At 44.2% G+C, this 135739-nt stretch overlaps 4 protein-coding genes across 5 annotated transcripts; 1 reads left to right on the forward strand and 3 right to left on the reverse strand.

Annotated features, from left to right (window-relative positions):
- Window positions 1–22051: 22051 nt before the first annotated feature.
- Window positions 22052–36706, reverse strand: NUS1 (NUS1 dehydrodolichyl diphosphate synthase subunit). The gene is made up of 5 exons (XM_054174070.1): window positions 36064–36706; window positions 29515–29637; window positions 27148–27300; window positions 23324–23423; window positions 22052–22643 (listed from the first exon to the last, which is right to left on the reverse strand). Exons 1-5 carry the CDS (start codon window positions 36467–36469, stop codon window positions 22553–22555), a joined length of 873 nt encoding a protein of 290 aa, XP_054030045.1. The 5' UTR covers window positions 36470–36706; the 3' UTR covers window positions 22052–22552.
- Window positions 36707–39042: 2336 nt separating this feature from the next.
- LOC104305234 (nephrocan) lies at window positions 39043–44749 on the reverse strand. The gene is made up of 3 exons (XM_009906063.2): window positions 44561–44749; window positions 41083–41984; window positions 39043–39490 (listed from the first exon to the last, which is right to left on the reverse strand). The coding sequence occupies exons 1-3, from the start codon at window positions 44747–44749 to the stop codon at window positions 39043–39045; spliced, it is 1539 nt and encodes a 512-aa protein (XP_009904365.2).
- A 7401-nt stretch (window positions 44750–52150) lies between these two features.
- On the forward strand, window positions 52151–69432 carry GOPC (golgi associated PDZ and coiled-coil motif containing). 2 transcript variants are annotated; one of them, XM_054174033.1, is made up of 9 exons: window positions 52151–52474; window positions 59221–59385; window positions 61998–62021; window positions 63437–63612; window positions 63844–64009; window positions 65269–65364; window positions 66960–67124; window positions 67768–67948; window positions 68792–69432. In XM_054174033.1, exons 1-9 carry the CDS (start codon window positions 52181–52183, stop codon window positions 68908–68910), a joined length of 1386 nt encoding a protein of 461 aa, XP_054030008.1. In that variant the 5' UTR covers window positions 52151–52180; the 3' UTR covers window positions 68911–69432. The 2 variants fall into 2 exon arrangements, with proteins under 2 accessions (XP_054030008.1, XP_009904366.2); XM_009906064.2 differs by lacking the exon at window positions 61998–62021.
- A 12493-nt stretch (window positions 69433–81925) lies between these two features.
- Window positions 81926–132953, reverse strand: DCBLD1 (discoidin, CUB and LCCL domain containing 1). The gene is given in 16 exon segments (XM_054173999.1): window positions 81926–84889; window positions 87847–87966; window positions 89517–89566; window positions 90554–90644; window positions 92243–92359; window positions 92914–93061; window positions 95802–95932; window positions 96547–96762; window positions 98073–98113; window positions 103921–104054; window positions 106329–106401; window positions 107148–107199; window positions 108192–108329; window positions 118011–118223; window positions 132523–132790; window positions 132792–132953. Coding segments are annotated over 16 exon segments (2472 nt in total). The 3' UTR covers window positions 81926–84371.
- Between the last annotated feature and the right edge of the window lie 2786 nt (window positions 132954–135739).

Below are 135739 nucleotides of genomic sequence, written 5' to 3' on the forward strand. Positions count from 1 at the left end.
TTAATTGAAGAATAACTCTTTCTTGTATAAGGTGGTTGGACTTCTTTTTCCACCCCCCTCAATATTTCACGTCAGTCCTGGTTTTGGGTTGGTGGGGTTTGGTTTCCTGTTTGCTTTTGGGGTTTTTTGGTCAATCATTTGCATAATCTACACCACTTTCAGGACTTTTTTTACTTTGCATAAATCAATTTCACTTCTTGTTTGCCTCATCACTTTCAAGGGGCTTCTTTTCTGCTTTAGTGGACTTAAATTAATCCTCTGGAGGAAGTGGTGTCACGACACGGCCAGCATCAAAATCTGCATAATGAAAGCAATTTTTTCCCATTTAAATTTGCACTCCAGAATATCACTGCTCATTAGCAGACTTCAGATCTTTCATTTCATTTTAAGTGAGAAAGACAGGCATTCTTCCCCTGATATGACTTTGTTGCATGAGAATTTATTCAAATACCTTTAAACACATTGCCGTGAACGTTAGGTGCCTAAATGCCTTTAAAAAACAAGCCTGTGTGGTTTGTAGACTATTAACATCACTAGCAGGACCATCAAAATTGCCATGCTTGATCACAGCAGTGATCTGTCTCATTCAGTTTCTTTCTTGGGTCAAAAATGATCAGAGAAGATGGTTTTATAATGGGTGGATGTGGAATCACTTAGGATGAAAGGGAATTTTCTTCCTAATTCCAGGCACTCAGCAGATGCTTTTGCTGGTGATGATCCTAGATGAGGCTTAATATGAAATCTGTACTGAAACTTAAAACTGAGAAGAGTTCTCAGAGTGACAGAAGGAGAGCTTCAGAAAAAAAAAAGCTCTTAGGCTGGAAAGGGATGAGATCCAAATCTCTGTTGTTCCTCTTTTGGGGACTAGTACACAGCTGCAAAGCAGCCACATCTGTTTCATTAGAAGTCTCTGGGACTATTTAGCCTTCCAAGGCAAACACCCTTTCCTTTTGACACTTCCCTGCAGTCCAAAGGCTTTATCCTTAATAATTCTCTGTTTATCTTTCACAGTTTCATTAGAAGTGTTTCTCTGTGTGGAGGAAGAGCACTTCTTGCCCTTGGTCCTGTAACAGGGCTGTAGAACAGCAACCAGGCTAAGCAACCCCAGCTCACTCACCTTCTCTAAGACCTGCACAACAAAGAGCACAGGGCTGTTTGTTCCCCTTCATATCTGTGCTTGAAAACATTGAATTTCACTGACTGAGAATGAAGATTTGGCATCATATCAGTGTAGAGTTTTCAACCAGAAGAAAACAATTTGTTTGATTTATGCCATTGTGAAGAGCAGACTCTTGGACCACAAGGGAGCAAGGAAGACAGCACGCTGCAAAACAGTGCCTAGCAGAGCTGGGGCTCCTACAGTCGGGGTGGAAAGTCCTCTGTCTCCCTAAGGTCAGCCAATGGCAGTAGCTGGAAACTGGGAAAAGATCCTGCCACGGAGGAAACTCTAATATTGGTGTGGGGGTTGCATTGTTTTGTTTTCTTCTATTTGTTTTATGTTTTGAGAGAATGCTCTTTATCCCAGGAGCTTTCACTCTGGTAGGCTGTTAATGAGCTACCAGTTGCTTATGCAGAAGGAAATACACACACAGACACACGTTACTTTTCTTTAACTGAAGGTCTGCTGTGTTGTAATGTTGGTGGCTATACCCTCCTCACCTGGGTCACTGGCCCTGCATACATCTTCATCTGCATTCACACTGTTACAAGCAAGTGGCACTTCAAGCCAGATTGTGTATCTGAGCTTTGTGGACTCACGCTCTAATCTCATGCAACATTGGCAATTCCCTGGGTAAGTTGATAGTAGCACTTTGCTGCTATCAAGCAGTCACAGTGTATTAATCAACCCTCAAGCCCTCTTGTGAAGCACACTAGCTGTTAATCTTATTTCTAGAGGCACCATCTCCTTCTTGACTGTGGATTCTTGAATTACAATAGCTAAGAGGCATTTCTGTCCCTTCACAAGCCGGCCAGAAGCTACATTTTCTTCCACTCAGCCTTTGTCATCCACACAGTGAGGACTGATCATTGTCATGAGCTTGACCTTGTAATGAAATCAGTGACCTTGAAGATGGCTCAGGCAATACAAATCCTCTTGTTCACCCCAAGTTGAGAAGCCCTTTGCCTGAATCCTTTGATCAGCTCCCTCATGAATGAGGAGCCCTCAGCAAGACCTGCCTGAACCACTTAAGTCTCTCCCTCCCATATGGCACAGAGGAGGCATTTGTGTGGCCCAGGAATATCAGGACAGAGATTGCTAAACACAGTGCTCAGGCTGCTATGGATCCTTTTCTTTCCTTAAGGTTCTCTCTTACACTTCCTCACACATTCCACAGTGTGGAATTAACCTTGTAGTCATTCCTGCGGGGACCCTCAAGCCTGGAGACCAGCAGCATCCTACCAACCTTCTTCCCTGCTCCATCTCCTCACACCAGGTTGGCTGAGCAGAGCAGCACATGGAGGTGCTTATAGAGGGGGTTAAAACAAACAAACAAACAAAACCAAAACCACCACCACCAAAACACAAACAGAAACAAGAGGACACAGTCTCAAGCTGCACCAGGGGAGGTTTAGGCTAGATGTTAGGAAGAAGTTCTTCATAGAGAGAAAGATTGCCCATTGGAATGGGCTGCCCGGGGAGGTGGTGGAGATGCCATCATTGGAGGTGCTTAGGAGGAGACCTGATGGAGTGCTTGGTGCCTTGGTTTAGTTGATTAGGTGGTGTTGGCTGATGGGTTGGATGTGATGATCTTGAAGTTATCTTCCAACCTGGTCTGGTCTATTCTATTCTATTCTATTCTATTCTATAACAGTACAGAAAAGAAATCTTTGTTTTAAAATGGCATTATTTTTTCCTGCCTTTGTCTGTGTGTGTGTGTGTGTGACTAGACCATGCCAAAGAAGCTTAACATCCTGGTGTCAGCCAGACTGCTAAGGGTTAAAGGCATTTATGAACTTGTTAAGAGATGGAAGCATTATGCACTCTTCACAATGCTTAATTTTAACTGCCACACTAGAATCTGTGATTACAGTATCAGTTTATTCTCACTGAATGTTAGCTGTTGTATCCCTTTTCCTTTCTTGTTCCTTTTTTTCCAGTGCTATTTCTGTGTTAGAAAAGATATTTTTCCCTAACTGACTGGAAATGGAAGATTTTAATTAGCCAGCCTCTTCAAGTAGAGGGTTCCAGCTGCTGCACTCCTGTGCCAGCATAGGGTTAAATGTCAGTCTAAAAGATTAATGACTTAACTGAAAACATTTTATCAGAGATACAGAAAATAAATCCCATTCCCAGAGAGCCACAAATCATGAGTGCCATCGAGGAAGGGAACTGCACAAACCAATAACAACCGATTGCTCCTGCACCGGCAAGAGGCAGCGATAAGACAAAAATCATTATGAGGATCAAAGTCGCTGAGCTCCTAGGCCCAGGCTGCTGCTGCAGGGCTGAAATATGAGGTGTGTGGTCTACCTGGGGGTGACTTTCCCCAGAGACACTCAGAGCCTGTGCTCTCAGCTGGTTTTCTCAGCACAGGGAAGCATGGATATGAGCTCACACGCCAGGTTTCTGTAGGTGAGGATAACCTGTGCAGCTGCAGCAAGACAACAGGCACTGGGTTTTATTTAAAGATTAAAGCTCAGGTATAGATTCTCAGAGGCTGCTGCTGGGATGGATATGATGTGGACTTTTGAGCTTCAGACCCCCAGCCAGACACACATTGAGGGACTAAATGCATCAAATCTACAGCAACTCTGAATTAAGCTATTAACCTTTTTTGTCTTTTTCAAATGCCTCTTCCTTCCTTAAAAGCAAAAACCCCAACCCCAACACCCTACCTTTCCCCACCCACTTTCCACTTTCCTTGTGTCATTCAACACATAGTTGTGGGAGACCATACCAAGATGCAGCAAAGGATGCACCTCCTGACTGACCTCCTGACTCTCAATTAAGCTATTAACATTTCTTTTCTTTTTCAAATACCTCTTTCTTCCTTAAAAGCAAAAGGCTCAATCCCAGCACCCTACCCAGGAGGCTCAGAGGAGACCTTATTGCTCTCTACAACTACCTGAAGGAAGGTTGTAGGTAGGTGGGGGCTGGTCTCTTCTCCAAGCAACCAGCACTAGAACAAGAGGACACAGTCTCAAGCTGTGCCAAGGGAGGTTTAGGCTGGATATTAGGAAGAAGTTCTTCACAGAGAGATTGGCCATTGGGATGTGCTGCCCAGGGAGGGGGTGGAGTCACCATCACTGGAGGTGTTTAGGAAGAGACTGGATGGGGCGCTTGGTGCCATGGTTTAGTTGATTAGATGGTGTTGGGTGATAGGTTGGACTCAATGATCTCAAAGGTCTCTTCCAACCTGGTTAATTCTATTCTATTCTATTCTATTCTATTCTATTCTATTCTATTCTATTCTATTCTATTCTATTCTATTCCTATTCTAATCTATTCTACCTTTCTCCACACACTTTCCACCTTCCTTGTGTCATTCAACGCATAGCTGTGGGGGAGACTATACCAAGATGAAGCAAAGGATGCACCTCCTGACTGACAGTGGGAGTCTGGGAGTACATGGAGGAGCAAAATGGACAGAAATCTCTCCTGGAGCACAAACATTCAGCAGTTATGAGCACAGTGCATTGAGTATTACATGAACGTTTGGCTGCATGTGTTTTAAGGCTTGCTTGCCCAGGGATAAAGCAATTAATCTGATGCTTAGATCCGGTTCGTGTCTACACACTGTAAGTACAGATTTAGTAGCTTTTGGGCCAGAAATGGAATAAAAGATGCTCAAACCCCCAGCCTTTAAAATGTTTGCTCTTCTGCCACGACTAAATCCTGAAGTTGTGCAGTGAGAAACAGGGAAAGCTTTTGTCTCAGTGAAGACAGAAAGATTTCACTGCATCATCCAGAGAAGAATGTATCTTGGCTGGGTGGGTGACTCCTCTGAAATTGCTACCTACATTGACCTGCTCAGGAAAAAACCAAACCACAGTATCACAATATAACCAACCAAACCAAACCAAAACATATAAAAAGAAGTCCTCCAGGGCAAGGACTGGATCATCTTACATTACACTTTCATTTTTCAACTCAAGGCTGCTCTGTAATTCTGCAAAAGCAGCTCCCAGTATGGGAGCCATCTTCATTCTAGCAGGCTGAGTGGCATAAAAAAATCCTGATCCTCCAGGATGTTCCTGGACACCAACACCACAGACATACACAACCCCCTCCACCTCTTAAAAAATCTTAGGGTACATAAAACCAGGCACTGGAAGGAGGAGACAACGTGGCAGCCATTTGGACAATTTTAATTCAGTCCACTTGCCACGACTGGGTTTTGGCACAGTCTTACACAACCTTTCTCCCTTGGTCCCCTGCACTGTGCAGTGCGTGGAAGGTGAGACACTGACTGAGCAGATGGTGAATATTTCATTTTATTTCCTTTTTTTCTCCAGTTTGTAGCCCCAGGCCTTGTCTACTGCAGAATTTTCAAACCAGCTCTGCATAAAGATGTGTCTGTTTTCCCTTGGCCTTTTCTTTAGCCTGTACCATCATTACTTCTTCCTGCTTCAGACACTGGTTTATCTTCACAGCCTCTTTTGGTGGGTGAAGCATTGAGGTACTGAGATACCAAGGTCAGGGTGGTGTCTGGCTGAGGCAGCTGGAGCTGCTTTCCCTTGAGTAGGACACACAAGATCAGGTTAGCTCCTCAGAACGTTGCTCCATCTGCTTCAGCTGCAGGTATTATCTACAATGAAGGGGAAAAGAGAAAAAGGAGAACATCAAGTTCATAACAGGGACTGGACTTTGCAATGATGAATAAAAATAATCAAAAGGTGGTTCAGGAAGAGCTGGTACCGCTGGTACTAGGGACAGCTGGGCACAATACCACCACCAGGCACCAGATGCCATTACGCACCAGGCTGGGGCACATCGGAGGAACTGAACCTGTCCCAGTGCAGTTCATGTCCTTTGCTTCCCAAGAACAAAGCCTGTGTGAGAAGACTTGTCCCACCATGCAGCACAGAACAGCTGCCTCTTCCTGTCACAGCTGCAGGGTCTCACTGGTCAGGCCTCACACTGCCAGCAGTGGAGAGGCAGCATCACCTTGTGTGAGGAGTCCTGTTGGAACATCCTTGCATGTCCTCCTGCATCCTTTCCTGAAGTAATGAGCTGTACGAAGGAATCTCCTTTGCACAGAAAGTTACACAAAGGAGCTACACAAGTTCTTCAGTTCTGCCTTTGCATCCCAAAGTACACAGCTTTCTTCTTGATGCTGTGTCACAGAATCACAGAATCTATCTTGAGTCACCACATAAAAACAAATGGTTTGCAGGAGAATGAGGCTAAGCTGAAAACTTACTTATCACCCAACCATTATAATGTGGCTGATGATCAAACAACCTGTGAAGCTGAGATAATTTTCTTCATCTTCAAGTAGCCACTGGAAAGCCTCATTACATGCCTGCAGTTGCATTGCTTAGCAACTACATTGCAGAAAATTCAAGTTATCAGCATGATCACTAATAGGACAGCAAGCTGCAAAAGAATCCTGAGCAAACCAGAGGCATTTGCATTTCAAACTAAATGAGAGTAAATGTCAGGTTGTGTGTTGGAGTCTACGAACACTTCCTCAGCGCAGACGTATTGCGTACACTCGAGCAGGTGCACGAGGGAGACCGATCTGAAATGCCTCTAAAACGTTACAAATGCAGCATGCCTGTGAGCTCCAGATATGTTACTACTCTTCAGCTGCTAACTTTAGCTAAGGGAGGCTGCTATCAGGAAAAACACACTGTCAAAGCATGGCACGCAGCACAACAATTAGAACTGCTATTTTCCACAGCAGGGCATGACTCTGAACAGGAGTTTCCAAACAATGCAGACACAATTACCACACTGCAATGCATAGGATTCATCTGAAGGTTTATTCAGCCATATTTGGGAGGCCTTTTTGTTTGTTTGTTTTTAGAGTTTACAAATACTTGGAGAAGAAATTTCTTAATGGGAAAAAACTGTGTGGCCTCCATATAAAAATGTGGGCAGGTAAGAGAGGCATTGTTCGTAAAACCAGAGTACAGAACACAGAATTAACCAGGTTGGAAAAGGCCTTTGAGATCATCAAGTCCAACCTATCATCCAACACCATCTAATCAACTAAACCACGGCACTAAGTGTCATAGTATCAGTCAGGGTTGGAAGGGACCACAAGGATCATCTAGTTCCAACCCTGCTGCCACGGGCAGGGACACCTCACACTAGATCAGGCTGGCCAGAGCCTCATCCAGCCTGGTCTTATACACCTCCAGGGATGGGGCCTCAACCACCTCCCTGGACAACCCATTCCAGGGCTTCACCACTCTCATGGTGAAGAACTTCCTCCTCACGTCCAGTCTGAATCTCTCCACCTCCAGCTTCATTCCATTCCCCCTAGTCCTATCACTACCTGATATCCTAAGAAGTCCCTCCCCAGCCTTCTTGTAGCCCCCTTCAGATACTGGAAGGCCACAATAAGGTCACCTTGGAGCCTTCTTTTCTCCAGACTGAACAGCCCAACTCTTTCAGTCTGTCCTCACAGGAGAGGTGCTCCAGCCCTCTGATCATCCTCGTGGCCCTTCTCTGGACACCTTCCAGCATGTCCATATCCCTCTTGTAATAGGGGCTCCAGAACTGGACACTCCAGGAAGGGTCTCACCAGAGCTGAGTAGAGGGGGAGAATCACCTCCCTTGCCTGCTGGCCACACTTCTCCTGATGCAGCCCAGGATCTGATTGGCTTTCTGGGCTGCAAGTGCACACTGAGAGCTCATGTTGAGCTTCTCCTCCCCCAGCACCCCCAAGGCCCTCTCCTCAAGGCTGCTCTCCAGTAAAAGCATCTGAAGTGGTATTTCCCCTTCTTTAAACACTAACATGGGAAGTAGTTTGGAAAATGCTGTAATTTTGAGTAGTGTGAAACCTCTTGTTTTCTGACACCCACATGCAGGTCTTCTGGCTACAAAATAAGGCAGGGCTGGAAAATAGCTCATTCTAAACTTCAGTCATGTTTGATGCTGAAAATAAAACATGCAGACAACCTTATAATTCTTATAAATAATGATTCTACAGGCCAGAGTGAAAACTATGGTTCATGGTAATGTGTTCTGCAGTGACAGTAGAAAAATAGGTCATCATTTTGAAAAGGGGAGAAGCTATCTGTCATGTTGAACACACCAACAGGAAATTTGAAGTAGTTTCAGAGGCAGTCAGGCCAAGATATTGTTCACAAACCCTAGGAGGAGAGGCTGAGGGAGCTGGGGTTGCTTAGCCTGGAGAAGAGGTGGCTCAGGGCAGACCTTATTGCTGTCTACAACTACCTGAAGGGAGGTTGCAGACAGGAGGGGGTTGGTCTCTTCTCCCATGCAACCAGCACCAGCACAAGAGGACACAGTCTCAAGCTGCACCAGGGGGAGGTTTAGGCTGGATGTTAGGAAGAAATTCTTCATAGAGAGAGTGATTGCCCATTGGAATGTGCTGCCCAGGGAGGTGGTGGAGTCACCATCACTGGAGGTGTTTAGGAAAAGACTGGATGGGGTGCTTGGTGCCATGGTTTAGTTGATTAGATGGTGTTGGATGATAGTTTGGACTCAGTGATTTCAAAGGTCTCTTCCAACCTGGTTAATTCTATTCTATTCTATTCCATTCCATTCCATTCCATTCTATTCCTGTGTCCTCACACACAGTATGTGAATGGACAGTTTGTCCTGTCCCCTGGGCAGGGAGGGAGATCATCAAGTCCAACCTATCACCCGGCACCATGCAATCAACTAAACCATAGCACTAAGTACCTCATCCAGTCTTACTTCAAACACTTCCAGTGATGGTCACTCCACCACCTCCCTGGGCAGCACATTCCAATGGCCAATCACTCTTTCTGTGAAAAATTTCTTCCTAACATCCAGCCTAAACTTCCCCTGGTGCAGCTTGACACTGTGTCCTCTTGCTAACTGCAAGCTCCTGCAGGTACAAGCTACCACAGAGCAGTGAATCATGTTTATCATGTTCTGTCTTTACCCTATTAAACACAGTTATCCCAGTAGATACAACTACCCAGTTTTTCAGGCAGATAATTAACACTGTGGTGGCTGGAGTAGAACCAAAACCTGTGCATTGCAGGGAGAAACATGTTCATCATACACCTCTCCATTAGCACTTGAGTCTATAAGTCTCCTCAGGGACATATATTTTTCTCTGCTGATACAGGGTATGGGATGCAGCTCAGTTCCACACAAGTAAGGCAGGATGCTGGATCTGTGCTTTAATCAACATGGGTCAAAAATCCTTTTCCAGTCAGAAAAAGGCAAAGCTTCCTTCATTTGATTGATTTTACACATTGTTGGTATGAGATTCATTTTAGCTTGATGCTTTAATTCTTCTGTGATAACTGACTTACATGTCTTAGCCACTTAATGCTGAGGAGAGGCTAAGGGAGGTGGGATTGTTTAGCCTGGAAAAGAGGAGGCTCAGGGGAGACCTTCTTGCTGTCTACAACTACCTGAAGGGAGGTTGTAGCCAGGAGGGGGTTGGTCTCTTCTCCCAGGCAACTAGCACCAGAACAAGAGGACACAGTCTCAAGCTGTGCCAGGGGAGGTTTAGGTTGGATGTTAGGAAGAAGTTCTTCACAGAAAGAGAGATTACCCATTGGAATGTGCTGCCCAGGGAGGTGGAGGAGTCATCATCCCTGGAGGTGTTCAAGAGGGGATTGGACGTGGCACTTGGTACCACGGTTTAGCAGTCATGAGGTGCTGGGTGACAGGTTGGACTTGGTGACCTTTGAGGTCTTTTCCAACCTTATTGATTCAATGATTCTGTGAAGTTATAAAAGAGCAATTCACCAAATCCCATTTTACTGTGCTTTTGTTCTACTTTCCCCCTCACCCCTCTTCCATATTCTCTGAAGCAGCAGGGGAAAACCTGCTCAGGTATTTCCTTGCTCTCAGCCGTGTTTATCTTTACTCAGTGTTCCTGATAGAGCCCTGCTCAGTCAGTATCTCAGAAGCACTCTGCTTCTGCAGACTGATTACTTCATGAACTCACAGTAGCTGGCCTCCAATAGCCAATTTAACACATTTGGTGAAAGTCTGAGATCTGACCACTAATTGTGGAACAAAAGGGCTAATAACTAAGAGGCATTTGTTACAAAAGTAAGTAAACTGATTTGTCTTTAGTAGACAAGGATCAAATAGATGCCTATGAAAGGTCCAATAATAAAAGTGCATTGTAAAAGTAATTCTAGGAACAGTGAAAAGGACATTTCTGACCAGCAGAGAAAGGCATCTGCTCACCAGCAGTGGATATGTAAAGGTTGGTTGCCCCAGCCAATACTTCAAGCTTTCTGTCTGTGCAGCCTTGAGCAAAAGGCACTTCCAGAAGGCTATTCACTGCCCTCAGCTCAGACATTTTTTGTCCTGTGGCAGCACTGACTGTACTCCTCTTTGCACTGAAGTAACTGATGCCTGTTTCATTCACCCCATTACCTATTTCTCTTGAAAGATATAGAGGAAGAGGCCAAAAGTGTTCTTGCAAAGCTGACCTGGCAGGAATTTCCAGTCATAGGGAAAAACATTGTATAGAGACAATATTGCTGAAGACAGAGGCCAGCCACACAGTATGGTTATGGCATGCCTGAGTCACAGGCTTGGCTATCTCTTCAGACTGGTACACAATTTGACATAGAAAAATTAATTCCTAGACAGTGGTTGGAATAAAAAGCTAAATCCCATCTAACTAAGGTCTCTTGAGGAGGCAGGTTCCAAACAAGCCAATCATGCACAGGTTTTTGGACTTAGTGAAGTGCATGCAACACTTCTTTGCAAAACAAACAAACAAACAAAGGCCTTCAGAGAGAGAGAGAGAGGCTTCAGGTTTCAGTTGTCAGAGTGAGTAGGAAGCCTGTTTTAATTTAATTCAGCTTCTGGATGGAAGCACTGGGGAGTCCCTGAGGTATGGGCATATATATGGATATCTCCAAGTTTGTGTATATTCTGAAGCATATAACAAAGATTTATTCACATGCCTGAAGTGAAAGAAGGAAGAGGGGGGGAAAAAGATCTCCAGAACAAAGTGAAATTTTGAGTGTGCTCTACACAAACAACACTAAAATGAACAGAATCATCTCTCTTGTTCCATTCATTAAAGTAGCCTCTTCTTCATCTAATTCCTTAAATACATGCATGGTTTGACTCACCTTGGACTGCAGTTCTAGGCACCTGCTTAAGTGCCCTAATAAAAGTGAGAAAGAATCCCTCAGTTCTCTCAAACCCAGACCACTACACAAAGGTTTGCCAGCGAGCAGATCCTCCCCAGCATGGCAGTTCACAGCAGCAAACTCTTCAGACATCCTTGCCCTCACTTTATCTCCTGGTGTACCTCAAGTATTGTCTGAAAAGGCTCCAAGGAGGAGCTCCAAGCAACACTGGCCTTTTATAATGGCAAATCCCAAAGTGGGGGGGGGGGGGGGAATGAAGCAAAGAAATCCTTAAGGGCAAACTTGTCAGAGGCTTCTGTGTTCTCCCAGACTAGCAATAGGCTGAAGTAAGTCTGGGAATTTCCCAACCCCAGGCAGCAACAGCAGCCAAATCTCATTATGATTGTGTCTATGTGTGTATATATATATAAACCCAAACATTTTCACAGCTACAAAATGAATGCTGGACTAGATGACATTCAGACATTTGAGAAAGGTCATTTAATGTTCTAGTTCCTACTTCAGAAGTTGATAACTCTCTTGGTTTGCATTTATTCTATTTCTCTCTAGAACAAACTCGACTCTTTCTCATTTTTATAGGAGTCATCACTCCATACTACTTGAGTAAAAATCACTCTTTGTGCATCATTACCGGAGACAACTTTGCAGGGGGGCAGGGCTCCCTCTTCTCCCTACAAGAGATTTTAACGTTATTGCTACAGAATTACGATTCCAGCAGCTCGCCAGGAGCAACGCCTGTATTCCTCAGGCACAACCCTTTCACTCTTGCACATGGAAGACTCTCATGGAAGACTCTTGAGCTCCATCTTCTGGAATATCTGAGACAAACTTGCTTTGCCGAGCTGGTTCTGGGAAAAGCTGAGCAGGTTTGGGGCAGTGACCAGTGAACTAAAATAGGATGCATGCTTTCCATTCCATACACCATTCCAAACGTTATCATTTCCAATCAGTTTTGTATCCCCTAAATGTAGCTGAAAAGCAGCGTGCCATTCCTGTGACATGCAGAAGCAACGTCAGCAATTTTGCCTACAATCCTTTTAATTACTATTTGCCTTGATAAAGGCTTCCCCCCCTTCTCCTCCCCTCCCCATGTCATGTTTGCACAAAACTAGACAAAATACAATGGTAGCCTGGGGTGCATTAAGAGGAGTGTGTCCAGCAGATCGAGAGAGGTTCTCCTCCCCCTCTACTCTGCCCTAATGAGACCTCACTGGATGCTATCATCCAGTTCTGGGCTCCCCAGTTCAAGGGGGACAGGGATCTACTCGAGAGAGTCCCACAGGGTGCTACAGGGATGATTAGGGGACTTGAGCACTGCCTGATGAAGAGAGGCTGAGAAATCTGGGGCTGTTTAGTCTGGAGAAGACTGAGAGGGGATCTAATAAATGCCTGTGAATATCTGAGGGCTGGGGGTTAGGAAGGAGGGGACAAGGACAGCCTCTGCTTACTTGTGCCCTGGGATAGGAAAAGGGACAACCGAAACTAGAGCACAGGAAATTCCACCTCAACATGAGGAAGAGCTTCTTTACTGTAAGGGTCACAGAGCACTGGAACAGGCTCCCCAGAGAGATTGTGGAGTCTCCTTCCCTGGAGACTTTCATGACCCACCTGGATGCATTCCTGTGAGACCTGTGCTGGATTCTATGGTCCTGCTCTCAGGGGGGTTGGACTCTAAGATCTCCAGAGATCCCTTCCAACCCCTAACATCCTGTGATCCTCCATCAACAAAATGACACTGGTTTTTTTTTGCCTAGTGCAGATGGAAGGAAAGGTTAGAAAGGGAGCTTAGAGGGGAAATTACACAGCATAAGAAATACAATCTAGTCAAGTGTCTAAGGTACATGGATATTAATTTTGCCTGCTGCTCCTTCCTAAGTAATGCTCACAGCTTCCTGTGTTTTGTTTGTAAGTTTCCTTCCTCTTGGTCTGAATTCCAGAGGCTCAAGTGGAAAGAGGCACTGACAAATTTCTGAACATAGTTCAAATAGAGCCAAAATAAAATATTAATCTTGTTTCAGTGGAGCCCAGGTAACAGCCATCTGCAGTCTGACTTTTGGCATGAAAAATTCCACATCTCATCAAACTTTGAGAAGCCATGTGTGCACCTGGGAAGCTGTTGTTGAAGGAGACAGGCTGCATCTGCTCCATCCCCCAAAAGCCAGGTGTTTTCCAGCTGCCATCCATTTCTTGCACAAGCTTCAGCTTTGTTCTCTATGGCTAAGGAGCTCTCAGCTGATACTGGAAATGCAGTGTGCTCTCAACAAACACATTTGGAAGGAAGGCATTAACCAAATGTTTAGTCACTGAGGATGGGGCTGGCCTAAACAAATAAAATACTCAAAAAGCCATCAGGGTGTTACTGACTCTGCAAGCCACAGCTTGAGAAGCTTCCCTGGCTCCTGAGGGGCAGAATGTGTCAGCAGCATGTGCCAGGTCTTTCAAGACAAATATTTAACTGTCTTAAGGAGATTTCTATAAGGACCTGGTTGGTCTGTGCAGTGCAAAGGTACTGAGCTAAGGACAGCCAAGGCTCTACACAAAATCCTGGAGTGGGCAGTAGTGTCAGCTGTCCCCAAGAGGCCTGAGCTCCTGGAAGAAGACACTCAGCACTTCTAAAAAATGTCTTTATCTCAGGCTGAGTCCCTAAGAGCATGATTAGGTTTTGGCAGTTCATTTTTTGCAAGTGAGGGTTTACCCCAGCAATTTGCTTTGAACCTGTTCCTTATTTTCTCTTTTTAATCTCTCTCTCTCTTTTTTCTCTGCGTGCTTGCAAATTCCGCAGCTCAGTATGTCCTCCTGTCGTCCTTGTTTCTGATGTTAAAAAACTTGTTCCATCCCTTTGCAAGTGACTTTCTTCTATCAGCTTGCAAAACAACAAAAGAGGCTTTAAAGATAAAAGGGAGAGGAAGGCAGATTTGCTTTTTAATAGTCTAGGGAGTGGGCACAGAACAGTGGAGTTTGAGTGCAAAAGCCTAGAATTCAGCTCACATGCGCATTGTCTTGCTCCTACAGGACAGCCCCAGGTGGACTTTCAGCACTGGTCTGTGGGCTAAAAAGATAAATAAAACCCCATCTCCACACACAATCTGGAATCAATATGACATTATTCTTTCCTTTTCCTGCTTCCCACTTTGCTGCTTTCAGCCTGACAGTATCATAACCTTCGGAGTCACCTCTGCAGAGATTCTGCTCCCTCTAGAGCCGCAGCGGATGCTCTGCAGCCTTTTGGGGCTTCTCTAAGGTCAGGTAACAAAAGTCTCACATCTAAACATTTGTACCTTCTGGTTTCTGCTTTTTCTGGCTGTAACATGGAATCTGTAGAATCTTGTGCATTAAAAAAAGTAGTACAGATCTATACTGGAGATTCTAATTTTGAATGTTCCTTTTTTCCCCCACCTCAGCATACTATGACTCAATTTGTTGGAAACAGACTTCACGGTATCACAGTATAACTGAGGATAGAAGAGACCTCGAGGATCATCAACTCCAACCTGTCACCACAGACTTCATGACTAGACCATGGCACCAAGTGCCATGTCCAATTCCCTCTTCAACACCTCCAGGGATGGTGACTCCACCACCTCCCTGGGCACCACATTCCAATGACAAATGACTCTCTCGGTGAAGAACTTTCTCCTCACTTCCAGCCTAAACTTCCCCTGGCGCAGCTTGAGACTGTGTCCCCTTGTTCTGGTGCTGGTTGCCTGGGAGAAGAGACCAACCCCTTCCTGGCTACAACCACCTTTCAGGTAGTTGTAGACAGCAATGAGATCACCCCTGAGCCTCCTCTTCTCCAGGCTAAACAATCCCAGCTCCCTCAGCCTCTCCTCACAAGGCTTGTGCTCAAGGCCTCTCCCCAGCCTTGTTGCCTTTCTCTGGACACGTTCAAGTGTCTCGATGTCCTTCTTAAACTGAGGGGCCCAGAACTGGACACAGTACTGAAGGTGTGGCCTAACCAATGCAGAGTACAGGGGCACAATGACTTCCCTGCTCCTGCTGGCCACACTATTCCTAATGCAGGCCAGGATGCCGTTGGCCTTCTTGGCCACCTGGGCACACTGCTGACTTCCTAAGAATGTCCACTTTTTAGAGGGGGTGCTAGGGGCCAGCTATGCTCATATTAACTCCTTCAACATTGGCACTTCTTGCTTCACAGATGTGCTTCCTTAGAAAGCTGGGGGGTTTTGCTTAGCACATGATGTATTCTAACATATCAAAGCTAATATTCAGAGCAGTTTAAAACAAAACAAACAACAACAAAAAAACAAACCCACAAACAAACAAAAATCTACACAACAATTTACTCTCTGACTCTTCAGATCTAATCTTCTTAGACTGAGAACCTAAGACAGTATTGTTAGACTGTTTAGGAATACTGCAATTCCACATTAATAATGCTCTTTACTTGGAGAACTAATCCTAGGCCACTGAAAACCAAGGTGAAGTTTAAAAGTATTGTTCTAAACACACCACAGCAGCAGTACTTATTCAGGATTTATAGCCAGGGGAAATTGAAGGTGCAGGATTAGGTGAGCGTGCTGCAGCTCTCATCTCCTGCATAAAAATAAACAGCATACAAGAGATTAGAGAGCTAAGAGGACATTTAATAGATTCCCCATTGAAGAAGTGTAGTGATCAAGATAAGCTGACAAAATGCCCCCAAGACTAAGATTGTGGATGATTTAAGGTCAGAGTAATGTTATGAAAGGTGGCTCAGGGGCCTGTTGTCAGGTGGTGGGTGCTGGATGTGTTGATCTGAATTACCCAAGCCAGCTTTATTACCAGCTACTAAAAGCAGGTTATGCCTCTCACTCACTGACTAAATGTCAAAGCTGATGCTATCTGGTGCTGTATGTCTTATTCTAAGAGACCTGGTGACACAGATTTTCTACTTGTTAGATGTTTGCAAAAGAGTAAATTATAGTGGAACCGATTCCTCCACATTGGTCAGCAAAACACTAAAGAGGAGATGATCTCCTCAGGTCAAAGCAAGAGCTCACCTTTTGGGACACTAAGTCTGGGGCTACCCATGCAGGTTTTCCAAGCACACCTTTTTTCTTGTGGATCCTTTGTCCAAGTAGAATTTGTCCACCTCCACTCTCTGCCTGTTTTTTTTTCTGGGCCAGTGACCTCTTTCCTAGAGCTGCTGCACAAGAGTTCCAAACAGGCACTGCCTGCGGGCAAGAGAAAAGAGTGTGATGCTTCCATGAAACATCACAAAGGTTTACTGTTTTGGGAGGCCCAAGCTGCTCCAACATGATAGCAACAGGAGATTTTTTATTTGGATTTCAACTTTGGATACTGGGAATTGCAGAACAACTCAAAACCATTCTTGCACTGCCAGATTTATGAGGGAGAAGGCCCCTTGGAAATGATCTTTTCAGACACCTTTGTGCTCACACAAAATATCAGGCACCCTGCCAACAGTGGTAACTCTCAGAGAATTCCAGAGCACAAAGCCTAATGGGAAGCTTTGGACAGCTGACTCAAAGAAATTTTCCATGACAATTACACAAAACACCTGCAGTCAAGGAGTAAGACAGATGTTTTGCTTATCAACTACAGGGCTTTTAATGTTTACAGTGTGAACTGCATTACAAAGTCCTTGTCCTAGTCATGTTTAGTCCAATTAAACATTCCCCAACAAAAAATGTTTTCTATGTAATCAATCCATTAGGGTGTTCTGCTGGGGAGTGGGGGATTTTTTTGGTGGGGAGGTAAGGCAGTATTTTTGCAGGCCAGGGAGGTATGTCTAGAAAACAACAGCACTGAGAACTGCCTGGCTGCACTTGGTGGGAGAAAACATGCTGTGCTGAAGCAGGAAGGCTTGTCAGGGAGATGAAAGAGCCCAGGCTCGTGTTCCTATTCAGCCAGTTAGAGAGTACAGCGCAAACCTCGAGGCAAACAGTTTCATTAAACATTCATTTGTGAAGCCCTTCAAAGTTAAGGTTGAAGAATGCTTCTCTAGAAGGTTTCATATTATTCATCATCTGAAAAAAAATAAAATTATGGTTTTTTGTTTTGAATGCAATTAAGGAATAATTCTAAGGCTCTCAGCAGTGATTCAGTGGAATTCAGGGAGGTCTTGCATCATTTAACACAGACGAACATACAGCAGAGGACACACTGCATACTCTCCCCTTTAATTTGTCAGGGCTGAGGGAAAAAAGGTTGTGCAGAGTTTAAAACACAGGCTTTGACTCATCTGATTTAGCATCTCAAGCTTATCAAAGCACCTTAGCTCCTAAAAAACAGCTGAAGTCGTTTACACTCATTCACAGTGTGGTGAAAGTTGGACAAGGAGTAACCTTCACAGCAAGAAGACTTGGAAAGTTTTGTACAGGATGGGCCTTATCCTCCAGTTCCTTGCTCAGGAGTAAGACAAAGCTGCTCCTGCTCTTGCATCAAGTGCTTGGGGCCAGCAATGAGGACCTCTTTCTAGAAAGTGCCCAGTGAGCAGAGGTCTGAAGGACTGTGACCCCAGAGAGGATGGCAGTGTGCAAGCCAGCACTCCAAAGCAGAGCACCTGTCCCCATGTCCCCAGCACTCCTCCTGCCAAAGGTGCTGGGTGGCACAGTCCTGACTGGCAATGTGGGGCCAAGCCCACCTGTGAGGTAGCTGGGACATCAGCTCAGCAGACAGGGGCTGAAATGATCTGCATGTACCCATTGTGTTTTAGAGGTACACCTACCTCAGTGCCAGGCAATAAACACAGTAAACAGCACAACATTGTCAACCCTAAAGGTAAAACAAAAATGTTAAATCTATGCTTAAAAGGTTTTTTTTCCCTCCCCAATACTCAGGACTATTCAGGCCAGTTATGACTCCACAGACAAGCTGAAATGATGAAATATAGAGGAAGTCCAACCAGCAAGTGACTTTTGTGGTCATTTTGGTGAAGCATTTAGAGATGTCAATGTGTAAGAACAGACTTTCTTCTAAACAGAAGAACTTTTACCTCACATTTCACTTGCTTACCAGTCTGCACTCAATGCAGGGCACATGAATGCTCTGCAGTTGCTCAGTGCATGCTCATAACACAAGTCCTAGAAACCACTATAGTTTCAAGAGCAGCTTTGTAAGCCTGTTTCCCATAACAGCTATATTATTGCCTGTGTCCCCAAACTCCCTGCTGCAAAGCAGCTATTTCAGAATCTCATTAAGTTCCTTTACTAGAGATCAACTACTATGCACTGCTGGAAGGGAAAACAAACAATGTAGAAGCTGGAATTATTTGTTAAGAGAGTAGTAACTACCATGAATGGGGGTTCTTGATTACATTGGGATGCATGGAGATAAGTTTCTACCACACAGACAGCTCCAGTATTAATGGTTATTGCATTCACAGATTCACTACAGCAAGAGTGGTTGCTGACTTCATTAAACACTAGCTGAGGTAGGAGAGCCCAGCAGCACCATACCTGACACTGCTCTAGCTGCAGGTCCTGCACACTAACTTTTGCTGGCAAGTTGTACCTGTGCAAGTAATAATTCAAAATGCACCAGAGGCACCCAGATTTTCATAGAATCAATCAGGTTGGAAAAGATCTCAAAGATCATCAAGTCCAACCTGTCACCCAACACCTCATGACTACTAGACCATGGCACCAAGTGCCACATCCAATCCCCTCTTGAACACCTCCAGGGATGGCGACTCCACCACCTCCCTGGGCAGCACATTCCAATGGCTAACAACTCTCTCTGTGAAGAACTTTCTCCTCACCTCAAGCCTAAACTTCCCTTGGTGCAGCTTGAGACTGTGTCCTCTTGTTCTGGTTGCCTGGGAGAAGAGACCACCCCCCACCTGGCTGCAACCACCCTTCAGGCAGTTGTAAACAGCAATAAGGTCTCCCCTGAGCCTCCTCTTCTCCAGGCTAAACAACCCCAGCTCCTTCAGCCTCTTCTCATAGGGCTTGTGCTTAAGGCCTCTCACCAGCCTCATTGCCCTTCTCTGGACATGTTCAAGAGTCTCAGGACTCATTTCAGGAGCCAGTTTAATGCTGGCAAGTGTGAGCTAATTTCTTGAAAAGCCTTACAAGTTCCTCTGCATTCAATGCCCACTGAGTTACAGAGTAACCAATACCAGAGTTATGGAATGGAAATGGAATGGCAAGAGGCTGAAGGCTCACTAGTCTGTGCCCATCACTCTTCCACAGCTGATTGGAGTGTGCCAGCCAGACACAAAGCTGCTCCACCACCCATAGCTCACCTCTAGGTTAAACCACATGGAACTCCTGTCTCTCGTACCAAGGAAGCCTAAAACTGGACTCAGCACCCCATATGTGATCTCAGCAAAAAGGGTCACCCCCCTTGAGCTACTAGGAACCTTCTTCCTAACACAACTTGGGAGAGTGGAGGCTGGCTCTTGGTCAGCTTGTTACCCACCACAATCCCCAGTGCTTTTTCAGAACTTGTCTGAACACAAGCTTCCCCTTCCCACAGGAGTCATGCTCAGCACCCAGGCACTGGTTGTAGAGGTTTCTTCCACACCACCACACCCTCACTTCACCCTATTCTAAACCACACTGCTGGCTGGAGGCCCAGCTCATGGGTCAGGAGTGACTCAGCAGCAGGGAGAGGAAACAAGCTCTTCAGTAGCCAGGAACAAGTTTATCAAGTTCCACAGACTATCAGAGGTATCTTTACAGTCAATGCTTTACTGGAAAAGCTTTTGATAGAGTGTCTAGGAAGTTGGAAGTGGTAGATAAAACCCCCATTTGTCCAGATCTTACAATACAGACAGCAGTAAGAGCAGCACAGAAGAGCATGCCAGTTGAAGGTCTTCCCCAGAGTGATGCAGCACCGTGACCAAGGCCACGTCCCCACAGCCAAACCTGCAGAAGCATTCATGTAGCACCATAGCCTGTAGAAAGATTATAGTCTTTTATTGATTTCTTGGTTTACAGATTCAAGGTTTTTTAATTTCCAATAATAAAGTTCCATAAATTGATTCCCTAATCATAAAAACCTGTTTTACACAGTATGTACAGGTACCCAGAGACCAGAGCCATACAGCACGTCACCGCTATGCCACAGACCTTCACACAGAAGCAGCTGGGGAGAGGGAGCTGACTGTGATGCCATACATTCAGAGATTTGAGTTGTGGATATGCACAGTGCATTTGGCACAGCTCACTGAAGATTGCCCACACAGGGACAGTAAAACAATCCCAACTAAGTGATAATGGGAGTTAGTTCAGCTCCATCAATTCCAGGAGGAACACTTAATTCACAGTTCAACTAGCCATCAGAAGAGATTTGATTTAGTTGAATCAAATGCAGCTGAACTAATCATTTCAGTGTCATTAAAGCATCCCTCCACAGACACATCCAAGTGCTTGGGATCTGTCTCCAACATACCAAGTCATTTTAGTTGAGATATGCAGAAGTTTGAGGACTGAGGGGAGCTCAGGTTTTAAAAGTATTCTTTGGCAGTTTGATACAAATATCAAAAATAGATTACTTTGGAGGACTAAACTACACTCTTCCCATTTTATCTCTTTACTGCCAGCACCAGAGCTGCTTCAGTGACACAGTAACACTTACATATGGTAACTTAAACACAACCTTACATTGTAAAGGGAACAAAATTCTTATTACAGATAAAACTTCAATACTCAAGATACCCTCCACCAGGCTATCCAGTCCTCACAAAAAGAGCAACTGAACTTTCAGTCAGAAAACTTTCCTATGGCAAAGACAAAAAACAAACTCAGGACACATTGCAGGGTTGCTCATCTTCTCTGCAACAGAGCATCTGGCAAACAGCAGAGAACAGGCTGCAAAAGGCAGCCAACTGTACTCTGAGCATTCCAGAGCCTATGGATTGTTATTTTACATGAAAAGAAATCACTTAACTGATTAAAAAATATCCCTTTCTCATTTGTGAGACAGACTACAGCTCTCACCTATAGCTGCAATCTGATCTTTGTGACCAAAAAACCTGCAGCTGAGACTATATGCAACCTGCTTTAAAACACCACATCAAGCTGTAACAGGTCAAACAGTTTCACAAAGAGGCAGACCTTCATTTAAAATATTGCAATTCCCTTTTCAAAGCAATTGGTTTTCCTCCTAGGGACATGCCTATCCTGAAGGAGAGACTCATTTTGAAGACTGAGGGTGGAGGGAAAAAACCCCACACACACCTAGGGAACACTTCCAGAATGAAGTGCTGAATTGTTCTACAGCCTGCAGGGCAGGAGGCTGCAAGATGAATGAATGTCTCCAGTCACACAGCTCTACAGACATGGCTTTGTCCAACTTCTGCCATCAAGTACAGGAATGTAACTCAAGCAGGGCATTCCAGAATGACCACTTAACTAATACATCCATTTAGTGATCTGTTTTGAGATACTGGAAGGCAGCTCCCTTTCATTTCCTTGCTGTAGACTCCCATTCACACTTCTAATGTGCTGTTAAATAGAAACCCCAACAAAAGGCTCAGGCAGACTCCTCTGTTGGGGGCCATAAGCACAAGCAAGCCCTATTAGCCATGGAAGTGGATCTAGTCCCTTTTCACATTGTTCATCAAGTGATGCCAGAGTCTCAGCAAGCTTGTCCCCTTGAGAAGTTCATGGAGAAAACAGGCATACAAACAACATACAGCACTGTTTATGCTTAATCCCTATGGAAAACTGACCTGGTGCAGACTAGTTTCATTTGGGCTGCAGGAATACATTGAGTTTACTCTTTAAATCAAAAGAGATGATGGGTAGTGCTACACTGACTGCCTAATCCACTTACCAGAGAAGCTGCCATTTCTTTCTAAGGAATCAAATCCAATCCAATCTAGAGCTTGATACTTACTGCTGGCTTCATCATTACAGTAGCAGTCACTATTCTCAGTTAGCAGAACTGACCCCTCTGGAATTCACATTATATAGTAAACATCTGAATATAGCTCTGAAATGCCTGGACCACAAACAATTAAGAAACAAACCAGCATGAGTTATTCCTTGGACTTAAGGACCTTCAGGGCATGGAGCTCCTATTTGTGTTGTCCTGGAGGTTTCATAAGGATTAATTCTTGCATGTTTTGTTCACCTGGACACACAAGTGAGGGTAATTCAGCTTTGAAGAGCTTTGCTTGCAATAACTGTCTGTTTCATGAAAGCAATCTGTGATTTCCCCCCTCCCCATAGATTCTCACTCATTCACACAGACTCTCTAGAAAGGTAAGACACTTTATTGAATTTGTTGATAAATTAAGAAAGAACTATGAACCAGACTTATGGGTCACAGGTGCTTGTAAACAGACATCAATTCCTTCCCACAGAAAACCTGACTCCATGTGCTCAGCCAGAAGTCACTTTCCCCAGCGTTGCTCACAGGCTGCATAGTGATGGAGGGCAGAGAAAAAGTCTTCGTAGCTGACGTTCAGGTGGGAAGGCAAAGAACTGAGAACACAAGAGTTAAAAAGTTTAAATGAGCCTTTATCATCACCACATGATTGGTATGGCCAGTCAGGAACATCACTGCTTAAAGCAAGCTAGTCTGAGTAACCTTGCAAAGTTATCACTGTTACTGTCACTCAGCTCTAGTAACTAAACTGTTAATATCTTGTCACCCCCTAAACCAGACTAGTGAGGAAGCTGGAGAAGCACAGGTCTGCCCAGACATTGAATTGCCCTATAAATGCTCTCAGGTTCAACACAGCAGCTCCATCCAGCTCAGTTACAACTCAAGCTGGAATGTACTCTAGGGGCAAGATCATTTTACAAGAGCCTGCTCCTCTTAGAGCCTTCACTTTTCCTGTTAGAAACCTGTAAGCCACTCAAAATTCACATAAGGAGCACCAACAGAACTGAGATTGGACTACAGACTACAAGGGGGCAGAAGTTGTTCCTTAAACCTGAAGAGTAAAGCTTCCTGCTGCCTAATTGTAGCTGAAGCAGCAGCAGCTAGGAATGTTTGACAGGTTTCATTCAACCAATTTTGAATACCCCCAGTTCAATCCCCTAACACCTTTGTATATAGAGAGATCTCTTTGCATGGCTATTTCTATAAGGCAGGTCACAAAGACCTGGTCAGTTAAACATTATTCTAACTTGCTTCACAATATTTACAGGCAACTCACATGATCTCTGTCAGTCTGATGTGCCATGGAAGGAATCCTAATGTGCTGTCCACAGGACCAAACTTCAAGACTAAATCAGGATCAGGAAATCCATTGGTACCTGTAAGAACAAGTCAAAGCAGGTTTGGATCAAAATCACCAGAAGATGTTTTAGTTCTGAGGCCTAAAGGATCTGCTTTTCAATTAAATGCATGTTTTTAAATCAAGTGATACACCTGAAGACAAATTAACAATTAAAAGCCTATGAGGCTTTGCACCACCTGAGGTCTTGCACCACCTGACCAGGACCAACTAGGCAGCAGCTCAGGCAGCCCACAGAGACCCAGCTGGACTGCTGGTTTATAGCAGGTAGCTTTAAAAAGCTCAGTAAGGAAGTGATAGGAACACTATTGTTGTGAATAAAAGCAAACCTCAACACTGCTGCTTAGACTGACTTGTTCTAGCTATGACTTGGCAAACTGGATCTTAGTGGCACAGAACATGCTGTACCCTGCCCCATACTTACTACAGTCCTAACTCAACTACGTGGAGTTGCAGCTGAGTAGAGTAAAAGGATTATTAACAAAAATACTCAAACACTTGGGGAGATTCCACTGAATAAGAACTTGGTATCACAGACCATCAAGAACATAAGCTGTTAAAAACACCTTGACAGATGAATTGTCTCAAAGCTAGACAATTTTAACAACAACTCTTACTATTAAACTTCAGACACACTTGCAGGTAGCAGCTTTCTGGTTAGATGAGTGAGAAACATGATGGGGATATTGCCCTACTCTAAAAATGGACAATATGATCCTTCCCTGGGCTGGGTAACACCCAAGGACTTCACCTGGTGAAGATCCATACCTTAAAACCCCAGCCACTGTCATTCCACTAGTGGGAGAATCCTACTGATATCTGAGGTTGAAGACAGTGAGTGGTCCAATGACACTGTTTCCCTTCCACACACTTCTGCCATGCCTGAGCTGCTCCAGGCTGAAACTGGCAGACAGGCAATGAGCTTAGAATGAGCAGTCTTAGTCCAGCTTTCCAGGGAAACAATTAGAGCAACACATGAAAACCATTACAGAACCCAAAGGACAGCCAAAAAGGTAAGCTGTTCTTCATGCACCTGCCTAGCTCATCTGAAAAGCATTCCAGCAGTCATAACCCTACTTTGCTACAGTTGGAGATTATGATGGCATGCTATTGCTTGTTACCCCTTCCATCATCCACCAATTCTACATGTTAACTGCAAGAGTACACTGCATAATGCCTGCCTTTAAGAGATGAAGTTTAATACTGCTATTTGCTCTTCATTTCAGGGGTTATTTCTCCGTTCTTTTCTCACTATCCTTTTACCAGAGGTAAAGAAGCTATTTTCACAAGTATGTGCATTTCTGAAGTATTTAGATATGAGTGTCTTGTGCCAGAGTCCAAATCTTATCTCCAGGTTAAGGGGGGGGAAAAATGACAAAGCAAAAGCCACTTGTGTTGAGCAGCTAGTACATTAGTATGAGAGAGCTTTGCAGAGCAGCAGTGAATACTTAGAAGTGGGGACTCAGGAGGAAGTGGACAGCTTTACTCATCAGCTGATTCAGTAGCTGAGTACTCCTCAGCTGGCCAGTTCAGCAGCAGCATCTTCAGCACTGGAATGGCTTTTCAAACAGGAAAAGACCATCAGAGAGCCCAGTTAATGCTAGTATTTCCTTCTGGTTCCCATCTGAAGGAAAATGAAAGTGTACAGTGTAGTATTACTGTCAGGACAGCCTATGCAAAACACTACTGCACCCATTCCTCTACTGAAACAGCAATCCTACAGATACCTTACATGTGGAGGATCCCTGTGAGCTGCTAGCACCCTTCAAGTTTAGCATACATTAGATAGAAGCATCTGGGAGTAGACTCGGAGAGGCCAAAAGATTTAGATGGGACAGGACATCCTGTCAAGGGACAGCCATCTAGCAACACCTGTTCTAGGTCAGGAGTTCTGCAAGGAGAGCAAGAAGGAATTTGTAGGGCTGACAGCACTACCTTTCCCTTCTCCATGTAGATTTTGTAGGGCAACTTGAACAGCCCTAACTGATAGTCAACACCTTTGCTGGGAAGGCAGATGGTAAGTAGAGATAACATTATAATGCAGCTGGTATCTACTCTTCTGAAACCAAAACTGGTTAGCTCAAAAGAAAATATTCTTATATTGAAGAAAACTTAGAGCATGAAGGGATTAAGAACAAGAAAAGCTACACAACAAGCTAGAACCATACCATTTTGGGACAAGATTGCATATAAGTAAACCCAGGAAGTTTAAGAACTACATAATCAATTATTTAAGTCAAAATGTAAAACCCTGGAAACTTACAGAAGTCACTACAAAGACAAGCCCTAAAAATACAGCTACTCAAGCAGTGGTTTCCAGAACTCACTCAACATAGATCAGCAACTCACAGGTGTTGATACTCACTACCTTTTCATTAAGGATGCACAGAAACTGTATTTGCCTGCAACTTAGTACTTTCACAAAAGCTGCTGAGTCTTCACCTCCAACTATCCTAAACTTGAAAGCCAAACAAATTAATAGTGACTAATTACAGGCACTATCCTTGGTTATTAGCCACAGATTAAGCAAGCCATTAAAATCTTGACAGATAAGTCTGAGATTCCTCTTCCTGTGCTCAGCTGGAATGCATAACTTGAACAATAAATCTGCTCAGTCTAAGACTGGACCTAGTACTTTTAACTTATTCAGACACTTAAATGCACAGACAGAAGATCTCACTTGTTTGTGAAGCTCCATTTAACCATCACTGGCCAAAATACACACCTAGGTATCAAATGTTACCAGTTCCTCACAAAATGAGCAGCTGTTTTAAAGAAGCCATTTCCTTAAATTGCCTTTGAGGTGTTACAGGACAGATGTCCAAGCAACCTCCTCAGGCTTAGTAATTCCTTCAGTGGGAAGCTATCATGCAGCAGGCTGACAACAGGGTATAGAATTCAGTTTGAAATTAAGATCAAAGCATCCAAACTGCCAGCAGTCAGTCTGCAGAGCAATTCAGCTGACCACCCACTTAAAAATCACTCTAAAGTCCAGTTAATGGGAACCATAAATTGCCTGCAGACATCCAAGCTGAAGTGTGCAATATGAAACCTGAATGCTGTCGAGCTAATTACTGCTGCAGTTCTCATGCATAGATCACCTAGGAAAGCTGAGCAACTGTTCCAGCTCCATTGCACCACAGGTGAAGTGGAGGCTTGCTCTAAACTGTCTCTCCCAGATGTGAGGAGAGGAGCCCTGCCCTTTTCATGGCCACTGCACATGGCAGTGCACCTCAGTGCAGAGTCAGTAATCCATGACAGTAATGAAGAGAAGACAGTGTGGGTTATACAGCAGCAGATCAACGATTGTTCCATCACATGCACTCAGGGTGCTAGCTAGGCAGCAGTAACAGCTTTAGTCACTAACTAGAGCTGGAGAAGACCACCTACTCATATCCAGCTTTGCAGCATGCTAACCTGCAAGAAGTTAACTTAAGCCTTGTTTCAGGTGATCCCAGGACTACTTTTTACAAAGTTCATCACAGAACATTACACAGAGGCTGCATGGTCTGAAAAGCCAAGTCCTCAGCTTAGCTTAAGGTTTTCCTTTTCTCCTTAAATAAAAAGCTCAAAAGGGAATAAACCAGTAAGATTTTTTTAGCAGAAGCCTGAAAGCAATAATCACAGCTTACCCTGATAGACCAAGCATCAAGACACATGCATTCTAAGCAACATACTAGAAACCAAACCCATTAGAACAGAGTAATCTTCCCCTCCCTTCTCAGAGACCATGTAATACTTACTACTTAATAAGCTGTCTAACACATTCACATCCAGGTCTGTGTATCTTCTTTGCTGCTGTGCTACTAACTGACAAAAGTTCTGAGCAGCTTTTACTATGTCTGCTTTCCCATCTTCTGGAGACAGCACCTTCAATGTAGATTGGCAATTTAAAACTGAAAGTACAAAACACAGTTTAAAAGCAACAGAAATACAGCTGGCTTGAAAGTGCTTTAGACATTCATTGGATATGACTGAGTAACTTGCAGCTTACTTTGCATCTTACACAGTTAGTCACACCTCATCCATCTCTCACACAGGTGGGTAACAGGCTTTTTGGATTTGCTGTATTGCCAAATGCAAGTTTAAGGCAACTACTTTGACAAGCCTTGTGAAAAGTGGTTTAATGAATGTCAGTCTTTAAACAGTCATCCAGGGTTCTGTCAGGCACTGCAGTGAGAGGCAGGCACCCAAAGAGGTGGAGGAAGCAATGCGGAAAGATGCAGCTCAGGAAGGAAAATCTGTAACTCCTGCCTTGAAAGGGGAAGGTGCTTTACCAGCTACTGGGGACATCCATGTGACAATGATTAAGCTGGGGCCCTCCCTGAATAAGATCAGAGGATCTTCCAGCAGAACTTCAACACTGATGCAAGAGTTGCAATATTAGTAAGATTGCTACACAAGCGAGGAGGGAGAATCATATCAAAATCCAGCCATTACTCTGTGTCTGTGACTTAAGAGGACATTTCACAACAATCCTACTGTCTACACTATTATGAGGTAAGGCTCTTCCACTACATGACTTGAACCATTAGTTAGTTGTAGTAAGTTTACCTCTTGGTTACCTCACCACTGAAGCTGAAAGCTGCAGATAATGTACTAAAGCCAGCTTGCAGAGCCCAAGTTAAACACTTGTGTGGACACAGACTGTTATAACCAGACACTTCAAAACAGTGTTTCTTAAAACTGCAAAACCTGATTGCAAAGGACCACAAGAACACTCTCAGGAGAGTTGTAAGAACACCTAAAAAAATCCCAGTCTATCCAAAGCCACCACAATCAAAGTAACTGCTCCTTGATACTGATTTGTGCATGTCCTATGTCAAAGGCTATTTCTCTAACATTATTCCTAAGTGGAAGACATGCCATTTGGCTTCTCAGACATGACAAATTGCAGTTTAATATTACAAACTGGGGAGATGTCACATTGTTCAAAGTGTCTGATCTGACCATGGAGCCTTCTAAATAAGAATGGAAAATTCTGAAGGGAGCAGAAAACCTCTGCTTTCCCTAATTTCCAGGAAAGAAGGGTTCCTGAGATTTAAATGTACCCTCCTTTCCATCAGCAAGTCTGAGCAGACTTTCAGTATCCATTTGGTCTGGACATCAATGTCCCAGTTTAAGCAGTACAGCTAAGCATACTAGAGTTTAAGACATTAACCCCATTTTCTGCTGGTTATTTCAATCTTCACAGGAATAAAAGAGAACCAACATGAAAGTTGGGTGTTTCCACTTCAATTCCAGAACCTTAAAATTGCTTAGAATGCAAGTTTATACTACAGCATTGGACTTTACACTGGAAAAATGGCACAGAAGATACCATCATCCTATCAGCTCTTGTAGAGGATACAACTCAGCAGTATTTTAAATGCAGGTAAATGTACTACAGACTGAAGTGCAGTCTTCTCTCAAGTCTTTGAGCTATGTATTATGATTGTCTTAATACAAAAGGGTTAGTTTTGGTTGTGATTTTTGAGGCCTATTTAAATATTGAGTAGTAGTTAGAACTGTAAGCATCAATCTATCCCTCCACAGCTTAAGTACACTCTTGCAATTTACTGCATTTGTGTTAGTCAGCATATCTACAAGTAGTAAACCTTGCAACACATTCCTGGTTTTCACTTCTACATGCAAGAGCTGCTATCAGAGCATTTCCTGGTGTCATATATCACCATGGCAACCATCAGTTTCCACTCTGCCTTCTTCCTCCCTACTGTGAGGTATAAATTTGGGAAGGTGGAAGCATCCACACCATTAACTTGACATCAGTTCCCTTACACTTCCTCCAGTGCTGTTTCAACTCCCTCAAAGGGATTTATCTCAGAGAGAGCAGTGGAGCTACACTGATGTACTAAAGGAGTCACAGCACACCAGTCATGCTAAAGGGAAGATCAGACTGCCCAGTAATGGTCATTATGGGAAAGAGAAAGCAGTACCTCACTTAACAGCAAACATGCACAGCACAAGCTTAACACTACTCCAGGATGGTCACACGTGTCCTGATACTCAATACAAGGTCATTGCACACAGGAATGTGTACAGTAAAAGCAGAGTTATGATTTATGCACATATATTTAGCCACACCATACTCCCCTCACAGTTCACCTTACCTTCATCAGCTTTGTCTCGATTTGCAAACTCCACATTGTACTTGGAGCAATCCAGTCCTAAGAGTTCTTGCTGCTGCTTTAAAATTTCATCCATCAATCTTGAGTTATTCCTCTTGAAAATACCTTACAAGAAAAAAGTTGCATTGTCAGCCAATTCCTACAAAGAGTGCTACAAACCAAATCTGACACTAGGCAGGATGAAAAATAGCCAGGTAGTCAGCACCAGTTCCAAACTGGAGTTCACAAGTAAGATCAGGATCCCAAGCAAATGCTGCTGCACATGACTCATTTCAGTGACCTTGGAAACAACTCTCATGTGCTTGACATCCTCTTTCACTCAGCCTGGTTTTGATTTCAAGATGCATAAGGGACACTTTATGACTTATTTCATTGGACTTAACAGGCTAGCAATAGTTTGAGACAGCAATATCCTACCAGCATGGGACCACCAAGTCTCACAGACTCACACCCTCAATGTCCATGTTGCTGTAGACTTGCAGTTTAAATCTGCTATTGCTTACTGCCACTAAGGCTCCAGGCCAATAAAGCTAGACAGCACAGAGCAAGAGGCAGAAGACAAAAATCAGTCTATTAGGCCACAGCAACTGATGCCATGGCCAATGCCCTGGATTTCCTAATGACAGGATTTCACAAGCTGTATATTCCAAGAAGTCAATGCAGTCCCCAAGGGCTTTTTACATTTACATGTCAATGGTAATTTTGATTGCAGGAAACTGGAAAAAAGCTCAAACATACTTGAGCTCCTGCTCTAAAGCAAATTCCAGCTCTCAAGAGACACAGCACAACTATTTCTAATTAAAAGCCAGAGTGTTCTGTCTCACTCAGTGCACAAGAGACTCCCAATGTATGTCCTGCCAGAGACAATGCACACGGGCCACATTCACCTTTGACTTCAAGAATTACTTTACCAGGCTGTGGTTCAGAGAAACACTCCCCTCCCTTACAGAACCTTCAAATGCCTTCTGTCTGCAAGGTGCACTCTATGAACTTTGAACATATCCAAGCTAATTCTGGAGGGTGCTGTTGCTCATCTACACATGATATTCCACAAGAGCACATGAGTAGATCAACTCACTAAAGGAATTTGAGTGCTCACAGGCACCAAGACTTCAGTCTTGATTTGATCATCTCTTCCACTTTTGTCCATAGTCTTCCACATAAGTTGAAAGCAAGTACATAATGATTTTAACACTATAGGAAGGTAATGTTTGACAAGAGGTCTAACAAATGTTAGCAATACAACAGCTGGTCCCTGTTAATTGGGGGAAATTTCAGCCCTACTACTGTTTCTAATATGGAACACACATGAAACTGTCACTATTATTCCTCATTAGCAAATTTGTTTTCAAAAACCCAAGAAGTGCTGCTCAGTCAGAACTCTGCAGCCTGTGCAAGTGTGCATATTGAAGCAAATTAAGTGGTTTAGGAATTATGCATACTTAAGCACTACAATTCCCAAAGCAAAAGGGCATAAAGCTTCAGGGGGTTTTGGAGGGTTGAGTTTGGGGGTTTTATTTGGTTTTGTGGGGTTTTCTTGATTGGTTGAGTTTTTAGAGGGAGGTTTTGGGTTTGCTGGGTTTTTTTGAACAATCAAGTATGTGTGAGCTGTTGGTAGAGGTAAATCTTGATCACAACACATGCTGCAGACACGCTGTTGATCACCAGTCCTACTAGATCTAAGGCTAGACCATTCGAAGGGCCTAGAAAAGATACAGTCCAAGGTTGAAAGTGACTGAAGTCACTTAGGTTTCACCCACATGAAAGCCACTTGAGCTAGTGTTCGGCAAACAGGAAGAATTCAAGTTAGAACTTCAAACCTCACAGGTAGTTCCTCTAAGGGCAACTGTGGGAGGAACATTCTGTACCAGAACAAGAGCTCATCAGCAATCGAGAGGAGAGATACTACTCTATTATCCAGCTCCAAGATTACCTTTACCCTTTTAATAGAAGTGGCCTGACAGCTCTTCCTAACTCAACAACACAATTGTTGAGCCTGAAGTTTCACTGCAGATGCCACGTGGTGCAGGTATCTCACAAGTGTTCAGTGGAGACAGCACCACAAGGCTTTTATATCCTCCAGTGAACACACTGAACATCTACAATGTTTTGACAGATTCATCAGCTAAAGCACCAAGTAATTTGGAAGAGACTATGTTTAGGGCTAATTAAATCATTTATTTTGCTTACTGCAGCATTGCACCACTTCCAAGAGTGTTAAGAGAAAAGCAGCCAGAATTAAAGCAGGGTACCGGGAAACTAAGCCCAGGTGAAGAGTTCTGAATACATCATGCTCTGGGCTTTAAGAAACCTTCAACCTGAAGCACCTATTCAGAAGCCCAAAGTACTCAAAATGCTAAGATTCAGCAAGTTCCTAGAAAGCCCTCTAGACTTGTTCCTTTCAGGAAAGCTTCATTGAGGCACAGCAGTAACACCTGAGAGCTCTGAGTGGCAAAGTAACAGAAGAACATTTAAGTATGCAGCACCAGCCAAAGGTTTCCACTCCCAAGAAGATACTCTAACTGCTCCTATAGAATTGCACAATGGCTGCCAGCATGCCTGGATTTCTACCACATAATAGGATTGGCAATACAGAAGTCCAGAGAAGTAAATCCTTGATCAAAAACCTAACATTTTTGTCTATTCGGATTTACCACCAAGGTGCACACAGCAGCACTGAAGTTATTATGGCTTTGTTCTGCTCCACATTAATGAAAATTAGGGGAATGAAAAGGGCCCCAACACATGAGAAGCAGCAGCAACATGCCCACTGTAGGCCTCCAAGCCTTCTGGGGAGGGATGGAAAAAATCACAGTTGTGGGCACTTCAACTCAGAGCACCATGTATTTGTTACAGTAAAAAAGTGTTACTTGCATTATGGTCTTCTCACATTCTGCAAAGACTTCACTTTCACCCCACTCTTCTGGCACACTGATCCTCATGGATTCAGAGAAGACAGCCAATTACCTGATTATGTTCCACAAGTAACAGCCAACACATTGGACTCTCTAACTGCCCATGAGAATCAGCACAACTCCAGCCAAGCTGCCCTTACAGTTACTGGTGCAGCTGCTCTTAATAGTGTCAGCCAGGATGCAGCTACTTAGACACCAAAGAATACAGAAACAGCCTTCTATTCAGTACTTTGGTTAAAGAGACAGAAATTCACTGCTACAAACAGCTTATCTGGCACTTCTTAATTGAAGAACTTCTTCATGCTTCCATCTCTTCCTACAGAAAGGGCAATTAAGGACAAGTTAATTCAAGCCTTCTACAAAAAGCTGACAGAAAACACAACCATGGAAGACCACTCTTGCAATCAGCTTCCTGATGCAATCAAAAGAATCTCAGTACTACAAATAAAAAAAATGAAGGAAAAGTGAAACAAAGTGAAGTATACTCCACTGTACCTAAGAGATTCAGAGCACTTCTGTTTCCTCCTTCACCGCTGCTAGCATCAGTGGGAACAACATCTCTCTGATAAGCAAATAGTTGATACATTTGTGTGAGCATAGAAACTTACTGAAGCAACTCAAAGAAAAACTAAGCCTCATCACCTGAGAAGATGAAAACAAGTGCACAGCATAATTAAGGCTCATCTACTGATAGCAGTACAAGCAACCTGTACCTGACTCTATTCGCTTCCACTATACTGGTGTTACTGCTGAGGTTCCAGACATCACCATTATTCAGAACAGGATTTAGCAACATCCTGCTTAACAAGTCTCTGGAAATGCTGCATGCTCAATCCAGACACTGTAAGGAGCTTAGCAACAAAGGAAAGGCAATGACTCTGCTACTACCAGAAGTAAGCACACTCAAGTTGTATGAATGAGTTCTTGCTCGCTCTCCACAGTGAGTTTAGAAGGCTTAGTTGACAAGATGCTGTGCAGAAAGCAGCTGTGGCTGTTATCCCAGAGAACCCATGAAGAGTACACATGTGTAATGGCAGGCAATTCACTTCACTGGCCTTTGCTAGACTTCTAGAGCTGATTTTTAATGCTTTCTTTAAAATGTTTTACTTGCTCTGCATTGATTTGCCTTCTTCAGTCATGTTCCAACAAAGTGGAATTCAAGCTGGCAACTAAACCAGCATGTTCTGGTATGAAAGGGCTAACAGAAAAATGACCTCCTGAAAACAGTCCTGGCTGAAGTCACAAGATCTTAGCTGTATTTTCAGATTTCAAAGGTGTTAAGAAGACCTCTTAACATGCAGCTTCAGCATGAATGTAGCAATACATGGCAAAAGCAGCAAAGAATTTCCAAGATACTTTTTTGTGAACCCCTAACAAAGACAATTGTTCTACAAGATTACCTCAGCTACACTGCCCTTCAGAGGACATAGGCTTGCCATTTCTGATCATCATATTTACAACCTTACATCTGACTGAATCTCACCATGTGCTGAAGAAGCCAAAGTAGCTTCTCCACAATGAAGGCATCAAACTCTACAGTACCACTGGCTTCTCCCTGTGAGAGAGGATCTCAGACAGTGGCTACCTAAAGCATTGGCTGATGTCTTCTTCCTCAGTGTTGAATAGTTGCATAATGACCAAGAAAACCGAGGAACACGCCTCTTAGCTGGATCTGCTCCTTAGTTCAGTTCTCATGCACGTAACTTGTGCAGCACAATGCACAAATCTAAAAAGGAACTAAGCATACATACATAGCATATTAAGCAATACTGCAGCTAGCTTGTTTGACAGATTCTGTACAGTAAAATGTCTCTTCAGGCTGAGGGAAACTCACTCTTGCTTGGTACTAACATTTGCTGCCCTGCAGCATCTAACCTGGTTGAATGCTTTCCAAGCTGAGAGTAGAAAAATATCAACATAAATGACTTCTCTGAAGGTGCTGTCCTTTCCCTGTGCCCTTGAGCTCTTATGCAAGCATTTTATACCATTCCTTGACTTTCAAATGAGGAAGTGTTCTCCCACAGAAACACAACCAAGTTCCACACCAGCCCTGCACAGATGGCCAGTTTAAACTGCTAAGTGACTGGTATTAAGCCCAGGGACTTAAAAAGAGCTTAGAGAATTTAGTGAAAGTCAAGGCATTTGAGTCTTGTACCACACATGAAATTAGACAGGAAATAGAACTATTAATGGCAGTGGGTTTAGAAAAAACTAAAGCTAAAAAAAAAAATCACAAATGCCTATGCTCAGGAAAAAGCCTGCACACCTCAGACACTATTGCACACTTGACAATAGATTCCATGTAGTTATACAGGATGTACTGTCAAGTTTTCCCCTGAAAGGCTGTTAGAAGACAACTATTACAGCCTGTACCTCAGACCTGGCATAAATCTCAAGAGTTACAGAATGACAGTGTGATTCTGAATCACACTGTGATTCTGTACCTCTGACCTGGCATAAATCAGAGTTACATTCACATGACATACCTAGACAGCTATCACAAGTTGCTCAACAACTCAAACAGCACACCACTGGTCTCCGACAATCTCACCACTGATGGCATAAGCAAAGCTATCTTAAGCATGAAAGCATGAAGCTTCCTCCTCTGGAGAGAGCAGCAGTAGAGCACAGTCCATCTCATGTACTATTAACCCTTCTGAATTGATAGCTTAGAATTGCAGAATCAACCAGGTTGGAAAAGACCTCAGAGATCATCAAGTCCGATCTATTACCTAATACCTAACACCTCATGACAACTAAACCATGGCTCCAAGTGCCACGTCCAATCCTTTCTCGAACACCTCTTGTCTAGTCTCAGACATCATCTCTCAACAGCCAAGTAGAAAGCTTCACCTAAGAATATCTTTCGACTCCTCAGCAGGAAAGCATGGGTACATGGAAGACAGATTAGTTCCATGTATGTGGAAGTGAGAGTTCAGACTCACACCCAAGAGCCAGCAACAAATAAAATCATAGCAGATATGAAAAAACACTGAAGTTTGCACAAGCACTGGCTCAGAGTTAACTCAAATGTCAAGTAGCACCAATCCTTATACCAGATGCAGACTATACAGTGTAGTTTATAACACTAACAGCACACAGGCTAACTACTTTTCCATCCTACCTCTTCAAATGAGGAAGTGCATGGAAATTGGTGGCTAGACTCATTCACCCAGTTCAGGAAGTTCAGACATAACTCCTAAGAGCAGGCAGCCTAAAGCTGCTCTTCACCACCAGCCGTGGGTCTGATGTCAGCTGTTCCTACCAGCGCAGGGGTCGGGACAAGGCTCTAGACAGGCCACACCACTTTCCCCTATGCCAATGAACCAGCAGGAGCGGGTCACCCCGACACAGGAGCCAGGGCAGGAGGGCACTTGGGACGTTCCCCAGGCTTACCAAGGCCTGGCGCCGCAGAGGCCGCAAAGCCCTTACCTTGGCTCCAGCGGAAGGTAAGGGAGCTGCCAACAGCGGGGCTGGCACCCGGTTCGGGAAGACCCCGGCAGAGAAAAGCCTCCCAGCAGCGCCGGCTGCCAGAAGGCGCTGCCCAAGGGGGCCACCGCCCGCGCCGGTACTCGGGGCACCTCCACCCCCCACCTCGTCCCTCCGCCCCGCTCACCATTATGGTCGTAGACGCTGACATAAGAGATGCCCACTGCCATGCACCACACCACCAGACTGGCCATGTCCGCGTAGCTCGGCTCCTCATCGGTCACCACCAGCCCCATGTGCACCGGCAGCTTCTGCAGGGTCCGCCCGTCCAAGCGCCACCGCTGCCGTACTTGCGCCGCGGCCCCGGGCCGCCGCCGCCGCGCCACTCCCACCGTGCGGAAGGCGAAAGCCCCGGCAGCGGGCGCCAGGAGGGCGCAAGAGGCGGCGGCGGAGGCGGCGCGGCGCCAGAGCCAGGCGTGGGGCCCGGGGACGCCGCGGCCGCGCAGGCAGGCGAGCAGCACGCGCTGCACGAAGAGCAGGGCACGCAGCAAGGCGTGCAGCGCGCGCCACGCCAGCCCGCCCGCCCCGCTCATGGAGGGCGCGCGCGGTGCGGGGCGGCGACGCCGCCGCTGCCGCCAACCGACAGGAGCGAGCGGGGCAGTGCCGCGAGAGCCGCCGTGCGGAGCGGGCCGGGGGGGTGCCTCAACCACAGCGCGCCGCCCGTCTCGTCGTCAACGCCGCCATCCCTTCACTGAGTCCGCATCTCCCGCCCGGCAACCTCCGCAAGCACAGCCATCTTCCTGCCGCCCCTCCTGATCTTTTACCTCTCACCTCGCCACATGCAAGGCGACGATTGGCCGCCAGGCAGGCTGTCGTCACTTCCGTCCGCGGAGACCAAATGACGTGACCCTGAGGGAGGGGACAGGGTGGGGCGAAGAGCGGAGGCGGGATGTGACCAGCACGGGGCGTGCCCGATCTTCGCCCCGCGGGTGGGCGGGCCTCGGGGGCGGGGCCGCGGCCGCGCCCCCTGGCGGCAGTCGCTGGTGGTGACTCAGTCCGTGGTGGGGCGGGAAGGGCGGGGCGGCAGCGGCAGCGACAGCGACAGCGACAGGAGGGGGCGTGGAATATAGGGTGATCGTCGCTGGCACCTGCTCAGATCCGAGCCTCCTCGCGCGTTCGCGGCCGGGCGCCAAGGCTGCTCCGGCGGCTCATCTGAAGAGACTCTCGTGTAACCCCGTGCCTTGCTTTCCTTGGCGCTGGTGTTCGAGGTGAGGAGAAATCCGAACGCCAGAGGGGCACCCAGGCCTCTCGAGGTGTCTTCATCGAGCAGTGTTTCACCCTCACATGCTGGCTCTGGCGTTGTGCAGCGCCGATATAGGACGTGGGAGTAGCAAGGCCCCCACAAACCGCTGCGGTGCCCCTGCGGTGGCCAAAGCAGAGAGGCCTCAGGGATGCATGCCCGGTTTGTATTTTCCCACAAAACCTGGAGTTCCCAGATTTTTGCTACCCTGGCTTTTAAGTGCCCGCAGATCTGAAGATAGAAATCCACTGCAGGCAGAAGACAGAGCAACAGACTAACAAACTAGCACTGTGCCCTTGGACGGGTGGGCTGGGATGACACACAAAGGCATTTGAAGTGCTCTATTAAAAGAACCCACCAATATAACATCGAATTAAAAATTCTGTATCACAAAAATAACTTCTTTTGCTCGGAAAATAACTACTTCCCAGACTTCATAACTGGCATTAGCCAGCAAAAATAACTTGGTCAAACCACGAGGAAGGCTTGTGCTGTTCCAGAAATACCTAAATCTTTAGTTACCAAAAGATTTTGGAGGGCTGGTGATAAAATGCAAAGAGAAATTAACTTAGGTCTTTCTATTCTGGTGGTGTAGCTCCATGTGTTGAAGGAAACCCAAGTGTCAACTGCATTTGCATAGGCGACATAAACAAATAGCTGCACTGACACCTGACAAAACAGCCTCTGTGATGTGAGTGATTGCTCAGTTACTGAATGCCAGCTGAAGATAAAGAACAACAGAAACTGCTTGGTTTGAAAAGTAATTTGCTGGTGCTATTATTCCTCAGTTATCAGCTGAGATTTATGAACTGCCATGAAACCCCTTAGGTTACTGTTTGTAAGACACTGGGATTACTGATTTTACTAATCCAGTTTTGTTTAGTTTTCAAGCACTTTGGGAACTGATTGATAAAATTTGTACATACATCAGACTTTATGCATATACCATTAAGTGATTTTTTTTTTCCTTTCTTTTCTTTGCAAGCAGAAGTCTGAGAGGCTCCTGCCAGTGAAGGAGACACTTGCAGTGTGTATGCCCACATGAAGACCACCTAACCCAGTATACACACAGCACCTCGAGCAACATTGTAGGTAATTCATCTACCAAAATAAACTTTCCCAAAATTTTTCTCTTACCCTAGTATTTGCCAGACACAGAGATCCATTTCTCAAGAATCTCCCTTCTTCTATTTACAACAGAAATAAGTCAAATTAATCCCAGTGTTTTCATTCCTCACTAGTAATTAACTTTGGAACTAGTATTAAATCTCATTGACCAGAACACTGATTCTCCTGTTGCATTTGCTGTGATGAAGATGAGCCTACTATGTTTTGCCTGGAGCTCAGATAAATTAGTCTGATTCAAAATAATCTAAAATAAATAAATAAGGCAAATATTTTGATCCAAATTAATTTCTCAAAAGTCAGAATCTCTGAACAATCCTGAGAAGTTACCCAGATCAGTTTAAGTCTCCATCTCAAACTGCAGACCTGTGAGTTTAAATCTATTGAATGCCAAGACTCCTAGCAATAGTATTTTGTTGCATTGCAGGCTTTTATTTATGGGGACTTTATGCAAGTCTAAAAGGTTCATACACAGTTACAGACTGCCTTTGTAAGAGACACTAATTGTATTCTTACTTCCCTCAAACTACATAGTACTAATGGCACAGGAAACCAATTTGGTTATTTTACAGTTTTCAGTTTACAGCTGAATCCTTAGTGTAGACCTTCTGTCACCAGCTATTACCTCTTGAAGTACAAATTCAAGAGGAAAGTGGCAGAGCAGCAGGCTGGTTGTCAGTAGAGACGCTAGTCGTGGTGGGCAGCTCTAGACAACACTGAGGTTCACCGTTAACCAAGAGCTTAATCTAACTCATAATCATAGTAATCGTCATCTGTGTTTACTGCAACACTGGAGGCCTCATTTGGTTTCATTTTCTTTCTGTCCTCTTTGCCTCTTTCCATGGAAGACACATTATCTTCACACTGCTGCTGAATCTTTCTGGAAGACATCCAACTTTCTCCTCGGTTTTCTGCTGGTGCCACACACTGCCCTCCCCTGACATCTGTTCCTTTGGCCACCAGTGCTCTTCTGGTTCTGAGAAGCTCACAAGTGCAGTTCCAAGGGTTTCCATCTAAATACAGATGACGAAGACGAGGTAAATACTCAAAGACTTTGCAGTCCAAGGCAGATATCTTGTTATTCCGTAAATTTAAAACCTGAAGCTGTTTCAGGTCCTTCAGCTCTTGTTCTCCAACATCCTCTATGTCATTTCCCTTTAAATCCAGCCTAGCAAGGGTGTCTGGAAGTCTGAATAAAAAGAAGCACAAAGGTGTTATTTATGTTCATCATATTGACTCTGTGTAATTGGCATTCGGTGGTGGGCATTTGCTCAGGCACATCTCATATACTGAAATAAAACTATCACTGACAAAAAATACATCATCTTTGCATGCCTCCTGCACAGAATATGTGGTCCTGAAGTGTTCAGTCCCAGAAAAAAAGCAAAAGGCTTTCCTTCTCCTCATTCCTGCCAAAGAACTGCTAACTGTGGCACATTAACTATATTTTTCAACTTTTGACACTGGTGACTGAGTTCTCAGATAACTGTCAGCAGCACTACTTCTATTTCTGTATCTCCATGTGTAGCTGCTGATCTCCAGACAATTACATCAAGTATCTAAATTTTATATCTTGTCATTTCCCCCCTTTCTATGTTTATAACTTCCTCTTGAAATCTGTATTCATTGCTGAGTTGACCCCAGTATCTCCTTAAAAGCTGTACTGTTTTAAAGGCTAAAAGAGAACTTCTTCCTGTTAATTCTCTTGACTACAAAGGTTGTAAAATAAGATGGATTAGACAATATTAAAGTAACTAGAAAGCATTAACCATTCCTGTCAAGCTAGACTGAAATCAAATATTTATACACCACTAAATCACTTTTAGATTATAAAGCTGCTGCCAAGTAGATTCAAATGCTAAAGGACCTGATGGCTAAACAAATTGAAATTTTACTGCATTATTTATTTGGGCTAGTTAAACCTGTCCACAAGCCATAACAATAAAATTTAACAGTGCAGTTGTGTTAAAGAAGTTGATGTTAATGGAATTACTTCACTATTTTTATGCCATCTTAGTGTACAGTTTCTTGAAAGACTAAAATTGCCACTTTGTATCAGACCAGCCTCCATCTGGCTTAATGAGCCATTTCTGATAATGGCCAGGACCAACACTCAGATGAACGTGAGAGAACCTGTAAGCAGAGCATTAGTGAACACAGTGTACCCAGGGGATGTTTCTTCTCTGCTCCTTTGACTGGAATTTTCTTGCTGGAGAGCTTATATGCATTCTAAATACTTTGTGATGTGTGAATTTAATGAAGCTGGGAATGCTAATACCCACTGAAAAAGCACATTCTTTTTGGCTGGACTCAGCTCCTGAAATCTTAACATTTTAACAATGCTAAAATCATTGTGAGTTGGTAGAAACAGCAGCTGTAATATTGCTGCCTTTCCTTTTTATTGAATGTTCTATTAATTTAGTGTTATGAGGGAGGACAAATCTAAGCAGCAGTATAACTTCTCTGTAATAATACTGTTATATTCTCCTAGCAGATTCCTTTTATTCATGTGCTAATTAAGCAAAGTACTCTCACTGGCAGGGAGAGATGTGAAATGAGTAGATCCACTGGGGGCCACAGATGTAATGAAAACAACTCTACTTCTACGTTGAGACTGCTAACAAGAGTGCTAATTAGTGCCATTTGTGGCAATGGGTTTATGGTAGAGAGAGACTTCTACCGTGACTGAGTCTGAATACAAACTTTTCTCTGGGTTGGCCCTCATTCTCATAAGGAAGGAGAGCTGACACCTGGGAACCAGCTGTCCTCAGATTCACTTGCCTCAATGGAATAGAAATGAGGAGATTCTGTTCCAGTGCCAGGTTTGAGAGCTGTGCACACTGCTGAAGAGCCCCTGCCTCGAACGTGCTCACAATGTTGTTGTCAAGAAACAAGTGCTTGAGGTCTGGTAGTCCCTGGAAGTTGTGAGCTGTCACCCTTTGGATCAGGTTATTGCTGCAGTCGAGTTTCTGCAGTCTGCTGGGCAGCCTGAGTGGCAAAGTGTGGAGCTGGTTCTTTGACAGCTCCAGGATTGTTAAGTTAGGAAGAAGCTGGGCACCATCTATGGATGTTAGACGATTTTCTGACAGGAAGAACTCAGACAGGTTTTCTAGGTGCTTCATGTCTCGAAGTCTTACTGTTTTAAGGTGGTTTTTGTCTAATTTTAATGACAGCAGGGATTTAGGTAGGTCAAGAGGCACTTTGGTTAAAAAGTTGCCACTTAAACTGAGAAACTGTAGATTTTGGAAAGAAGCAAAGAAGTTGGTTGGGAACGAGTTCAGTTTATTATCAGCTATGCTCAGGTACTTCAGCTTAGGAAGCTTGAGTGGTGCAGACACAGATTCCATGTCGTTTCCATCCAGAATCAGACTCTGTAAATTGCCAAGGGAGGAAAACGCGCTCGGGGGCAGAGTGGCAATCAAGTTGTTCCGAATGTCGAGCACCCTTAGTTTCATCAAACCTTCAAAATCAGATGCATGCAGAGTCTTAATGGAGTTATCAGCGAGTTTTAAGATTTCAAGGCCAGATGGGAGGGAGGTGGGTATTTGCTTTAGCTGATTTTTGTAGAGTTCCAGGGACTTCAAGGTGCTCAGCGCTTTGAAAGTGTTGTTTTCTATTGATTCTGTGCCACTGCATGATAGGACCAGCTCTTCAAGGGCTGGCATTCTCCTGAAGTCTGCAATCTTGAAGAGAAAAAAATAATTCATGTGATAGTACACCATCTATTTCTGGATCTCCTCATTGATTACTTCTTTGGGATGCTCTGACAATTGCTAGTATATATTGAGAATCTATAGATCTAGAATGTTAAACAAAGAGAAAAGGTAACAACAGAGGTTTTGCTATAGGTACCTGCAGTTTGCCATTATTTAGTTACATTTCTAGAATCTGGTTGTGTAAGTCCATATTGTGTCTGATTTTGAGCAAACAACACATTTGGAGGAGGAACATTCCTTTTATTTCTGCCTGGTGGGTAGACTGTATGAAGTGGAGAGCTATTACCACCAGTTGCAGAAATCTTTGCAGAGAGTAGGTGGTTGTTAACATTCACTGTTCTCAACACATTTTGTTGAAGCAGTTTGGAGTTCATCACACAGCCATTTCCAGATCTCAGAAGTATTGTCACTGCAGCATGTATTCCCCAGAGGAAGTACACATGGATATTATCAACTCTCCCTACAATAATGTTTTGGCAGGAAACTACAATCTGGCACATGTGTTTCTGTTCTTCCCCCACTAGCTCTCCTTTTCTTTAGAGTAAAAAGCTCACATAGTAAGATGCCCAAACCAAAAGTATCAGATCAGCTTGGTCTGAAAATCACCACTGTGGAACAGATTGCTTTTACAGGAGCTTAGGTTTAGTTAGCTGGTAATGAACAGATGCTTTGCAGTGGTAAATGGAACTTAGATGTTGACTGTGAGTGTAATATACAGGGACACACTAACTGTTTCATTATTTTTCTGCTCTGTTGGAACCTGCTTGTTTACAGAGCTTACCATCTTGTGTCTCAAGTGAAGAAACAGTGAATCTGGCAGTTTCCCCCAAGCTGAGATATGAGGAAGCATGCAATGAGGGAGTTCTCTGAGCACACCAATTGCTTAAACAGTGTTTTCTGAAATTATCAGGAATGCTGCCCACTGACATAGGTGCCTGATTTGTAAAATTAGCTATGGGAGTTACTGAAAGCACAGAACAAGATGAGCAGATGTCCTGCATGGGAGAGGTGGAAAGGAGTCTCCTCATCCATTTTCCCTTCCCATGTCCAATAAACTTCTTACTACAGGTTTCAGCACTTCTTACATCAGTAAGAGACGCTAAGCTAGCACCATAATCTTCATGCTATTTCCCCCAGGTAGCTTCCAGCACATTTAACTCTGAGGCAAGTTATAAAATATGTTCTACAGCATCTCAGACAGGAATCTACACAGAAGGCTGTACAAGTCCTTTTGCAGCACAAGTACTGGGTAGGAATTTTGTTCTCTGATCCTGACTGAATGCATTTGACTATTGTACTTGTGTGTGTGAAACCAGCTTATAAAGGTGACTATCCAAAGATTCATTACAGCTTTATTTATCCATCTCCTGCATGCTATTGTGTTGTATTACTTTACTTTTACCTTAGCTACAAACTCTGCATTTTAACGTCTGTTAAAATTAGAGCCCACACAGCTGTGAAAGAGGAGTCAGATTTCATTTTGCTTTAGTATCCTTAGTGGTTACTACCTTGTGATTACATTTATTCTGTCTTGTAAAGTCATTTCCAAGCCCTGCAATATTTGATGCAGTTAGTGAGAAAGTACAGATATAGCATCTCTAATGATGCAGGTTTCTTCATCAATCACATTTTAGCTCAACAAGGGAGAGTACCTCAATTAAAAAATCCCCTTACATTCTCAACAGTAAATAACAAACAGTTGCCCATTTTCTATTTTTGCTATAAATACAGCTTTGTTCCATCCATCCATCCATCCATCCATCCATCCATCCATCCATCCATCTATACAGAATTTCATGTCCAGTTTTGGTCACGATTAGGAGGCTAAACTTGCAAAGCTTTGTCATGAGAAATCCCATAGTCATGAACTTCATTACTCAAGAGCAAAAAAAGTCATAGGCATAGTTTGAAGGAAATTGGACCAAATGTGAACCTTCCCAAGTTCAACACATTTTCTCCTTAAAGTTCAAAAGCACTGTGTCCTGCTTTCCCTCAGCTGATTGCTGTATGTCTGTAAGAGGCTTAATTTTTGTCTCATTAAGTGACAGCTATGTGGGGGTCAATGTACAGACATTCATTCTGCAATGATATTAGGCTTCTCAATGTGGATTATTATAATTTCCACCTACTTGGTATGCTTTGCTAGGCTTTGTGACCATGCTGTATTAGGACTTAAACATTTATTCATGCTGTTACAAGCCACCCAGTCTTTCTAATATGAATCAAGACACATCTGAAAGCCTATCAGTTCTCTTTTTGCTATGAAGTGGTGTTTTATTCTCTGGCTGGACTGTCTGTAAAGTGATACTAATATAGTTTTACCTTTTAAAAAGTAATAAAACTTTGGAATGAAAGTACTACAGGAATATATTTACATATCCTTAAAAAGTAAACAAAAATAAAACCTGCATTTCATTAGTTTTAAAAATGTGGAATAAGATTCTCCCTTCACTTGAAAGCCACCACCACCTGGGAAGCCCAGTTTTCAGTTACAGGGCACTATAGAAAGTATTTTTAGTGGATTTTTTGTTTTTTTTTCCTACCTGGAGTTGTTTAATTTTGCTGTGACTGATGTAGAGTCTCCTGGTGGTAAAGGGAATCCCTCTGGGAATCTCCGTGGCTCTGTAGCATTGCACTGACTGGGCAGGGTCACAGCTGCATCTTCTTGGGCAAGTGGTACTTAGAGCACTGTGAAAAGAAAAGAAGATGGCTAAAAGGTGAGATAAATACATCTTCCAAATGAGGGCTTCTGAAATTGTCTCAGCACCATACAGGTTGAATTAAACACCAAAGCCCTTTTATACCATGAAATCTGATAGAAGGATATTATGACTGTGTATTTTATCCCCGTGAAAAAACAGCCACAACAATACCGTCATTGGCCTGGGTTAAAATGTTGGCAGGCATTACAAAGAGTGAGAAACTTAAACAGTGATAAGGTGCCTTTACATTTGTAGGTATGTGAAATTAGTGTTATTTATTACCTGACATCTAATCTGCAAACATCCATATTATCTCCAGCTTCCTAGTTTTGTTAAATGTGACACCACGGAATTAGTGGAGAAAAGATAAAGAGCTGTTTTATAGGGGGGGGGGCTGTAAAACCTTTGTATGTTTTGTGACCCAGTATTAGAAACAGTAAAAACACAACTGCAGCCAACACTGAAGCTTTTCCACTCTTCCACTCGCATTATTCAGTCAAAAACAACAACAAAACCAGCCCCAAACTCAGGCAACTGTTATTTTAAAGCAAAAATATTCTGTTCATTTTCTGAATACCTGGGGTGCAGCTGGGTTCTGCTGGTAGGCACAAGTGTTTCAGAGATTGGATAGACATTTAAGTAACCTCTGTTTGTGTTAATTCCCATAAATCAAAGATCAATTATTCTTACATTTGAAAATTACAAATGTGAAATGCTTAAAAGCATTTAGTATAAATCAAGTGGTAGATGATCAAATCTATTTACCCCTTGACAGATGGAGAACACTTAAGTTTCTCTTAGAGTTTTCTCTCTGTTTACTCCTGCTTCTCTCCCATCTCTACTAGCTGTGCCAGCTACAGATGCAAAGTTTTGAAAGGCTTACATTTTGGCTTGATTCTTTTATGAACTTCCTATGCATTGGTTTTATATTCAGCAATTTACAACATGTAAAGCAGCATAGTTTGGAAACCTTTGTTTCTTATCATCCTGATCTACTTTGCACAGTTACTTGCTCCCATCCATCCTCTTTGTGATATCTTTACTAGTAGCTAATCCTGTTCCTTGAGTGCAGAAGTAGGCCAGTTATTTTTCCAGGCAGAAGATGATGTCAAGTTGATTTGACAAATACAGACTGGGGACAGTGCTCGGTGGAAATGCCTATTGGATGCAGCTGGGTTTACACTGGACAATTGCCATATTCCCTCCTGGAGTTCCTTCTGTCTCCTTAATCCTCCCTACACTGTGAATACAGAACTGCAGCCCAGCATCTGCTAAACCCAACAGCAAGAGCAGAAACCTTTTCCTAAAGCTGCCTGTCAAATTGGTGTGTTTGACAAGCTATACAGAAAAATCATGCCTGATTTATCCCATAGTGATCAACCGAGCCAAAATGACTGGCTGGGCAGGATTAGAAATGGTCCTTTGAATCAAATACCATAATGTTGTCTTGATCTTGTTTGGTACCTGGTTTGTGAGTTTCCTTATTTATTTATTTTTCTAGGAGAGTCAAAGTACCCAAACAGAAGACAGATTGCAAGAAAAGACTGTCTTAGAGCCTGCAGAGGGCGTGAGTAGGAACTTGGTCACAAGCACAAGCAGTTTGGCAGCTAGGAGCTGTTAAGTGATGGTGTATGCTCTGGAGAATCCTTGGAATATTTAGCTGCCATATGCTATCCAGTACCTGCCACTGGTATGTGTAAATTTATACTTACTTTTTACTGGAGGTTTTTAACTTGGATTTTGACCATTTTTTTTCACAGAGGCAACAAATGTCTGCTGCAAAGGTTACCTCCAGTCAAGCAGTTCTCTCCAGAGTGGAGTGGGCTGTTAAGGGAAACAATCATCACATTGTTGCTAAAAACACGATGTTTCCCTTAATCATCTGTTGAAATAATCTGAACTGCTGTACAGAAATGTTTCTTAACCAGAGAGCCTTGACCGTCCATTTAGATGCATTCTAGGCAAATTAGTGATACCTAATTAGGATCATACATGTATCAAAAGTGATTTTGCATTTTATTCCTGCGAGTAGAGTGTCACAAAAAAAGCCAGTCAGTGGCCTGTCTGAAAATGATGTCCCAATCTTCTTAAGCCAAGAATTTGGTGGAAATATGTTTTACCCATTGTCATATTATGTTGAGAATGTGCTATCTGACTCCAGACGAGGTCATCTTCATACGCTAGAAACAGCTGCTGGGTGAGTTAAAGCTGATCTTTCTTCCACACAGTAAGGTAGGCTTCCTTTTCTTCCTCCATGCTGGCTACAGAGAGGAGATGAAAACGATAACCTCTTCAGAATTTCTCACATTTCACCTGCCTTATCTCAGTTTTCTCCTGCACTTTGGTGCTGCAGGATACAATTTTCCTCTCCATTTTCCCTTTGGTGTGCCTGCTTGTGACTGTACAACTGCACATGCAATCAAACCGCTCTGGATGCTTCAGTGTTAACCACCCAGAGGATGGCCTTGACACGTGCATGCACCCCAGCCGGGCACGCACAGCTGGGCAGCTGTAATTCCACACAACGTTTCCGGGTGACCTGCCCCTCGTGTGCAAACACACGTGTTTATATTGTAAATTCTTTGTGCAGAGGCTGGCTCTAACCAAAGGCTTGTAGGATATCTCAGGCAGTCTTGGCACAGACACTAGATAGCAAACACAGCAGTGGAGGAGTTGCTCTAAGTTTGTTCTTTTTTCTCCTTTTGAGTTGGGCATTACTTTGTTTCATATGGAAATGTGTCCTCATTAAGGTAATTTTAAGCACAAAATACATTTTCAGATGATTCATGAGGTGCTGTGGCAATCAGTTGAAGTGCCTAGGTTTAACTTTACTCAAGTGTATTTACTAACAGTGTAACACAGACACCTCATTCTCTATACCTTGTCTAAAAGAACCGAAGTTATGTGCATGAATTACATGTGAAGAAATGAGCTGGTGATTACCTTCCCCAGCTCCACCACATCTTCGATAAGGTCAAATGAGTCCTGCTCATTTGATACATGTATTCTATGTATCAAATGAGCAGGACTCAAAAGGACTTTTAGTGAAGTCCTTTTGAGATTAAAAGCCTTCTGCAGATTTAAATTCTTCTGGACTCCTAACTTGCTGCAGCTCTTCTGTTGTTAGGCATGTCTCTTGGGTGTAGAAAAGATTCTCACTGCTAGACTAGCTGACTTAAACTACTGCTGTTCTTCCAATGTTCTTCAAATGTTGGGTTTTGGTTTGGTTTTGTTTTATTATTTTTTAAAATGCTATCAAAGTATACCACAGTTTACACACAATAAATTTAATCTAATTGAAGGCCTAAACTACTAACTTTTCTTAGGTTTGTTTCCATAATAACTGCGCAACTTGCTACAGAGCAATTAGATCTGTCTGCAGGCTTTTGGTAGACACTCCAGAGGTAACTGGAACTGATCAGAATTTTCCATGGGACCTACAAGTATAGTTTGGAGATAACTAAATGATTCATGTGTTCCCTCTTCTCAGTGGTAGCTGCTTTTAATTTCAGTTCATTTTTTACACAGTATTTCTGGTGAGGAATCTAAGTAGTATCGAACGATAACTACAGGTAGTAAGATTCAGTGTCACAACTGCAGAGTTTCTTAGTAATATCTTACATTCCTTCTTATTTATCCATAGTCCAGCAAGTATCAGACAGATACTACACTGCAGGTAGGCTTTGACAAGAATTGTATTTGAGAAGCTAATCTTTGAGTGCAATTGGCAGAGACAAAACCTTGTTTGACTTGTGAAGTGTAAGGCCATGCAAAACAAAGGTAGCGCTGATCAGGGAAGAAAGAATTCAAATTAATGACCACAAAACTCTGATAGCACTGTAGATAAAACCAATTTCAGATAGAGGTGGACCAACACCTAAGCTAAAGGACATTAAAAACACCTGAGGATATGTGAGTCTTTTAAAAAGAAGCAGTCATGCATACATTACATTCAAGTTTTAAAGGCAGTATTGGCTGTAAGTGTGTTACAGAGTAACTGTGGGAAGCTTCTTTCTCAAGATAATCAAATAATGTTCAAATGTCTTATGGAGATGTATTAGCAGAAGATTTTAATGTCCAACTAAGTGATAGGTTATCGTTCCATTTAAAGAACAGGCAAAGAATGTACATCTTCAGTATGCTGTCTACCAGAATCAAAGCCAAAGCCAACACAAAAAATGTCCCAAGCCAATTAATTTTGTCGTGTGGTTGGACTAATTTAAACAATAATAATTATTATATTAATAATAATATATCATGATTATTATACTAGTTTAGCTTTTGATACAGCAAACTCTGATTTTGTTTCTGTCTGACCCTGTTCTGTAAAAAAAAGCCAGTCAATATGGCTGTGGAGAATGAATGAAGGTCAAACAAATGCTCCATTTAGCTGAGCTCACTAAGAAGCAACTTACTTGGTCAGCTTTACATACTTTAACCCTTTGCTGAGCTACTATTCTGAAAACACTAATTTACTGAGATGGATCTTTTAGTGTAGGTGTATATGAAGGTGTCTGTAGCTTCTATTTTCAGCATGGATGGGCTTAACAGTAAGAGAACCCTGCCAGATGCCCAGTTTGTTGCTGGCTATCTTCAATTACAGTGGAGACAGTTTGAATGTTAAAGGGCAAACAAGCAGGTTTATTGTAACAATCTGTGGGCTTCTTGTCAAGCAGACCCAGAGGAAATGTATTATCTGCTGATAGTGGTGAGTTTGCTTTTATCCAGCTCTTCTCAAACTACAGACTAATGGAACTGCATTTTTTCCTGCTTTGACATTTCTCTTCACATTCCAGGTAAGCAGTCTAACCCTTACAATAGCTGTAAAGTTGCATCTTTCTGCCTCTCTGCGAACCAATCAATTATTTATGCAAAGTGGAGCAAGGATAGAAGCTCACTCCAGGATGCCCTGCGGCCCAAGGGCAGAGTGTGCAGGGGTGCCGATGCAGTTACATTTCTTGGTATCCACTCCTCTGCTGACTGGAAGGCTGCTGTGCTTCCCCTCTGTTCTGTTGGCAGGGTACTTTGTGGGGACATGTTGTAGGCAGGCTTAGGGACATAGAATAGAATAGAATAGGAATAGGAATAGGATTAAACAGGTTGGAAAAGACCTTTGAGATTATCAAGTCCAAGCTATCATCCAACACCATCTAATCAACTAAACCATGGCACCAAGCATCCCATCCAGTCTCTTCCTAAACACCTCCAGTGATGGTGACTCCACCACCTCCCTGGGCAGCACATTCCAATGGCCAATCACTCTCTCTGTGAAGAACTTCTTCCTAACATCCAGCCTAAACCTCCCCTGGTGCAGCTTGGGACTGTGTCCTCCTGTTCTGTTGGTGGTTGCCTGGGAGGACAGACCAAACCCCACCTGGCTAATTTGGATTAAAATGATCCTTTTTCTCCTTTGAGGTGGAATTACAGCTTCAATGCAATAAAGCCAAGCTGCATGAGATCTCTATAAGACCTGCTAATAGAACTCCCACCGAAATCAACATCTGCATTAATGGCATTATTTCAAGGGAGATAAGCTGTAACCAAGGTGAGTGAGTGCCTTGGAGAAAGCACCCATGCAGAGATAGCTTACTCCTGTTGGGTTTTTTTTGTTTCCAGAACTGGGTTGAGGTGAAAAAATGCCAGTATGTTTCATGTGTGTAAAGCTGCATTCATCAGTGCTCCTGGGTATGCAAAGGTGCCTGGGGTGGTCCTATTTAAACAATACTTGCAACTTTGCATCTTTGCTGAGCATGAGCAATGAGCATGTAACAGCAAATCCAGCCCTGTGGTGGTTTGCCCCTATCCATTACATTTGTGAACACTGGTTAGGCCACTCCAGTCCTGTGTCCAGTTCTGGGCCCCTCAGTTCAGGAAAGATGCTGAGTTGCTGGTACGTGTCCAGAGAAGGGCAACAAAGCTGGGGAGGGGTTTGGAGCACAGCCCTGTGAGGAGAGGCTGAGGGAGCTGGGGTTGCTTAGCCTAGAGAAGAGGAGGCTCAGAGAACCTTATTGCTATCTACAACTACCTGAAGGGAGGTTGTAGCCAGGCAACCAGCACCAGAACAAGAGGACACAGTCTCAAGCTGCACCAGGGGAGGTTTAGGCTGGATGTTAGGAAGAAGTTCTTCACTGAAAGAGATATTTGCCATTGGAATGGGCTGCCCAGGGAGGTGGTGGAGTCACCATCACTGGAAGTGTTTAAGAAGAGACTGGATGGGGTGCTTGGTGCCATGGTTCAGTTGATTAAATGGTATTGGGTGATGGGCTGGACTTGATGATCTCAAAGGTCTTTTCCAACCTGGTTAATTCTATTCTATTCTATTCTATTCTATTCTATTCTATTCTATTCTATTCTATTCTATTCTATTCTATTCTATTCTATTCTATTCTATTCTATTCTGCAAAAACTTCTTTTTCCTCTCACACTCTCACAGGAAGTGTGTATGCTTTAGCAATTTTGTTGGTATTCCAGCTATGGATGCCTCAGTCTCCTGAACCCGAAAAAAAGCAGTGCAGCTTTCCTGGCATACAGGAACGACACCGGGCCCGGGTCTGTGAGGCTGTGTTGTGAGGTGAAAATGCAGGTCGAGGAGACCTCTCCAGAGACCCCTCTAGACCCTCCCACCACCACTGCCGCAGGCTTGTCCCCTTGCAGGCATCCCACCGGAAGGCGTAAGCAGCTTCCCAGGGACAGGCTAATCGCGTTAAGATTAGCCCTGAGAAACGCTAAGTGCACCGTAAAAATAACGTTTCTTCTAGTGAAAAGTCTCTGTTTCAGTCGCGCCCGGGGATTTCTGCCAAGCTTTTGGTGAGCTGGCAGGGCGGGGACAAGGGGGTTGAGCACCTCCTGCCTGCTTGCAGAGGCCACCGGCCGGTGAGGGCACTCCCTCGACACAGGGAAGCCGTGGCGGGGGCGGCGGCACGGTGACACGGTGACACGCCGCCGAACGCCCCAAAGCTTCTCTGCGCCCCTCACGGCACGGCCCAACACACAGCGCTCCCTGGCGGAACAGGCTGTGTAGTGCGCAGGCTGGGGAGCGCAGGTGTGATCGAGAGTTCGGCGCTCCGCTACCGCTGCCTGCCACAACTCCACGCGGCGGCAGGCAGTATGAGCCGCGCGTTGCGGGCCGCCGGGTGCCCCTGCACCGCCTCTGGAGCCGCCTGTCAGAGCCGTCACGCATGCGCGCCGGGGCACATTCCTATCGTTTCCCTGCGTGGCTGCCCCGGTGAAGCCGGGTCGGGCTCGTTGTTGCTGTTGCTGCTGCCGCCGCCGCCTCTGCCGCCTTGTCCCGCGGGGCGGGAGGGGTCGCGCGCGGGGAGCGAGCCGCGGGGGAGCGGCTGAGGCGGGGCGGAGGCTGAGGCAGGGGGCGCGGGCTCTGCTCCTGCCCTGCCCGGGGGACCGGGGCGTGCGAGGGGAGGGGGCGGCAGCGGCGGCGGCGGCAGCAGCATCAGCAGCATCAGCATGTCGGCGGCGGGCGGTGGTTCCTGCGGGCCGGGCGCTGCGGCCTGCGGCGGAGGCGCGGCCGGTTCGGCCTCGGCGGCAGGCGGCGGGGTGTCCATGTTCCGCTGGCTGGAGGTGCTGGAGAAGGAGTTCGACAAGGCCTTCGTGGACGTGGACCTGCTGCTGGGGGAGATCGACCCCGACCAGGCCGACATCACCTACGAGGGGCGGCAGAAGATGACCAGCCTCAGCTCCTGCTTTGCCCAGCTCTGCCACAAGGCGCAGACCGTGTCCCAGATCAACCACAAGCTGGAGGTGAGGGGGAAGCTGAGGAGGCCCCTGGGGGGGCTGTGGTCGGAGGTGGGGCAGTGGGCTTCTGTGCTCGGCGCCGTGCTCGTCTTGTGGCGCAGCCCACGCCCACGCCGCGCAGAGGCGGCGGGGGACCCCGTGCCCTGCCCGTGGCGGCGGCAGCGAGACGACTCCTGTGGTCTGCGGCTGATGGGCGCCGTGCTCGAACCGACCGGGAAGGGTTAACCTGGCCCTGCGTTTTGAGAGGCTCTGTCCAGCCCCGCGGGATGCGGACCTGGCCGTGCCGGTCCTCAGGTTTTGCTTATTACAGCGTTGGCATGAAGCGGTGCGTGCCAAAAAAAGGAAAGTTCTCTTTGATGTTGGGAGCAGCAGTCTTGAGCAACAGATGCCGCTGACTGGTCTCCTACGTGCATTAAGTCTCTAGTGAAGTTGGAAAGCTTTTTAAGAATGGGCCGAAGACGAGATGCTTACATCTTATAATCTGTAATCAAATTGAGGACATTATGCCTGCTTATAAGTAAAACAAATAGAAAAATGGATCGAGGATGGACTTTGGCAGGTCCTTTCTTTGAGCTAGATCAAATAGCTCTCTGCCAAACTCAGTGCCTGAAAATTAATAGCAGAGATTGCTCATTCTGTGAGGAGAATATTAACTCTCCTTACTGTTGGAAAGTTTTCTTCGTGTCTAATCCAGAATTTCGGTCAGGATGGGAAGAAAGAAGCATCAGCTGGAGCCAAGCTGGGCAGGGCTGCAGGTCCTGTGATTTGTGCAAGAGCTGGAGTACTCTGGAAGGAGATTCTGGGGAGCTTTCCTGTCATTTTGTAGCTGTCCAACCTGACTCATGTTTAGTTTAGTAGGTGGTGTCGTTTGGCTTGTTACCAGGTGTGGATGTTAACTGTCTTGTTCTTCTCTTACACAGTAGAAAACTGTTGATGTTTCTTCCCTCAGTTAGCTTTTTCCTGGGCTAAAACCTTTCAGTATCTCTTGTAAACCATTCTTTTTAGTGTTGTGCTGCTTGGTCTCCTTTTAAAGACATGAGAGTAAAGGGAGAAGATTCTTCAAACCCATGAAGATAACACGCTTTGTAAGAGCTTCAATATACAAGTAAACCACATAATTCAGTTCTTTCAGTCCTTTGTGTCCTCAGTCCTTATGATAATAAAGAAATTTAAGAGTCTTCAAACAGTGACATGCTCTTCTGAAGGTGTGCCTTGCAGTAGGAAGTGAAGTAGGTAAATTGACTTGGGTTTTAATCAGGTTTCTTCCTGGTTTGAAGATGTTGTTATGCAAAATAATCCAGAGAGTTTAACAGGAACAAAATACTTCAGAGTAGAAGAAAGGCCTCATTAAACTGGGAGCTTTTTTCATGTTAGTCTTTATTTCACCAGAATACTTACTGTAGTGATGTTTGTGGTATTCTTTGTGTTCATACTGCTATACTATCATATACATCTTAGTATTCCATGTATATATATATACACACTATCAAGCTATACAGTAGGCTTAATTGTATAGGTGTAGTAAAATAAGAGTTATGGTTTGATAGAAGACAATCCCTATTTATTGCATATTACACAGGGCTGGTGGGTACTCTGTACAGCCTTGTAAAACAGATGAGCTTTCAAGTTATTTTAAGAGAATGAGTTCATGCTTGGTAAATAACTTCTTTGAAAAGTTGTGTCAAGCTCAAATATTTTGAAAGGAAATGACAGAACTCCGATCTTGAAAGGTATTTTGGTAGCTAATTCAAATTACTAGAGGCACCTAAACCACTGAAGATCAGTCCCTCAGTCTTGAATGAGCTGAAGAGCCAAGGAGCACAGTTAATGGTTGTAGCATAATGATTGTGTATGTCAGAGTCTATGATGTAATTGATAATGATATGGAGGATTCAGAGTGAGTGCTTTGGAAGAGAATAAAAACTCTTTTGTCTAATACTTTTATTACTGATAGTAGTATTAGGCCTCATCCCTTTTATCTTTCAAACAGACCTTTAGAAGGTTATAATATTGCCTTGAAAAGTGTTCATTTTAAAACCCCATGATTATTACAGTGATAAACTGTAAATTAAAGCTGCTGTTTAAAATCTCCAAGAGATGGAGCTGCTCTGTTGAGAACGTGTCTTGTCTTCTTATGTGCACAAATACTTAGTCAAGTGCCTCAGTGTCCAAAATGAAGCATGCAGTTAAAGATACTGAAAGAGATGATTAATACTGGAGTTTAAGATGTATTCAGTGAATTAACTTTTTTCTAATGGATATATTTCATAACTTCAAATTGCATTCATTTCTTAGTAGCTAACAATTGTAACTTTGTAGTGCTTGTATATTTAATACAGAGCTGTCATCACATCCATAAAGTGTCATTATTCATAGTTTGCTTAGGTACAAAGACACAGTCAAGCCAATAAGTTAAATTCATCTTCAGGAATATGCCCTTATGCACCGACTCAGTATGTCTGTTGAAAGCTAAGACTTTACTCCTGCAGCTGCATTTGCCTGCTGGTGTCTTACTGAATGAGTAGTATTTGTTCCTGGAGGAAAATAAAGTCCATAATTAAAAAATTATTAATGCAATTGAGCCCACAAACAACAATATTTCCTTGACAGGACTAAAGAAATGCAGTTTAGAATTTGATTTATCAATTTCATCAGCTTAATATGCATTCTTTGAGCAATACAGTTGCTTTTAAGAGGCACAGCTTGGTTGCTTTAGTGGATGGAAGGTCCTTCTGCAGGACTTTGGTGCAGAAAATATTGTGGCATCATTGGTGTATACCTACTGCTAGAGAGATGAGTCTAGGTAAAATACTGTATGAAGGGTGTTTCTCACTAGTGAAGGAAGTATTTCAGGAAGACAGAGGTTTCCAAAGAGCAAGTTACATTGCCAGTTCAGGGGTATGTTACATCCAGAAGCAACCTGAAGGTGTGCAGATGCGCCGGGGATGTGTGCAGATACATTTACTTGTGCTTTAGTGTGGTGAAGGTTATAAGCATACTACTGTGCTTAACAGCATTTGCAGTCCTAAATTAAATTTATTAAGCAAAGGAGGATTTGCTTTTATGTCTGTCCTGCTGGTCACAGTAGGACAAGGTTAAATTAAGGTAGCTTATCAAATAGGAAGTGTTAGGTGACAGAAGCCACCATCTTTTCTGAGCCCAGCTTCACTTCAGTATGAGCAAATGAAGAAGTGTATGTTGATGGATGGTTGTAAGGGCCTTAGGCTCCAGAACAAAAGATGATGGCTATTTCTGAGGAGATTTTTTTGTGATGCTCTCTTAGAAAGCATTGTAAATCAGTGGGTGCAGGCTGACAGCCACTGTGAGATTTCAGTAGATTTTGAATTGAGAGGAATTTGGGTTTTCCCATTTGACTTACACTTGAGGGGAAGAAAAAAAGAAAGGCAGTGTCTACACGTCCATTCCAAAAATTAAAAGTTCTGTATGGTGCAGTTTTTTTGAGGTAATAGGAAGTAAGTCAGTGTGCCAGTGAAAACTGAGGTTGACTAACTCTAGCACTTTGACTACCATTCTGATTCTGTAATTTTACATGAACAAGCCAGAAAGGAATGTCTGGGAGAGCACACCCTATGTCTTGGCAGTTGTGTTGAGCCCAAGTACAGGCTATAGTTCAGGAAAAGCTTTAAGTGAATGTCTAAGTAGTTAATTGCCTATGTAGTTTCACATCTTTGAACTTGGAATCAGCAGGATTGGAGGAACATACTCCTTTTAAGCAGAATTTTTCTGTAGGTAACTTGTCATTGTATCAGCTAAAATGTGGAGTATTATATAAGTAATGTGAGAAACCCTTTAAAAGAAAACCAAAACAGTTCAAACCATGACAAACAAAACTAAACCAAACCAAAACCAGGAGGAGCTTGGTCTCTTCTTCCAGGCAACCAGCACCAGAACAAGAGAACACAGTCTCAAGCTGCATCAGGGGAAGTTTAGGCTTGAGGTGAGGAGGAAGTTCTTCACTGGGAGAGGTGTTAGCCATTGGAATGGGCTGCCCAGGGAGGTCGTGGAGTCACCATCCCTGGAGGTGTTCAGGAGGAGATTGGATGTGGCACTTGGTGCCATGGTTTAGTCATGAGGTCTGAGGTGACAGGTTGGACTTGATCCTTGAGGTCTCCTCCAACCTTGGTGATTCTGTGATGGTTTACCCCATGATAGATATGCCTGTAAAACTGGAAACACAGTTGCAATAACTTAATAAGAAAAGTAAATTGTTTATTTATCTTTTTAAATATCATTAAAAATTTCAGTATCTACTGAGCAGTTTTATTAATTACATTTTTAACTCTGGATACTTTTTCTTCCTTGGAATAGAAATCTGCTGCTACTAGAATGTGGGCTTTTGGAAAACCAGTTGAACAAGCTAATTTTATGTCCTGAACTACGAGCAGTCATTTTCATCATTGACCAGTGGCAAGCATTCTTTGGTTGTGTTGAAATGGGGGTGGGAGAATCAACAAAAATTACCATTCCCAAGTGGATAATTTACTCAGAAACTCCCATTTTGTACACTGCTGTCACACTTCAGTTTTGCAAGGAGCACAGTGAAATTCTGGTGTCTTTCCTGGTTTCTCGTTCAAATTGGTCCATTAAGCTTAGTAGGGCTGTGGGAGAAATGGCAGCAAATGCTGCTGAATAGGCAGGAAGAGTCAAATACTCAAGACAGGGAAAGGGTAGAGTGTTTCTGTCTTTTGGAGAACTGTAGTCCAAGTGGCAAAGCAACATTTGGAAGACTGGGGACAATCCTTTCTTCCAGCAATTAGAGAAACATCATACTTAAGAGTTACAGGTACTTGGCATCTAGAGGCTGATGCTAAAGTTAGGGGAACCCATGAAAACTTCCTAGTATGTGTGGTTCATAGCAGTGCACAACAGGTTCTTATAAGTGAACCAATGCCACTTGCATGACTGGTGCCTGTGAGCATATTTAGGCCTCAGGCTGTAGGAACTGCAGCTGTCACATCCTGAAAAATTGTCTGCTGTCCTGCAGTTTTGTAATGTTTTGGGAAAACTGAGGAATAATGATTTTTTTTGTTTGTAAAGCATAACTAGGGGCTTTTTTTACTTACTTTTGCCTTTGAGCTATGTTTCTGCCTTTAAAGTGATGCCCCCAAAATATAATGTTAAGCAAATATGCTGGTGTCATATCTTGATATTTATACTGCTTTTTTGTTCATATACTGGGGCAGAAGTCACAGAGTAATTGCAGTGTTGTAATGTGCTGTGTAATGTGTTGTGTTTGATCATTCTTCAGCCTTTAAATCAGAAGGTTAATCATCCCAGTGAGCACTGAGTGTTTAACTACATAAACATGTCAGTAAACTTTCTGGGATCTAGCATAAATTACATGAAGATAGGCTGCTGAAGTAGTAAAAATGCCTCATATACTTTGTTTGTCTCTGAATTTTGGTTTGATCCCATGGCAAGGTTCATAAGGACCTCTCTTGTAAAATTAGCAATTAAAAATACCTATACTGGAGTTGTTTTATTGGTAACAGAATCAATGGAGCTTGTGAAATCTCACCTTGCTACTGATTTGTGGGGAATGATTTGTCCTAATGACAATGTGGAGCACTTTCTTGAGTCACTAAGACCCTCCAGTCCAGGCCTCCTCAGGTTTCCATGTCACAGCATCTTTTGCTTCTTCATCTTGCCTACCTTCCACCTAATCACCTTGGCCAACCCAGAGATGAGAGCAAACCACCTAGTGCTGTTTGCTCTTGTATCTGGGTGGAGTAAACAAACTGACTCTTCCCACTTTGGCCTCTATGAGGGTACTAATCCATCACTCTTCCCTGCTAGTAGATGTTTTGCTCAAAACTTACACCTTGTAGGAAGTTTAATCACACCCATTTACCACTCTCATGTGTGTGTTTGAATCTTGAAGCTGGACTCACTGACATCATCAGGGAGGGAAGATGTAAAAGGGAGAAATGCACACATGCAGATAAAGTGATGGCACCAGACTGCTTTGTTTGGAAGCCTGAGATAGAAATGATGAAATAGTCCCAAGGTTTTGTGTTTTGGTTTGTTTCTTTTTATTGCTGGTCTGCTTGTGTTTGTTGTTAGGTCTGTCTTGTAATTTCCTCTGTTGTCTCTGCCCCCTCTCTGTTTCTTATGGAGCAGCTTGCAAAACTGGTTGTAGAGCTGCTGAATTTTCAGTGGTCTTTCTGTGTGATTCCTTTATAACAAAGGGAATGTGGATATAAAGTAGTGCTCTGAAGAATAACATAATGGAGAATTAAATGAGCTGGCCAAGCTGAGAAGGGCAGAACTTACCTAAAATAATGTAAAGATTTGTCAGTCTCTGAGGGTTTACAAGTAAATAAAGTTTTTAATCAAGCTGACAGTTGGAAGCCCCATTTCTCAACAAAAGTAAATGCTCACCTAGTGTGTTGAGGCTCCATGTAAGCAAACAGGGAGAGGTCATTCTGCTGTGTTCTGAGGAGTCATTCACCCCCATCTTCTTGGCAGCAGCAAGCTGGAGATTGGCTTGACCCATCCCATCGAATTGCACTAAAAAGCTTAATGAGGCTGTCTGAATGGCATACCTGAAAAGTTAGACCCAGTAAGTTCTTCTCACTGAGAGTCAATTCCTTCCTGCTATCTTTTGTTTGCATTAATTGTTCTTGTCTGCATTGCACTGTGTATAGCATACATGTACCAGCAGATACCATAGTTCTGATGAGCCCATGTAATCATTGCTTTAACTGCTGTGATGGATTGTATCTTCACAGGCACAATTAGTTGATCTGAAATCTGAACTGACAGAGACCCAGGCAGAGAAAGCAGTGCTGGAAAAGGAAGTGCATGATCAGCTTTTGCAACTCCACGCTGTTCAACTCCAGCTACATGCCAAAACTGGTCAGAGTGTTGATTCTGGGGCTATTAAGGCAAAGCTGGTGAGTATTGTGTCTTGAATGAAGGATTATATTCTACTTTTTTCTTACCTGGCTGAAGTTCTTCCTCAGAAGGTGTGAATAAGCTGGTTACAAGCTTTGACTGTGTCAGAGAGAGTTAGCTTTTTCTTTGATAACTAACATTTATGGTTGGTTGTTAACAGCCATTAAAAATAACATGAATAATGAATAAGAATTTCAGAAATTGCTTTTACACAAGCAGGTTTTCAGTGGTTTCTTTAAAATAAGAAAATATTTGTATAATATTCTGGAGAGCAAAGCTGCAGAAGAGCATAGCTTCCAATATGCAAATACAACCAAATCTTCATGTGTCACACTTGAGGCTTGTTTAAGATAAGCCTGTTTCTTTTATTGTAGTCACACTCTGATAAAAGCACAAAGGGAATTGTTTTGCCATACAGGAAGAGGGTAGATGGCATCACAGTCCTCTCTCAGTTGTTACTCTTTCTCTTTAAAATGCTTCTACAGTGCTATCCATTGCTACACGCAGCAGACTGTCATTAAATATCTTAGTAAGCCACTGACAGTTTTGTACAAAATGGTTTTTAGAAGCTTAGACCTCTTACTGAGGCTTAACTTCTGAGAGATGTAGAGAGTAATACTTTGAACCTTTTTGTTTCTTCTTACCTTATTATAAGCAATTCCTAAAGATATATGAAGACTCAGAGCAGTCTTCTTCCACAGAAGTGTAAGTGCATTTTACTTGCATTGTTTCAGATGTTGTCTGTGTTGAAACTCAATTTTACTTACAGCCTAGAGTGATAGTCTCTCCTTAATTCCACTTAGTTCTTCCTTTTGTTCATAAACATTAGGGCTAATCTCTTTAGTTTGCTTTACTTTGCCTTTAGGGATTTCATAGTTTTAACAGAGAGAAGTTCAGCTTTAAACTGTTCTAGATACAGAAGGCTACCAAGGTCTAGGAACCTTGAACAAGCAAAATTGATGCTGCCTAAATGACACTAAAATGGGAAGTCTGAGTTTAGGTAAATAAAAACTGTCACGATGATCTGGCAGTCAAAAAGCTTCAAGGGCAAAGAACTGTGTCAACAGAATATGTGGTGGGGAAATCAAGTTCTGTCCTAGTTAACTTCCATCTTGCTTTGTTAGCAACCACTCTTCTTTCATATGTAGACTCTTAGCATAAATGCATACTCTACAAACTGTAAAACTGTACAGTAATGGTGAACTGGAGTACCTTTAAATGTTTCAGATCTGTAAGCAGTTGATAACATCTCATAGTTTAGGCTGACTTTCTTGCCAGATTATGGGGTTTCTGCTTAGTCTGAGTGGAGTACCTTTTTCTCTGTAAGAGTGTGAAGCTGTTGAGTACAAGTTGTAAGAATATGAAGCCTAGATGAAATTTTTTTCTTGTTTTGCAGATGATATTCTTCTTTGCTAGTTCTCCCTGTCCTTTATGTCCCTCCTGAAATAAATACTTGGCTATTCTTTCTGAAAGAAATCTTTTCTCAGTATAACAGGTGTCATGTTGTTGTTTCCTCCCCCCTGATTCAGGGGCCATTGGGTGACAGTTGAAGGCACAAACCCTGTTTGCCATATAGCAACGAGATTCCAGAAGTGCAGAGAATCCCAGAAGTCCTTTATTACAGCCTTGTAGAATCCCTTGCATTACAGAGTCTTAGAGTGTCCTTAACAGAAGTTCAGAAGCCCTTAACAGATGAAGCAGTTAACAGAAGTAGAAGTCCCAAATATATCCCTAGCAGCAGCCCTATCCTAAAGCCCTGACCGGAAGCAGCTAACTAACAGAAGCAGTAGTTCCTAGCAGCCCTAAACCCCTCAAGCTGTTCCTAACCTAAGTCCCTAACTGAAGTAACTATTGCTCAGGGTGGTTGTTTATATACTCTGTTTGTTATCAATCACTTAACCAGTAAAATCCAACCACATATATAAGCTAAAATCTTTTCCCAGTAAGAGGTGCCAGCATGTCAAGGAGTTGGCTTCTGCAGTATGGGTGCCAACATGAGGATGCTGTTCTTGGCACACATGGAATGTTATTGTTTTGCTCTAGGCAGTGTGCTAAGGAATTGGTCAGCTAAGGAGTCGTGCACTCTGCATGTGTCCAGCAGCTGCTCTCAGAAGAGTGGCTGCACCATTGTATTACAGACTTTTATTTTCTATGTATTTCTATATTTTCTATATGTTTCTGTATTTTTTTAATGTATGTTTCTATATTTTCTATATATATTTCTGTATTTTCTGTATATATTTCTATATTTTCTCTATATTTCTACAGTATATTTCCTACAACCCTTTCAAAACTGCTTCATTGCCTTTTACATTATCTTACCATCTTCCTAAGCATCCTTGGTATTTTAGGAGAAAGTATTGTTTTAAATGCTACAATAACATGAACATTTTAAAACCAGATTTACAGTAACTTTCACTGCAAAATACCATCATTATTCCTAAGTACACTTAATAGCACTCTGCTTGTTCTTTATGCCTTCTCATAAAACAAACAACCTGATGGTAAATCTCTTTTGGAGTAAGTAATTGACTTTTTATTTTTGCATTTTCTTCTTCAAGTTCCTATTGCCTCTTTCTCTAATTGTGGAACTCTTTTCTTCTGTCTTAAGTCTGTCCTTTCTGTGGATGAGATGGTAAGTATGCTGATTACCTCTTTGTTTTTTCTTTAATGCTTAAGCAGTGCTTTTGTTGTGTGAAACAGCTTAGATAGATTAGCCTCAGAAACTGGTGAAACAAACCTGCCTTGTTCCTTTTTTCGTGTCAGTTGGCAAAATGCCATGGAAAGAATTTCTTTGCATTTTAGTTTTTCCTTTCTAGATGTGGTGGCCTCTTTCCCCAGTTTCTGTGTGTTTTCTTTATTATTACAGCTAAATTTGGGGTTGTAGCTGGCAAGTTCTGAAGGATTGTTCTGGCAGGATCTGAGAGTCAAGATGCTGAAACAATTTTTGAAGCATAAACACTGTACGCTTCTATCAATGTAGTATTAAATCTTCTGTGTGTTGTAATTAAAACCAGTATAATCCTGCCAACTTTGCCTTGTTTTCCCTTTTCTCAGCTCTTTTTAGGGGCATAATTTAATGTGATGCACTGGCAAGTGTAACTGCCCTAGGAATATAAACACAATAATACAAAGAAAAAGTGAAGCAAAGTTAACTTTTATCTTTTGGTCTTTCATGGTGATAGATTGGAAAAGTTTCTAAAGACCATTTCCACTTTTATTGTTATACAGCTTGTTATCGTTACTCAATATTTGCCTTTCAAAAAGCTCCAGGATCACTGTTAACTGTCAGCTTTGATCTTTGCCACTGCTGTTGCATTTTTGTTTGGTTTAGGGGTTGTCTTTTATATTACCAATGGAAAGCACACCTCCTTCTGTCTTGTAGAGCCAGTGAACACTGGAAAGCATGAAACTCTTCTGTATCCTCCTCGATGTTTAAAACATTTTTGAGGCTTTTGTCACTTCTCTTGGCAGTCCTAACAGGACATTTCTTGTTTGTTTGTGTGAAAATAATTGTCACTTTGCAGACATAACAGACTTGTAGAGCAGTTCTTTGACATCATGGTAAAAATCATGATAAAATAGTTAGAGAATATTGTCCAATTGAAGGGCTTAGTGGGGTTTGTAGGTTTTTATTTTAAAAGAGTATCTTTACTTTGTATGAAGTTCCTGTTGGAACCCAGGAACAACTAAGGATGATACTCATGCTGCTTAGATTTTGCTCCCTTTGTGTGACAGGGAGAAGTGCAGTTGCTGATTCTCGTTCATGGGCTTTGAACTGGTATATGCATTTTGTGCTAAGTAGTGGTAAGCTAGACAAAAGTCGTGTCAGGAGCACAAAGTTGAATGCAAGGCCTCCTCTCCCTAGAGGGGAGTATGCAAACCAGTAGCTGCACTTCCAGAATCCCTGCTTTCACTCTTTATCTTGCATGCATGTCTTGCACACAGGAGAGTAATTTCAGATTGTGTATGCAGAAACATTAAGGGCTCATTCATTATTAACTTTGATAAAGCTTTCCAATGTTGTTTTCCCCCCTTTTTCATGTAAAGGAGAGAGAACTTGAAGCTAACAAGAAAGAAAAAGTGAAAGAGGCTCAACTGGAAGCTGAGGTGAAGTTGCTGAGGAAAGAAAATGAAGCACTTCGTAGACACATAGCTGTGCTTCAGGCTGAGGTTTATGGAGCAAGACTGGCAGCCAAGTATTTAGATAAGGAACTAGCTGGAAGGTATGTGAACTCCATCCATGTCCTGTAGCATGAGATATTTTTGTTGTTGTTTTCTTCCTTTGCATCCCCAGGGAGAGATCTGAAGGCTAAGCAGGAAAAGACTCACATTTGCAGTTAACTGAACAAAAGGAAGAACCAGTTCTTGCTATGTGGCTGTGTGCTGTAGCCAGATGAAGTGTATGATTTTTTTCAGTTGTAGCATATTGGTTTATTCTCTTTGTCATTATGTAGGGTCCAGCAGATTCAGTTACTGGGCCGAGATATGAAAGGACCTGCTCATGACAAGCTCTGGAATCAGCTGGAAGCTGAAATACACCTCCACCGCCACAAAACCGTTATCAGAGCTTGTCGAGGTCGGAACGATCTCAAACGACCAATGCAAGCACCACCAGGACATGTAAGCTGAAAAGATGGAAAACAGATATGAGTACTTTCTTCATCTTTGTGTTTGTTTTCACTTCAGTATGGTATCCTTTTAAATGTCACTTCTAAATGCATGATTCTTTTCTATGCTGAAGGACAGTTCCATGCTGAATAGCTCGTACCCATAAATGACCATGAAAAATTCTTTTGACTAACCTGGGAACACTTAGTCCTTTTGGATGCTGAGCCTCTGCCATGTCTGTGTATAAATATGAATTTAACAGCATCATTTTGTTACCTAGGTTTCAAAATGTAGATGATCTCAAAGGTCTTTTCCAACCTGGTTAACTCCGTTCTTTCTACTCCGTTCTTTCTACTCCGTTCTGCAAAACCCAAGAAGAATAACATTTATCAGATTAGATTGAACTGAAATGGAATTTTAACACTGGTTTTAAAGGTCAGACAAACTGACACTGCAAAATAATTACTTAGGCTTGTTTTTGCCTTCCAAAGGTACTTTTTCAAAAGTAAACCCTTAAAACTGTGGGTAACCTTGGTAGGATTCACCCAAGTGGGCACATGATGTGTTAAATCATTCCAGTGTTCAGTGCATAAACCCAAACATTTTCAGGAAGGTCCTTTACTTCTATCTGTTCTCAATACCTGAGTTGGTCAGATGGATCTTGCTGTTTATGCTGCCAGTTGCATATAAAATATTGCTGGACAAATAAATGTATGTGTGATTTTAAAGGTATGCCTAATGGCAACACTGGCTTAAAAAAAGCAGAATGATTACCTTGATTTAATTAGATTTATGTTTTTTTTCCAGTTTTGGGTGGAATGGCTTTGGCATGATTTGTTTTTCTTACAGTAAAAATAAACTTGAGCAAGCTGTGCCTTCCTTGGGACAGCATTAGATCATCTTCTATAATTTGATTAGTTCTAAACTGCAGTTTACATCATGTAACTTCTCAGTAGTGATCAGTGTTGCTTCATGCAGTCCTTCTCTATTTTTAATATGTGGCTGATTGCCTTCCTTTGAAGTGAAGTTGTGTGTTGTGCATCACTTAGCACTGAAATTACATTTTCATCAGGAGTGCATAGTGAAGAATCTCCTTCAGATTTCATACTCTGCCTGTAAAGGGACACTGTAAGTTTGCCCTGCCTGGAGCTAGTCTAAAACTCTGTTACTGATACACTGCTTGTATATAACTTAAATAACCAAAATGCAGAAGTGCATCCTTTTTTTGGTTCACATATTTATGCTACATTGGGTTTTTTTCCTCAAACTAGGACCCTGATGCCTTAAAGAAGAGTCAAGGTGTTGGTCCAATTAGAAAAGTTTTACTAGTTAAAGAAGATCATGAAGGATTAGGAATTTCAATCACAGTAAGTACTTGCATTTATTTTCCATCACACAGAAGCAGCAATATAACTTTGTGTTTGTACTTCTGTAAAACATGTGGATCAGTGAACTGATTGTTAAAACGTACCAAAAAACCAGCACACAGTACCAGAGCTGTGGTCCTAGGACTTGAAGATTCAATCTGATAGATAAGGGAATAGATAAACTGCTACTTTTGTAGAACTGATGATTTCAACTTGTGTTTAGGGTATGGACACCATAGCAGATGAGCCAGTGGTGAATTTCAGGGGTGGTAAGTCAGCAGAGGAGTTGAAACAATGTCAGAATTGACTTCCCAAGCTTAGCTGTTGTGACTGTAACTCAAATCTCCCAGCTCACAAAAGCTCTATGAATTCTTTGGAACAAAGTTTGAAAATCCTGGCTATTACACTTTTATTCTAAATGTGACTTCTGTTTCTGGCAAGTCAGCATGGTGCCTGATAATGGTTTTTTTAGTGAGGTTTTGATGTTGTGTCACCAGCTTGTGTATTATTTTATGCTTTTATTACCATTCAGAATTGTCTCCTTCCACTCCTTATGTATATATTTCAAATTTATCCATTCTTTTCAGTGAGGAAACATAAAGGGGAACATCTCATGTTCTTGTTAAGTATTCATTTTGTCTGAAGCATATTGAAACAAGCACTTTAAGAGCATCCACTGGAATGTTAGGCTTGAGGTGAGGAGAAAGTTTTTCACAGAAAGAGTAATTGGCCCGTGGAATGTGCTGCCCAGGGAGGTGGTGGAGTCACTGTCCCTGGAGGTGTTCAAAAAAGGGTTGGATGTGGCACTTGGTTGTGATGAGGTGTTAGGTATTGGGTAATAGAATCATAGAATCAATAAGGTTGGAAAAGACCTCAGAGATCATCAAGTCCAACCTGTCACCCAGCACCTCATGACTAAACCATGGCACCAAGTGCCACGTCCAGTCCCCTCTTGAACACCTCCAGGGATGGTGACTCCACCACCTCCCTGGGCAGCACATTCCAGTGGCCAATTACTCTTTCTGTGAATAACTTTCTCCCCACCTCGAGCCTAAACCTCCCCTGGCACAGCTTGAGACTGTGTCCTCTTGTTCTGGTGCTGGATGCCTGGGAGAAGAGACCAATCTCCATTTGTCTACAACCTCCCTTCAGGTAGTTGTAGACAGCAATAAGGTCTGCCCTGAGCCTCCTCTTCTCAAGGCTAAACAACCTCAGCTACCTCAGCCTCTCCTCATAGGGCTGTGCTTGAGGCCTCTCCCCAGCCTCCTTGCCCTTCTCTGGACATGTTCAAGTGTCTCAATATCCTTCTTAAACTGAGGGGCCCAGAACTGGACACAGTAATCAAGGTGTGACCTAACCAGTGCTGAGTACAGGGGGAGGATGACCTCCTTGCTCCTGCTGGCCACACTGTTTCTGATGCAGGCCAGGATGCCGACTTGATTTCTGAGGTCTTTTCCAGCCTGGTTGACCCTGTGATTCTGTAATGTTAATGTTGTAAGAAACTATCAGTTAATTAAAATCTACCTTTAAAAAAATATTAATAATAAAATACTAAAAATCAACCTTTTAAATGTTTTATTTATTATTATTAATAGGGTGGGAAGGAGCATGGTGTTCCAATACTGATCTCTGAAATCCATCCTGGACAACCTGCTGATCGATGTGGAGGGCTGCACGTTGGTGATGCTATCCTGGCAGTCAATGGAGTTAACCTAAGAGATGCCAAACATAAAGAAGCTGTAACTATTCTTTCCCAGCAGGTCAGTTGGGACTTATTACCAACAGGCAATTTAGGTGATTCCTGTGTTCTGCCAATTGAATTATCTTGAATTTTCATGTTTTCTGTTCAGCACAGTCTCTTGCTAAACTCCAGTGATTCCTGAAGCTCTATCACCTTACACTTAATCCTCTTACATCTTGCTATTTAAGAAGGAAAATACTGGGCCAGTACTGGTTCACTTAAATCCACTGGCTTATGATTCTTCACTAAGGCTGATTGAGATCAGCCTGTTACATTGCCAGAGAAATAATTATTCAGTGGCATATGTTTTATTCATTTATGACTGGACAGCTGCAGCCAAACAATGTTGCTCATATCCTTTGTGGTCCAGACTCTTCCTCCTGCTTTGCTTCCCGTTTTCAGACCGTTAACAAGTGCCCTTGATTGATCAGAAAACCTACTCATTAGAAGTTTAGAATGTCTTGGTACAAAGCTAAGGAATTCAGGTAGCTTTGCTAAATCTTAGCTATAGAACTGCACTTCAGTGTTTAAAAACTTCATGCAGATACATTTTACTGTTGTAAAGACACTGGAAATGGTTTTGTGACTTAGCTCATCTTGGTTATCCTGTTAGGGCGCTGTGCAGCTGTAAAGTAAATTTGCAATGTTTTGTTGCATTTTAGAGAGGAGAGATTGAATTTGAAGTGGTGTATGTTGCTCCAGAAGTTGATTCAGATGATGAAAACGTCGAATATGAGGATGAGAGCGGACACCGCTATCGTTTGTATCTTGATGAATTGGAAGAAGGTGCAAATCCAAGTTCTAATAGGAAGGATGCAAACGTGGATGTCAAACCCTCACAAGGTAAACCTTCTAGAAACTGTGTTACATGCAGTTTGATTCTGAAGTCTCAATATGCAAACCAATCTGTGGGAAATGCTGGGTTTGTATTCATTGTAGAATTAATCTACTGTTAATTCAATTAACCTACTGGTAGGCTGCTGGCTCTTTTGGTTGGTCCCTCACTTATTGGCCTGGTTTACTTAGATTTAACTAAAATAATTTGTGGGGATATTTTATGTGTGATAGCCTTTTAACAGAGGTTGAAATTCAGATTCATTCTAACCTTTTCCTGACTCTGGGCTAGAAGTAGTTAATTCCCCTTAACACTTCATGTTTTGGCTGCTGCTTCTAGAACAAGGAGCAGTGGATGTAAGCTGCAGCACAGGAGGTTCTGACTCAACACAAGTGGGAATTTCTTTACTGTAAGGGTCACAGATCACTGGAACAGGCTTCCCAGAGAGGTTGTGGAGTCTCCTTCTGTGGAGACTTCCAAGGCCTGTCTGGATGCATTCCTCTGTGACCTGAGCTAGATTGTATGGTCCTGCTCTGGCAGGGGGGTTGGACTCGATGGTCTCTTTGGGTCCCTTCCAATCCCTGACATCCTGTGATCCTTCAAATACATTTATTAGCTCAGAGAGCTGTAGAAACAATTTGTGTGATCCTGTGATTCTTCAAACACATTTGTTAGCTCAGAGAGCTGTAGAAACAGTTTGTGTTTCGCTGCCACGCACTGTTTCACTAAAAACCTATTAGCTTTTATTTTAGTGGTCATTTCAGCACACGTTTCAGTTCCTAGCATAAGACTTCCTGCTCTGTCCTTCCCAAGACTGCTTCTCATCCTTAAATTTTCTTTTTAACCTACAGTGTTTGATAAGAAGCCAAGTATTGATGGACATGAAAATGGAGACCTGGGGAATTCCGTCGAAGCTCCGTTAGAAGACACTGCGCCCAAATTAGCCCGTTCTGCCGAGTCCTTATCCTAAAAACATACAAGCAAAACCCAGTCAACTGGACATATCCCATCTTTGGGAACGATTGATAATCAATATGGACTGCTCCAAGTTGCATATACTAATGTAGGTTGTAAAAGGGTGATTAAATATCAAAGGGAACTGTATTACTGTTGCCTGGAAAAAAGGCGGTTACCTCAGGGCTTCCTCGTGAGCAATGCTAAATGTGGAAAACTGTCTTTTGCGTGACACACAGTGGTTACCTAACACATGGCATGTGAAATGAATTTTCTTTTAACAATAAGCACCAAAACATGAGATTTCTAGAAAGGATGACCTCAGTACAATCAACTCTTAGTCTCATTAATGTCCCCGAGGAAGTAGAATAAGATGTGGTCAGCTTCGTTTCGACGCTTTAAAGGGAAACCTGTTGTTCAGTTTGGTGTAAAACAAGCTTTAATTGTAGAAGGATGAGAAGGAGACTTGTGCCATTGCATCCATGAGTTTTGTACATGGGACTTTGAACTGTAACTTTTCAAAGAAAGGTGGTTGTTGGCTGTTTCTTACAATTCACAGAAGAGTAAAAACCAGAGCAAAGACTACCAAACGCCAATTAGGACAGGGGAGCACTTGCTTATTGTGATCTTTCAGCCCATGATCCTTTTATGAGTGAGATTTTTGGCATTGTTTTAATGAATTCACTGCCAATTGTTCCATTTAAAACTTGCTCCATAAGTTGGATGGGGTTTTAAAAGCAAAATAGTTAACAAAAAATATCCACACTTACGTGGGCCCTTTGGTATTCTTTCTGAGCATCATCAACTGAGCATTCATTCCTGAATGGATGTGGTTACTGCTAATGCAGAGTGGTCTGAGTTGGTGATCATTAGCTTGACTTTATGAAATGCTGAGTGCTTTTGATGGGTACTAAACATACTCATTTCACATTAAAATAATCTTTCAAGAAGTGAAAGCTGACTGCACAGTACTTTACAGGAGGTGCTCAGAGTCATACGGTGTCTGGCCCTATCTGCGTTACGTTATGGAAGTCTTATTAACCTATAATTGTCTTACTGTTGAAACAAAATGTTACTCCTTTTGTAAGAGCAGTGTATCTTTAAAATAGCTTTGAATTGGTGTGCATCTAAAGGCCCACAGCACGGTTGCAAATGGGAATGTTGAGGACGGTTTCTTGGCCGGTCGCTCATACTCCATTTGTAGATCTTTCGGTGAAGTGCAGCACTCTCCACGTGGTAATCGCATTTGTTATTTCAGCACGCAGTGCCAGCTCTCCTGTTTGCTGCTCTGCAGGCTGTTGAACTGCAAGGTGAAAAGAGGAGATTATGGACACTGAGAGAGGAACTCACGTGAGAAACCATCTTTGCAAGAGTCACTGTGCAGGGTGCGTTTACAGAAGGGAAAAAAAAACCTCAAAGGCCTTTAGAGTAACATCAAGGAATCTTACGTTCTAAATTGTGATGTAGAACACAGTTACTTGTCTCTCCTAGGAGCACTATATATATATATGTTTATAGAGGGGGGGGGGGGGGGAAAAGAAGCCTAAAAATGTATATACTTTATTCAAAGATTTTTTTTTTTGCTATTTATAAATCCCTTAACTTGGCTGTTCCAGGAGCGTTGTGTGTGTGGTGCGTGTGCGCATGAGCTCCACTTCCTCGGTGGAATAACATTCAGTTGGTTCCTCTTGGGTATTTTTTTTTACATATGTACTAGTCTCTGTCATGCAGCATCCTGGTGAGGGGTTTTAAAATAGTCAAAGCTGTACAGTTTTTTTTCAGCACATGAAAAGTAGTATTTAAAAATAAAGCTGTGTGAAGAAGAAACAGGTCCCCAGGCATGTTTCTTTTCTCTGAAGCTTCGGAAACGCTGAGAACACGTTGGCTGCCTGGTAGCAGATGAAGCCGCTGCTGCAACTTTGCATCCAGATTTGTGTTCCTCCCCACCCCCCTCCCCAGTCACTCTGAAACTCTCTGTGACCTGCAACGTTCAGTGTCCTCTGTCAGAAAGGATAATTCAGAGCCAAGCAGTGGTCTTCTGGTCTTTGAAAATCACTGCTGTATGAAGTCTTGCTGCGGTTGTTGAATCGAGACTCAATCCAGCTGGTCCGGTAGCTTTTTCACAAAGGCATTCAATCTGCCTGTACAGTTTCCCTTTGTTTGAGGGAAAGGTGAAATCTTTAATTTATTTGTTCTTCCTTCTTGTCTCACCTTGTTTTCCACTGAATGCTTTTGATCAGTTCTAGCCTGAAGTGGAAGAATATTTCTAGAGCTGTTTCCCTGACATTCCCTGTCCACCAGTTTCTCATGATGCTGGACTCTTTTTCTACTGGAAGTTGCTGGAGCCTTTCTCTGCTTTTACCTTGTCTATTTTTAAGCTATTTATGAGATCAACAGAAGGAACAGCTGCTGTAGAAAATGACTAGGAGTAAACAGATCAGGTAGCAGTAAATTATTACCAGATTTCCTTCCTTGCAGTTTTTATAATCTTTGTTTAGAAAGCCCTGACTGAAAGGATCTTGCTCAGGCAGTAGAGTCTGTCTCCACGTACTCCATACTTCCTACCAGCTGACTTAACGTGCTGGTTTATCGTAGTCATTCTAAGATGCTTAGAGATTAATATTGAAACTGAAGAAGAGTTTTGCAAGTTGAGATTTTCAGATCCAATAGACAAATGTGTGTTCCACCCTTGGTCAGTAACTGGAACTCAGTCCTGCTGATTCCCAGAGGTTGAATGAATTAGGCTTGGGAAAAATTCTGAGGCAAGTCAGTATTCAGACATCATTTTTACCTTTTTTTAAGTGTAAAACAGTTTACTTGTGTGTGTGTGTGTGTGTATATATATTTTTACTTAAAAAAATAAAATAATATTCTAAAGAGAAATTTGCAATTATTTTTTTTTTTAGTAGATAATTCTTTGCCTATTACAAATCTTCAGTGAGACAATTGTGTTTTAAGGGGGGGGACGGTGTGTGTTGGCATCTGGGACCAATGTTAATTACAAGCATGTAAAGTAAAGGAAGGTGCTTTATGGCAATAAATCTAACTCTGATCAAAGGCTGTATTTCCTGTGTAGAAGTGTATGGTTGGCAGGGGAGAGGGTTTGCCTCTGCCTGTCTGTATCTTAATCCACAATGGTATCAAACAGAATTCAGGTATTAGAACAGAATAAACCAGGTTGGAAGAGACCTTCAAGATCATCACATCCAACCCATCATCCAACACACCTAATCAACTAAACCATGCAACCAAGCACCCTATCAAGTCTCCTCCTAAACATCTCCAATGATGGTGACTCCACCACCTCCCTGGGCAGCACATTCCAATGGGCAATTACTCTCTCTGTGTAGAATTTCTTCCTAACATCCAGTCTGAACCTCCCCTGGCACAGCTTGAGACTGTGTCCTCTTGTTCTGGTGCTGGTTGCCTGGGAGAAGAGACCAGCCCTCACTTGTCTACAACCTCTCTTCAGGTAGTTGTAGACAGCAGTAAGGTCTCCCCTGAGCCTCCTCCAAGCTAAGCAACCCCATCTCCCTCAGCCTCACCTCTTAGGGCTTGTGTTCCAAACCCCTCACCAACTATGTTGTCCTTCTCTGGACACATTCCAGCAAGTCAACATCTTTCCTAAACTGAGGGGCCCAGAACTGGACACAGTACTCAAGGTTTGGCTTAACTAGTGCTGAGTACAGGGGCAGAATGACCTCCCTGCTCCTGTTGTTATCTGTCCAAACATTATTGCCTCACAGATTGCTCTCACTTCTGTAGCAGGCAGAGCATATTGCAACAAATGTATGCATCCAGCTAAACTGAATAGAAGATACTAGCCTCTAAATAAATATTCTCTTCTGCCTTGCAGTGATTTCTGCACCTAATTCAGACTGGTATTTAATTTTCTTCTGGTGTTACATGAAATACAGACACCTAACCACACGTGTTTGTGATCTGGTAAGCATGTAGTCCACACCCAGCCAAAAAGCTACCACAAGGAAAACTGGAGCTACCTCACATGAAGTTTGACACTAACCCAGCCTTGGCCAGCAACAGTTAACAATGAATTATGTTTGAAAAAAGACAGAGGTAGAGGTTATGTCTCAGATTTTACTGAAGTGCTTTTTATGATGAATGTTCAATAAAAGGGGGGGAAAATATTTGCATTGTCTGGCTTTATTATAATACCATAAATACTCTGAAGCCTTTGGTTAAGAAGAGCTATAAAGTCCCAGGCCTGTCAAAGGATTAAGTCACAGAATCAACCAGGTTGGAAAAGACCTTTGAAATCATCAAGTCCCACCTATCACCCAATACTATCTAATCAGCTAAACCATGGCACTAAGTGCCTTGTCCAGATCTTCCCCTACTCAAATTTGGATCTGCTGCCCATGTACTCGGACCATAGAACTGCTCATGGTAGACCAGTGCAGTTCTCCTGGAAGAACTCTCCTCTTTACTGTTCTTTGTAACTAAACCATGGTACTAAGTGCCTCATCCAGTCTCCTTTTAAACACTTCCAGTGATGGTGACTCCACCACCTCCCTGGGCAGCACATTCCAATGTCTCTCTCTGTGAAGAACTTCCCAACATCCAGCCTAAACCTCCCCTGGCATAGCTTGAGACTGTGTCCTCTTGTTCTGGTGCTGGTTGCCTGGGAGAAGAGACCAACCCCCACCTGGCTACAACCTCCCTTCAGGTAGCTGTAGCTGGCAATAAGTCATTTGAGTAAAATTGTGGAAACTGCTTTTTTGGGGGTGGTTTATTTTCCATGTATTGGGAATAATAAGCCACATTCTGGGTTTTCCACTGAAGTTACAAACCATATCTTTAAATCAGAATTTTTTTTCAGTCCTGATATTAAACCTTGTTGAGATTGTCTCCTTTTTTAATGCTTTAAAACACATCTTTAAATTTTTAAATGATTTCTCATCTATACTTGAGTGGTCCTCTTGCCCTAAAGGACCAAGTTCATCTGGATGAACAGAGAGTTCAAGTGAAAGGTAGTGGAATGGTGCCTGTGGTTGTGCAGTTATGGTAGTACTTAAGGATTTATTGAGAATGTGCATAGAAAGTAGCAGGAGCTGTCTTAATGGACAAGGCTGAGTCATGCTGGATGACAAAATGTGTAATGCACACTTGGGGAGGGCTAGAGCTGCAAGTACTTTTTTAGCTCTAACATTTGTAGAAGGGTTCAGATGTGGGTAACTTCAGCACATCAAAGGAAGAGGGAAAGGAGAGAAAACTTACACTTACTTGAGCTGTCATAAAACAAGCAGAGGGTTAGAGGCAGCTGTGAATGAGAATAGAATAGAATAGAATAGAATAGAATAAGAATATAATTAGAATAGAATAGAATAGAATAGACCAGACCAGGTTGGAAGAGACCTTTGAGATCATCAAGTCCAACCTATCACCCAACACTATCTAATCAAGCACCCCATCCAGTCTCTTCCTAAACACCCCCAGTGATGGTGACTCCACCACCTCCCTGGTGGAGTCTTCAGGTACTGGAAGGCTGCTATTAGGTCTTGCCAGAACCTTCTCTTCTCTAGGCTGAACAACCCCAGCTCCCTCAGCCTGTCCTCAAAGCAGAGGTGCTGCAGCCCCCTGATCATTTTTATGGCCTTCCTCTGGACCTGCTCTACCAGCTCCATGTTTTTCCTGTGTTAAGGGTCCCAGAGCTGGATGAAGTACTCCAGGTGAGCAAGACTCCAGAGCAGAATGGCAGCATCACCTCCCTCAGCCTGCTGGCCATACTTCTTTTCATGCCATTGGCTGTCTGGGCTGCAAACACACATTGTTGTCTCCTGTCCAGCTTCTCATCCACCCGCACCCCCACATCCTTTTCTGCAGGGCTGCTCTTTATTTTGTAGAGAGCCTGTATTGATATCTAGGATTTCCCCAGGTGCAGGACCTTACACCTTGCCTGATTGAACCTTTATGGTTGTGTGGCAAGTGCCCTTTGGGCTGTCTCAGTGTCACACCGTTTTCAACGCCAGAAATGGTCTGTTGTTTAGTGATTGCAATTAGCGATTAGGATCCGGACGTTTTTAATGCCAAGTATTTGCATTTATAGTCAGTGCCAAGAGGGGGCAGCAGCTGCCTTCAAATCTTCAGCGTTCAGGCGGCGTGGAGACGACAGAAGCTGCTGTTTTGTGGGTTGGTTGTTAGGAGAGGGTTGAATTTAAAATTAAAAGGAAAATAAACCCCTTTATTCGTGAGAACTACTTCCTGGAACATGCATTCTCAAATAACAAACACCCAGAGCACTTCATATCCTGTAGCAAGTACTTTGCAGGTGCCAGATCTCACAGTAAAAATTGTCCTATCAATGTTAGACAGATGCACAAGCACACAAGAACACATATGTAATCACCTCTAATTTCATGTAGCTCTGGATTCTGGAATTGTTAAAAAAGACTTCAACATCCCACATCAATTGCTTTACAAATGAGTGCTCTGCTCTCAGAATCACAGAATCAGTAAGGTTGGAAAAGACCTCAGGGATCATCAAGTCCAACCTGTTGCCTGACACCTCATGGCTAACTAAGCCATGTCTTCAAGTGCCACGTCCAATCCCCTCCTGAACGCCTCCAGGGATGGTGACTCCACCACCTCCCTGGGCAGCACATTCCAATGGCTAACAACTCTCTCAGTGAAGAACTTTCTCCTCACCTCCAGCCTAAACTTCCCCTGGAGCAGCTTGAGACTGTGTCCTCTTGTTCTGGTGCTGGTTGCTCACATCCCAGCAGTGACATTTTTTATCTTTGTGGGTGGGTGAAGTCATTCCATAAGAAAGGGACCACATGCATTGATAACAACTGAAATGAGGTACTGGGGAGGTTTGTAAACACCCCTGCCTGCACTGTGGCAATACCCTTCAGTCATGACTGGCAACCAGCCTGGTCACATTCCTGGGATCTTTGCCATTCATACTAATGTGGCAAGGAGACGTGGAAAAAAAGAGGAGATGGTGTCCAGAGAAGGGCCACGAGGATGCTTAGAGGGCTGGAGCACCTGTCCCATGAGGACAGACTGAGAGAGTTGGGGCTGTTCAGTCTGGAGAAGAGAAGGCTCTGAGAAGACCTAATTGTGGCCTTCCAGTATCTGAAGGGGGCCTACAAGAAAGCTGGGGAGGGACTTTTTAGGGTGTCAGGGAGTGATAGGATTAGGGGCAATGGGAAAAAAATAGAAATGGGTTGATTCAGATTGGATGTTAGGAAGAAGTTCTTCACCGAGAGGGTGGTGAGACACTGGAATAGGTTGCCCAGGGAGGTGGTGGAAGAAGGCCAGGCTGGATGTGGCTCTGGGCAACCTGATCTAGTGTGAGTCCCTGCCCATGGCAGGGGGTTTGGAACTACATGACCCTTGAGGTCCCTTCCAACCCTAACAATTCTATGATTCTATGATTATGTTTCCCTCTGGTGTGGTTTCAGACTGAAGCTTCTTAGAGGAAAGAGGAAGGTCAGTTCACATTGACCCACCAGCATCTTTTCTCCCCTACTTTTGGTTTCCAAGGACACCAAATGATAGTGCAGCCTCCAGACTTTGTTGTTGTTGGCCAGACCATCAATGACCTTGTCAGCAAAGTGTTCTGTGGCATAAAACATTGATGTCCTCAGTGCTAGTCCTCGTACAGTGATGTGACTGTAGCTATAAATGGGGGCAGATGGAGTGTGACATCATCTGCCAAAAAGTTACCTACATAAATTGAATGCTTACCCTAAAGGGTGTCTTTTATGAATGCCACCTGCCAGGCATTTGTAAGCTTGTGGAAAAGTTCTTGCAGCCTTGTTACCAAAAGTGTGGCTCGCCTTGTGCTGTGGGGTGTCAGAAGAAGAGATTTGTGCTGCCCTTTATGACGAGCTGCTGAAAGTTCTTGGATATCTGTGGGAAAGAAGTTGCAAGGGCTGTCCACAGTCTTTCCCCATCCATGCATGACTGCAGCTTTTCCACAGAACAGGCATGCTTTATCCAGGTCACCTTCTTCAAATTTTATAGAACTGTCTGTCAGAACAGATGGTGTCACTTAAGGATAAAAAGCTTAGCCATAGATGTGAAGAAAAGCTGCCTCCTAAAGTGAGGTCTGCTAGCTCATCTGAGTCTTTATCACCCCTGTCTTCTTTCCCTGCACCAGAGAGGACTTTTCACAGGTTTGCCTTTGGTGTTCTTGGAAATCTTTTCATGTTGGGGTGGGCTTGATTTTGTTGCTACAGCTCTGGACAAGTGGCAGCATAGCTGTCTGCCTTGGTTTACTCATCTGTGACACGACTGCCTGGGCCACAGAAATTAAGCTGTGTAAGATATGTTTGTAAAGGCTGAAGTTTCTTGAACATGCTGAAGACATTGTAACTTGCATTGCTGAAGGCTAATGTAACTTGCTGTCTTCCTGCAGTTTCTTTCTCCCCTCTTTTGTAGCAAGCATCACCAGCTTCTCTGCTAGCTGCCACTGCTCATGGAGGACTTCTGATAAGCCCCTTGTCGTGAATCAGGCTTCAGCCATCGCTGTATGTTTCTGGATTGCTTGTACTCAGCACTGGTTAGGCCACTCCTTGAGTCCTGTGTCCAGTTCTGGGCCCCTCAGTTTAGGAAGGATGTTGACTTGCTGGAATGTGTCCAGAGAAGGGCAACAAAGCTGGGGAGGGGTTTGAAGTACAAGCCCTATGAAGAGTGGCTGAGGGAGCTGGGGTTGCTTAGCCTGGAGAAGAGGAGGCTCAGGGGAGACCTTACTACTGTCTACAACTACCTGAAGGGAGGTTGTTGCCAGATGGGGGTTGGTCTCTTCTCCCAGGCAATCAGCACCAGAACAAGAGGACACAGTTTTAAGCTGTGCCAGGGGAAGTTTAGGCTGGATGTTAGGAAGAAGTTCTTCATAGAAAGAGTGATTGGCCATTGGAATGTGCTGCCCAGGGAGGTGGTGGAGTCACCATCGCTGGAGGTGTTTAGGAAGAGACTGGATGGGGTGCTTGGTGCCATGGTTTAGTTGATTAGATGGTGTTGGGTGATGGGTTGGACTCGATGATCTCAAAGGTCCCTTCTGATAGGGTCTATTCTACTCTATTCTAGTCTAGTCTATTCTAGTCTATTCTACTCTTGTTTCTTTTAATCCTAGGATTTGGGCATTACTTTTTTGCCTGCCTTCTACTAGGTGCCCAGCACATGGTTTGAAGTCTGCTCTTGTCTGTTGCCAGCTGATCTGGCTGAGAGAATGTCACAGGTTTCGAATAATTTGTTCTACTGTTAAGTGTCCTCACTCCTTTTAGTATTTCAAACTCATAGGAGGAAATGCTGAGTATCCAGGGATACTATTCCTTTTCAGGTGAGCAGACAATGCAGGTCCTCAAGTGAAGCTTTTCCAGTAAGGTCTGTTAAAAATTTGGTGTCTCCTGGAAGAATGTAGATTCCTGAGGTCAGTTCAGTGTGGTTAACCAGGACACAGAAGTCTTAGTAACAACATTATGCCATATATATAGGCTTTTAATTTTTGCTATGCTGAAAAATGATCTTTAATTTGTCTTCTTCCTGGATTTCTGTTTTTAATACCTGTGACTGTATAAAAACAAACAGGATGATCATCTCTTGGATGTCGTGTGGCAGCTCAGCAGCTGTGTTGCAAAAGTGGCTGAATAAATAATGAATTGAGTCAGCCCAGGACCAGGGGTTACTGAGTAACTTCTGCACACTAGAGATTGCAAATGTTTTTCAGGGCATGCAGACACATAATGTGGGGCCAAACCTAAACAAATACAGTGGAGTTGGAATTTAAAAGCCTCCAAATTCTCATGCCCAGACTATACAACAAGATAGCACAGAATGTCAGATGCTGGGTGTCCTCCTTATCATGGATAACATGAATTTTCCCCAGCTAAGGATGTCTTCCTCCTTGTCTTTATCTATTTTAGAAAGACTTTATCTGACCCCTTCTCACATGTTCTTTATGGATGGTAGGACTGTACCAGGGGGGCTTCAAAAAAAGAAGCCCTCAGGAGAGGCTTCTATTTTAAGTTTGAAAGTGATTGTACAGGTCTGGCACCTTCCCTTTAATAAGCACATTCCTTGGAGCTTACTCAGTCTTCAGTAATTCTTCAGTGTTGCTGCTGCTCCTTCATAACAATGTTAGTCTCATTATCAGGACTGACTAACTAACCTTGTTACCACAGCTCTGGCAGGGTAATTTGCAGTATAGGTATCAACAACAGTGAGTTTGAAACAGTAAATTCTGGTTTTATTTACCTGGTGCTGTACTGTTACAGCAGAGGCTAGAGGTCACTACAAGCTTGCATCATAGCTGACACTGGAAGGAAAAGGGCAGTGTAGGGTTTTCATTATGGAAAACAGCAAGGAGAAAAGGAATGCAACAACACAACCTTGTCATTCCTGTCACCCAGACTGATTACAGAATCACAGAATTAACCAGGTTGGAAAAGACCTTCAAGATCATCAAGTCCAGACTATCACCCAACACCATCTAATCAACTAAACCATGGCACTAAATGCCTCATCCAGTCTCTTCCTAAACACCTTCACTGATGGTGACTCCACAACCTCCCTGGGCAGCTCATTCCAAGGGCCAATCTCTCTTTCTGTGAAGAATTTCTTCCTAACATCCAGCCTAAACTGCAAAATTGTTTTAGAATCATGGAATTGTTGGGGTTGGAGGGGACCTCAAGGATCAGCTAGTTCCAACCCCCCTGCCATGGGCATGGACACCTCACACTAAATCAGGTTGCCCAGAGCCACATCCTTAAAAACTCCTAGGAGTGAGGCTTCCACCACCTCCCTGGGCAAACTGTTCCAGTGTCTCACCACCCTCATGGTGAAGAACATCTTCCTAACATTCAATCTGAATTTACCCATTTCTACTTTTTTTTTGCCATTTCCTCTAGTCCTATCACTCCCTGACACCTTAAAAGTCCCTCCCTCACCTGCCCCATTTTCCCCCTTTTCCCCCTCAAACCCAGAGCACCTGGGCTCTGTTGGAGTCTCCTCCCACCTCAGGTGTAGCCACTTTGTCCTCCCCACCCACTCCCCTATTTAATCCCCCCCAGGAAATGCAGAAGCCCTAAGCTGAGCCCATCTGGGCTGAGGATCCTCCTCTCATCGCTGGTGAGTGCCCATGGTGCACACTGGGTGATGGTGGTGGTGACAACAAAGGCCGGGGGGCCTGGTGGCCCCCCGGCCAGGTAGGAATAGGGCCAAATCTGAAAGAAGCTTGCATTAAAAACTCAAATCTTCTTGGGGTTAGCCACACCAGTAATGCAGACAAGCCATGAGATTCCTCACCAGAAGTTGCCTGTTGGATGTAAAGATTCTGGCAGGTGCCACAGGAGGGCTAATGTGTGATGGTAAAACTCTATAAACTGCAAGAAACAGCAAGCTACCCTCGATAGGAGAGGGAAAAAACAGAAGTGTTTGTATTGAGTGTTAGAAAGGTACTTGACAGAACAAATAAGAATTCACAGTCTGTTTCACAACCTAAGCAGGTGAGAACAAAGAGCATTTGTGGGCTTGCTGTGGTGTGGCATTTTTGTTGTGCTTGTTTGGTTGGTTGAGTTTGGGTTTGGGGTTTTTTTAGGGTTTTTATTTTGCTCTTTTGGTGAGGTTTTTGTCTTATTCTTCAAATGTAAAGCACCCCCTGGCAGTGCATGCTAAGCTGGCCTGTTTGGATTCCAGCTGTAGGCAGTGTACACCATCTTTTACACTTTCCTACCTCAAGAGGCTGCTCCTTCAAGCCTTGGTAAGGCATATGTGTAGTTCCAGTGCATGACCCTGTTCCTGGCAGTCAGAGGCTTGCTGTCACCTACAGCTGGGGCAGCAGGCCCTCTGTGATATGATCAGTTAATATTTAACCTTCCTGTGAACTCTGGCTTGTTTTTCCTGCTTCAGCCTACTGGGAGTGCCTGCTCAGGAAAGAAGTTCGGCGTGGAAATGCTCCTGAAAGCGTGCACTGACCAGAGAGAGTCAGACCCTGCTCTCACACAGTCTCTGGAGATGCTGGAAAGCAGAATAGAATAAACCAGGTTGGAAGACACCTTTGAGATCGTGTCCAACCTATCATCCAACACCCCTAATCAACTAAAGCATGGCACCAAGCACCCTATCAAGTCTCCTCCTAAACACCTCCAGTGATGGTGACTCCACCACCTCCTTGGGCACTCCAATGGGCAATCACTCTCTCTGTGTAGAATTTCTTCCTAACATCTAGTCTGAACCTCCCCTGGCACAGCTTGAGACTGTGTCCTCTTGTTCTGGTGCTGGGAGAAGAGACCAACCTCTGCCTGTCTACAGCTTCCCTTCAGGTAGTTGTAGAGAGCAATAAGGTCTCCCCTGAGCCTCCTCTTCTCCAGGCTAACAACCCCAGCTACCTCAGTCTCCCCTCATAGGGCTTGTATTCCAAACCTCTCACCAACTTTGTATGCAGAGCTAACACAACCCTTAGCATGTGGCTGTCTCCAAAGGGTGCATCCTCTAACCTGCACTGTGGAAGGATGATTTTTAAATGTGTGGTGTTTGGTAAAGCAGCCTGTGTTACTGGTTTTGAGGGTGAGACCAGACTGCCATCAAAGGATGGGAATGAGGATGAGTCTCTACCACTGGGAAGAGTCAAGCAGTCCCCTTTCCCTCCTACACCAGGGGTTTGGTATCTCCACTACCCCCAGTACAGAGACACTACACAGGTAGAAAGTATCCTCAAGTAACTGCTGCTAGGGTCACTGAACACTTCCTGTTTCCTGGCCAAGGTGGAGGAGCTCAAGACTTATGTTCCCCGCACTCAGCAGTCACTCAGACGTGAACCATGAAGCACCACAGCAGTGACTGGGAGCCGTGAGTGATTCCAGAGCTGCTGCACTCTATCAGCACCAAGCCACTGACACGAGGATAAAGGAAAAGTTTGGGGATTTATTTTAAGCCATCTTTTTGCAGTTTTGCAGGGTTTCTTTGAGGCCAGGGAGGGTGAAAACAAGGTGCAAAGCGAGACCTAACTTTTCATTAGGCTAACCTCAGCTGCGTTGAGGGGCGTGCGTGGCGCAGAAATGGGCACACACCACCAAAACTCCTTTGACACTTGTAGCATACTGCAGATGGAGTGCTGGAGGCATGTGAAAAGATTATCATAAAACAAGCAGTGTCATCTGCTGCCTGGCCCTGCTGCATTATCTAGGTGCCTCATTAGGTGGGGAGCAGCCCTGATTACTGCTTGTTTGTAAAGTGACAAGTCAGGATAATGAGCTGTGTGGGTGGAGTATTGGTTTCAGGCTCATCAGGAGGGCATCCTCATCCTTCCCTCAATTATATGCATCCAGCAGCAGGGCTGGGCACAGACGTTTGCTCGTGGGTGCTTCTTCTCCAGAGCTTATGGCCAGGCTAAATGGGGCACCAAGAGAAGCTTTTTTTAGCCTGTCACACCAGGACCATGCATTGCAACAGCACAACTGGCACTTTTGCAGGGTGTAAGGAGCTCTTCTTTCTCACCCTGCCAGAGAAGTGACGCGAGTGGGCGTGCAGCGATGATCAAGTCACCGAGCGAAGCAGCAGAGCTGTGTGACTGATTTACAAATCCCAGTGTTCTTTATTTACACAGACATGTAAACAACAGAAGGTAAACAACACCGCCCGGCTCGGTCTAACAAACAGGCTGCTGCTGTTTCACTTCAGGACCTGAGGTGTTTTAGACATTTCACAGAAACTGTATTGACAGCAAACACAGGCAGGCTACGAGGTTACCTTGACTCTCTCTCTTCTCTGCACAGCAATCACATGCATAGTGTGCAGCACGAGGGACTGGTACCACTGAGGCCACAAAGCAAGCAGATGCAGCAAAGGACCCATACAGAGCTTGCCTGAAAGTTGGCTATGGCTGGGGTTAGAAATATTTGTGAGTAGTATCACTGCAACTGGTCTGTACTCTGGCATCGCTTTACATCCAAGGATCACAGAATAGTTTGGGTTGGAAGGGACCTTAAACATCATCTGGTTCCAACCCCTCCTGCCATGGGCAGGGACACCTTCCACTCGACCAGGTTGCTCAAGGCCTCTAAAAGCACTTTGCAAACAGACCATGAATCTTCATTTGCATCCTTTGCAAATCACCTCCCATTTACACCCAAGGAAAGAGAGGACCTTTAGCTAGTGGCTTTCCCTGAGCTCAGGTTTTACTGGTCTCTTTTCACAACCTTGTACAATAAATATAGCACCATTCTTCCTTCCCAAAAGTGTATCACAGCTTAGGACAAGCTTTTGAGTTCAAAGTGATGCTCTGAGCAGTGCAGGTGGAAGGGCAGCGTGCAGTCCCAGTTGCCACCAGATGTTGTTTTGCTTCAGCTGGAAGGGGAGCCAGCTGCTGTGCAATCCATTGCACCCATCCCCGTGGAAGTATGTCCAAGAACAGACTGAAGGGTAACATTAGCTGCAAAAGACAAACTGTTTGAAAACAACTGTGCTGATCTGCTGCCTTGCAAGTTTGACTGCAACAGTAAGCCATACACAGACTGTGTTTTACATAGCCAAAATATTTCAAATAGCATTGTTACATTACAGTTGTAAGACAGAAAAATACCTACTGGAGACAGGAAAAGTTCAGGAAGTTTTGCTGCTTTGTGCCAAGGAACAAATGTCCTTGTAGTTGAGCAGCAAAAGCATCAGCCAGGGCTTGAATGAGATTTAATTCTCAGCTGTAAATTCTCATTTTGGTTCCACACATGCTTCCTGGAAAAAAAAAAAAAGCTGGATTGAGAGGTGTTGGGTTTGTTGCTTGGTTTTTGCTTGTATTGCAGAGTGACCGCCGTGGTTTGAACCCAAAACTGGTTTCAGCCTTTCTACCTGTTTCTAACACGGGTAAGCAAGTTAGGCTCAGCTCATATGCTAGATCAAATTCAAGCATGTAAGAACTGCTGCTACAAAAGCAGTCAGAAAAGTGGTTTTTGAGCACAGTATTTGGATGTTCAGCTGCCTTTTCTTGTGCACATTATGCTTCAAGTAGTTTTACTTCTACTCTCCCAGTAAGAACTACAGTGATGCCCTATCTTGAGTCATCGTAGGAAAGGAGATGAATCACAATTCTTGAATACTCTGTTTACAGCTGCCAGCACAACAGTAGGTAAAACAAAAATGGAGAGAGAGGCAGGCCTGTTTGTCTTAAATAGGCATTTCTGCAATCCTTTCAATCTCCCAGGTGAAAAAGGAAACTTAAGAAATTCTCCTTAAATAAAAGCTATGTACAAATTGCACACATTGCAAGTGGAGCACTGAGATCAGTTACAGCAAATAAGATGTACAGTCTTCACTGATAACATCTCTCTTGCTATAAACAGTGATAAACAGCATATGCTTTCTTCAGATGTCAGAACCCAGCAAGACTGAAATATTATGTACACAGGGCTTGTTTGCCTTCTGCCTCCCACAGCAGAGTCCCTCCAAACTCCGCTTCCCGCTTCAGAAGGCGGTGCGGTGCCGCTCCTGCGCACCGTGTCGCTCCTGCTGGGCACATCACAAGAGAGCTGTCATTGCTGTCTGGCTTATGGGCTTTAGACAGTCTCTGGGTGTTGAGTAGCCCTCGCTCCCCAGGCCGTTGGGCTGGGGTTTCTGGTAGTCCGTGCTGTAGCTGATGGAGGTCAGGACGCCGTTGGCTTTGGGTTTGTCGTAGTTCAGGACACTCTGGGGTGTCTGATAGTCTCCGTTCCTGGTGTCGGTCGTAGCTGAAGCAGAGAAGCTGCCAGCGGGGAGGGAGTGTTTCTGAGATGAGGCCACAGGTACGTTGTAGCCGTTCTCAGAGGGGAAGTTGTTTTCTCTTGCCGTGTGCCGCTCGATGATGGGGGTGGCGTACTCAGGCTCTTGGCTGGCCAGGGGCAGAGCATACTCGTGTCGGTTACCTCTGTGTGGGCAGTGATAGTGATTTTCAAACTCTAAACTTCCTCTTCTTCCCTCGTCTTTTGCATCCATGGGTCGAAAAGTGGATCCTTTCCGTGTTACTGTCCCAGTCCCAATCATGAGAGGCTGCTGATAATCTAAAAGGAAGCATGAACTGCTCAATAAGGCATAGACTGGTTATTTTGTGTGTCTAACACTTATGCATAGAGAAGTATTTTCTGGTGAGACATTACTGTTATTCTGTCAAACACATGGGTTTCCTCACATTCCTGATAACCTTCCCCAAAGCATGTCCCATAACCTCCCTGAGCAAGCAAGACTTGCAGAACATGGCAGAAGCTCTTCCGTGGAGGAGTTCCAACCTGCCTTCCCTTTTCCTGCTCCCTCCTTCCCCTTCCCTCCTACCCACCCAAGTAAATTTACATCATTTCTGCAGTACACTCAAAAACCCTAAAAAAGAGAAGCCAACACAATATTTGCCACAAACTGGACAAAGGATGTTGCATGAAGATGCACAAATGAGAAGTTCTCAACACAGAGTGTTCCACTTTTGGAATAATTAAAATGCCTGGAGGATTCTTAGCGAGCCGACCAAGCGCTGGCTTTATTTAAAAGGCATTTTGCAGTAGCTGAGTGACAAGAAGGATGGAGTTAGGCAGAACGGCAGCCAAGAGAGTCAAAGGAAGTGTGAAACATGCTAAGCCAGCTCAGCACTGCTGCAGGAGTGTGAGGGGAGAAAAGGCCTGGAGGAGAGGTGGGACCGGTGCCGCCAGAGGAACCAGGCAGTCACCCTGGTCAAGGCGGACAGCAGGGATAGAGCTGGGGATGGGCAAACAGCCTGAAGAGGAGCAAGAAGAGAGATGGAGAGAGCGTGGCCTCCACGAGCGCCTGTTTGCACCTCTAGTCGAGGCAGATGCCAGGCTGCCATATGAGATCAGGACTAAAAAAGGGGTTTCAGAAAATCCAGTGAAGCTATTATGAGAAAATTCACCGTTGTAGCTTTCTCGCTTTGGTGCTGGTGACAATCTCTCATGGATGCAGAGGGTGGCCTGAACAGCTCTGGTAAGTGACACTGCTAAAGTATCATGTTTTGAGGCAGGCGTGAAGAAGGGAGTGCAGTTTCTGTTCTGGCACCGTGGCTCATCTGACATGAGCGTCAAATTGGATCCCATATGTCCTGTGAATCTTTTTGGCAGCTCCTGGCTATGTCCCAAACTTCAGCATGTAGGGTGAGGGTGTGATGATACTTCACTAACTAAGTGGTGCAGCTCTCCCTGGCACCACTGCTGCCATCCCCAGCAATTTCCCTCGCTCGGGATGAAGCATCTCCACTTGCTCCTTTGAGAACTGGCAGGCAGCCGGGGACTCGAAGGGAGGGAATTTCATGTGGCATATTAAGCTCTATGCAAGTTGCATACCCTCTGCAGTTAAATTATTAAATGGCACATTTCTGGGTTGCATTCACATTTTTTATGTCATGTTTACCATTTTTAAGGAGACTGTAGGTGAGGAGGCTGAGGAGCTGCCTGGCCAGGCTAGGAGTTAAGACACAGACGTGGCAGGAGGAGAGGATGGAGAGAGCGAAGGCTCCCCAGACACGGCCCAAGGAGCCTGACAACCCTGCTTGTGAGCAAACTTTATCCCATTCCTTCATGAAATGAAACTGCTTTATAGATCTCTGTGTATTTATACTGAAAACTTCTGCAAAGGATTGAAACCATCCTTGAAAGATATCCAAGGTAGCACCATATGGAATTACAGGAACCATCCATTTGTTTTTTAAATGTATTTCTCTGCCAAACACATTGGAGAAATTTTAAGGAATTGCTAGGGTCTGGAGGCTGGAAACAGCAAATTAATCCTTCTGGAAGATTGCTGCTCACTGAGCCCATGAGATGGTTGGTCTCACTGGCCTTTCCAGACAGTACATCTTACCCTGCCTAGTTTAGTCTAAATATCCCCCCTAGGATTCAAATAGTACTGAGGTGGGAATTTGCTCCATCCAAACAGTGACCTGGAGCTGAACTGGCACAGAAGAAAAGCACTGTGGCTGTCTGGTGTTGTTTTCATTCTTTCTTATCTACCTGCTTCCACTTTGGGGGTCTCATCTCCGAAATAGGGAAAAGCTGCACAGGGATCTCAGCACAGCTTCCAGAGGGGCATGAAATCCCCCTGCAAGCCAAGCAATTTCTTTCTTTGCTCAGCAGCAAGGGGCATTACATTTTGTTCCATTTCTAGAGACTTTTGTGTTTAAATTGAAATAAATAAAATTAGCCAGCAAATGCAAACTGTCCTATCCTAGGAACACTCTTGTACTGCATCCATGCCTGAGTGCCTTCCCTGCTTACCTTCAGCTGTAACTATGTGAGAATCAGGAAATCTTTCCCAACAACTCTAAGAACAACAATTCCAAGTCTCTTCCCCACTAATACATTTACCTGCTTCACTATAAATAGACTAGAATTAACCAGGTTGGAAGAGACCTTTGAGATAGAGTCCAACCTATCATCCAACACTACCTAATTGACTAAACCATGGCACGAAGCACCCCATCCAGTCTCTTCCTAAACACCTCCAGTGATGGTGACTCCACCACCTCCCTGGGCAGCACATTCCAATGGCCAATCACTCTTTCTGTGAAGAACTTCTTCCTCACGTCCAGCCTAAACTTCCCTTGGTGCAGCTTGAGACTGCATCCTCTTGTTCTGGTGTTGGTTGCCTGGGAGAAGAGACCAACTCCCACCTGTCTATAACCTCCCTTCAGGTAGTTGTAGACAGCAGTAAGGTCTCCCCATAGCCTCCTCTTCTCCAAGCTAAGCAACCCCAGCTCCCTCAGCCTCTCCTCACAGGGCTGTGCTCCAAACCCCTCCCCAGCTTTGTTGCCCTTCTCTGGACACGTTCCAGCAAGTCACCATCTTTCCTAAACTGAGGGGCCCAGAACTGGACACAGAACTCAAGGTGTGGGCTAATCCTGCTTCTGAGCCTCCACTTGCATGAGAGCTGGAGCTTGTAACATGAATGCTTCATCCCTCCCCCAGTTAGCTGCTCTGTATGCAGAGCAAAATGAGTGCCTTGCAGGGGGAGGAATTGTTACCTGCCATGTCACTGGTGACGAGGTCTAGTTTTTGTGGTGTCTCCTTCTCATTATTATAGCTGATGGTGAATTCGGTTGACTGATGCCTGGTGAAAGGCTGCTTGATTTGTTTCCAACAACCTATGATAAAGAAATAAAAATAGGTCTATCAGCAAGTTAAATGCCTAGAATCTGAAGGCTTATCAGAAAGTTTAATTTCTGGTGCACTCCCTGCTGTCAATATATTCAAGCAGTTAAAAAAGCAAGACTAAAATGGACTGTTTGTTACAAGAAAAAAAAAAGCCCCCTACATTTGGAGGGTGAAAGGGAAAAAGTGAATCATCAGCTGGAATTTCCAAGTGAAAATGAAACTTTAGAGGATTTTCTTGGCAAGAAGGGCTCAAACTCTGTAGGTGCCTGCACTGCTGGCTTAAAGTACATCAGTAGAATACCAGCTTTAAATCAATTACATATTTTTGCCATGCCTTATCTGGCACAAATAATGCTTCAAGTGGCTTTTTTTTCCCCCTGTTTGTTTGTTTTTAGTAGGCTGACATGGCTTCCATGTTTTTGATATCTGAGCATCTGCTCTCATCAATTAATTTGTTCTCACAACACCCTTGAGACAGAAAAGAAAAAAACCCAGTGTCAGGCATTTGGCAGGAACCTGCAACAGGAGGTGTGTGGAGAGGTGGCTTTGACTCCAAGTACCAAGCCTGAGTCACAGGGGCTTAGGAGCTTGATTTGTGAAGCACACACACACACACAAAACCAATGAACTGACTGGGTATGAGGCTATCTCCAATTTCTTGGGATTTGTCCTCATTAGCAAGTGAGAAAGGCTTGTGCTGTGACCTCAAAAAATCATATTAGCAAATATGATGGTAAGTAGAAATTAATTTTCTAATGAGGGTGAGCTGCAGTGGGTAACAGCATTCCTTTCACTGTTGTCAGCACCTGCTGAGGGATGAAATTTCGGAGCTGAGCTATTGCAAAGCACTTGTCAAGAGACACGTGAATTGCTCAGGTTTCTTTTCTTTATGGAAAGCCAAGATTCAGAAGGCTGTTCCTCTATTGAGTTGGCTGGCCAGGAAAAACAGCTAAATCCCAACTTCCAAGCTGACAGGAGACCCCACTCCAGAAAGCATTACTGAGCAAGACAAAGAATGTACTTCCCTGGGGCTTTACAGGCATCTCCTAAAGCAAATCTCATATTCAGATTTTACACTTGAAGTACAGCTCAGTATTGTTGGGCTTTATAAACACAGTTCCAGCCAGGGAGGGCAGTGAGATGGAAATATTAAAGCCATCAAAGATTATTAGCCCTCACTCTCTCGGAGAAAAGCAATCCCCTCTGCTGTGGGGAAAACAAAAGGAAAGCAGCAAATATCTGCAAAAAGGTGTTTTGGAGGAGTGAAGGAAAGGGAGGGCACCTGGGAGCACTCTTACACGCTAATTTATGCACTCTGTATAATAGATCTTTTGCTAATTGCCTTTCTGTCATAGAAACCAAATTATATTGTTTCTCAGGGCACTGTGCTAGGACGACACAAGTGGGATTATCGTTTGCTGTTTGCCTTGTGTGAAGAGGTGAATCTGAAGGAGGAAACGTGATGCTATTTCATAAGCATGTCATGCTTAATTGCTGAAACCCCTTCCCATTGGCCCAATGGCCAGGACTCTCCACTAACCTGATTTCTGAGCACTGGTTAATCCATAAGAAAGTCCTTTGGCTTCTCGCCTGCAAGGAGAGGAAAGCATTTAGAAACATCTAACCTCACAGCATTTCAGCGTTGTGCCTCAGCTCCAGCAGTGAGAGCCTTTGTCTTTAGTGGCTTAGGACAACATTTCAGGTCGAGTCCCTGGAGGCTGGTGTTTACTAGAACCTAAGGCAATCAAACCAGCCTTGTGACATTTCATTTCTCCCCATCTACATGCAAGCTGTGAGTGCTGGTGTTCAAATTTCTTGTGCCTGGCACTCATCAGTTTGATGTGTCCATGTCTATGTGTGTCACTATACGTGTGCTCTTCTGACTTCTTTGGGAATCCAGGGCAGAGCTGGGTACCACTAGTGATTAAGCAACATCACCAGGGCGTTGCTTTTATACTTCCAAATCTCCATCTGCTGACAGAAGCACTTCCTGGCTCTACAAGCAAGTGCAGGTTCATGTGAATGGCCATTTAGGAGGAGCCACAGTTAGCAGTGCTGCTTCCAGCCTTCTGACTTGTGAAATGAAGTAGCTTAGCTTTAGCTGATTACCTCTGTGTGTGCAACTCCTTACAGCTGTGCTCTGCTTCCAGCCTGCTTGGTTAAGAGACCAGGAAGCAGAAACACAACAGGAGAGAAGTAAAAGAAAATGATCCAGATAGCTCAAATTATCCCTTCACTAAGTTATTACTTGGCTTTGGTGTGGAGACTCTTCTGTCTTTGATTGCTTTACAACTTGGCATTTGTGGGTGTGTGTAGGCTGAAGAGAACAGTCAGCCACATTGGATTGTAAACTGTGGGGGTGCAGTTCTGGGTGCTTTACCTTCATTTTTGTCTGACTATGGAAGATGTACAGTAAGAAATACAATGTACAGAAACACAACATGAGTTCTGCGTAAAGGAAAGCTGCTGAACAGGATCAGCTTCCAGTTCCCTGGTAAAGAGGCTCTGGAGAGGGCACATAGTTGTGCTAAGCTAGGTAGCCACACAGACCTCCTCTGACAAAAGCCAGTGTCTTACTTGCGTAGGGCTGCACAGATACAAATTCCAGAGAACAGGAACAGACACAGCACGATGAGGACAGGGACAATTATAGCTGTAAGCTTTAAGCCTGCATGAGGGGGAAAAAAAAAAGGAACATTTTAAAAGGCAAATTACTCTGAAGCTGGTATTTTTTACTACAGAGAATACAGGGAAAGGCAGATAATCTTGCAGGAACACTCCATGCAAGAGAGCATGAAGATGCAAATCTGCAAGACCACTCCTCAGCCGTCGTTGGTTGCCACGCACCTATGTGGAACAGCATTGAGCTGAAGGAGTTAAATATCCTTTCTCAAGGCTGACACTTAACATCTGTATGCATCCTTACAAAGAACAGTTCTTTGTTATTACACACTAGGTAGCTTCTAAAAAGCCACTTGCACACGCTCTGTTTTCAGTTGCTTATAAAACTGCCAAATAAGGCTGCAATTTTACATGCTGAGTAGCTGGCTCCTGCTGAACTGGTTGAAACACTTCAGTCAAAATAATTCAAAGACTTCCAGGAGTGGAGCTGGGGAAAAACCTTTGGCTCCTGTTAAATTCTAATACGACAGAGTTTAGAGCAGGGATTTGAAAATTAGCAGTGGAGTGACTCTTGTGGCAGGTGGGCACCATTTATCATTCCTTGAGATACTTCCCAGGCTGTGAGAATTAGGTGTCCATGGGGTGTTCACAGCTTAGCAGATGAAATCTCAGTAGATTCCATTTTCATGGATACAATTTACCCATATTGCTGCACAGATGAGCTGAGCTTTGCTCTTGGCAAGAGCAATGGAGTTGCAGGAGAATTTGGGATTGCTTCTTTACAACCAGAGGTGGTTTATTTTTTTCCCCAGAGACATTCCTACATCTATCAGCTACCTAAGGAGTAGCCAGTGTTTGGTGCAGTGAGTTTGGTAATTCCTGCCTGGCTATGGGTCCACCTGTCAGGATAAGCAGCAAATTTTGTTTGTTTGCTTTTTAAGGTCTAACCAAATTAGCTTCACAATACTAAAGGATGAAGACTGCAAATTCAGGGAGAAGTATGTGAATTAAGGTTGTCTGAGTCTCTAAGAACACAGGTGTTACGGAAAATGTTTAACTGAGCACATGTGCACTGCTATATGGTGCTTAGAGATGGGGGCCTGCTCTGGGAGAAGGCAACATTTATCCATGATCACTGCCCAGGCAGGTGGTGGAGGTCCTATCCCTGGAGATGTTTAGGTGAGGTTGGGTGCGTCTCTGATCAACCTGATCTAATTGGGGATGTTCCTGTGCACTTCAGGGGGATTGGACTAGATAACCTTTAAAGATCCTTTCCAACCCAGTGCATCTGTGATATTACAGAAAATATAAGGAAGAGAGAGTGAGGAAAAACCTCTTCAAAAAGATGCTGATGAATGCTCAGTATAGTCCCTTGAGCCACCTACCAAGCATGGCAAATAAACCAATATGACAGGGGAAGCAGAGCCTGATGTTTCACACATCAAGGAAAATTAAGGCTTTCAATCTCTTTCTGTGCCTTAAGACAAAAGAATGCTATGCTCCTCCCTCTTCTTTCTGCTGTTAACCTTTAATAAAGTCTGAAGGGAAAACAGAAGTTTTGGGTTGTGAGAAAGTTTAAAGTTCACCCAGGCTGAGCTGAAGACGTGACGCATCTTAGAGAAATGCAGCGTTAGGCAGTGTTACCCAAGTTAGTTTCTTCTGATGGGATGGGCTCTGTAACAGTCCTGTCTTCTTTTCCAAGGGAGGTCTCTGTGCTCTGACTTGGTTTTTGCCACATTGAATGGGTAAATGAACTATTAGCTGCAAAAGAGAAAGGGACATCACTTTTACCTTCACCTCACCGGAGGGTGTCCACCACATCACCAAAATATACAGCATATGATTTATCCAGAAGGCTCTGAGTGCCAGAGCCAGCACCCTTGAGGGCCAGCTGCAGGCTGGAGGAACAGTGTTGGTGATAGGGCTTCAACTGGCAGCCCTGTGCTGACCACCTCAGCTGTCCATAACAGCCCACAGGGTTTTCATAGAGACCTGTTTGTAGGCTGAACCTGACAGCAGAATGACTGGTTATTAAGGAAGAAATTCTTTACAGTGAGGGTGTGAGACACTGGAACAGGTTGCCCAGGGAGGTCGTGGATGCCACCTCCCTGGAAGTGTTGAAAACCATGTTGGATTGGGGTCTTGAGCAGCCTGGTCTAGTGGAAGGTGTCCCCACCCAGGGCACTGGGGTGGAACTAAGTGATCTTTAAGGTCCCTTCCAACCCATTCTATGACTCTATTCTATGATCAGTGGCAATGGGTAGCAGAGGGGGCTTTGGAGGCAGCATGGCTGTGGAGCAGTGCTTACCCCATACCTTGCATTATTCGACAGCCCATCAGCTCCAGCTTCAGTGCTATCCTTTGGTGCCAGGTCTGAGGGACGATTCGCACGTATCGAGCCACGATGGGAGGGATGAAGTTGTTGCGTACCACGTCACCGGAGTTGGAGTTGCCTTGGAATACCTGCAACAAGACAGAAGCACATTGTTTGCCCTGTTCTCAAGGTCTCTTTCTTCAAAGTGTTCCTAACATGCAACTTCAAAGTTCCCCATTATTTGTTTTAGGATTTGGGGATTTTGGAATTGAGAAGTCAGAAGTAAGACATCCTTTCCAGTGAGGATGGTGAGACACTGGAACAGGTGGCCCAGGAAGATTGTGGATGCTTCCTCCCCTGAGGTGTTCAAGGTCAGGCTGGATGAGGCCTTGAGCAGCCAGATCTAGTGGAAGATGTCCCTGCTCATGACTGAAACTAGTTGATCTTCAAGGTCCTTTCCAACCCAAACCATTCTATGAAATAAATACTACAAAAAGAATCTTGGTTGGTTGGTTGGGTGTTGGGTTTTTTTTGTTCTGGCAAATGACCACCTTTTTCTGTTAGCTTGGAGAAGAAATCTGTGTAATTTCTTGCCATTTCTTTATTGCAGAGCACTGCAGCACCCTGACTTGTGCAGCAGGGGAGAAAAATGTACAAAGGAAAACCTGAACTGTTTCTAAACACTTTAGTCAAATGGTCAGCTTTCTGTATCAAGCTTGAAGAGTGACTATTAACTGCAGAGCTGTGTCTCCTTTTCCCTGCACTTAAATAATATTTCCCAGAATGAGCTTAGCCTGTCTTCAGAACAGTAGTCCTTGCAACATTAGTTCTTGGGGATGCTTCAGCATGGTCTAGGAAAGCTAAAAAGCCTGATGAGGCAGGGAAGTGAGCTCAGCACGTCATAGATATAAGGCCAGACCCCACAGGGTTCTGAGGGGGCAGGTTTTGTCAGCTGAAACTAAGATCATCTACCATGCTTTCATAAGATTGTTTGCATACAAGAAGTCACTGTGGAAAACTGCAAACCTGCAGATTTTCAATAGCTAGCCTCCCCAGTTCAGCCACTGCTAGGTGGATTGATCACTTGTTTTGGCCCCCAAGTTTAACATTCTAAGAATATGAAACCAGTTGACACTGTGCAGTGAAATTCCCTGCCCTATGAGCTAAGAAAAGCAGAGCTCCTAGAAAATCTTTCTACAGCTCTCCTGAGCTTTCAGAAACTGCCATCAGGACTGAGGACTACGAAGAGCTTTATCCTGAGGCAAGCTGAGCTCCCTCAGAAGTGCTGAGTGAAGGTCTGATTTTGAATGCTGTGGGTGCAGGGAGGGGGACTTTGGAGGTTTCTTGGTTTGGAAGGAAATGAGGTTTTCAGGGGAAAATGTTATTAGATGATGCTGTGCAGCAGCTGCAGGCACTAGGTGCACTGCTTTCACCTCCTCAGTATTACAGTCTCTCAGAGTCTGTGAAAGCTGTTGTGTGGACAAGTATTTTGGTGTAAGAACACTTCTTTTTAAGTTCAGATACATCGATTCCTAACGGACACAGCCCATGTCCATAGACTCATGTCAGAAAGTCCCTCCAGCGAGGTGCAGTCCCTGGTGAGCAGGAACTCTGCCTGCAGGTGCAGCTTCCCCCAGTGGCTCTGTGCTTTTACAGAGCATAGAATGATAGGGGTTGGAAGGACCTCTGGAGATCATCTAGTCCACCCCCCTTGCACATTTTTCCCCAAGCTGGTGGTTTCACTTGTGGGAGGGAAGGTGGGCTGACGATCCCAGTGCATCTGAAGCTGACTCTGGGCTTTGCTGCTGCTATACAGATCAATGTTTCTGCACTGGGGCAGGGTTCCTAGCAAGGGCAAGTGCTGAGCTGAAGACTTCCTCAAGCAGCCTGTTGTACAACCCCAATGACAGTATTTTTAAAGGAAGGATGCACACATACACGTGCCTACCTGTGTGGGTCTCAACATCAGCAAGCCCTGGATAGCTTCCTTGTTTTGACAAGCTTGCTATCTACTCCATGACTGTAAATTACACTGATGAGGACAACCCAGGTCTAGAAAAGTCTGAAACTCCTAATCTTTTTTGACAGTGAAAGCTTGCCTTTCAAAGTCAGGGCAGCATATACATTAGTGCTCTGTGTTTTCCCACCCTTCCTGCTTTCCATGCAGAGCTACAGGCTGGGGTCAGAGTGGCCGGAGAGCTGCCAAACAGAAAGGGACCTGGGGGTGCTGATTGACAGCTGACTGAACATGAGCCAGCAGTGTGCCCAAGTGGCTAAGAAGGCCAATGGCATCCTGGCATAGATCAAGAATAGTTTGGCCAGCAGGAGCAGGGAAGTCATTGTGCCCCTGTACTCCACACTGGTTAGGCTACACCTTGAGTACTGTGTCTAGTTTTGGGCCCCTCAGTTTAAGAAGGACATTGAGATGCTTGAATGTGTCCAGAGAAGGGCAATGAGGCTGGGGAGAGGCCTCGAGCACAAGCCCTATGAGGAGAGGCTGAGGGAGCTGGGGTTGTTTAGCCTGGAGAAGAGGATGCTCAGGGGAGATCTTATTGCTCTCTACAACTACCTGAAGGGAGGTTGTAGCCAGGATGGTGTTGGTCTCTTTTCCCAGGCAACCAGCACCAGAACAAGAGGACACAGTCTCAAGCTGTGCCAGGGGAAGTTTAGGCTGGAGGTGAGGAAAAAGCTCTTCACTGAGAGAGTTGTTAGCCATTGGAATGTGCTGCCCAGGGAGGTGGTGGGGTCACCATCCCTGGAGGTGTTCAAGAGGGGATTGGATGTGGCATTTGGTGCCATGGCTTAATAGTCATGAGGTCTGTGGTGACAGGTTGGACTTGATGATCTTTGAGGCCTCTTCCAACCTTGGTGATTCTGTGATTCCCTTACCTTTTCCTCGTTGCTCAGAATCCCTTTGTAAGTTCTCCACTTGGAGTTGTTATTTCTGTAGTTCATCGTAAATGTCTTCACAAAGAAGTCGAAATTCAGCATAGTGGATCCAGAACCAGTGGTCTTGATGCCTTTTAACAAATGCAAGATACACTTTCATTTGTTAGCTGTCATTTTGGAAAGGAGCATTTTCAAATGCAAACACAGCAGCCAAAGCGATTTGGAGACTTCAGAGCGATGATGAATTTTTAACGGAGCTCATTAATTTGACTCCAGAAGTGGCAATTCCTGCTTGAAGTGATGGTTCCACATCAGCAGTCTTCAGATCTTTAGCAGCAACTGCTGTTTACATTTCTACAACTAAACCAGGAGTTGGAAACAGGAATCTCTTTCACCTGGGCCCTTATTTCAAAGGCTGTGACTTTGGTGTTACTTAATTGATTCCAGAACTGCATTATTGATAAGGTCCTAAGCAATCGTTTATCATTCCAGACTCTACCGATCCCTGTATTTTGTTCTGAGCTTACAGCATGTTGGCAGATCAGGCATGCATGACAGTTGACTTCAATCCTACATCCTTAGAGGAAGAGCAGTCTTACAAACAGCCATGACTTCTTAAACATGACAATACTATTCCTCAACACAGAACACTTGCATTACATTTAATGAAAGGCACGTTGCATTTAATGCTCTTCAACTGCATTTGGTTTCTTCTCCAGCTTCAAATAACCGGACAGTGACCCACCTGTTACTCTCTTCTTCTCTCCCAGGTCTATCTCCAACCATTCACGGTTGCTGCTGTGGTTAGAGGCCCAAGCCAGTCCTGGGACTTGAAGCCAAGCCTTGTCAGGAGACCACTGGAATAGCTGCCCGAATTCGTTGGTCTCCTCCCAGTAGGAAGATGCAGTAACCTGGCTCTTGGAGAGGAATCCCTCTTCCAGACTGAGGGATTTATTGCAGCCTAGGAGTCCCCACACAGACAGACAGAAGGAGTTATTTTGTGTTTTCACAGCATATTTTTACATTAGGCTAGCAACATATGATGAACACCCACAACAGCCAAGTCAGATGTTGCCTAATCTAGTGCTAGGCTGATGCTCTCCATTAAGCTGTAGTGTTTGCCAGTCAGTTTGCAGGGGATGATCCAGTACCAGAGAGCTGCAGTTCCTCTCCTTTACCATTTTAACTCCTACATACACAACACCTTCTGACTACACCTGCTATTTTTGTCATTTTGGGTTTCATCTTTGCAGTTCTGTCTCGTTCCTGTGAAGACTTCTTATATTTTTAAATTTTCCTGCTGAACCATAATATTTATGTTTGGAGATTGGCATGAACCGATTCTGCTGCTCAAACCCTCTCTCAGATGAAGGCACCGTGCCGAAAGCAAGGCTTTACTGTAAATACTTCGTGATTCTCACCTGCTATTAGGGCTGGAAAAGTTGCTCATTAAAGGAGCTCCTTGATACTGCTGCCAAGAGGTGATATCATGGTGATAATAGCTGCAGGTAAGCATTGCAACACCCCTAAAGAACCCACAACATTTCTGCACATCAAGGTTCTTCATAAAAAAAAAAAACCCAACCCAAACAGGCCAGTGGAATAAGGTTTCAATTAAGTGAGAAATAATTCCCTGGCAGTTTCAAAGGCCTGTGCATGCTCTCCAGTTTTCAGTGGCATAGTAAATGATATTTCTCTCTGATGACTGAAGTATAATTCAAATGAACGAGGGCGAACTCCCTTCCCCCCCCCCCCCCCCCCCCTTTGCCATTTTATGCAAATGAGCAGCTTGACAGATTAAAGACACTTCTGCATCTTGGAAAGTCATAAACAAAAACTCCTTCTGTATCAGTGCAATGTAAATATATCTTCATTCCTCCCATGTTTTCATCCTCGGATAACGAAGATGGAATTTAGAAACGGCTGAGGGGAAACTGCTTTCATTTTCTGCCGCCTCAAGTACATAAAATGGAATTATCTGATTGCCATTCTTCATCTGCTGGCACCAGAAATGTGACAGCAAGGCACTGTTTCTGTTTCTCATCTCTGTGCATATGACCTATTCCTCTGCTGTGTTTCTTTCTAAGCTCGCTTCACCTCCCTTCAATGTTTTGATTCGCTTGCCGGTTTAAAAAGGAAAAACTGCTGTCCTAAAATATTCTTCCTAGACACAGCCTGACATTCTCCTGATTACTTTTCAAACCTTTCACAGAAAATGCTTAACCAAAAAGGTAACGTTTGAATAGCTAAAAATAAAGCCATTATTCTTACCATTTGAAGTAAATATAAACCGCTTATCTGACAGCGAGCCACTGTAAGAGAAGGGGGGGGGTGGGAAAAAGGTAATTCAGTCTTTCAGGAGGTGCTCACAGGAATGCTGAGCCCCAGTTCCACAGTCACCCTTTATCTAGGAAAAATATCTCTGCCCAGAGAGCTGCTTGCTTTGCTGGCTGGTCCCTAACCCCCATAAGAGCACTGTTGTGCACCTCTCAATGTGACTGAATTCAGAGCAGTTTGTAATGCTTTTGAGCGTTTGTTATACTTTAAAGTGACATCCCATCCCATTAGCCTGTTGCTCTGTTCCACTCTGGGAAAGGTTTCCCTTCTGCTCCTCAGACCAGCAATGTGAGAACATTCAAAAGAGCCAGGACTGGAAAAGCTATTGGGACCTAAAGCTGCCAGCAGTGCATGGGTCCAACACCAGGTCCAAGTCTCTTCATACTAGCTTATATCAGAGCAACTTCACTGCAAGCGATGACTTTCTGTTAGTCTAACTCCACATCTAGTTTGAAGAAAATCCATCCTCAAGCACCCTGATATTGTTACACCTGATGGTGACTAAACCATGACAGCCCTGGCCATTCCTATTGGGGTTACAGTTGTATGATAGCCATCTGGGTGGGAAGCAGTCCTGTTACACCCACAACCAACAGCTCTCACCAGAAATGGTTCTTTTTGCTCCACTAACAGGACCACATCCATGAGCCCTCTTCTTTTTCTCCTTCTGACTGCTTTGCTTCAGGAGAAAAGCCGTATCTTGGCCTACTCTATACAATGCTGCTCCAAGCAGGACAAGATAAAATCACTGCTGTAAGGGAAAGCTGAGCTTTACCTAGCCTCCCTTGGAGCCACTTCTGATTCCCAATGAGATAGCCCTGATGTTTCATGCCAGAAGTGACAACTCTGGCTCTCTGACTGTGTGATAAAAATAAAAGCCTGGGCTTTAATGTGAAATTAGTTTGGATTTCTGTAAAGTCTGACCCCTTCAATATCACTTTGACTGGCTGCATGCATCACTTGTCCCTTTTGAAAAGCCTTGGCCAGTGTGACTGCACTCAGCATCAAGACCGCTTCCTTTCAGCTGCCTTTTGTTGCTGGCTGGGAAAATTCTACCCCCCTGCCCAGGTACGACCTGTGGGCTAACAGCGGTGCACAGGGCTGTGTGTTTTGAGAGCACTGCAGACAGGGAATAGGAAAGTGGTCCCATGTCAAGGTCAATAAAAACACTGCTGCTTTTTGTCACTGAGGGAAAACTAATGACTACAGGCGAGCGAAGCTCTTCAGAGATGGCGGAGAGCACTGGGAGGGAACTGATTTATTTGGGCATGTAGGCGGCAGAGTAGCTAGGAGGAGAAACTCAAGCCCGCCTTCCCTCCCACATCTTACCCCCCAGGCAGTCCTCAGGGGCGATCAGATGTGCTCTGCTCGCTTCAAACCAGTTTGACATTACAGCCAAAACAATTTTTGTTTTCTTAGTGAATGCAGAGCAACTCATTTCAAGAGAAAAGAAGAAAGCAAACACCTCCAGTCATCAGCCAAACCTCCCCAAACCAGAAATCACAGTGCTCCTTGAGCACTTATTTATGAGATAGGGCTTGGTAATAAAAAAGTCACACTTAGCCCTTTCAAATAGAAGGCTGCAATTTTAGGAAAGAAAGGGAGGAGGTTAGCATGGCTAAGGTCTATAAAGCTATGAAATCAAGCTGAAATATTCCTGCTATAATTCTTCAAGTCACTGAAGAGGACAAACTAATTCAGTAAGTGGCAATTCATCAGTTGCCTAATGTGAGTGGTGGCGTTTGTCACACAAATTTCACTTTGTCCTTTAAGGGATGGTGTCGCCCTGTGCTCCTCATTTCCCTGACAACCTTCAGGATCCTGCCTCAACAAGAGTCCTGGTGGCAGGATTGCACAGGAGATCTGTGCCAGTAGCTCTGTAAAATAATAATAAAAAAAGATGCTGCTTCCCATAATAAATTTCTGTTAGCATCAAGTAATTGCTTCCTTTCAGAGTCAGTCTCAAGCCAGTTTTTTACACACTGTGCAGGAGAACCCACATCTCATCATTCACAGCTCATGACCAGGTTGTCTCCTGCATTTTCAGGGACAAATGATTTCACGTGTGCAGATGCACAGTCACAGGCCAGGTCACATCACAACATTAAGCCTCCCCCCCTATATTTGTACTGTGGTGACAGAGCTGCCCTATAAATCCAACCACTTGATCTTCATTACAGCATTTTTGGGTGTGGGTCCACACATGGATCATGAGAACTGAAAACCTCCTAGATGCTGTGAGAGTAACAAGTGCACTGAAAAATGGGATCAGGGAGGCCAAGGTCAGCTCTTGAAGGCTGGTGAGCTGTGGCTCCACTGTCGCATTACACTGCTCATAGTTAACAGCTCGATGCACTCCAGCAGCAGCTTTTGATGAGGTCAATTTCAGCTCAAGTCACTAAATAATTTAAATCTTTAATACTGAAATCCACTGTAAATGAGATTTAAAAACCTCGAGTAAGCTTTTATTTCAGGGTGCCTAAAAAGCTCTCAAGAGCACTGCTGTCCAAGCACTATTTTTTTAACTTGCCAGCACTGGAAGCCTGAAGTGCACCTTGCACCTCTCCTGTTTCAGCTCTCCTGCAAGGAAATGAGAGTTTTCCCACTTGATGGAACAGAGACAAGTTTGCATCTCTGTGGATATTTCTGTTACTCACGTGAAATGTATAGGATATTTGTAAGTGGCAACATTAAAAGGATGCTTGGCAGTTAAAGTGACAGGTTAATTATGCAATGTTTCCCCCCTCCACTTGCTGTCTTACATACTTCATTCATTGCCCACTAGCTCTTGTGCTGTGGGGAAAAAACAGTCCAAATGGGAATCCCAGCTGCCTTTCATTGTAACATTTGATGGGCTGCTATCTGAGTGACTCCTTCTGGGCTTCTCAAGGATCACAAACATGTGAATGGATGTAAACAGTTCTGTAACATCTTTAGATAATGGACAAAACATTTTATTCAGGGTTTCACTAAGCAAACCTCTGCAATGAAAAGAATTTGTACTATTTGTTTTATGGAGGGGTTTGGTGCCTGAGCTGAGCTCTCAGTTCTGCTTTGGCTTGGGACAAGGTTATATTCATTTTCTCTGACAATTAACTTTCAAGCATAATAGAAAACACTTAGGCTTTAGAGACCTTTGGCTTGCCATCTATATACTTGCCTACTCCAGTGCCATTATATGAAAAAGCTTTTCAATCCATGCTGAAATTTAAGCACAGCAACAGACCAAATTAATGCTTGGGGTTTTTTTTTCCTCCCCTTTTTATTTTCTTGAATGAAACTCTGTAAAATTGTTAAACCATGGGGAAAACAGAAAGAAAGACACGTTCCCTTAGCTCTTGTAGACTATGAGACTGAGGGGATTTCCCTTCCTACCAAAAAAAAAAACCCCAACCCAACACCACCCCAAAAAGCCTTATGTAAAATCCAGATAACAATTGAAAACACACACACACAAAAATATTAGAAACCAGCAGGAATGACAGAGTCAGTTTGCTGGAAGGGCTTGCTGTGCTGGATGGAGATTAGAGGATTTATTTCTGCTCCAACAACAGCACAATTAAAAGTCAGAAGATAAGTGGCAAACGCAACACCCTCGCTATAAATATTCCAAAAGACAAAAACTCCGCGTGTGTCAAGAGCACAATGTTTAAGAAGCTGTTCATTAAATCCCCTATGGCTCAACAGCACTCTGTTATTTATTCTTTTTTTTTTTTTTCCTTCCTGGCTCTGCTTGGTTTTTGTTTTGCTGTGTTTGTTTTTAAGCTTGAACATGAATTTAGCATGATTTATTAGCGCACCGATTAAAGGTGTTTGTTGCAGAACATCGTGCTTTCATCTATCTGCTGACAGAGTCGTTGGCAAGTAGGTGTTGGAAGGAGTGGGAGGGAAAAAATAGCCATGCCCTACATGGTGTAGAGCTACTGAAAACTTGGAACATCTTCTCCTAGTCGTCAGTGCCAACGGCATTTTTTAAAAAGGCTGTAGAAACAAAGCATCAAAGCCCCTAGACCCACAGCTCACATCTGCTCTGACTAGTTTTGGACCCCACATTTTGAGAGAGACAACTAGAGAGGGTCCAATGGAGGGCTATGGTGATGGGATGGAATGGAATGGAATGGAATGGGATAGGATAGGATAGGATAGGATAGGATAGGATAGGATAGGATAGGATAGGATAGGATAGGATAGGGTAGGATAGGGTAGGGTAGGATAGAATGGAATGGAATGGAATAGAATAGAATGGAATGGAATGGAATAGAGTAGGATAGAATAGAATAGAGTAGGATAGAATAGAGTAGGATAGAATAGAGTAGGATAGAATAGAATAGAATAGAATAGAATAGAATAGAATAGAATAGAATAGAATAGAATAGAATGGAATAGAATGGAATAGAATGGAATAGAATGGAATAGGAATAGAATGGAATAGGAATAGAATAGGAATAGGAATAGAATAAACCAGGTTGGAAAAGACCTTTGAGATCATCAAGTCCAACCTGTCACCCAACACCATCTAATCAACTAAACCATTCCACCAAACACCCCATTCAGTCTCTTCCTAAACACCTCCAGTGATGGTGACTCCACCACCTCCCTGGGCAGCACATTCCACTGGCAAAGGGATTGGAACATCTGTTTTGTGAGGAAAGGCTGAGGGACATGGGACTGTTCAGTCTGGAGAAGGGAAGGCTGACAGGGGATCTTATGAATGTTTATAAATATGTGGAGGGTCAAGAAGAGCGAGCCAGGCTGTTTTCAGTGGTGCCCTGCATTAGGACAAGGGGTAATGGGCACAAACTGGAACACAGGAAGTTCCATCCCATTGGGGCTTTTTAGTCTGGAGAAGACTGAGAGGGGATTTAATAAGTGTTAATAAATATCTGAAGGATGAGTGTCAAGAGGGAGGGGACAGGCTCTTCTCTATTGCACCCTGTGATAGGACAAGGGGCAATGGATATAAACTACAGCACAGGAGGTTCTACCTCAATATAGGGAGGAAATTCTTCACTGGGAGGGTCCCCAGGCTCCCCAGAGGGGTTGTGGAGTCACTTTCCCAGGAGACTTTCAAGCCCCATCTGGATGTGTTCCTGTGTGACCTGTGTTGGATTCTATGGTCCTGCTCTGGCAGGGGTGTTGGACATGATGACCTTCAAAGGTCCCTTCCAACCCCTAACATCCTATGATCCTATGAACTTTAGCAAAAACTTCTTCATGGTGAGGATGACAGGGTGCTGGAACAGGCTGCCCAGAGAGAGGCTGTGGAGTTGTCTTCTCCAGAAACATTCAAACCCCACCTGGATGTGTTCCTGTGAGACCTGCTGAAGGTGATCCTGCCTTGGCAGGGGGGTTTGGACTGGATGATCTCCAGAGGTCCCTTCCAACCCCTACCATCCTGTGATTCCATGAACTTTTCCTTCCCAGCAAAGCATCCCCACCTTCTCTGAGGGACATTTTAGGGTATCAGGGAGTGACAGGACTGGGGGGAATGGAACAAAAATAGAAATGGGAAGATTCAGATTGGATGTTGGGAAGAAGCTCTTCCCCATGAGGGTGGTGAGACACTGGCACAGGTTGCCCAGGGAGGTGGTGGAAGCCTCATCCCTGGAGGTTTTGAAGGCCAGGCTGGATGTGGCTGTGAGCAACCTGATCAAGTGTGAGGCGTCCCTGCCTATGGCAGGGGGGTTGGAAGCATCTTGAGGTCCCTTCCAACCCTAACAATACTATGGTTGTACGGTCCTGTGGCTGCCCCGGGCGGCGCGTCGTGCGCGGCAGTACTCACCCGTGCGAGGGGACGCCGTTGGCCACGCCGCCTGCGTAGCGGCTGATGCCCTTCTGCTGCGTGACGCTGATCTGCCCGCCCAGCTCGTCCGCGATGACGCCCGCGTGGATCGCTGCCTTGCACAGCAGCGAGGTCTGGAAGGCAAAGCTCAGAGCATCAGTCTGACAAAAAGCTCATCAGGAATAGTGTGGCCAGCAGGAGCAGGGAGGACATTCTGCCCCTGTGCTCCGCACTGGTTAGCCCACACCTTGAGTACTGTGTCCAGTTCTGGGCCACTCAGTTTAGGAAAGATGTTGAGTTGCTGGAAGGTGTCCAGAGAAGGGCAACAAAGCTGGGGTGGGGGGGGTTGGAGCACAGCCCTGCAAGGAGAGGCTGAGGGAGCTGGGGTTGCTTAGCCTGGAGAAAAGGAGGCTCAGGGGAGACCTCATTGCTGTCTACAACTACCTGAAGGGAAGTTGTAGCCAGGTGGGGGTTAGGCTCTTCTCCCAGGCAACCAGTGACAGAACGAGAGGACACAGTCTCAAGCTGTGCCAGGGGAGGTTTAGGCTGATGTTAGGAAGAAATTCTTCCCAGAAAGAGTGATTGGCCATTGGAATGTGCTGCCCAGGGAGGTGGTGGGGTCACCATCGCTGGAGGTGTTCATAAAACAATTGGATTAGGCACTTAGTGCCATGGTTTAGTTGATTAGATGGTGTTGGGTGCTAGGTGGAACTTGATGATCTCAAAAGTCTTTTCCAACCTGGTTAATTCTGTGATTCTGTGGTTTTGCTCCCAAAGCACACTAGCACAGCTCATGAAAAAACAGCAAAGGCTCAAGAGACATGAGAGGGAGGAAGAGCAGTAAGCTTTGGGGGGAAAAAACCCTTTACAAAAGTCACCTCTTTGGTTTTTTTGATTTTTTTTTTTCTTCCCAGATGAAATAACCTGCTTCTGAGAAGGTGCTGTAAGATTTTAACTTAATAAGCATTGCATCACTCCTTGGGAAAGCAAAGTCAAAGGCAAGGCAAGTCTTTATGAGGAGAAAATGCTAATTACTCAATGGACTTGCCTGAAGGCAGAGCCTGGTATTACTGTGCCTTTAGGATTTGAGTCATGGCATGCTTTAGGAGATTAGGCTGTGTGTTGGGGTAGCTGCTCCTGGATTTAAGAGTAGCCCTTTTGCCAGTATCTCAGGTGGGATAACTTCCAGGACAGGACAAACTATGCCAGCTAGGTGGCAATAATGTACCTCTGGGCTAGGGCAGAGAAGGGCCAGCAGAGAGGTGCAAAGGAGACATCCTCGGTGCTTGCTGGCAGACACTGGTCTTCTTCACACTAGCACAGCTTGGGCTGCACTACTCACTGACAGGCTGAGGTGCCTTTGCGTCACCAACTCTCCCCGGAGAGGCAGTAGGTCTCCAGGGGAGCCCCACAGGTTTTCCCATCACAAAAGCTGGATGTGCCTTCAAGGCAGAGGGAGAATTTCTTTCAAAAATTCCTCAGCACAGATAAGATCTGCATGAGGTCATGCCATGTGCTGCTTTGCTTTCCCAATCACCCAAACCGAAGGGCAGGAATAACTCCAGCTAATGAGAATGTGATGTGGCATTTCTTTGTTTCCACTTTCCAGGCTGGAGCTGGAACAACTGGATGGACAGGTTAAACGTGAACACTGACTCTTTGGAACCTCAGTAACTGCTGTAGTTGTGCGAGGGTGGGATTTTACTTCAGTGCCATGATTAAACTTATTCCACCCTGAGAGATGTAAAGATTTCACAGGTATGACAGAAGAAGAGTCCAGGGTGAGGAGCACAGAGAGGTCAGAGCACTGTGTGATATGAGCTGTGGATAAATGCAACCATTCAGGCTACTGTTTTCCTCCACGGAATGAGAAGTTAAAACAGCCTCATAAATTGGTAGTTATCAGTGGGATGTGATTAAGCAGTGTATAATGTTTATTTCATCCCAGAGCAGATTGCTGGGATGCTGCAGGCATAACCTTAAAGAAAACTGACACTGAAATGTATTTTTTTTTCCCCCCTACAAGAGATAACTTTAGAAAAGAAACACATATGTACTCCAAGCAAGAAAAAGCCTGAAGCTGTAGGAATATTTAGTGCATCGATGAGCACTGCCTCAAGAGGGACAAACACTAGGCAGGATTTTTCCAGAAAGCCAGAAGCCACAAGTCAGGAGGTGCATTTGACAGTCAGTGGACTTTATCCTCACACAATTGATTGGTCTGCTTGAAAAGTGTCTCTGTGTGCTTTTATGCTGATAACATACTCATATCCTGATAATAAAAGGTATATCTAATACAGCGGGGGAGAATCGCTGACAAGAGTCAGGCAGCAAAAGGTGAAACCTAGTTGTGCTGTGCTTCTCTCCACTGGCTTGATAAACTCCCCCTCATTTTCCTGTGTACTTACATCTCTGTATCCTTCTCCAATATTCCCAGAAATGTCACCTGCTATGTCTCTGCAGCCAGCAGGACAGTATCTGCTGTAGTGAGAGAAGAGAGGCGTGTTTAAACGATGAAGTGCAGTGACAGTACACAGAAACAAGCTCATACAAGAAGAAACGCTCTCAAACCAAGAAGTATCTGAGCAGTAAGTTCTGGCTGATGGACTGTTAGTGAGACTAGGAGGTAAACACGTGAGCTCTTGAGTGAACTGCACACAGCAGCACACAAAGAACCAGAAATGCATCTTCACAAGGGCATTTCTGTTTAACTCACTTGTTCTAGAAATGCCACCACAGGAGCTGTCAGCACAGCCTAGGTAAGAAGCATGCACACAAAATGCACATCCAGACAGCAGCCAGAAGAGCACAATTCATTACCATTTCAAACCCTATCACAAAGTTCAAGGAACTAAGAAATTCTAGCTTGTCCTCAGATAATCTTGTATCAGCTAGGATGTGATCTGCTCTCAGGAGGAGCACTGGAATTTCAGGCTGCTTTGAATTTCAAAGTGGAAGCTCTTTTTACATACACCATGTATATGTATACCCTCATCAGAATTGCTGAGAGCCCTGTAACTCCATTCCCTCATTTTCCTGGGCTGCAGCCTTCCATTCTGCACTACAGCTTCTCCCAACCAGGCCTTGGACTATTACATCATCAGACCTCAATAAAACCCATTCCCTTTCTTCAGAACCCCCAGACTGTAGCTGCCTTATTTTCTAACCAGGGGACCAGCTGTCAGATAGAGCAAAGCAAGCCAGGGAAGTGTGCAAGCCCTCGTTACCTGTATTCAGCCTTCGTGTAATGGTTTGCTCGTTCCAAACAGGTGATCAGATCTGTGGAAAGTTTACAACTGTCAGTCCCCAGTGCAGGAGGTAGGAATACAGACAAAGATTTGGCTAAACATGAAACATTGGAAGATTTCTCTGTACAATACTATTTTACTAATTAGAAAGCAACAGCTATAGTTTTTCCTCATTCTTTGTCCAGTGCAGAGCCACAAAGATGATTAAAGGAGTGGAACATCTTCCTCATGAGGAGAGACTGAGGGAGCTGGGGCTCTTCAGCTTGGAGAGGAGGAGACTGAGGGCTGACCTCATTAATGTTTATAAATATGTAAAGGGTGAGTGCCAAGAGGATGGAGCCAGGCTCTGCTGGGTGATGCCCAGTGATAGGGCAAGGGGCAATGGTGGAAGCTGAGGCATAGGAAGTTCCATGTGACCATGAGGAAGAATTTTTTTCCACAGTGAGGGTGACAGAGCCCTGGAACAGGCTGCCCAGGGGGGTTGTGGAGTCTCCCTCTCTGGAGATATCCAAAACCCACCTGGATGAGTTCCTGTGTGATCTGGTACAGGTGATCCTGCTCTGGCGGGGGGGGTGGACTGAAAGCTCTTTCAAGGTCCCTTCCAGCCCCCAACATGCTGTGATTCTGTGATCTCCCTCTTCCACTCTTATGTTCTACACCTTCACCAAAGTTGCACAGACCTCCAGAACATTAAATGTAGGAATCAAATCTTAATGTCTCCTCTCCCTTCATCCTATCACTGTGTGGTAGGTAGATGCTAGAGCCCAGAATATAGTAGAGCTTCAAAGAGAAGGTACTGATTTTCTCTGGGCCTGTATGGCAAGTTTTCTAGGTAAGATTTCAGCAGCTGTTACATCTGGTTAATATCACAACTGCTTCTTGCACAAATGTTGTTAAAAATATCATGGGTCATGCTAATCTGGAAATATTTAGGACCAAACATTTGGGCTAAAGACTATGCATGTACAGAAGATTAAGAAATAGAGGGGGACTATGCCACTAATCCTTTGGGTTTCACTTTACCTGGGTGATCACTACTGGCATAGGACAACAGAAAGCCTCGTCCTGACACATGGGATCCACTCTCAAAGTGAATAGTTGCTTCATTGCTGTCCAGAATGATTTCTTTGGGAACAGGCATCACATTGCCACAGTATGGCCCTACAGACAGAACAAAGATGATTTCAGAAGTTTAGATGACATGATCAGGTTGGAATATTCTCATTGGTTAGCAAAGAGTTTCATAACTCACTCCTCCTTCAGTACCAACCCAAATGTTGACAAAAGGGGTTTGGCTTCAGTCCTTTGTGGGCATGAGCTCCAAAGTTACCCTGACAAGGAGAGTCCAGGATCCTGTTGTCTCTCCATGGTAGCAATTCCAGCATCCACATCTTTCATCACATAAGCCCTAAGAGAATGATTACTGCCCTTTGGCCTTTGAAGTACAGCATGCTTACAGCCAGCAGTAACTCATTAGAGAAAACAACAGAACATTCAAAGGCAATCCAAGGGACCTGCACAGGGTCCCCTAGATAAAGCTCTCCAGACACGGCCAGCTCACACAGCTGTAGCACAGCAGCCATTCAGGAAGGATTAAGATCACAGGACAGTGCACCTGGTTGTCAAGGACCTGTGTGCCACAAGCCAAATCGTACAAGGAGGCAGTGCTGCCTCTTGGCTTAGAAACTGTCTTATTTTCCTTTTCAAATCACCATTGGGCCACTCAGGCACACAGTTCAAGTCTCTGGAGTTTTAAACAAAAAAGAGAAGGAGAAAGGGGAAGATGGGGGGGAGGGGGAGGTAGATGAGCCTTGCTCCTATGTTGGATTAGATAAGGGGTTTATAGCTACCAACAGCAGTATCTTGGAACAGTCTCAGGGACACTCCTTTCTTGTGCCAGCAGGCATGCTCAGGACTCTCAACAACCACATCTGCTTCTTCACAAGTCAGTTCCCAAGGGCTGCTTTCTTTTGAGGCTGCCACAGTCTTTGCCCTTGCCTTCTGTAAGCTGGGTGCAGACACTTGTCCCTGGCTGCCCTCAGGCACAGATTACACAGAAGATCCAAAGCAGTTTGGGTACATTTTTTGACTCTATGAGGATGCTTTCAATATAAACTGCTAAGAAGTGAGAGGGGTTTTTGTTTTGGGGTTCCTTTGTGTGTTTTGGGTTTTGTGGTTGGGTTTTTCTTTTAATGGCAAACAGTTTTTTATCCCCCCAAAGTAAAAACAAACAAGACCCTTTACAAGCTCTCAGCCCATCTGTTCTGCTGAGGTAAATGACAGCTTTTGCATCCTAAAGCAAGGCCTTGGGATGAAAAAGGAGCAATTTGGTTTTTGCCAGACAACCACATTTTATGGGTAGTGGCCACTTTAAGGTAACTTGGAACTGACTCCTGAACTACAAGAAATTAGTTACAGCAGAACACAGACTTGATGAGTAGTTCCCTTCCCTAATGGGCTCCTAAGAACTTCACTGGCCTTCTAACAAGAGCAGCCCAGAGAGCAGTCCAACTGAAGCCAACACCAGCCAGCTGACAGCAGAATGGGGCAAAGTAAAGGATGAACACTGTCTTCTGGCTTATAAATATCACAGAGTGAAGCCAGGCAGGTGGAGAAACAAGCGAGAGTGTGACATTTCCCTGGAGTACTCCTGTTGAAAATGACTCACGACTTAGTCAGAGAAAACAATGGCTGCAAAAGGGGTTAAACAAATTTCTGAGGAAATGAACTTATCAAAAAGACAGCATCTGACACTGTGTCATGGCAGACAACAGCACGAGTGATTTATTTGAGAAGGTCTTTTGTGTCAGATTGCAGTGGGAGAAGTAAAGTGCTAACAGATCCACAAAGAGAAAGGGGCAGAAGACAGAGAGGCATTTGGAATGGAATGGAATGGAATGGAATGGAATGGAATGGAATGGAATGGAATGGAATGGAATGGAATGGAATGGAATGGAATAGAATAGAATAGAATAGAATAGAATAGAATAGAATAGAATAGAATAGGTTGGAAGAGACCTTCAGGATCATTGCATCCAACCCATCATCCAACACCACCTAATCAACCAAACCATGCAACCAAGCACCCTCTCAAGTCTCTTCCTAAACACCTCCAATGATGGTGACTCCACCACCTCCCTGTGGTTAGTAGGTCAAGAGAAGTTCTCCTCCTACTCTACTCCACCCTAGTGAGGCCACATCTGGAATATCGTGTCCGGTTTTGGGCCTCTCAGTTCAAGAAGGTCCTCAGGGAACTGCTTGAAAGAGTCCAGCACAGAGCCACAAAGATGATTAAAGGAGTGGAACATCTCTTTTATGAGGGAAGGCTGATGGATCTGGGTCTCTTCAGCTTGGAGGAGACAAAAGGGTGACCTCATTCATGCTTACAAATATGTGAAGGGCAAGTGTCAGGAGGATGGAGCCAGGCTCTGCTCAGTGATGTCCAAGGAGAGGACAAGAGGCAATGGGTGCCAGCTGGAGCAAAGGAGGTTCCACACGAACATAAGGAGAAACCTGCCCTAGGTGATCCTGCTCTGGCAGGGGGATTGGACTCGATCTTTCAAGGTCCCTTCCAACCCCTAGCCTTCTGTGATTTCTTCCCCCTAATCAATTTATTTTACACTGATGGTCTTCCAAGAAATTCCCCAGTGGCACAACTAGTAATGCTTATGAAATAAAACTGATTCAGGGTCAAGGCAATGCATTCAGCTGACTGATGAGAGAGTTTTGTGCTTTCATCTGTTTCCTAATTATCTTTAGCAAAACAATGTCTTTGATGTTAACCACATGTAGCCTTCCTTGGGCACTTCCATATAGCCGTCCTCTGCTTCCTTTAATGTTGTAAAGCCAGCAACAGGTCAGGCTCCCAGGCTCCCTGTATTTCATTGTGGTGTGCCTGAATCAGATGCACTTTCTGCATGCAGTTACATCTACTAGAGTCATTCTCCACTGACTTACCCATTACCCTGAATACATGTATTGAGAGATGTACATGTACTGAATACATGTATTGAGAGATTTCCATAGGCACTAGAAGATTAAAACCAATCAGCAACTGTATAGACATTAGAGTTCATCAGAAAACTCTACCAGTCCGTTTGTCACTTGCAGTTGAGGTGACAAGAATATTACTTCATCATCTATTTTTAAAACTCTTTGCATGCTCCCCACCTTCTCTGGCCAGGATTCATTGATTTCCCCATGCTGCTATATTAATGCTGTATAACCAGTGGAGAGGAGGGATGATGGAGAAAGCCTCGGTTGGTGTCGGGTATGAAAATGATAAACTTCTTCATAGGGCCCTCTTAACTTTTCCTGCAGCATCTAAGAGGGGATTGGATGTGGCACTTGGTGCCGTGGTTTAGTCATGAGGTCTGTGGTGACAGGTTGGACTTGATGATCTTTGAGGTCTCTTCCAACCTTGATGATTCTGTGATTCTGTGATTTGGACTTGAGTCTGGATAAATACTTCATTCCTAAACCTGCGGCTAAGCCAAAAGATTTGTAAGATCCCTTTTGGGAACTGCCAGATCACATTATCAGTTTTTCCTCTCCTAATGTTAGCTGAGAGGTGTTTTGCACGTTCAGCCTGAAAAACTAGCTGTGAGCGCTGATCTCTGTTTCCTGTTCGAGAGACTTGGCTGGAGCTCTGCTGGGGTAAGGAGGCAGGATTATTTGGTTTGTTTACCAAGAACAAAGAAAAGAACTTAATAAACAGATGTGTTGCATGTCATGGAGCTGCGCAGGCCTTCTCCATGTTTCAGTCAGGCTGCATCTCGATGCCAGGACCTTTCCTTCTTCCCCTGTCTCATTAGCGAGCTGACCCAACTGTGGGCCCGTCTGTTCACTCCAGACTCTTTAATATCTGTATTTTTAACATTCTGCAGGAGAGCTATTAGAGGGCTAGGGATTTCAAATCTACCTCATTTAATATTCCCTATAATTAAACCAACATTCAATGCCTTTCTTCCAGAACTCCTGATCTATTGGCACGGTTTAAGGTGGCTTGAATGAAACACTTTTATTTTGGAATCGCTGTCTCCAAGCAGTATTAACATCCTGCAAGGTACACAGTAAGTTGTCTCATGGATATCCTTTGGCTGGCTCCTCTGGGGACTGAAGAGACTGTTTTATGTGCTGTTTATTTTTCAAATGTTAGCACTAGCCTACTGCTTTTGTCCTTTTCATAATAGTGGTGTTTTGCAAATCTGATGATCTTTACAGCATTGTCTTCTTTTATTATGAGGTCTAGTTTACTTCCACTGTCAAACCAGGCTCTGGCATATTTCCTGAGATTGCTTTGTTGAATTATGTTCCTTTATTTTATACTTTTTTTTTCTACTTCCCCTAAGAAGCACTATGCCTAGAGGACTCTCTTCTCTCACACCAGCTGGCAATGCCTACATACCGTTTGTTTCTCTAGTTCTTAATACTGTCTGCCTCTTCTGGAAGGCTCTTGCTTCCTTTTAAAAGCAATTATTTCCCCCTTTAGCTAGTGCATGTCCAGCTTGCTATGCTCATTCTGTTTCCAAAGCCTTTGATTTCTTTTGATATCTGCAGCTTGACATTCACAGAGGTCTTTAAGAAACTCGGTTTATATATTGACTCACGACATGCCCTATTCAAACAGGGAATCTTCTCCCTTTTCTGTCTTTACTTGCAGAGTAAGCCGTGGCTGGCAAGCAATATGTAGCAGCAGCAGTCCCATGGATCTGCCTCTTTAGGACTGTAATTTCCTAAAGCATTTGCATGGGGAAAACAATTATTTAAATGGTGATCCTTACCTCCAGTAGCCTTTCATCAAATAAAGCAATTTGAAAGTACCTCAGCAGCTGGGCAAGGACAGAGGCTGTGATGAGCCTGGACTGAGCTTGCTTTACTTTAGAGCTAAAAACACATCCAGAGTGCAAGTCTTTCACAAACAGCTCACAAACCCAGCAAGGATCTGTTGTATGTAAATATCTGCATTCTTGAAAGTCATCTCCAGCCCACACTCACACTCCTGCCTCACATTCGTAAGCAGTAACTGGGAGAGCAAAAGGACTTCTTCACTCCAATCCCTCCATGTACATGGATAACCAGCATCACCCTGCAAGGACATGCCAGGAGGTAAACAGTGCTGCTCTGTGTCCTTTGCCAAGATGCAGGGAGAGTGGTGTTTAACACCCAGTAGGTATGAGTTGAGAGAGTAGTCAGGATGAGACAGCCTGGCTCTTCAACATTTAACTCTGTGCAACAGTCTGACCTCAGACTGAGTAACAAGCATTTCACATTTTAGGGAAAACAATTTTCAGTTTCTCTCTCAAAATTGCTGCCAAAGACTGTGACAGAGGAAGCAAAAAGGCATCCAAGTAGAGTCAGGTTGGAGAAGTGATTGTCATTAAAAAAGGCAGGGTCTGGGCCACTTGCACAGGCTGTAGGTCTGCCTGCTTGACCCCAGGTGAGACCACCCATTTCTGCCTGACCGTGGTTTTAGCCAAACCCAAAGACACAAGCACAGCAATGGTTAGGAATAGTTAGCAAAGAGCTGAAGCTGTTTAGCAAAGCCTACAGAAAATACACAGCACACATCATGCAGCTAAGAGGAAAAAAATTAGTCCCTCTGATAAAACAAATGCAGACATTCTCTGTTGCCTAAACCTTTCCCCAAGCTGAAACCTTGGCACACTGCAACCACTCAGGTAAACCCCAACTGTTAGAACAGAATTTTAACTGTTAAGAAACTGCTTGACTTGATCTTCAGTGAGAACTTGTCTGGGCAATTCCCTGGATTTCCTGAAATACCAGAAACAATACTGTAATAACAAGTTTCCTTTGAGGGGTGAAAAAGAAACCTGGACCACACCCTTTATGCAGGCAAGATGCTTATTACAATACATAATAAGGAAAGACTGGTTTGATGAATCCCCTCGAGTCATGCTGATAAGCAGGAGGCATCTGAAGGCACTTGGTTCCCCTGCACACCCTCACACACACACACGTGTGCACATCCTCAGACACACACACGTCAGTAAATGCTCAATTTGTCTAACAGCCCTTAGTGACTGGGTGTGGGGAGGAGAAAGCATTTTCAGTAACTTCTCTGTTTCACACCAGTTACCAGCTGTAAATTATGCAGGAGCAAGGAGCAAGTGAACTGCACCAACTCTCCAAATTATTGCTAGTCACTCAGCAGAGCTGACATCCACCCCAGAGGAACACATCAACCTCCTACTGACTGCAAGTGAATGGAGAAGAAAGTAGGCACTTATCTCTTCTTTAATCTATTTCTCCAGTCAAGACTGCTGATCATCTCACAAAAATAAGGGAAAAAAATACTAAGCCATTAGTTGGGCAAAGAAAGTGGGGGGGGAAGCAAGAAGAAAGGGTCAAAAGAGGTACAGAAATCTGATAAGGACATGAGAAGAAGCTGACTAAAAGCAGTTGCTCTTGATCTTTGAAAACATTTGAGTCACACATTCATCAGCAGTGCAAGGTTTGCTCTTGAGAACTACAGGGCCCACAGGGTTAATCTTGTTTTCACATATCCCTTTAACTAATTAAAAAATCAGAAGCTCTAATTCAGAAGCTCTAATTCAGAGTATTTTTAATATGCTCAGATAATGCAATTAACTCAAGAAGAAAAGCATTTCAGTAAAGGCTGGATGTTATCTGCACCGTGAGAGTGTGTAGCACATTCATTTTTATTCTAGGTTCCTTTTGTGGGACAAAAAAAACCCAACCCCAAACCCTCACCATATTTTCATTCAGTGCAAAGCTATGCCCTTGAAACAGACCCTTATTAGCTATTTATTTCTCCTGGAGACAACACATGCAAAGCTGTGCTGGTATTTAAAGGTTTGTCAGACAAAGTTGAGTCAGTTTCACCAAAACTGGTGCTAGACTACCTTTGCTGACTGATGATTAATATTTCACATCTAAGTCTGAATACAAAGGGAACAGTTTGAAAGACAAGGCTTGCTAAAGGTTCGTTCCTCCAGTGAACACTGATAAAAATAGCCCAGAGATAAGAGTGTCTGGTCATTTTGTGTCTCCAGTTTTAGAGCTTAGTGACCATCTTTTGATCACACTATTGGAGAAACTGAAATGCCATGGTTGCTTTCACAGGCCCATCAAAGGTGAGAAGAATTCTAGTGTCATGTCTGTGTCCCAGTTCAACATAGGGACGATGCAACGTGCTCCTCTAGGAAGGAATGAGAGTCGTAGCATTTTTCTACCAGTCCACAAAATGTGAGGAATGAATGAACAAATGCCTAAATAAATAAATAAGTGGTTTAATCTGTAGTTGTCTGTTTTAAAATGTGAAGAAATCACCCAAGTAACCCTCTTACCCCAAAGACACACTGAGTTACTTCTTGCTGTGGTGCACGAATCCCAGCAGAAGGTTGTAACGATGAAGATTTCAAATGTAAGGAGAACACTTGGGAGAAAACTGAAAGGAAAGCAGTACTTTGTGCTCTGAAGGCTTGTTCACACCAATTTTATATTTACACACACAATCTCATGTCCTTCCTCTGACCAGTTTTCTAAGCCTCAGATACAGCCCTTAATAGATATTTGTACACATGCTGACGCTCCCTCTGATGTCTTCCATGGAGCTGAAGAGATTAGCATGGTATTTAAAACGTATTTCCCTTTAGACTTCATTGTCTTGTAATTGCAAACCTCTTAAAGAGCAAAGGCTGCTTGGCTAATTTGAAACATGAAGAACATTCACACTGCTAGCTTTCATACTTAGCTCTTCAGGTTTTCCTTTTCAGACCCAGGTCAAGTACAGCAAATGTGTGAAAATTAGCTTTTAATTGCTCAGATGTTTTCAATGCCTGCCAAATCTTTTCAACTCTACATCATCCCATGAAAGAATTTGAATGGCAAAGGTCAGTATCTTCTTGGCCAAAGGGAGGAAGCTGACCTCTCTGCAGATGTTCATGAAGAGGGGAGGGTTGCAAAGAGCTCTGGTCTCAGAAACAGCCAGCTAAAAGAATGCTTAACAGACTGAATGGACTTAGAAGAGCTTAGAGAACATCTCTTGCTCACACAAATGCATATTAAAACCTGGAGCTACAAAGAAACCCCAACCTGTCGAAACAAATGACTTGGAGAACTTCTGGTCTCATTTATGAATTCCTGTGTCTTTTAAAAGACAAGCAATATTGTGGTTTTGTGCATATAGCACTATTTCCACTCTGTTCTACATGGATTTACCTGAATGTAGATTAGACACTCCGTAGGTAGGATGGTGAGAAAGTCTACAGTGAGCTGCAGACCACAAAAACCATTACAGATGGCATGTCTGCCTGAGCTATAAAACTTGTTACAGATACAAGCAAAATCTGCTAATTGTGCAGTTTGTTACTGAGAATGCAAATTACAGTCCACATGCATCAGACATTACCAATCATGTCTGAAAATGGGTGTGGGAATACTTTAAAGAAATTCATTATGTGGATTTGATTGCATAACACACAGGTATGAGTAATTGCAGGACTGAACTATGTGAAGATGTCTTAAGGCTGGTGTGTAAGGAGCCAGAATTTCAATCAATGCCCAAGCTTCATTTTTCACTTAATATGTTGGTTTATCCTTGTTTCCTAGAAAAGCTTTGATTAAAAACATCAAGATAGCATCAATAAAAATTATTCAAAGCTATAATGCAGTACTAAACACTTAACTCTTACTGCCAAGTACACACAGACTGCTTCAGCCAAACACACCTCATTACTTACAGTTCTGAAGTAAACACCATTAAAAAAACCCCAGCACACACCAACAGAGGCCTCCAATCAAGCTCCATGCAAGACTTAGACATCAAAGCATCACTGCCCACTCTTAGTGAAGGCTGCTACAAAATGTAACACCTCCCCTGTGAGAACAGTAATTACCTTTACCTTCATTTGCGAGCAAGGCTTTAATGCCTCACTTGATCTTATACCAGATGAGTGATGGCCCCAGCACTCTCATGAATGAAAGGCAATCACCTCTCCTTCCTTCTAAGGCATCTAGTGAGTCTTCATCTTAGAGCCACACACTTTACTGAGCCAAGTAATAAGCTGGGTGAGCTGGAAAACCTGCAGAGGCTCTGTTGTTCATCTCCTCCTCATCCTCTCCCACTGAATCCACTCTGCTTGTTCAGCCCAGCAGAGCACATTCAGCCTCAGCTGGCTGAAGGGTTACAGCCCACTCCCAGCAGGCAGCATTGGTATCAACCATTGCTTCACAAGTTTATTCCTGCATTGTGGAGCTCCTTGCAGCTCTGAATTCAAACTGGACTTCTGCAAAATGAGTCACCAACTTGAGAATCAGCTTGACTCTTCTAGATAGAGTAGATCAAACTACAACTGGTTGGGAAAACCAATGTGAGGAAGGACTCAGGTTCTCTGGGGAGGATCTTCTTGTTGTTGTGATTGTTTTAAGTGCACAGCTATAGCAGATTACTCACTGATCTTCCTGTGCAAATCCCTTTCAACAGTGTAGGCTGGTTGCAGGCATTTAGTATCTGCAAGTATTAAATCCTGTACATTGGCAAAGGTTATCAGTGACTAATAGCTAGCAATAACAAGGGTTATCCCCTCTCTGAACACTGCCTAGCAAATAGAAATAGACAGGATTGCTGACTCCAATTTCTTGTCTCTGTCTAGCTCATGAGCTAGCTCTTAGCCCACCAGAGAAGGCTGCAGGGCTGATAGAGGTCCAGGTACTTGCAATGGTCTTATGTGCTGATGACACCAACCCAAAAATGAGGAGGAAAAGACAAAGGGTGCTGATTCTTACATTTTGTTGAGCTGGGTTATAGTCACACTCTTACCAGTTCATGAACCAGCCACTGCCTTATCTTCTACCTACCATGCAAGGTTGAAGAGCTCTGAACAGTCAGGTAGCTGGATTCACATTTCTGGGATTCAATATCCAGGTCTCCAATTTTCAGGATCAGACGTTTTCCTGGAGGCACTTGGATTTTCTTTTCACAAAGAGTGTAGTTGGGGTATGTCCCAGGATAGTTCTTAGATGCCAGGGTCCCACTGTCTTGATACATCACCACGTGCCCACATCCATCCCCTGCAGTAGGAGAAGAAACAAGGAATAGAAACTCAACATGTTCCTCCCATGTGTAAGAAAATCCTGGCCACTCAGTCATGGCTCACATGCACTTCCACCTTTGAAAACAGTAGTCTGTAACACTCCACCTCCATTACATAGTTGCTGGCACATAAATAACCTAAATAAACACAGTCACATTTCTCATGTAGAGTGGTAGAAAGAAGGGGTGGAATCACTCATCAACTAAGATGCATTTGACAGTCCTGTGGAGTCTCCCAGGCTTTAAAACCAAACCCCACTGTAACCCTGAAGATGGAATTCCACGTGCAGTAGGTATGATACTTTTTAAAGCAGTTCTCTTCCACACAGCATTCCACATTTTATTTTCATAGAAAGAGCTGTCAGAGAGGGTAACTGACTCACAATGAAAGCTCAGATGTGGCTTCACCACATACTATCATGGACCTGAGCCATCTTACTTTCCTGCTGGTCTTCTGGCAGCACTTGCACAATACAAAAAGCAGAGAATGCAAGGCAAAGACACAAGAGGGGCTTCAGAGGTGGGAAGTGCATCATTAATGTGCCCAGGGTACTTCATGGGGGCATGCCCAGAGATAGGAGGGCTACTCCCTCCTTGCTCAAGGGGCGAGGGTGGGCTCCCACACTCTGTAGGAGCCAGCTTGGCTTTGAAGGCTTTCCTTGGTGGACGCATCTGAGGAGCAGCTGCAGCAGTATGTATGACAACAGGAAAAGGCACATGGAAATACATGGGGGGATGTGGGGGCTGAGATGGAAAACAGGAAGCATACATGGAGGGGAAGGAAGCAGATATCAGACAAGAGACCTTGACTAGCAAAGGAAGAAAAAATTGGTGAACAATTTAAGTGTGTACTAGTAGATTAAAAGCTCTGTGCTCAAGCTGAAGCCATTTCATTCTGCTGAACCTTTCAAATCATGGAAACTCTTGCAGCTGTGCCTCTGGTGCACACAACAGGCAGCCCCCAGTTTTAGGTCAGTTAGGCACTCTTTACACGGGAGTCTTGCACTCTGTTATCCCTGCAAAACTGAAACTTGTCCCAGAAGTGTTAACAAAATACAGACTCCTGCAGAGCTGGGGATTCACAGTGCTCCGTTCAACTACCCAGGATGTTACTTTTGGGGATGTTTTGGCTAAATTGTTTTGGTCTCTTCATTTTAATTACATTCTGAATTTCCTCCCACACTCACTAGGAGGAACAAACTTCAATTTGATGAGATGATTTAAAGGTGAACAACTGGAAACAAAGTGCTGCTGAAGACACATGCTAGAGCTGAGGCTGGAGGGAAAGCGGCGTGCTGTGCCGAGATAAGCTCCAAGCCATCAAATTTTGACTCTCTACTATATAATTACACTGCCATTTCATCCAACTCACTCAGCTGCTTTTCCACAAGCAACAGCATTTATTTTGAAGCTTTGTCATTATTACCAGCTTTGTTGCCTGCCATTTAATTTTGTTGCAGGTTCGTGCTTGGAATGGAGGTGAATAGGAGACATAGATCCAAAGTCATATCACCATAAACCAAATTAAATATGGGTTTGCAGAGCTCTTTGTTCACATGCTTGGAAAAAAAACATCAGTTGTTCAAGTTGTTCAGTCTCTATTGATTTCAGGATGCATAGGAATATGCTCAGGATGAAAAGCAAATTGGCCTCTTGAGCAGATCATCTTTTAAATAGAAACTTTCTGCAACAGGAATAAAAATATCCTGGGCTGCATCAGGAGAAGTGTGGCCAACAGGTCAAGGGAGGTGATTCTCCCCCTCTACTCAGCTCTGGTGAGCTCTGATCAGACCCCACCTGGAGTACTGCCTCCAGTTCTGGAGCCCCTATTACAAGAGGGATCTGGAGGTGCTGGAAGGTGTCCAGAGAAGGGCCACAAGGATGATCAGAGGGCTGGAGCACCTCTCCTATGAGGACAGACTGAAAGAGTTGAGGCTGTTTAGTCTGGAGAAGAGAAGGGTCTGAGGTGACTTTACTGTGGCCGTCCAGTATCTGAAGGGGGCTACAAGAAGGCTGGGGAGGGACTTCTTAGGATATCAGGTAGTGATAGGACTAGGGGGAATGGAATGAAGCTGGAGGTGGGGAAATGCAGACTGGATGTGAGGAGGAAGTTCTTCACCATGAGGGTGGTGAAGCCCTGGAATGGGTTGATCAGGGAGGTGGTTGAGGCTCCATCCCTGGAGGTGTTTAAGACCAGGCTGGATGAGGCTCTGGCCAGCCTGCTATAGTGTGAGGTCCCTGCCCATGGCAGGTGGGGTTGGAACTAGATGATCCTTGTGGTCCCTTCCAACCCTGACTGATACTATGATTCTATGATTCTACTATAGGGACCAACACAGTACCTGAGCCATCAACTTTGAGCCCAGAGAGGAGACCAGGGAGGTCCAAACAGCACAAAAATAGCTCACTTCCAGCAGGACACAGGACAACCTTGCTGCCTGTGTAGATGACTGCTGTATAGGACAAAAGAACTGCCCAGGGCCTTTAAATTAAACTAAGTGTTTTTAACTATAAGCATTTGCTTTAGGTGGGCTAATGAAAGTAAAGTAGCTGTGATCTGGAGCTTGGTTTGCAGCTTAGTGCTGCAAAAGAAAGAAAGAAAAGGGAAAACAATGGTGAAAATTACACAACCACTACAAGATGTGATGGGGATGAGCTCCTTCAAATGAAAAGTCTAGGGTTCAACTAGTCTTCATCTTGCTGGGATATGTTTTGACCTCTGTCTCCTCAGTACAGTCCCAAGGACACATGGTGGTGATCTCAGAAGCAGCAGAGTTAGATGCCATTTACACCAGCTGAGCAGCTGGCTGAGCCCTGCATTTGAAGTACAGAAATCCACAAGAGTGAGTCTGTGACTCCTTTGGGGTGAAAAGCTGGAGAGGTGAATCCAGAGCCAGAGAACGAGATTCCAATACACAATTGTGATTTTGGTTGGTTGTTTTTCCTTTTCAGTTGCTATTTTTTTTAGAAGCCCAGCTTTACATTCTTCTGGAGACTTTGTGGATACAGAAAAAAAAAACTCTTTTCAAATAAAGAATGAATCCAGGAAAAATTAAGGCAAGTCTCTAATGACCTGAAAAAAAAACCAAATATAGTGACTACAGAATCACCAAGGTTGGAAGAGACCTCAAAGATCATCAAGTCCAACCTGGCACCACAGACCTCATGACTAAACCATGGCACCAAGTGCCACGTCCAATCCCCTCTTGAACACCTCCAGGGATGGTGACTCCACCACCTCCCTGGGCAGCACATTCCAATCTTCCATGGCCTTTAAATTAGTATCAATACATTTTCAAGGGAAGCAGTCCCCCACTTTGCAGCATGCTCTAGCACAAAAGGAAAAATAAATGGTGTGTAAACATTTTCTTTGAATTGCATTTTAATTTGGTTTGCCCATTGTAATGGGCTGCCCAGGGAGGTGGTGGAGTCACCATCTCTGGAGGTGTTTAGAAAGAGACTGGATGGGGTGCTTGGTGTCATGGGTTAGTTGATTAGATGGTGTTGGGTGGTGTTGGGTGATGGGTTGGACTTGATGATCTCAAAGGTCTTTTCCAACCTGGTCTGGTCTATTCTATTCTATTCTATTCTATTCTATTCTATTCTATTCTATTCTATTCTATTCTATTTCCAGGAAACATTTCAACCCCTGTGCTGCAGCAGCTCCTCAGGACACTGCTTTTGCTAACCAAGCATTGGCTGGGAGGAGGACTGAGAGCAGGAAGGGAAGGCAGAAGAGCAGAAGAAACAAAGCAATGCTGTGGAGTGCTGATCTTGTTGCTCAGATTATTTACTTACCAACTTCAAAGGGATGCAAAAGGAGAAGGAGGTCAAGCAAACCACAGCATGATTTTTTTCCCCTCCTCTTCACAGACATTATTTACTTTAATGTCCCTCTTAAAGTAGGAATGAGAAAGCAGCAAATGATCTCCAACTGGTTCCGCAGTGGTTCCTTGAATCACAAATTCCCACCACGTGCCCAGCTGTGATGCTTCCCCCCCCCTCTTACCCCCCACCAGTCATGGCCCAGCTGTGGCTGGGGGCTGGCTTCCCTCAGGGAGTCCCCTGAAGCCAGCCTCAGGAGATGCTCTGCCTCAAACGTATCAAGTTATTTTGGCAAGCAATGATCAGCATCATCAAGCACAGAAAAACTCTCCCTGACAACCATTATAAATGCCTTATCTAGCCAAGGAGCTTACAACTCTGCTGCCACTTTTCAGAGTTAAAGAGTTCTTTACAGATTGCAGGCACAGCCACATGCCAGGGAGCTGGGGAGGCCTGTCCAGCTGTGCTGACCTACAGGGCAGTGACTCTGCTGGATTGCCACAAACAGCCCTGGGCAGCCTTTACTACCCCCAGAAACCTCCCATCTTTGCAGAAGTTTGCAAAGACAAAAATAAAATAAAAAGAGAAACTGAGAGCTGTGATTTTAATTATTTGCTGCTAAAATGCCTAAAGCAAGCAGGAATCTCCCTATGAGCAACTTCTTCCATCAACAGGAAGCTGTGTTCCCCTAAACTTCTTGGCCACCTTAACAAGTAGTAAGAGTAGAGTAGAGTAGAGTAGAGTAGAGTAGAGTAGAGTAGAGTAGAGTAGGAATAGGATAGAATGGAATGGAATAGAGTAGAATAGAATAGAATAGAATAGAATAGAATAGAATAGAATAGAATAGAATAGAATAGAATAGAATAGAAAATAGAATAGAGATCACATCCAACCTGTCACCCACCACCATCTAATCAACTAAACCATGGCACCAAGCACCCCATCCAGTCTCTTCTTAAACACTTCCAGTGATGGTGACTCCACCACCTCTCTGGGCAGCACATTCCAATGGCCAATCTCTCTTTCTGTGAACAGCTTCTTCTTAACATCCACTCTAATCCTCCCCTGGCACAGCTTGAGACTGTGTCCTCTTGTTCTGGTGCTGGTTGCCTGGGAGAAGAGACCAACCCCCACCTGGCTACAACCTCCCTTCAGGTATTTGTAGACAGCAACAAGGTCTCTTCTGAGTCTTACTTAAAGCCACACAGATCTGAACCAGAAGCTGACACACTGGAACATTTCCAGTTTCATGGTCTCTATGAAAACTTGACTAATTTTGCTGCTTAACCAAAGAACTTTCTAGAAAGCAACCATCTCAGGTCAGCTGGAGTGGAGGAGGTTCCTCCTGAACATAAGTAAAAACTTTTCCTCTGTGAGGCTGACAGAGCCCTGGAGCAGGCTGCCCAGAGGAGTTGTGGAATCTCCCTCTCTGGAGACTTTCAGAAGCACAAGCTCTATGACGAGAGGCTAAGGGACCTGGGGTTGCTCAGCCTGGAGAAGAGGAGGCTCAGAGGAGACCTTATTGCTCTCTACGACTATCTGAAGGGAGGTTGTAGCCAGGTGGGGGCTGGTCTCTTCTCCCAGGCAACCACCCACAGAACAAGAGGACACAGTCTCAAACTGTGCCAGGGGAGATTTAGGCTGGATGTTAGGAAGAAGTTCTTCCCAGAAAGGGAGATTGGCCATTGGAATGTGCTGCCCAGGGAGGTGGTCGAGTCACAGTCACTGGAGGTGTTTAGGATGGATGGGGTGCTTGTGCCATGGTTTAGTTGATTAGATGGTATTGAATGATAGGTTGGACTCGATGATCTTGAAGTTCTTTTCCAACCTGGTCAATTCAATTCAATTCAATTCAATTCAATTCAATTCAATTCAATTCAATTCATCTCTATTCTATTCTATTCTAATTCTATCCTATCCTATCCTATCCTATCCTATCCTATCCTATCCTATCCTATCCTATCCTATCCTATTGTATTCTCTATCCCTGTGTGTCCTATTCTAGGTGCTCTGGCAGGGGTGGTTGGACTCGGTGATCATTCAAGGTGCCTTCCAACCCCTAACTCTCTGTGACTCTGTGGTCTGCACACACATCTTCAGCACTCGTGACAGGATGAAACCTTATGCTACGTGGCTGCATTTATGCATGAGACCTCGGTGGCAAGATGATTCAGATTACTGTAGAAGTCACAGTGCCCGAAGGAGAGAAGGCAGTTACAGCCTGCCAGACCTTTGGCTATGAATTATGCATGAGGACACAGGATTAAGAAATCACTGCATTCTGCAAAGAACAAGATCCTGCAACACATAAGGGACAAGGCTGACACAGGAATGTAAATAGCACCATACAGTTTGCTTGCTTTCCTTCTATTAAATCCCCAGAAATAGGAGCAAACTAGGTTTGCCTTTGCTTTTCAGGAGCACTATCTAGTTCCATCACAATCTGTGAAAGACAGAGAGTACTGAAGTGCACGTCAAAGAAGAAGTGTATTTTAGTCGCTGCTTCCAGGACTTCAGCAGTACACCCAACCGTAGTGCTCAAGGGAAGCGAGTTTCAGCCCTGGAATTTGCTTTTCAGCACTCTAAATACAGCACTCTGGAGACTGAGGGTGTGAGAAAACTTCTCTGGCTTTTCAACTGCTACCACAACAACAACAAAAAGGAGATTTGTAATTGATTTATTTCCTGCAGAGTGTTCTTCGCCGCTTTTCTTTCGTGGAGGAGGTGTGCTGCTGTGATTGACCACTTCGACATTTTATTGGTCTCTGTGTGTGGAACTACACAAGCATGGAAATTTCAGGGGAATTTTAAGTGGAAAGTCTCCATGCTTGCTAAAAGGAAGCTGATTTTGTTTTCTAACAAATACCTGCCCACTTTAGGATATATGTTTACATGATGCACCTCAAGTACAGGGGGGACACTGAGAAGGTCACTCCCAAGCCCAGAAGGAACCTTGAAGGGCTGTAAATAAATGAGTGGATGGTTGTGCTCCTCCCACAGCCCCCATGCAGAGTAACCCAGGACCCTCATGAAGCTTCAGATAGATGCTTCTTCCATGTCCCTCTGCCTACAGCATCCCAGCAACAAGACAGGGATGTGAGGCCACGGCAGGAGATGGAGGCCTGCTCCCTCGTCCTGGGGCCCCTCTGTGCTGGGAGAACATTGTGCCACTAGGGCACCTCTTCTGATTCTGCTGATCTGGCCAAACATGCAGTTGGATTTCCATTAAGGGTTTTTCAGGCAAAGTAGGAAATGTTAATCTTAACTGAGAGACATATCATATCTATGCAAATTGTTTGCTCTACTTTCTCCATCTGTTTTTTTTTTTTCCCCCAAGTTTTTCCTCTTTGCTGTGCTTTACTGGAGATTAACTTACAGTATATTGCACCAAATTTGGACTGTGTGGGAAACATATGCTGCAAGCTCAGGGCCAGACTTGAATATTGGGTTGCACAGAAATAGGAATATTCACAGCAGTGCTAAGGACTGACAAACCCACAGGGACAGGAAATTCAGAGACACCAGGGTAAGGAGAGGCTGAAGCAGAGCTGTTCCAGTTACAGTAGCAGGTGGGAAGGCAAGGTTTCAAAACAGCTTTAATTTGGGCAAGAGGAAGTAGCTGAACATGATAGAATGAAACCACCACTCTCTTTTTGCTTTTTTTTCCCCCCTTAATATGCTATTCCCTTGTTAATGTGACACAAGTCAAGCAAGACTGACAGTTACCAGTGATGAAGAGTGCACTTTTTTTCTGGAAAGCAGACCTGTCCCATCTTACTTGAAAATAAATCACACATTCACCTTTTTAGCCTGCGTGCCTGGGTGGAATAGATGATATTTTAGTAAGAAAGGACAGCAGAAAGCAAATTATGCAACCTCTCCCATTATCCCCAAGGTGGAAATTAAAATGTATCTCAAGAGAACATTAATTAGCTTGGTAAGGAAACAGTAATTGGCATTTATTAGCAAGACACAATTTTCTGGTTTGCCTTTTGACTCAGTCAGTCCAACTTCTAGGAAACTAGCAGTGTCCTCTATGGGTAACACAATATAACCAGTGGTTCCTTACAGTGCCAGTGGAAATGGAAGCAAAATTGAACTGAACTAAGGCAAAGATATGGCCAAAGAGTTACATCAGGCTGCTGGTCTAGAACACTGAAAGCAAGAAATGTCTTTTTTTCCCCCTGTATTCTCATGTGAGCAGCCTGCCTGATGCTCATTGTCAGGGTATTAACCAGAAAGGTGTATTCAGCAGCTCCCTAAACCAGTAAAGCTTATGAGCTCCCTGGTTGGTTTTGGCTGCATAGATTTGATCTGAGAGGTATTTGGAGAAGAAATAAATTAATAATTTACAAAAAAATAATAATAGAAAGGCAATCAGAAATTGTTCACAGAAAGAGTGATGGGCCATTGGAATGGGCTGCCCAGGGAGGTGGTGGGGTCACCATCACTGGAGGTGATTAAGAAGAGACTGGATGGGGTGCTTGGTGCCACGGTTTAGTTGATTAGATGGTGTTAGGAGATAGGTTGGACTCGATGATCTTGAAGGTCTTTTCCAACCTGGTCAGTTCTATTCTATTCTAGTGCTGGTTGTGCCACTGTGATCCACAGCATCATTTCTGTGACTTCTGTGACACATTAATGTGAGTTTTAAGGACCACAAGTTTAACTACACCTCTTCTGTCTGTCACAAAATAGTGCTGATTCCTTGCCACTTCCAGCCACTCATTGAATGCGGCACAAAACAACACACACTACAATAAGAGCTTATCTTTTGAAGCTCTGCTTTAAAGCCTTCAGCTCTGTGGCTTCCAGGCATTTCAACTTCCATTCCCCTGTACCATGCTGACACAAGGAATATGAGATGCTACAAATCCCTGGCTTTGGGAGCAAGCTGAGGCAACAGGAAGAGCAACAGCTCCTGAGCCAGCAGTGAACCTCGCCGTCAAAGTCTCCAGTAGAGTGTGACCAGCAGGATGCTTGACTTTATAAGTTAAAATAGAATGTTTTTCATACTTGGAGGAGAAAAAGGACTTCCCTGTTGTTGTTGTTTTGAGCTTGGTTTACAACCAAGGCATAGCTGACTATATTAAGTCAAACACAGAACGAGCGTGGCACCAGAGCAGAACACAAGTAGTTTTGGGCAGTTACCACAGCTGCAACAACAAAGCCATTCTGTTCTGATGGGTGAAGACACCCACCTACAATTCCAATGTTTTGAGGTCTCTCCTACTGCACCATGAAGAAAAGTTTTGTTTGATTTCTGACAGGACACCCAGGCCTTTGTACAGCATCAGGGATCTCGTCCAGAACTCCCCATGTGGTTTTGTGATTGGAAATAAAACAAATAAACACCATTTTTATTCAGTAGACATGAACATCTGGAAGATGACATCAACATGACTTCAACTTTAATGTCAAAGCACGAGACTGAAATCCAATATTGCTGAACAATCTGCCGTGGAAGTGCCAAAAACTTGAACATCACAGATTAAAGCTGTGATAGAAACAAGGTTTCTGCAGTAGCTGAGAGAAGAAACAGTGTTTTAGAGCTTTACTAACTGCCTGATGAACGCTATTTTAGCAGCTTGAGGCTAAATGTGCGATGCTAAATAACAAAATGAAGATTCTGGTCTTCCAGGAAGCATTGGCTCTGGATTTCTAGCCTTGCTCTGCTTTCCCCCTTCTATTCTTCTGTCCCTCTCATGCGTGAAAACACCTCTACTGAAGCTCTTTGGAGATGTACAAAGCCAGTGTAGCTTGAGCATACTCATTCTTCCCTCTCCCTGCATGCAGAGCCAGCATGGAACCACCAGGCAGGCAGCTGCTGCCAACAGACAGCAGCCCAACAGACACCAGGTGAACAGAAATAATTAGCATGGTTGCACTGGGACTGGAAATCCTGCTCAGGGAAGATGAAAAAGTCCCACCACCACCAAGCTAAACCTTCATGTCTTGGAAGGAGATTCCTGAGAGGCAAGTCCTGGCTCTGACAAAAGAAGAGACAGGGAGAGAGGGAACGAAAGACTAAAGTACTTCCTCCTCATAACACCCTCAGCTCCCAAGCTTAATTATACAGGATCAACAATTCTAACCATAACTACTGGCAGCCTCTCTACATGCAAGCGTCCAGCAAACCTCAAAAATGTCTTTAGCACACAGAAAATTTCCCAGTCCAAATGAATTTAATTAGATAGTTCATAATTTATTCCAAAAGCAATGATGAAGACACTGCATACTCTTCAAACTACTCAAACCCTTATCCTTTTTATTTTATTTAAGCATCACTGGTAGATTGTCCCAGTTTGAAGTTTCCTAATCCTGGCTGAAAAGCTAATTAAGGCTTTTAGGGGAGTTGTGTGCTCATTCTTATGCATTGCTGTCAACTTTTGGGTTGATTGCAGATATTTGGGATCCAACACTATTCCACTGAATCCAGTCAGAAGGATTTTATTTTGATTTTGCCTGGCTTGTTTTATTCTTAGCAGATGGTGCAAAGCCATGTGTTGATGAGTACATGCCATGGGAGAGCATCTGATACAATGCAGCCAGCCCCAAACTACAGCGGGGTCTCTGCTGAGGGCTTCAGTGCCTGCCACCACTCAAGGCCACATTTCTTGGGGTGGTGTGCTAGCTCAGAGGGGTACCAGCTTTGTACAACTGGGACCTGACATAGTTTTGAGGCATCTCTATACAGTAGCATAAGCATTCTCAAAGTCAATGTTTTACAAAGTACATTTTACTGTGCTACAAATGCAGCTCCAATGGACTAAAGGTGGCACCACGCTGATAAATATAAATGGATTTGGTTTTGCATATGAAAATCAATAAGAAATTTGCATGAGCTATGATTCAACAGCCATGCATGTTATGTGAATGTGCAGGTAACAACTTTCCCAAGGCATCTTTTTACCTCCCTCCTTTGTCAGTGAGACTCCCAGTGGCCTCCCTGTCTCTGATTGTGTTTGAAATATGTCCCCTGATAACCTAAAGAGAAGTACATATAAAGGGCTTAAAGCTATTTATAGCAAAGCCTGTGCAACTGGAAACATTGCCATTTTCATGTGGCATTTTCATGTGGCTTATGAACTGCAACTAGAAATCTGTTGCCTCCCTCTTTAGTGATTCCAAGCAGCACTCACAAGGCGAGACAGAGCGAGCCAAGGAAAGAAGCAGACATAAGGACAAAATGCAAACAAACTGAAAAATCTACCAATCATTTATACTCAGAAACTGGAAGGGGGTGGGTACAAGAAAGATTCATCTCTCTCTCTGCATTTCAGACTGCTGGATATGGGCATGCAAAGTGGATTAGCATGATCACACTGATATTCTTTGGTATGGGTTTTGTACAACCCCCCGAGAACAAGCATAAGCTCTCATAATTACTGCATATGCTGTTGTCACATTAAGTAACAGCCTCACTTAAAAAATGTTTCAGAGTCTACTGCCCATCAATTCTTCTAACTGAGCACTGGGTACAAGTGTCACTAGACTCAGGAATCCCATAAGCAAAGTTCATGTTCAGAGGCTGATCGGCAGATGCCACAAGAAATAGTTTCATTGCTTTATTTGAAGTGAAAATAAATGGGTTATAGCAGGAGCAGCGGCTTAAATCTTAACAGAGTACCATTCCCCTTCCTATTATGCCCTTCTACGAACAAACAACCCTCAGGTGAGCTTCAAGTCCTACTGGCCAGAAATGTAATAAAGACAGACTTAGATTCAACTCTGATTTAGATACCTGCCCTCCACAATGACATGGTTCAAGGTCTTGCTCAATGAGACCAGAAGAAAAAAAACAGAAGGCAGTGAAAGGCAAAGATAAAGCGTTCAGGTTTCCCTCCTTTCTACCTTAGGCTTGAACCACCAGAAGGAGAGATTGAGAAGACAGACCAGGTCGGGCACATCCACGTGAGGCTGGCACGTAGGGAGCAAGATGTTGTCAGCAAAGAACTGGCAACTGGAACCACGAGAGGAATTATCAGTGCATTAGCAGAATTAAAAGGGAAAAGAAGAACCTTTTATTATAAATGCCAAAGCTACTTATTACTCATGGACAGTCATAGATGTGATATTTGTCCCCAGGTGAGACCTACTAAGCTTATAAAAATGTTTTAATTAAAGTCAGATCCCTAAACACACAGCCTTCCCCATCTGAACAACAGAATCCCACATTTCAGATGGCTCTGGATAGCACACAGACATTGAACTGATTTTCAAGAGCAGAAGAGGTTGGATTTGATGATCTTTGAGGTCTCTTCCAACTTTGGTGATACTGTGAAGAGCTGACACCTGGGCTCTGCATGGTCACACTCGGATATGAGCAATGCTATGAGGTAACAAAGCTACAGTGAAAAAATTGGGCCCTTGCCTTGATCTGAAATTTAAGTGAAAGAACAGAAGCTGTAACAGCAGCTTCATCCTCGTTCCGTAGCATCCCTCAGGGAAAACTGAAAAGGAAGGTGAGTTGGTCATGGTAAAAAAACAAACAGGTTGTGCAGACAGGTCCTGAGAAGCCAGGAAAGTGTGCTACTTGATTTTTAAAGATGAGTAATTTTAAATCAATATATTTAAAGCAGCACAACTCTCTTTGAAGCAGCTGGTTGAAGGCACCAGCGGTGACAAGATACAGAACTAGCTGCAACTGGAGCCTGATTTGCTCTGGCACTTCCCGTGCTCCATCACAACTTTTAAATCAAGTCAAGAAGCTTGTGTAACAGGAAGTTGGGATCCACTTATCCTTATCTCCTTTCTCCACTGGTGTGACTTTAGAACATTTAGCCCCTAATTTACAGGGTAATATCAGTAAAGGAATAGAATAGCTGCACCCTGAGGAGAAAGGAAAGACAGAGGTCGGAATCTCTTCTGCTTTCTAGACACTGGTCAGACTCATATACATTGGACTTTGGTCCAAAGAGAACCAGACAAAATACTACTTGTGTTTCCTTGCCGTTGGTTTGATAGTGGAAATATTTTCTAGTGCAACATAAGGGCTTTCACCAATTAATTTAGGAGTAGGATTCATACTGCTTCATGTCACTGTGCGCACTAAAAACTCCTCAAATCACAGAATGGCAACAAACTTACTGTTTCTGACTCTCCAAATAACTTTCTGCTTCTTGTCATCATGTGAGACAAACATTGGTGAAAGAGGAAACAAAATATTGTCGTCTCGTGTGAGACAGACATGAGTGAAGGAGGAAACAAACAAGCAAAACCCCTCAAAACACTGATGAAAACAGGGGAATGAGGGTGTACTTTTTTTTTCCTTTGGTTCATGTATATTTCCTGGAGCATACCAAGTTGGAGTCTCAAAACAGGGAAACATACTGAGGATGGAATAGCAAAGCTGGCACAAAGCTGACAAGTGGAAAAGCAACACAACTCATACCAAATTCTCCCTTCTGTGGAGATCCATATCGAAAAATCTCCATTCGTAGGAAGTTGTGTGGAGGAGAGGCACAAATCAGCCAAACAAAGTACTTTGTACCACTGCCTGGATGCACTGCTAATGCCCTCGGTTCTGGAATTTGCAGCCAAGTTGGAACATTAGTGCAGGGACTATTAATTTATCTGAATGCACGATCGAGCTCATTACGCTTAATTTCCAGTGTTAACTATTTAACCAGCCCAGTAGCTGTCGGTGAACTGCCCTAAGATGGATGCATCAGGCTAGGCAAATGCCACAACCAAAAGGTTGCAACTCCTCGGTAGGAGCAGTCGGCTGTGCTTGTAATTTACACAGGAAGCTTAACTGGGAGCCGCATAAAAACACCGGTTAAGGAGAGGAGAGCCCGATCCCTCACTGGGCGAGCTGCAGCATCACAAAAGGGCTGTCGAGATCCCTGCCAAGCTCTGTCCCGACACGAGTGTGCTCGGTCTCAGCGGGGCGGTGTGCGAACAGACTCGCCTGCGCCCGACTGAGACACGGGGACTCAGCTGAGGGACCGGGCCCCGGGGAGCGGGGCGGAGGAGCTGTTGCCGGTCGTCCAGCACCGGTTGTCGATCTCGGGACTTCTTCCGCTGGGGACAGGCACCCAGGTGGCCGCGGGAAGGGCCGGAGCCGCTCCCAGACCCTGTCTACAACTTGCCGGAGAGTTTGGCTCCGCTTGTTTGACTTCTTAAAAAAAAAATATTAAAATCCTAATTAAGGAAATCCGAAGCAAACCCAAGTGTGCATTTAGCCTAGGGCCGGTTACCGCCTTAATCTCACAGCTACTCAGACACGGGGATAAACCCGGCGAGCATTAACCAGGTCAGCTATATACAGCCCGAGAGGAGCTCTGGCTGCGCTCCCGCGCAGCAATAAGGCGAGGACGGCGTGGACCGCTCCTCGCAGCACCCCACCGCTCGTCCTCTGCGCAAGGTGGACGCCCCGAGGGGCCGTGCAGCATGGACCCCTTCCTCACCCGCCCACCCCCGAACCCACCACCCCCCAAACTCACTCACCCAGCTTCTCCGCCCGCAGCCAGAGCGGGGCCGAGGCTCCAAGCAGCAGGGAGAGCAGCAGCGAGGGGGCGGCCCGCACCCCCCCGGCGGGGCCCATGGCTCCGGCTCCCGACCGGGCGGGCAAGGCACAACTTCCCCACTTCCCTCCTGCTCCTTTCTCTTCCTCTCCTCTTCGTCTTCTTCCTCCTCCTCCTCCTCGCCGGGGCGGCTCCGGGGCCAGCCCGCGCTCCCGCGGACGGGGGCGGCCGCTCCCCGACATCCTTCCCCCCCGCAGGTGTTTCAGCGGAGGCGGAGAGAGGACCGTGTAGGGCTGCCCCTGGCCCCGCGCCCCTCCGCTGGCCGGGCTGCAGATCTGCCGCCTCCCGCCTCCCCAGCCCGGGGCTGGGGGTGGAGAAAGGAAGCGGGAGAAAGGGAAGAGCCACTGCTCCCATTGGGCTGCAGCATGGGGGATCTCCTCCTCCTGCCGTGGACCGAGGGGCTGGCTCGGCCCCGCCGCCCCCTCGCCTGCCCTCCGCTGGAGCTGTTTCTCCCAACCATCGTTGCTCCGGGATCGGGGACTCCCCAAACCCCCCCCCCCCAGCCCCGCGCATCGCTTGCGCGCCCCCGAAGCCGACAGGCCGTACACATGCACGTATACATGCACACACGCTTACACACATGTAATTTAAAGAAAGCAGGAATATCTTTGTCGTTTGCAGGCTAATTCCCAAGCTAATTCCAGCTGCCACAGGGAGAAGGGGTGCGGTGGGATGCGCAGGGAGGCGGCGGACACGAGGCCGGTGGACACGAGTGGGGCTGATGGGCACGCAGCTGGACGGGGCAAAGGCCCGGCCCCTACAGCAGAGCTGGGGTCATGCTGGGGCTGCCTGCTTCTGTAACCTGCCCCCGGGGTGGTGGTGTTCACGCAGGGGTGCAAAGTGTGCAAGCTTTTGTAGGTTAAAGTTCTGGGATGGTAAATTACAGACTTTTAAAGAATGCTGTGGGCAGCTCCCTGCCCAGGTACAACAGTCTCAGCTGCTAGGGGCTGGAGAAGGCTTGTGGCACAGGGAGAACGCAGGTACACGGTAAGCAATTGGCTGCAGTGCCAGCAGCATTAAACAGGCCCCAGTGACTGACCTCTTAAAGGTGTGCTGGAGAATTCAAAGCGACTCTATCCAGTCTTTACAGGGATAGGTTGACATGAGGCAGGTGGGTGCACACTGCTGGCAGGTCAGAAATACTATGCTACTGTGCTAAACTGAAGCACATAATTAATTTGCATGCCCTGGAGACAACTGATAACTGTGAGGTTTTCTAGTATCTCAGAAAAAGTCACATTTAGTAAGCCTTCCCCAAACAACTGAGCTCTTGTTTTGTAAGTGTTACTGCCTGTTGTTTAACTTTTCAGACACCATATGTGATCAGGTGTATTTTTTTACCATATACCTGGTACATTATATTCTTGGTATAGGTGTTAAACAGATTTCTAGTACTTGAGATTTTACCCTTCTTTGCAAAGGAGAGTTTGAAATCTAGACTAAAATGTTGAATATGGTGCAAGGCAGAGAGAGTGTTTGTTGCTGCAGCAGTTCATCAGTCAGACTAATCCTCACTGGACCTTGTCAGCATCCTTCTGGCTGAAGGAGGTTGTGATGGGTCACTTTGCTTCAAGATTCTGAAGGCTGAGAGACTTTTGAAGAGGAGAATGTCTATGTGAATAGAAGTGGCCTGTTCCAATCCAATCCAATTTGTTCCCCACAATCTGTCTCAGAGATTGTGGAGAACAAATCCATACAAATGAAGGTGATTATGGAGGGGAACTGGTGAGACAGTCAAACTCTGCAACAGCTTCAAGAGTAGATTTAAAAAGAACATGGAATTGGTGAAAATATTGTGCTCCCAGAAAATAAGCTTCTCCATGCCAAGTACTGATTCAAAACCTGCAAATGAGACCCAGCATAAAGGAAAATGAGGAAGAGAAATAAATAGGACAACAGAGATGGTACAAAACATCTATTACCTTTGAAGGAGGTCCATCAGTTGCTGAAAAGCAGTATAACATCAGAGCATGCATTGTTTTGTACTAGTCTCAGTGAGCAATCAAAACAACTCTGTCACACAGGTTGAGGTCTAAAATAGGGCCAGGTTTTAACTATATATGTTAAGGGTCATCATAAATACTGGCAGAAAAGTCCTGCAAGTCAACCTCATGGAGGTAGTGATGCAATAAATCAGGTCTGGCAACCTTGGGCAATTTAATATGCAAAAACCTCTGCCATGGTGCTCACAGGTCATGCTGCTAGTGCTGAACTCTCAGCAGAACTTGAGTCGTTGGTACAGGCAAGGCAGCAGCCTTGGAAGGCCAGAATGGTTTTTGCCTGTCACATTCCTTCAGGAGGCCCATAAAGACGACGAAAGTGAGTTGGCAGACGTCAGGAAAGGAAGCTGTCTCTTTGTCCTGGGTGTGGGAGGCTTGACAATGTCCTCTAGGACAGATAGGTAGAAAATAATTCCCTTCATAGCAATTGTTATTGCAGTGATTCGCAGAAGAAGGATAAGTCATGCCCTTGAGACTGGGGCTGTAAAACATCTGGGAGTGGTATGTTTTCCCTTTGTGACTGGTGAGGGAGTGCACCGTACAGGAGAGCACTGGCGGAAGGAAGGGTAGTCCAGTTTCCCTTTCAACCTGCTTGCCACCCTGGGCTCAGCAGGAGCTGGCTGGTTGTCCAAGGCTATGAGTTTCCCATTGCAAATATGTATGCTACTGAGGGGGAAACTCTACATCTCTTCCGGAAGGTGTTGGAATCATGGCTTCCATATTGACTTCAGTAGGATAATGAAAAATGCAATCAGTGCAGTAGCTTTTGTATTATTTATTTTGCTATTAAATTCACATTACTTTATCATGCCCTCTCCTTGTCAGTTTTCAATATGCTGTAGGCAAGGAACTTACTGTCAGCTTCCAAGATTAAATAATCATTAAGATGAATGAAGTAGTCTATAGCTCTCAAAGCTGTTATTCAAGGACTTGTTTAACCCCTGTCACATTGCTACAGTGCTTTGAGTAGACTCTTCCAAATTTCCCTTTGCAAGGAGGAGAATTAAAACCAGCTTTTATATAAATACAGTTTTAAAGGCAAGAGCTCTGAGTCAAGGCAAAAGATTAATTCATAAAGAAGGCATACATTGAGCCTGACTAATAACTTGTGAGCATGTTACAGAACAGGAGCTTCATAAC

The sequence above is a fragment of the Dryobates pubescens genome, chromosome 28, assembly GCF_014839835.1.
Source record: "Dryobates pubescens isolate bDryPub1 chromosome 28, bDryPub1.pri, whole genome shotgun sequence".
NCBI lineage: Eukaryota > Metazoa > Chordata > Aves > Piciformes > Picidae > Dryobates > Dryobates pubescens.

Bases quoted from the DNA above. Each gene is read 5' to 3' on its own strand.
- NUS1 (XM_054174070.1), bottom strand. From the start codon at position 36,469: ATGAGCGGGGCGGGCGGGCTGGCGTGGCGCGCGCTGCACGCCTTGCTG. The intron at 27,301-29,514 runs GTAAGGTGAACT...TTGTACTTTCAG, and splicing joins TCGAGACAAAGCTGATGAAG to TTTTAAATTGCCAATCTACA. The intron at 23,424-27,147 runs GTAAGTATTACA...TTGTTCTTACAG, and splicing joins GTTAGACAGCTTATTAAGTA to GTACCAATGGATTTCCTGAT.
- LOC104305234 (XM_009906063.2), bottom strand. From the start codon at position 44,749: ATGTATTTATCTCACCTTTTAGCCATCTTCTTTTCTTTTCACAGTGCT. The intron at 41,985-44,560 runs GTAGGAAAAAAA...TTTCTCTTCAAG, and splicing joins GCAAAATTAAACAACTCCAG to ATTGCAGACTTCAGGAGAAT. The intron at 39,491-41,082 runs GCAAGTGAATCT...CTTTTTATTCAG, and splicing joins CTCATTTCTATTCCATTGAG to ACTTCCAGACACCCTTGCTA.
- GOPC (XM_054174033.1), top strand. From the start codon at position 52,181: ATGTCGGCGGCGGGCGGTGGTTCCTGCGGGCCGGGCGCTGCGGCCTGC. The intron at 64,010-65,268 runs GTAAGCTGAAAA...TCCTCAAACTAG, and splicing joins TGCAAGCACCACCAGGACAT to GACCCTGATGCCTTAAAGAA. The intron at 67,125-67,767 runs GTCAGTTGGGAC...GTTGCATTTTAG, and splicing joins TAACTATTCTTTCCCAGCAG to AGAGGAGAGATTGAATTTGA.